Below are 129,829 nucleotides of genomic sequence, written 5' to 3'. Positions count from 1 at the left end.
ATTCATAATAGGTCTGTTTGTTACTATCAAACTTATATTTATTCAGAGACTAAGCAGCAGTTTAATACTTACTCTCTGAATGGTAATTTTTGAGGTAACACATGATCCAATGTAAGCTGAAAAAGAATGAACCCCAGTGAGATCTGAGATTCAGAACTTGTAATAATTATTATTCATTCAGGGCTTTATATATATTCAGAGACTATATATTCTTCGTCTAAAGGGAAGAACATGCTGTGCTGTGTTCGGGACTGTGAGACTACTTCCACCGTGGTGTATAAACTGTTATAACCACTCCGAAGGTCGATTCCTTGCAGGGGTACGGCGCTCACCGTGAGTCCGTCCGTGGTGTCCCCTGCTGCAATGTTACTAGGACATTGTTAAAAGCTACATAAACTCTCCTCGCCGATTCATTTCAAATTATATGGAAAGAAACAAGACTTAAGTTCAGTGATGTTGCCGAGAATGATCCTAAAACAACCAGGTTTGAAAGGAATGATGGTCTCAGTGACAGAACACCGTTTGTTTTTATGGTACGTTTATTCTTGTAATACGCCCTAAAATGATTTCAACAGAGTATAAAAGAAATCCGAGATGCTGTCTCAGAGTTTGAATTAAACTCTTTCGTAGATTTATCACAGTGACAGCTGAAATAATGTTTTAATACGTAATCCCATACCGCTTGTGCCTTCAGGAACTATTTATTCCGTGAGCAAAATTGCAAATTTAAAATTCAATCGACCAGGTGTCTGCATGCATGCCGTTAGCTGGTCGCTTCAGGGTTGTTAGCTCTTCTCCTAAAGAAATACTACAGGCTTTGGGGATCATGTACATTGTCCGAGCATAAACACCAGCCTCAATGTCTTGTCACCTGACTAAATAATCACTTGTCTCGGTTCCACGAACGTAGAACCCCGTTACCAAACATCGGAACCTCTCGTCAAAACCTGAAGTGCTGAATTGCTGTAGCATGTACCAGATGGAAGGGAGGGCACGGAGTCAGGAGGGCTCATCTTCAGAGTGTGTTATATCTGTGAATCAAACCCTAGTTTATCATTCATATATTATACGTCGGATAATGAGACTTCTGCCATGTTACTGTTATTTTGTTTCCATGCCAGACTCGATAGCCTTGAACGGCAGACGTGGAAAATGAGTTAAAGCTACCTAGAGTAAGATCGACTTATGGGATGTCCATTAGATCGTTATACGGTATATCTATTACTTGTTACATGATGGTTTAAACGTTATAACTGTTTGAGCACATGATGTGCCACACAGATGGTACATAAATCAAGCGATTATTAATTACTATTACTCTTAGTTGTCATGTTAGTTTGTTAGTTTGTTTGTTTCTCTTTTCTCTACGCGTGTTTGTCAGTTGTCGTACTGTTGAGTGGTTTCAAACTGAATGAAAAACGACAGATATAAACCGACTTAATTTCAACTGTAATTAACTTCAAAGAGTTGTTTACCTACCGTGTAGTCTGTCTCCCAGGGAACACCTTCAAAACAATGCAAGTGAAACTCCAATTTGGTAACACTAGATTTCCTCAAACCTACAAATGATACATTGACTGTGCTCAATTTTGATTTGTATTAAATTTTAAATATGTTTATAAATAAGATAATTCCATTTTCGGACACTCACTGAATTTAACCTTTATTGTTGCACACAATTTATACTGTATATTCCTATCCGTTGTACGAGAGAGTGGATATAGATTTACATCGTTTTCACGCGTTTCGCATTTATCTTTAAATATTCGACTTGGTGCCTGACGAAACAGTGGTCAATAACCTGGGAGCGATTTACGTCTTCGGATCACGCTCACCCTCAATCTGCATTGTGATTGTGTGTATGTACATTGTAAACATTGTGTTCAAGATCCAGTGCGATGCCAGAGAAGCTATTTCTCATTTTTGTGCCTACCTTTCAGTGAGCAGGATCCAGAAAAACAGTGATTGATACAATGATCGACGACCTGTTTCGATGATTCACAATCAGCTTGGTTGCACAATGATACCTATTTCGTTCCCCTGACTGGGGACATTTAAGCCTGGAATCCACATAACAGATCTGTGGTTGTCACACTAATAGTCCAGCCCTCTATGTATGACTGCCGGGAAGAGCCCCTTACACTTGTCAGAATCATATGATTCCCTTGTCGTCATGGTTATCACTCTAAGTTTGTCTTTCCTCCGCGTTCGTGTGTTTCATCAAAGTGGTGTACAGGCTTGTATCACACTGAGCTGTCCCTCTACAGTTAGTCGGTACCCCACCACATAGCTCCTAAATGTGGCATTGACCAACTCCTCACTCCCTTTTATCAATGTACAAGAATTCGAGTGCCATTACTGCAAGTATAATCACATTAGACATACACTCTACAGCAAAATAAGAGCAATTCTGGATTTTTTTTGTTGAAGTTAACTAATAGAAGACATAAACATGAACGCTTAGTTCTTTTTTTCGAAATTTGCGTTTACTTTGCTTTTCAGTATATGACCTACAATTGCTATGATGTTCAGCGGAGTTGCATCCCTTGTTCGTTCCAGAATCCACTGACTGTGACCTCGGATTACAGACTATTGCCCTTGCTAGGCCGGCACCCCACAGTATTATGGGATACATTACCATGGCAACAGTCCCCACCCAACCTGGAAGCATGTCACGAGACTGATATTCCGCTCATACCAGAAATCAACATTAATTACAAGATACAAGATATTTCTAGCACAGAAGGTTCCAGGTTGAAACAGTGACAATATTCTCCAAGCTACATAAACGAGATATAGGATAAGTAGGAGTAACACATTACAATACCTATACCAAAAAACACGTGCATTATGACCAAGGCCAGTATAGAGATTCTCCAGATTGACATTGAACATACATGTCGGGATGAGTCGACGATGATCGTGTGTGAAATACATTTGTGAAGGAGACTGTGAAGAAAATTTTAGGTACAACTGAACATCATGATTATGTTTCTGATATCTGGAACTAGTACCGGCCAGTAGAGAGACTCACTGTGTGGTACCATCCCGCGCTACCTTCCGTTGAAGTATTGAAAGAAGCCTTGCTGAAGGCTGCTCTAAATGCTGACTCCATTGATATAGAGTAATTTTATCCTTCGAAGAGGCAAGTCTAGATAAGGACCCTAGTGTGTCTCTTATTATCATTATTTTAGAAAGTATCATCAAAACTATTAATTTGTACCTTAGAGACTTGGGCAAGTCGACCTTGGAAGCTCCCCGGACCTTCCTTTGGCTCTTTAAAATATACCACGAACGACGAAGAGCCTCGTGTTCTTGACGGAGCTCGTGGTAAGTACATGTATCGTCGGCTTTACTGTCAAAATGTATATTTTGTTCATGCGTATATACATAGAGAGCTATGATCTGGAATGTGACTCAATGCTTGAAGTCCTTCTCTTCCCGTGCAGCGCCAAAATGTCTCTCTTGTATGAAAAAAATATTTAAAAACAAGGTCATAACATAATATGCATCCTTGTACAATACTGTAAAGTGCAGCTTCGCAAATGTCTCAAGTGTCTGCTAAGATACTTTCTCTTGTTATCTGTGAACATCTCAGTCCTCGGGGTCTATGACAAGGACCCTTGACTCTCTCCCCAGCGTTGAACAGTACCAAGGATTGCTGTGCGCGACTCCCATGACCACATTCCCGAGACTTCTTATCGCGAACCCTCAACAGAACGACGTCCTTGTGAACACTTAAATACCACGGTGGGTATAATTCCCACTTTGACAAAGATATACTGTTGCTGGTCCGCGGGAGCGATCTGAAGATACCATGGATTCCGGCTGTTCAAGAAAGGTTCATTTTTAACCATACACAGTCGACGTTTGTCAGAGTCTGAATATGACAGATATGTATGAAGTGCATAAAGGTATCTATTGTGTTTTTTACCACATCAAACCTATCGGTTCAGCATTAGGTATGAACCTTGTCGCCGGTTCCTGTTATTTGAAGCCGTCAGTGGTCTTATCAACACTGTCTGTATATATTAGCTTTATAAGCCACGGTTGCCTGGTGTATTTAGCTCGGGGACAGGTGGCACTTGTCACGTGCTGTGACAGTAAACTCCGCCAAAGGAAAGCCAGTGTTTTTTGTTTCCCAGCAAAAATAATCAGCAATGTCAGAGGAGCCAATTAGGTGTGCGGCCGGAGCTCTCACTGAATGAATCATTACCCCTGTTTACACATGATGTTATCGTTTCGGGGAGCACATACCAAATAACGGCACTTCATCAACATGGAGGTTTCTGTTAAAATAGGGGATGGGTCGCAGATAAGAATTTGGATTTCAATTTAAAAGCTCGAAATGTTACAAATTATTTCTAAAATGTAATTTTTAAAGAGCAGGAGACAAATGGCTTGGTTCAGTTAGCCTGTTTCCCAGTTCCTGATCCACGATATTTTCCCTACTGACTAGCCACCTCTGCAAAGGTTAGGGACTCGGGTCTGTCTCCATGGGGATACTTTTCTGTCTAAATGGGTTTGCTTGTTACTCTCATGTTAATATGTTCAGACACTAAGCAGTAGTCTTAGGTTGGTTAAGCATCCATCTCACATACTGGCCATTGGCATCAAGAAGCATCAGATTCACATTTGTGTCACTATTAAAGAAATATTTGTTTTCAATAAGACATAAAACAACCACAACTTAATCGATTCATCATTAAACCCATACGCCGGCGTATTACTTGACTTTGGTCATATGCCGACATCAAAGGAAAAGAATGTTATTTAAATAAATTTATAACGTTGTCACAACTGGCGCCCGTCCTGGTATTTCTTAGCATTTTTTTTCGCTTGACTCTTAAAACGGATCTAATGACCTTACACCCAGAGGCTGACCACTTAACACAGGCTCGGAGCGAGGTTTGGGTACGACATCCACACATTAAGATATATATGTAACACAGTCTTCAGCACTGGGGCAAAACATGACGAAAATTCCACGTTGTCTGGGAGACAGCTAGGATAACGAACGGCTGGGATGTATTGTCATAATAAATCGTCTTGATTCGATTCATAGAAATAATGAATACATTCACAAATATACCTTTGTAGCAAGTGAAGATCAACTGATAAAATCATGTACAGCATTTTCGCATCTATTTACATCTATTTTCGCAATTGGGATACAACAGATATCAACCAAGTCCGCAAACCTGACCGCCCGATCCAGTTTGTCGCCACTGACAAGCCTGGGTTGCTGAACATCAATTCTAACCCGTGGCGCGTGTACTCAATCAATCAAAACTACTAGTATTGACTTGTGGCGGTTTTACAGTGTCAGCCCAGAGATGTCGCAGTTTAACATGACCACCCTGGCAAAATCTACACAATACAGAATCCATGTTCGTCAATCCTTGGTTTTTACGTAATGAGTAGCGCCAGGGTCGTTATTAGTGCAATCCTTTAACGTCTCTGGGGTGGGACACAGTCGCTAATCTAACCACCGGCCTTCCAACAGCGCAAACACTCCAACCAGTATATCAGCGAGACGGTCTTGAGTCAGGCGACTGCAAAACCTCAACTGTCCCTTAGGCACGGACACGCGTCCTGTCTTACTTGTAGATACATAATACAAGATATTTACTGATCAAAGGTAAACGTTCTGTGTAGAAACTGTGACAATATTCTATAAACTACATGAGCGAGATACATAATAAGTCTGAGTAATATATACAAATTAATACAAATATCAGCGATAACCCTTGTTTAATGTTTTAAAATATTCTAGTACATGCAATTACAATTTGGAACACTGATACGTCAGTTTAAAAAGCCTTTTCTCCTGCATGGCTCTACGTGGGTGCAGTCTGTACGTAGACGTGCGTACAGTCATGTGTACAGGGGTCCTCAAAGAATTTAATTTATTATTGTAGAAGAAGCCTTGAAACATTTCCCTTCCTCTATCGAATAGTCGACTGACTTAATTCTCTGAAAAACTGCTTCAGTCGTCATTGATCAATACATGATTAATTGATGTCTTTGTTTTACTCTTCATCTAATTTGTGTGAAGACACAATCAGCTCAAGTTCGTCTCGAGAACTTTCATTTCAAATAACACTCGTTTATAAACATTTTTGATATCCATTTGATTTTTTTTCATTACAATCTGTTGTGCGTCTTCTAATTAATGTTCACAGAACTATTGTAGAATCGCAGAGTCTTTTGCTGTTGACTTATGGATTGTCATTACTGGAATATAGGCGAGTATGGCGTTAAACAACTCTTCTCTACAATTACACACATTCTCTCTGAGTCTATGACAGAACATGTCCTTACCAACCTATGCTGGTCCTAAGAGAGCAACTAAATCGAAGTAGCAATGAAGTCTAGGTTACTGTCACTGGACCCGTGATGATCCGGGTTGGAACTGATTTCCAGTCACCCATGCTTGATGTATGAGGTGTCTAACGAGGTCAGGCTCGCTGACTTGGTTGACACCGGGCAGGGTATCCTAGTTGTGTAGATCGGTGCTCTTGCTATTGATCACGGGACTGCCTGGTCCAGACTCGCTTATTTACAGAACGTCGCTATATAGCTGAAAAAATGGAGTGCCGCATAAAACTAAACTCACTCACTGTGTCATTGTCAACACTGAGGGCCACAAAAGGCGACTACGTTTGTCGTAAGAGGCGACTAACGGGATCGGGTGGTCATGCTCGCTGACTTGGTTGTCACATGTCATCGGTTCCCAATTGCGCAGATCGATGCTCATGTTGTTGATCACTGAATTGTCTGGTCCAGACTTGATTATTTACAGACCGCCGTCATATAGCTGGAATATTGCTGAGTGCGGCGTAAAACTAAACTCACTCACTCACTCACTAATAGTGAGGAGATACGTTGCTCATGAGCGGCCAGATTCGTCACCGTGTTACTTGGCCCAGATCCATTTTAATGGGGCCATCATTGAGGCTTATTAACAAAAGCCATAAAATAATACGCCCTCTATTGCGGAACATCTCAGCCTGACTGGGATAGGTAGTGGAAACCATCACTGAAGACCTACGACGCCTCATATATGACGGCCAATAAGTGCCATTCCATTTCTGTCGTCCTTATAAAACAATTTAATGAGGTTTTCCGATTCTTAAGTAGTGTTACGGCCTGTCTTCTAAACAGGTGTTGCATTTCAATTCTTTATCGGAGAGGCAAACCTCTACACGAGGTTACCCCGACTCCACAGTCAAGCACACATTAAAGGCCAATTAGATGCATTTCCAGAAATCGTTAATCCTGTCTGCTCTCCCAGATGCTCTTTCCGGCAGAAATATGCTCCAATACACACGTGGCATGAGAAAGGCTTAGCTCGGTCTCCGTGCTATGTGTACATGGATTAGACGTCTGCTGGAATAAGCTCCCTTAAAAACCCGCATCTCAAACAGCGGACGACATTGCTTTGGCGTTGCCATATTTCACTGCGGTTGGGAGCGACCTTCTTGTAAACATATATAACCCATTCTACATTATCAGGCGTTATATGCATGTCACTGCACATGAATGTCGTGAGCAAGGTGTGAGGTATGCTTATCACTAGGAGAGATACGCAGAGCGTCCCCGTCAAAGAGATGTTGCTGCCGAGTGAATGTAAACAGTGCGTGGATTGTCTGTATATCCCAACTGCATCCTCTGAGAAATTTCTGCTTGTGAATCATTGTGTGTGTCCTGCTGTCATTCTCCTCATTTATCAGCATGGTTCTTCACAGATCTTGACAGTTCTTGTCTATATCAGAGAAAACGAGAGAGTCCTCTTGTTAACCCTCTGAAGAACCCTCTTGGTGATATATTTTCAACAGTACATGACAGCTGATGTAAAACCACAAGTTGCTTTCTTCCAATTCAAAGAGTGAGTGAGTTTGGTTTGACACAGTTTTTACCACAGCAATATCACACAGGGGACACCAGAAATGGACTTCATACATTGCACCCACGTACTGAATTGAACACAGGCTCCGAGCGTGAAGAGTGAACACTTTAACCTCTAGGCTACCCCAACTACACCTGGCCTTGCATACTCACAACTGATTTAAACTGTGGTCAGCTGCATGACAGTATGAGAGTATGATTGTACGCTTGAACTATCAGCAACAGCAACATAAGATATGACGTGAACAAATTGCACCCAAGACTAACACTCTCTGGATATTAAAACTTCTAAAAACAAACAATTCCAATTAATTTGGAAAGTAGCAGCAAAGAGGGCGAGTGTCCTTAAATCTGATAAATCTAGACTTATTTCATCTGGAGCCTTAGCATTGCACAAGGGGTTGGGAGGGAGTGAAAATACTGCAGTTCAGAGACTCTGAGACAAACTAATTGCACCTATGTGAGTCAAGGGAACCTTAGTTGGACATGGGAAATTTCATTTCTACCTTCATATGACTGACCAACACAAACAACATTTGGTTGTAAGAAATAATGTGTTATTTAGCCATCATGTACAAACGTAACAGTTTAAAGAAATCAGTTAGTACAAAATGAACAACTTCAACAAATACCTTCAATGCCCATAGAATAAAGAAATAACATAAAGTTTGTTGCATAACACTGGTTCAGCCATATTGCAGCTATATGAGATAATGGATTCTGGACAAAACCATCAAGGGAACAATATTGTGGGTACAATATTGCGTATAAATTCACTTAAAATCAACCATGTACCCCTCTGCCCACTGTGACACCTTTGGTCGCCTCTAACAAAAAAGCACAAATTGTTGAATTTTTTTTAGTACCCAATACCCACAAAAGCAAATTCCTCAACATACTGTTGGTAAAATATCCGGGAACAAAAATGAAGGATGGCATACTTTCATGATATCGCTTTGCTTAACATCACTCAAAAACATCATCATATTCATGGCATGATTTCACGTGAAGCTCTTGACTGCACCCAGCAGTAAACCTCCATCTTTGCTCTATTCCTTTTCTTTTTTCCATGAGTATAACTGTAGTGACAGCAATACATTACAATCTGATCCTGTCGACAGCCAGCTGTTTAGATAGAATACATGATGCCAGATCCACAAAACAACACTCACCTACTGCGATAGCATGAGGTATTCCTGACAATAATGATTTCACACCTTGGGCAATCACTTGTGTAAGTGGGTGGCCTAACCTTTAACATCTGTAAAGAGTTTAGCTGTTTTTTAACCCCAAATACAGGTTTAGTGGAGGGTGGTCTCCTGATATAGTGAGTGACAGAATCAAGCCTCAAACCTGAGAGATAACATGGAGATGTAACATGGAAACAGGAACCTTCTAAATCTTTCGTTTTGAAAACTTGTTATTTGAAGATTACACGGAAGCTTCTGAGTTGATACATATGCATTAGACTGTTGCCACTGCTTGTTAACCAGGAGATGTTATCCACATGCTCAGTTCAGATTAAGCAGGAATTAAAGTCTTACTTTCGAATACACCCATTAAATACTGGATTATATGCCAACATGTTGAAATCAAGCTGATCTTTCTCTCATTTCAACGACCAGTATGTTGACTGAACTAGATTAATGCTGTGGTTTGCCTGGAGAGTATCAAGTTTCATGAAAATTAGACAGGCAGATTAATGTCTCATTCCAGGCAACTCATGTTTAACTTTAAAATCACACAAGATCACAAACTAATATACAGATTCAATGTTGCATTTGGACACCTCGTTGCATTGTCATCCATTCACTGCCTCCTTGCCTTCAGTCGGGACAAGACAAGATGGTGGAAGTCAGGTCCAGTTCTCAAGTTACAGTCTCCTTGTATTGTGTCATCCATTCACTACCTCCTTGCCTTCAGTCGGGACAAGACAAGATGGTGGAAGTCAGGTCCAGTTCTCAAGATACAGTCTCCTTGCATTGTGTCATCCATTCACTGCCTCCTTGCCTTCAGTCGGGACAAGACAAGATGGTGGAAGTCAGGTCCAGTTCTCAAGTTACAGTCTCCTTGCATTGTGTCATCCACTCACTGCCTCCTTGCCTTCAGTCGGGACAAGACATGATGGTGGAAGTCAGGTCCAGTTCTCAAGATACAGTCTCCTTGCATTGTGTCATCCATTCACTACTTCCTTGCCTTTAGTCGGGACAAGACAAGATGGTGGAAGTCAGGTCCAGCAGAGGACAAATGAGCCTGTAAACAAAAGCAGAATTATATTACATCACTTAATTATGGAAGGCAAAAGCAAGTGCTTGTGCTTTGGCAAATGTTCACAAAATCGAGTAATACCTTTCAGAGTTTCAGAGTTTCTGAGTGAGTGAGTGAGTGAGTGAGTGAGTGAGTGAGTGAGTGAGTGAGTGAGTGAGTGAGTGAGTGAGTGAGTGAGTTGACACTAGTGTCAACCTTGTGTCAACCCCCAACTTATGCTAATAACCTTCACCTACCATATCACTCCTGTTGCTGTCTGGCAACACTTTCTGCTTCTAAATGAGCACAGTTACCTGATCTAATGACTGTATGCTTTCCAGGCTGACACTGTCGAGCACACTCTTCAGGAACTGTGAACACTTTGACAGATGGCGTAGAGAAATGGCCTGAAATAAGAACATGTACTTATAACATAGACAACAAAACTACATAAAAAAAAGAGATGAAAAATCAAAAACCTTATTAACAATGGTGACAACGATGATAACGATAGTACTGACAATCTTATTGTCTTAATTGATACTGTAAATCATGCAATTCATGCGTCATGAACTTAATGCGAGTGAGGGGGTCTAGTTCTCAAGACTCTGGAATCTGTATTGATGATAAAGTGTCACACCCTGAATTTTTTTATGCTGTTCTTTTCCTTTTCATGTTTGTTATTCACCAAACAGCCTGAACTGAGCTTGTTGTTTACCAAATATCCTGAACTGAGCTTGTTAAGCAATGAATGGAAACATGCTGACGATGTTTTGATTACACTGTCACGTTTGATCACGTAATTGCTTGCTACTATTTGTCTTATGACAACATTATAAACATTGCAGAATGTCCGGTCTGCTGATAAGCGTGAGTGACTTTAAACAATGACCAGTAATTGTAACCAGTGATAACTACTTGTGACTTGACTTGAGATATGTGTAATGAGGTAGTGACCTGTATTGGTGTAATGTGTAGTGTCAACACTTCCACATTGTTACATAATTTGATGATAAATATGTTCAATGGATATGAATTAGTGACACTGAAATTAGCACTCATGGTCAGAATGAAATGCTTCGTTATTATAATACGAGAGTTTTCATTTTTTTGCATTAAAAAGTGCTTGCTTTAGTTTGATGATTTACAGTACATTATCGAGATGAACAATTCAGTTACTCATATGATACCTAATATATGCTTCTGTGCATGTATTAGTTCTAGAACTGCCAGTTATCCAAGTGAGTGAGTGAGCTTAGTTTTACGCCGCACTCAGCAATATTCCGCTATATGGAGGCGGTCTGTGAATAATCTAGTTTGGACCGGACAATCCATTGATCAACAACATGAGTATCGATCTGCGCAATTGGGAACCGATGACATGTGTCAACCAAGTCAGCAAACCTTACCACCCGATCCTGTTAGTCGCCTCTTACGACAAGCATAGTCGCCTTTTATGGCAAGCATAGGTTGCTGAAGGCCTATTATACCCAGTGACGTTCACGGGTAGTTATCCAAGTAGGTTGAAGAAAGTGTCTATACTTTAGATGCCTCATAATGTATCAGGACAAATTTATGACACTTTTATAACATGACCATTTATGCAGCACTGGTTTTCAGCTTAGTATCTGAGACTTCAGTCATCCATAATCTGTAACTGGCAAATTGAGTTACACGTGTCAGCACAACTTGTATCTGTTTCTATGCGACTAGTGATTTTCAGCTGGGGTCCCATCCTGATTATCAATATTTATTATGAGTGACTTCAGTCAAGATAATCCATATTTGATGAATTATCAGAATTTGAATTACATGTACAAGTGCAACTAGTGTCTGGTTTCCTTTTACTTAAATATTTGTGATATATAGTAATCCTGTCTCTTCATTGATCACATAATAATGGCTGCTCCTGCTCCTTGATGGTATAACATCCAGTCCTACATCAGACTACGTTCACATTACCTGATTCCTGGCAGTGTCTTCAAACTGCTGACACACGTGGTTGTAGGCCTGTATTGCACTAGACAGAGCGACAGGAGATGCATCCAACATGTGACACGCTTCGCTTAGCTGCATCTCAGCAGCACATCTGAATACACAGAGAACAGACAGTGAGTGTGGTTTTATGCCACTTTTAGCAATGTTCCAGCGAATGCTTTAATCACACCGCTTACCTAACGCTTGTAGCTAGAGGTGACTAAACGGATCGTACAGTCGAGATCGCTGATTTGTTGAATATGTCATCGTATTCAAATTGTGTAGATTGATGCAGATACTGTTGATAACTGGATTGTTTGGTTCAGACTCGATTATTTACTGACCGATGACATGTAGTTGGAATACTGCATGGTGTTCTTTAAGGTATTTTCAGTAGCTTATATACTCATGAAACCTCATGAAAATTACTTGTGTAAAGCCCTGAAATGAACTGGACTCATCCCTGCAACAACTCGTGATTTTATTACAAATAATCCTGCAAAAAGGTGAAAATAACAAAGTCATCAGAATCCCTGCAACGGCAAAATATTCTTCATGGACATGTCTACTAGTTATGGTCAGTGTTTTGGTGTGCATATGGCAAAGTGGAAGGAGAGTATTGCAAGGTTCTGCTCCTGACAAGAACACTACCACGAAATGCAGTTGAGGTTAAACTTGTTGCCATGGAAACGCAAGAAATATTTTATTCAGAAAGCCAAACCTACCAAACGGTGAAACTATACAACTAGACCTATCTATATGCCAAGTTTGGTGAAGAAATAGTGAACGGTTTTAAAGTTCTGCTTCAGAAAAGAGCACAACCAACAATTTCAAGGTCAAAATTGATTGACCTTGTACAGTGCACCTGACAGGCTGCATTTCACCTGAGCTCCCACATTTTCCAGGGAAAAAAAAATTTATCCTCAATGGATCTCCTTGGAAATTGTTCATGATGTTCCTAACATATCCAGAAATGTATATCTGTGACTTCTGAAGCAAAAAAAAAAAAAGAAAAAACTTTTAGAAATGTTCAAACTTGTTGTCATGGAACCCACAAAAAATAAATTTCACACATTTGTGTAACCAATAAAAGGCACATTTAAGGATTCTGGTGAATATGGCAAACACATGTACCAAGTTTGATAAAGTAAAAATGTTTGGGAAATCTGCTCTGGACAAGATGAAATCCTAATAGTCACAGCCTAATTCATGTTTCCATGGAAACCGCAAAAAAAAATAAACTTCATTCTAGGTCTCTTCCCCAAAAGGCACATTTAGGGATCATGATTGATATGTGTACCAAGTTTTATGAAGCTACTATGTATAGTTTGGAAGATCTCTCCGGACAAGATGACATTTTCAAAGTCACAGCCTAAGCAATGTTTCCATGGAAACTGCATAAAAATAAAACTCATATCTGTGTCTAATCCCCAAAAGGCACATCTAGGGATCATGCTTGATACATGTATCAACTTTCCTGAAGCTAGCATGTATAGTTTAGTAGGAGATATGCTCCAGACAAGATGACATCCTTATAGTCACAACCTAAAACGTTTCCATGGAAACTGCAAAATAAAAAATTAACATCTGGTTCTAACACCCAAAAGGGACATCTACGGATCATGCTTGACATGTGTCCCAAGTTTGGTTAGGCTATCACAAATAGTTTAGGAGATATGCTTTTGACAAAGAATGCGGATACACAGACAGACCCCGTTTCTATATGCCTCGCAAGTTCGTTGTTGCGTGGGATAACAATGTCTCCAAAAATGAACATATGTATTGGTCTTACTGGACTAAGGCAGTCATCCTGAATGTCCTTGCCCCATGGGAGGCAACTCTTGTTTCCAGCAGATGCTTGTCAGCAAGAGAGACTAGGATATGATGATGTCTGGTCATGATGCTTGTCAGCGACATCTGGACATCGGTGAGGCACTGACAGACACAAGTAACACAATCACTCACAAACATACTACAGTTACCTACATGTTGGAATTACACAGTGTAACAACAAGTCTAAACACCAACACCAACTAAGGAAAACACATGTCAACTTCCTTGCCTGATATAAAAATACTTGTAGTTCCATATAAATTGATTTCATGGATTTGATGAAGTATGGACTGTCAGGAACATACTACTCAATATTATCTAAGGATCACAGCTTTAAAAATACCTCTTCTGGTATTCAGCAAATGTTGAGTGGTATATATATTGAATTACCATCATTGTGCTCTTGTTTACAATTTAAGGTCAGACAAAATGTGTGGCATGAGTGCAGTTTGCCAGACTCAGAGATATTGTCTGAGAGAGTGACATTTATCTTTGCCATCTCAACACAATAAAAGAAAGTAAGAAGCACGACTCCAAAACTCAAGGACTGTAGCCATGTGTGATGCAGTAAGAGGGAATTACTGGGTATTTCTCTGGAGTCATTAACATATGACCAACTGGTCACTAAACCCAGAACAATGAACAATCTGCGAAGCACCCTCTCAAAAACCTTTGTATTCATCACAGGGGTTACAACAATTTGTTTAAAAGCCACTTGCCCTGATTTTTATGACGTAATCATGATGATGAAATTATGAAGAATAAGTCAACATGGTATTTGATGTTAATGTTTACTGGGCTACTTATTGAAAAGTGATAAATAGCCAAGAAAGACAACCATTACCATGGCAAAATAGCTGCATTTTGAGCAGATATGAAGTGAAATCCAAATTTATTTGCAGTTTGAAACTGTAATTAGAAATTATCTAGTAGCCTATAGATAAGTAGGATACCAATATTTGCAATGAAAACTGACTTGTCCCAGGTGTCTGGATTTTTGAACCCCTGCATCACCTGATCATTTCAGAGAATGAGACCCTCACATGGATTTATGTCTTGACCCATCTGCTCCGATCAGGAAGAACATTTCAGTGGAAGTTGCCTTGGCCGAGTGGGTTACGTGGCTGACTTAGTGAGCCAAGATTTGCTACCTGTCTCTGAGGGTGTGGGTTTGAATGCCAGAGGAGACTCAACGCAAACAAGAGTACTAGAATCTGTACTTTACTAAGAACCCCAAATACAACATGTTATATCTGACCACTTTCTAAATGGCATCGTGTAATCAAAAACATTTCATTTTTCCAGGGTTCATTTTTGAAAACAATAAAAATAACTTTTCATCTCATATTTCCAAAATGTTTTTGCTTTGGATGTCCTGAGGAAATGTTTCGGGTATCCGGTCTGAGAAATCAGTCATATCTTTTGAAGCAATATCAAACAAATACAACATAATGGAACCAGATGCAGCAATCTCAACAAGATGGGTGTAGACTCCATGCCCCATGTACATACAAATGTTATGACAGATATATCAGGATGAGATCAAGCTCCATACTGATATGAAAGTAACAGAGAATGAGTTCTTCCTGTAAAGAAGCCGTTCTTCCTTGTGTGATCAGCAACTAACCCCTTCCCTCGCACTTTCACTGTAGAAACTGATCTGCTGTTGGTGGATCTGCTCTCCTGAAACGTCTGTCGACACAATGCTAATATCTTGTAACCTGACACTAACCTTAGATGGGAGATATTTAGTTTGAGGGCTAATTCTTCTCCCTTTGACATCTTCCTTCACAAATCTTATAATACTCCTTCGGGATCCAATTAGTTTCGTACATCACATTGGTGGGTGAGTTTATTTTTTTAGCCATGCTTTAAAAACAAGCATTTTTTTGTTCTCTCAAGAGAGAAAGATAGGGTAATCTTTTCTGAAAAAAACCCCCAAAACATCAAGTATCAAGACATTAAGTGGAGAGTTTATTTTCTTGCACACATGAAGCTAGATTATTTTTTCCAGCAATTCATTGGCAAGACTGTATTTTTTACAAGAAATCCCCCTTGGAGATAAATTTGACCGTCCCTAATCTGTGGGGTGTTGTGGAGTGGTGTGGTGAGCTGAGGTCAGGAGAGGAGAGATGGTAGGTAAGTTGAGGTGAGGTGAGAGGTGAGAAGCAAGAGAAGTCAGGTTAGGTGAAAAGAAAGAAGTGAAGTCAAACTGAGAAGAAGTGAGAGCAGAGAAGTGAGGTGAGGTGAGAAGGGAGGTGAGAGGAGAGGAAAGGTGAGATGAAAGAGAGAGGTGGGGTGAAAAGAGAAGAAATAAGGTGAGAAGCAAGAGAAAAGGTGCTAGGTGAAAAGAGTTGAAAACAGAAGTGAGTGAGAAGAGAGAGAGAGGTGCAGTGGAAGTGAGAGAAAGAGAGGTGAGGTGAAAAAAAGAAGTAAGGTGAGGTGAGAAAGGAGAGGTGAGGTGAGAAGAATGATAAGGTGAGGTGAGAAAGGAGAGGTGAGGTGAGAAGAATGATAAGGTGAGGTGACAAATGATGTGAAGAGAGAAAAAGAGATGAGAAGATAGGTACTTGAGGGGAGAAGAAGTGAGTGAGAAGTGGCATTTATTTTAGCATTGCACACAGGGATGGAAAAATGGGTGGTTGGATGGGTGAATGGATGGATGGACAAGACTGGACTGATGGGTTGCTAAACAGTTGGATGGGTTGAGCACCTGTTTCTCCATCTCAGTGTGCGTATATGCAGCAGCCAGGAACAGCAAACTCAGCTCGGAGTAAGCAGCCAGCACCTGGGGAGAAGAAAGCACAGCTTTACATATGGCCTCTTTAGTACTGACACTGCTGGTCCAGTCCATCAGCCCCCCACGGCAATAGCAAGCACATGGTACTGGGACATCAACTAATGTCTTCTCAAGTCACATTCAACTATATCTTGATCTTGAGACATCACTACTCAAACCTTGGCAGGCAAGATACAGTTTGACAACACTTGCAATGTTTCAACGCCATGTCAACAAACACAAAACACACGAAAAACACATTTGGCCAAATCTGACAATGAGTCATATTTCAGCTGGCTCTGATGACAAGCATGCAGTAAAAGGTACATATGTTGTTAGAGACCCAAATTACTGCACAAGTTGCAGTGTTCATTCTAAGCTGTGCTCTTGTGCCACTTGCGCACTGAGAGTTCATATGGCACTCTATTAAAATACTGGTGGGCCGAGTTGGCGCACTTGAGACCATAAATATAAAACTGAAATGTTTTTGTTTGTTTTCAATCGTCAACTTAAGCAAACCGCAAAATGCAGGCTTAGTTGAACTTTAAGAAAATGCACTCCCTCTCTGAAATGAATATTCTCTTTTTTCTTTTGGCGAAAAAGCCAAAACCTTATCATGCTGACGATGCAGTGAGGATAACCCATTGCAACAATGATAACTGAAAAGACGATGGGTGTAAGGAGAAATGCCAGGATGAAGTATCATGGCCATGTGTTTTTCAAGATACATGGTTGCAGCTTTAGTAGCCTCTACCCATGTGTATCATTCAACAAAGACACAAGTCGCAATACCCATCGCAAAAATAATGAGTTTAAAACTCAATACTACAATAATACTGTTTGCACAGCCAATTATCAGACAAGTACTCTAAAACGACATGCCAAATCTATAGATCAAATATCATGAAAGCAGTGAATTTAAGTTCAATGAAAAATGACAAATTATTTTCTTACAATCAGGAAATATCAGTTCTTAGTCATTTTCCATTGTTAAGCATCGCTGCTGTTTTAGTGTAGGAGCTTTCTTTTTTCTCAAATTCATTTTAAATTAATCATAACTGTTCAATAAATGATGAACATTTCCTTTGTTAAAATTGTTGTCCTTACTGGCTTTGGACATCAAATCTTGTACATCGATGGAAAGTAAGTAAGTGTCTAACAACTGACATACAAATGCAGTTGACTAGACACGACCCTCAATATTTTCTAAATGGCTCACATAACTGAGGACATGTTATTAAGGCTAGAATGAGGCACCATGGATTCCCTCCACCTGATCCCCAGTGGACACACACTGTGATGCCCTCCAATCCACACTAGTCATGTCATACAACAGGCCAGGGTTCCCTGGTGAAAACAACACCCTTGTGTCAGCATGGATGTCAGACCACAATGCCCAACACTTATAAAGATCGCGATTAATTACAGGTTCATGACATCAATTTAGTTCATAACTGCAAATCACCTTCACCATTGACTACAAGGTACATACATACTTTAACTTTCATTCGAAAGTTTCATTCATTGAAAGCAGTTTCTCATAACTAAACTTGAAAAAATAGCAGCATTGTCATGTTTCTTATAGATGAGACATCCACAATTGTACTTAGTGACTATGAATAATACCTATGTACAGTACAGCCGTTTCGAGGGTGGAGAAAGGGTGTGTACCTATCTACCAGTACAGCCGTTTCAAGGGTGGAGAATGGGTGTGTACCTATCTACCAGTACAGCCGTTTCAAGGGTGGAGAAAGGGTGTGTACCTATCTACCAGTACAGCTGTTTCAAGGGTGGAAAAAGGGTGTGTACCTATCTACCTGTAGAGCCGTTTCAAGGATGAAGAAAGGGTGTGTACCTATCTACTTGTACAGCTGTTTCAAGGATGGAGAAAGGGTGTATACCTATCTACCTGTACAGCTGGTTCAAGGGTGGAGAAAGGGTGTGTACCTATCTACCAGTACAGCTGTTTCAAGGGTGGAAAAAGGGTGTGTACCTATCTACCTGTAGAGCCGTTTCAAGGATGAAGAAAGGGTGTGTACCTATCTACTTGTACAGCTGTTTCAAGGATGGAGAAAGGGTGTATACCTATCTACCTGTACAGCTGGTTCAAGGGTGGAGAAAGGGTGTGTACCTATCTACCAGTACAGCCGTTTCAAGGGTGGAGAATGGGTGTGTACCTATCTACCAGTACAGCTGTTTCAAGGGTGGAAAAAGGGTGTGTACCTATCTACCTGTAGAGCCGTTTCAAGGATGAAGAAAGGGTGTGTACCTATCTACTTGTACAGCTGTTTCAAGGATGGAGAAAGGGTGTATACCTATCTACCTGTACAGCTGGTTCAAGGGTGGAGAATGGGTGTGTACCTATCTACCAGTACAGCCGTTTCAAGGGTGGAGAATGGGTGTGTACCTATCTACCAGTACAGCTGTTTCAAGGGTGGAAAAAGGGTGTGTACCTATCTACCTGTAGAGCCGTTTCAAGGATGAAGAAAGGGTGTGTACCTATCTACTTGTACAGCTGTTTCAAGGATGGAGAAAGGGTGTATACCTATCTACCTGTACAGCTGGTTCAAGGGTGGAAAAAGGGTGTGTACCTATCTACCTGTAGAGCCGTTTCAAGGATGAAGAAAGGGTGTGTACCTATCTACTTGTACAGCTGTTTCAAGGATGGAGAAAGGGTGTATACCTATCTACCTGTACAGCTGGTTCAAGGGTGGAGAAAGGGTGTGTATCTATGTACGAGTACATCTGTTTCAAGGGTGGAGAAAGGGTGTGTACCTATCTACCTGTACAGCTGGTTCAAGGGTGGATAAAGGGTGTGTATCTATGTACCAGTACAGCTGTTTTAAGGGTGGAGAAAGGGTGTGTATCCATGTACCAGTACAGCTGTTTCAAGGGTGGAGAAAGGGTGTGTACCTATCTACCTGTAGAGCCGTTTCAAGGATGAAGAAAGGGTGTGTACCTATCTACCTGTACAGCTGGTTCAAGGGTGGAGAAAGGGTGTGTACCTATCTACCTGTAGAGCCGTTTCAAGGATGAAGAAAGGGTGTGTACCTATCTACTTGTACAGCTGTTTCAAGGATGGAGAAAGGGTGTATACCTATCTACCTGTACAGCTGGTTCAAGGGTGGAGAAAGGATGTGTATCTATGTACCAGTACAGCTGTTTCAAGGGTGGAGAAAGGGTGTGTACCTATATACCTGTAGAGCCGTTTCAAGGATGAAGAAAGGGTGTGTACCTATCTACCTGTACAGCTGGTTCAAGGGTGGAGAAAGGGTGTGTATCTATGTACGAGTACATCTGTTTCAAGGGTGGAGAAAGGGTGTGTACCTATCTACCTGTACAGCCGTTTCAAGGATGGAGAAAGGGTGTGTACCTATCTACCTGTAGAGCCGTTTCAAGGATGGAGAAAGGGTGTGTACCTATCTACCTGTAGAGCCGTTTCAAGGATGGAGAAAGGGTGTGTACCTATCTACCTGTACAGCCGTTTCAAGGATGGAGAAAGGGTGTGTACCTATCTACCTGTACAGCCGTTTCAAGGATGGAGAAAGGGTGTGTATCTATGTACCAGTACAGCTGTTTTAAGGGTGGAGAAAGGGTGTGTATCTATGTACCAGTACAGCTGTTTCAAGGGTGGAGAAAGGGTGTGTACCTATCTACCAGTACAGCTGGTTCAAGGGTGGAGAAAGGGTGTGTACCTATCCACCTGTACAGGTGTTTCAAGGATGAAGAAAGGGTGTGTACCTATCTACCTGTACAGCTGGTTCAAGGGTGGAGAAAGGGTGTGTGTGTGAATGTGTGTGCACAAGAAAATTTCAGAAAGGTGGGGTGCACACCCATTTTCATGAGAGTTTGAAAGGTCATTTAATAAACTTTCAGTACCAAGGGTGGTGGGGGCGAGAGTGTAAGTCAATTAACTGCTTATGTTTACACGACAAATCTTACAATATGTTCAACATTAATTGAATTCATCTTAATGAATCTGTCAAACTAGCAATGGTAGTGATATGTAGGCAGGAACTAATTTTCCTCAACCCGACTACGGTGAGTTGAGACAATGATGCAAGATCCTGTGGAGGTTAGTGAGCACAAGCCCTGTTGGCTTGTCCTTCCTGACCAGCTGTGTTCCTGTACTCCCTCATTAGCTGCCCCCTCCTCACCCCAGCCCTCCCCCATCTTTGCCTCGACCCTCACATAGGGAGCAGCACCACTTGGCTACATGATGTTTTCCACACAACTCACTTGGCTGTCCCTCAATCAAATACATTTCTAAAAAAAATAAAATCCTACTGACATCTGTGTCACAGGCATGGTTGTATGCTTGGCATGGTGCTTTGGTCAAGGTAGTGTCTTTATGTACATTTTTATCAATTAATGAAGCAACTTTTTAAAGAGAGATGTTAAAACACATAGGTGTGTCATCAATATTATATCTTGAGTGAATTACTGTTCATTTAGATGATATAGCCACAACGAGAATGTTAGAGACTCTTGGTTTTTTTTAGGAAATTGAAACATAGAATCATGAAATTCATGGAAAAATTAAGAACAAATACCGTTTCAGATGTCATTAGGTCAATTAAACTTTAGTATCATTCAACATATATTTCTTATTGGATTATTAAATGAATTCTCATCTGACATTTAGAAACAGACTATAACTCATGTGTCAAAAAGCACATTTATCTTTATGGATTTAATTTCCTTAATACATTGAAAATTTATTGAAAACACTGAGGTTGAATGTGTACCCAGAATGACAAATTTATATTGAAAGCATCAAAGAATTGTTCTCAGAAAACGTTTCAGCATATCCACTTTACTTGATCCAACCTAGACAACATGTGTTCACGATCAGTCACCCTTCCCCTCCCGACCACGCTTGATACACTTTAAAGCCAACACAGTCAAAGTTACATTTGTTTACAAAATAAATTGAATAATGTTTCCCAGTTTGCAGAACATGTTTGTGGTCATTAGGGAAACAGTTCAATCTCAGTGTAATCAGCACCACATGGGAGTTGGTGCAGGTCCCCTCAGCTTAACACACCCTCCCCCTCGTGCCAACATGAAAGAAACCATGGAACATAGTAGTTTTCAGTGAATTTAGACCATATGAACAAATTTGAGTTTTGATTTTTAATTTTGCAGAAAAAAACCCCAACAACTTGAAATACAAACCACACTTCTAAAAAAGAGATTTGAATATTTAATCACTGACTGTGTCATATTCATGCAGGCCCTGTCGATCATGGCTAGTAAACATTCATCAGGACCATTAACTGAAAAGTTTGCAGTGGTCCTGGTGGCCAGTGAAGTTTGAATTGATAGTTATGTGTGTAGATCAATGAATGTTATTTTGGACCTGTGAAGTACAAACAGGACCACTAATTATTGTCCACTCACTGGTCCTGTGGTCAAGTGGGAAATTCTAAACGTTTTTTTTCCTTACAGTCACACAATATCATCGGCATAATCAACTTGTCTTCCTTTCTGAATGAAAAATATAATCAGTTACAAAACTCCAGGTCTTGGTAATGAAACCTACAGTATGTCAGCACCCAAAACCATGATCCTCAAACATCAACTGAATACGTTTGTAACATTTTCCACTCAAACTAATTTCCTAACAGTCATTCATTACTTCTGAACCAGTTGAACTCAACAGTTTTCAGACTTGAAGCCTTATGTTTTATTAACAAGACAAAATATCACATAGCATTAGTTTCATTAGTAACACATGTAAAAAAAAATATAAAGAAAAGATGGTCTACGCGACCGGTGTTAATCTATCACTTTAACAGAGCTTCAATATTGATATTACATCCCCCGCTGAGAAGTGAGTACTTAGCAGCAAGTATATACCACCCTTAATCAAGCTAACACTTCCTAAAAATTATAACGCGATACAATGAGCAATATCTTTTATATGTAGATGTTCAATGTTGATTAGCAGTGTACGTCAGCACATGTTGAGAAGTTGTAAATGATCATCCAGGTAATGTAAACAGGCTTTACTTGATGAGTATACACGATAGAAATCAAGCTGTTTGATCATGCACTGTCTTACCTCAGCTCCGCTGAAGATGTAAAGACTAAACTCTATTAACCCTCGAAGACTCTGAGGGAACTCACATGTGTGAACAAGTCTTATATCTGTGTATTGTAGAAAAATACAAGACGAAACTCCCAAGAAGAAATACAGTTTCAGAAAAGAATATCATTAGAGTCTGTTGTGCTGTTGTCAACATTATCACAGTTGTACCTGGGTGAGAAAGTGAAGTGAGTAAGTGAGTAAGTATGGTTTCACCCCGCTTTTAGCAACATTCCAGTAATATCACAGCCCGGGAAAACAGAAAAGGGCTTCACACATTGTACCCATGAGAGGAATCAAACCCAGATCTTCTGGGTGATGTGTGAATGCTTTAACCACCCAGCTACCCCACCGCCCTGTTGGACAGTAGAGCCTGTTGTGATATTGTAGGGTGGGGTGGAGCTTACACACACTGAATCACACCAACAACCAAGACTTCGTCTCACCTCTTGGTCAACACTAGACTGGCACAGGACACTAGTCACAGCTGTCATGTTACCATGACCATGCAGACCCAGTGAGAAAAACCCCGCCCCACACAACCAGGTTGGAGCAACACAGGGACTGAAGGTCTGTGTCTCAATACATCTGAAAGTAAAATGGACATATTTGATGCCAGTCTTAAATGAACGCTCTGGAAAAAACAACAGAAATATTTCCATTTCAGGAAATGAAATTCAGTACATATCCTGTATTATGTCACAAACTGAAACCTGCAGGAATATGGCAAAAATGAATTCATTACTTATATTTCTTCCTCATTTTTATCCTTTCTTTAAATTACAGCATCTCCATGTCCATTAAATCAAGAAGTGAACACTTGTTAAGGTGCTGTTATAATGTTGTATTTGACAAAATTAACAAGGCACAATTCGAAAGTTAGTTTTTGTAAAAATATTCCAAGGATTATTCTATCGATTTCCATCCTTTAAATCATTCTGAAAAATCACTCTCCCCATTCAGCTGACATTTGTGTAAATCTATGTTAGGAACTTTCCCACTTGAAAATACTTCCAACACATCACGACATATTAAAAGGTGATTATAAAGTGCAAATCTTACAAAACATGTTCATCTGAGTTTATTCGGTGATGACAAACTCTGGTCACTTAAAGCAATAAATAAAGGTACTTGGTGTACGCTATCACAAACTTCTTGAAATTTTTGAAGTGGAAATGGCTAATTCAGGTTTCCGTTTCTCTCCTTTCAAAGCACAGCAAGTGCTGGACCACTTTAAGAAGTCCAGGGCGAAAACATACACACATCTTACAATTTCACATGGATTAGTCTAATTAGGGCCAGTAAACATAAGTTGGTAAACACAAGTATGTGTACTTCAAAAGATGCAGGAACTAGTTGATCTTTCATCAGTTCCATGTTCTTGTACAGTTCATTCACATTTGATGCAAGTACATAGATTTCAGATGCCTGTCACATACAACAAGGTTTGGACATTCTGAAAATAATGCTGAAATAAAATAGGAGAATTTATGGATGTCCACTTCTTTACTTTGTGGGATATGACGTTTCGGAGTATATTCTGACCCCTTCATCAGGTGAATCAACTCTCTTTGAAAATCAGTCGAAACATAGAAGTTGATATCTATAAATTCTTGCCTGTATATATATAACCTTAATGTGTCATTCAAAGATTCTATATTGAAATAACAGACTATCGGTAACAAATATTTCACTGTAGTTAAGTGCTACTGTTTCATAGAGTGAGTCATGATTATCCAAAATGTAGTATTTATGATCTGGATCTGACAACTTACTTGTTTCAAGAATGTGCACTTAAATTCACTTAACCAAAATTCTTTTCATATTTTTTAATAAAGATTGCAACTGTTGTAAGCCTAACCATCAAGCTTACACAACAAATTATATTCCCTACTTTCAGAGATTGTTGCTGGCCTCTGTGCCCACTCTGGGGCAATCCCATCTGACTTGGGCTGATAAGATGTTTTTAACAAGGACGTGGTTTCCAACTACCTGTTATGCATGTGAAAATGCCTGTATACTTGAGCATAACTGTTTCATACAATAATATAAAAGATAATCGAAACAATGTTTGTTTCATGGATAATGTTAAACTAACAAATCTTTCACATGTGAATCCCACAGATTCAGCCTGAATTGACTCTTCAGTGAGCAAGTGTGTATTTCTGATGGTTCTTTACAGGTATTTCAAGTTATACAGCTTTCAGATCCAGAACTCAAACACATGACAATAGGTGTCTGTTGGCAAGGCACAGGGATGTAACTCTATATGACTGAAGACAACTGGAACACTTTTGGTTCTACAGTGAAGATTCTGTTGCTAGGACTGACATGATTACTTGCACGTCAGTTGAAGATGTTGAGTTTAATATAATTAAATCAATGTTTTTATATTGTTTCTGTCACTGAAGAGCTTAGTGTAGGAATAACCATACCAGGATGATGAGCGTTTCAGCAAATATCTTCGCCATGATAAAGTAATGGTCATAACATATTTTGTAGGATTAAATACATGTGTCACTTTTTCACATCTGAACATCTGAGGCATAACACAGTTATTCTTGGTTTCAGAGAATCCCGATTGGCAGAGAATATATGGCAGAGGATCTTCCAGTAATATATCACATTCAGCTACTCACTTTTCTGTCCAGGCCACGGTACTGAAGTAGGCAGCAAAGAGGGAGTTGTCTCCCTTCATTCCGCTAGAATAGAGCACTGATGTGATGGTTGTCCAGTGTACCTGGAGGGTAAAATGAGTGATCAACAGTTACTCACTGTATCATACATCCTGTGTCATACCAACATACACCTACTGTGTTTAATCCTGAACTGGCAAGCAGGAGCACATAACTCTAGTTCTTATGCAGATGCATTGTCTCCCAACAATCAAACGAACAGAATTTATGATTCTTGTGCATGTATACAAAAACATTCTATCTCAAAACATATTACAGTTCCAAGTGACTCTTTCCTTGTCAGATTTGTACTAAAATGCCTTTGAACAGGACACCTCTGAATATTGGTGCCACATAAATATCAATGTATTGTTATCATTATTATTTAGTAAATGTTAGGGAGAGTGTGATTCACTGGCAGTGAGTGAATGAGTGAGCAATGTCAAAGTTTAAATGAATAAATAGATGTGATGGTTGGTTGGTTCAGTGAGGGAGTGGTTGGTTGGTTGGTTGAGTGGTTGAGTGAGTAAGTGACTCTGATTTAAGTGGGTTGGATTTTAAAAACTGATGCAAGGCAGTCAGTGATTTTTTACAAACATTTCAACATTTTGAACAGATTTGAATATAAATATCTTTACTGATCCTTGAACACTACACAATGAATGATACTCCCTTTAAATAATCCGGCAATCCAAAATCCAAAACATTAGATTCTCTAACATAAATAGAGCCAAACACAATCAGTCTCTTCCAAATATAACATCTTTACATATTAACATCTTCACATAATTGAATGTGGACCACACAAACCATTAACCAATAATACAAGCAACAACCTTCCTTTAGAGTAAGGTGACACACTATGTCTGTTCAACACTGATCTTCTTTCAGCATGGCATTCAATGGAGCCAAACCATACATACCAGTATTGAGGCGGCAAGTAGTGGGTGTGCAATCAGGTTGTGGAAAAAGTCATCTTCCACAGCACAGGACTGCAGGGTGAGGATGCACTGGAAACAGAACTTATCATAATTTTATGCACTCGTAAAAATCCTTCCACGAACACTGAGAGATTAACCCCGTCAGCAAGCTGACAAGGTAAGGATGTGATCATTGGGATGACTCCACACCCTGCTATACATAGTAGCGTGTTTATTGATTGATTGTTGTCACAAAGCAATATTCTAGCTATATGATGGCGGTCTGTACATATTCACATCTAGACAAGACAATCCAGTGATCCATTGCATGAGCTTTGATCTATGCAAATGGGATACGATGACATGTGCCAACCAAGTCAGTGAGCATGACCACCCGATTTAATAAGTTGCCTCTTACTACAAGTATGGCTTACTGAAAACCAGTTTGCTTGGTTTGCTTGTCACGCTTGAAGGCTTGAGTTTGATTCCATACATGAGTACAATGTGTGAAGCCCACATTTGGTGTCACCTGCTAGATATTGCTGGAATGTTACTAAAACTGGCTTTGAACCCGGCCCATTACTATTTCAGTTTTACATGGGAGTTTTGATGGAGAGCCAATACAATTATCAGCAACACCGGATGCTGAAGTGACCGCACACTGAGATAAGGCGAAGTGCTGAGCAGATCACGTCACAGCTATATTTAGTGACACTCTGGAAGAATATGAAGCAATGCGGATATCTGCACACATCAAGTGGGAGATGTCTGCCCAGATCGGAGACAGCAGCACTGCACTGAGTTCCCCTCACTCCCTGCATCATAACAACAGGGAACATTATACCAGGTTAATACGATTTCCCAAGCTATCAGAATACATAGCCACTCCCAATCTCTTTTATACACAAGTATACAAGCATCCAGTCATTCCTGTTGCAAGAGATTCCACAATCGCAATGAAGGATTGTCGGTTGGTGTTTCAAGCTGCATTCAGCAATATTCCAGCTCTATGGCGAGGGACTGTAAATAATCGAGTCTGGACCAGACAATCTGGTGACCAACAGCATGAGTATTGATCTGCGCAAATGGGATTCAATGACATGTGTCAACCAAGTCCGCGAGCCTGATCACCTGAACTCGTTAGTTGCCTCGTTTGACAAGCATATATTTCTGAAGACCGATTCTAACCTGGATCTTCATGGGTGACTCAAAGATCAACTCTCAGATTTTGATTATATTGGAATATTTTATCATGACGCAGGCCTTAGAACATGTCTCGATATGTGAAAAAAACCCAACACACCTTTGTCAGAAATCTTACAGCCATTAACTCTACAGTCTAAAAACCATTCACAGGGCCAATAACAATGGCAAACATGTGATGTTTTTCATGTTGCCTATTTTGACTACAGTGGCATGTGGCAGAACCAACAACCAACCTGTCGCACGATAAAAAAAAATATGAATGACAGCACTCTATAAAACAATTCTGTACATGTTTATGAGAACAACAAACATACTTACTTGAGTGATGTGAAGTGTAAACTGGCAAGGAAGGTAACAGCTCTCACTAACATACACTGCCTGAAAGGTAAGTAGTGTGACAATCAGACCATCCCTTGTAGCTTCACACTGATGTGTAAATGACAAGCCCCACAACTACTTAGATCTGTTTTGTTTGTTCGTTAATGCCCAAATATTTTTGCAATATTTCGCCTATATTCCAGGTGTAAATAACTGAGACTATAACTGTGCTAGACCATCCAGTGATCAACGTCATGAGCATCTACGCATTTGGGAACAATGACATGTGTCATCAACGTCAACAAGTCTGACCACCCAATCTGTTAGTCGCCTCTTATGACAAGTGTGGGGTGCTGAATACCCATTTTAACCAGGATCTTCACGGGTTTGCTGTCTTTGCTGTCTTGACTGCACTCATATCTATAATACCGTGGCACCAAACAAGAGTCACTCATCCCAAACTAGTCTGTCATACAGACCCTGAAGTAAATATATCCAAGAAAGCCCACGCAAGTCTAGAAAATGTGGCAAGTCTAGATTTCCTTAGCTTCAAGACTCAGGGCTCCATTTCAAGGTATTATTATTTTTTTCACTATGAACGTTTTTCAGGAAAATGTGTTCATTTCAGAGACTAGTAGTTAGTCTAATCCCAAACAGTCCTTCTGAACAGTTGTATCAGCCCACTGTCTCAGTGAACCAGTGAGGAATGAAGAACATGGCAGCTTATCAGAGACAATCGACATTATGGACCTGATGATCAGGTCTTGTGACATGACTAATGGCATGATATGATGACTGCCTGGATCAACGCTCACGTCAAACACTTCACTGAGTACACAATGCCATTTAGAAAGTTATAACATAAGTTATATTTGGGATGACATTTTCTTAGTAAAGTACAGTACTTCTAGTACTTTGGGAAGACGTAGATATGTAAGCTGAGGTGGCTGAGTGGGTTACGTGGCTGACTTTGTGTGCAGGCGAATTGGGTGTGGGCTGGAATCCTAACAAGTACTCAAACACTAGATTGTCCCGACAATACTTGATTGTAATGTCATACTTGTGGAAAATCACTGCAAGTGCAGTCCTACACAGCATACAAAAAAAACTATGTCCTAAACTGCAATACTTGAAAGTCATAGTGCAGGTTTTCTCTTAAAATCTAATGTTTTCATTATCATACAACCCATACGAGCTGTAAGTCATTTTACCTGAATTAGCTTATTATTGATCATTAATAATCAATCTCAGTCCCTCACCCAAGTCTGCCAATGAAGATCCGGGGTAGAATTGGTTTTCAGCAACCCATGCTTTCCACAACAGCCATGTGCTTGTCACAAGAGGCGACTAAATGTACTGGGTGGTCAGGCTCGCTGACTTGGTTGACTCATGTCAACAGTTCCCGGTAGTGCAGATTGATGCTGATGCTTTTGATCACTGGATTGTCTGGTCCAGACTCAATTATTTACAGACTGCTGTCATGCAGCTGAAATATTGCTGAGTGCGGCGTAAAACTAAACTCACTCTCATCCAAGTCCAGCACCATTCTGCTGGCATGATAAAACTAGCAAGAATAATAGTGCTGAAGTTAAACTGATGCAGACAGCCAAGTGTGGGAGAGCAGTCTTGGGACCTACTGTATAGTGCATGCAAATCTAATCCATATAAAAGTGCTAGCTTTTGAAAAAGTTATCAGAGCTTCTGCTGCCGCCAGCTGCCCATGGCTACCAGGCATGTCTCTATCAGGAGAAGTTACGGACTACATACAAATTATATCCGATAAACACTCAACATTTTTTTTTATCTCAAAACTAAGGTCAATGGCCTCTTGAATGTACACTGTTTGAGGAAAATCAACACCACTAAACATCTTCCCCTAGCAGCTCCACTTCCTGTTTGGTATGCACATGTATCAAGTGCATCCCCACTTCTTTTTTAACTGAACTTTTTTCATGTGGTTGTTCATATTTCATTGACATATCCCTCCCGTGTATAAGCAATACCAGGCATCGCTCCAGGGTGTTCACCAAAGCCGCTACATGTTGGGAGGTGGGTGTGTCCTTCAGAGTGTTCACCAGCCATAGGTAGGACGGCAGCTGGCAGACAAACCTGAAACACACAACCTTCAGGCAATGTAACATTGAACAGAATTGTTGGGAATTCAGTTACCGGTATGAAATCCATAATTTTTAGGTTTTTCTCACATCCAACCTGAACTAGAAAAGAACTAGGTGGGAAATAAAAAAACAGAAAAAAAAGAATAAAAAAAGATTAAAAAGGAAAAAGGAAAGAAAAATATATAAACATGAAAATAAACAACATAAAATAAATAAAAAATAAAAAATAATTGGGTAACTTAGTTTTTAATATTTTGAAAATTTTGCTCAGATGATAGTAGTCCCTGAATGAAGCAGACGGAGTTGCTTTGTTTTGCATGCAATGTTTATGAAAATGTACAAGAAGCTGTTGTTTTGTTTGTGAATGAGCAGTAGTGCTGGTATTTACATCAGGGCATACATTTCTACATCAGCTGGAATAATTCTGACTACAAACTTATGAGTTTATGATGGAATGAAAATTGAAAGCAGGCAGAAGAAACAAACAAAGAAAAAGCATGGACAGTCTAACTCCTGAGAAATAAGTCAAATGTCTCATATTAAATGTCATAAAGTATATATGACCTTTCATAAAGGTATATGAGCATCTAAAAAAATGACATTCATGCTCCTAAATGTTAGGGATTACGAAACAAATTACCATTGGAAGGTAATTTAAGATTTTTGTTTGTTATTTCACTCAAATCAGTCAGTATTAAAAATATGGCATTTATCACTGCACATATTACTAAAATTACACTCCTCATTAAATCACAGTCACAAAGTTTTGTTTTCATTGACAAATATAATAGTTAAACCCTATCATTAGCAGGAAATGCACGGGTGAAAATTGTAAACATGATCTATTTCCAGTTTGATGACAAGCAAATAATTCTTGTTGATACATCTGTACTAGTGATTACTGCCCAAACTATATCGATGCACATCTACATAGCCGTAACATAAAATATTACTATATAACAAATAAGACTTGGAATTTTGTAAAGTTTAACATCACATTTGCTACTGATATGGGGAAGATTGATAGCTTCCTAGCAGTCCTAGAAAAAAAAACCTGCATATACTATCAAATGTTTTATTATCTTGATACAGAGCAGAATTGCTCATTCATATCTGTTAACAAATCTCTTATTTTCTCCAACAAAACAAACCTCCCACACAATAACATCAAATAATCAAGAAATATACTGAGGGAAACAAACAAAAGAACACCACTTCACTGCAGTATTCGTTTACCTATTCTCAGATTTGCTCCAATTGTGCGATATCAAGATTGTTAAGAAAACTCGAAAATATTAAATAATCACTTTGAATTTTCCTGCATTCATTTCACTCAGAATATAGACATATATTGGAACAGTTTCAAACCAACACCAGTTTAAATGAATCCACGACTTTGCTTGCCCACCTGGTAACAGAAAATATTGCTGTTTGACACGAAACCTTCCCAGCATGCTCTTCACTTTCAGTTATTGAATCAAGATGGCTGACCAACCAGGGAACTATGCAGGGAGGAAGGTGTTGTACCAACATCTGCAAACATGGGACACAGCGTCATGCTATGCAACATACCGGTACATATAGTCAGGTTTGCTGGGGCATGGCATATATCTTAGCGACCAGATTTTAGGTATTTTAAGGCTAACGCATGATCACATTTTCCCAGATTAAATGTATGAATGAGTCAGTTGGGTATAAAGACACTTTAAACAGAGTCAGAGAACACTGTCTTTTGTGATATAAAACCTAACCTTAGACTCATGACACTTCATACATATCCCATGAAAATGCTACAAGAAGAGACATCATTGTGTCACTCACTGATATTAAGAATAGGATACTCCAGCCTGACTTTATCATAACATCACGAAAGACTTTTTTCAATATGTTTCACATTTGCTTGTGGTATCAGTATGTATTTGAGAATATCACTGTTCTCAGCTGGCAATAATGATGACAGTAATCGTACTGGCCATTGTTTATAAACACAACAAGTACCTGCAGAAGTGAGAGGACCTCTGGTGAGCTATCCCTGGTAGAGCTGTCTCCCACTTTGCATTGTCCACATTGCAGCTTGTCTAGGACAGATGAGGACCTGACACAAATAAAGAAGCTTTCACATCTCCTACTTCTAGCCTAGCTTACAAGCTGTATCTGTTCATAAAACAATACATCTGCTCAATCACATCATAGAGTGATAGAGTTTAGTTTTACACCGCACTCATCAATAGTCAAGCTGTGTGGCAGTGGTCTGTAAATAATCGAGTCTTGACCAGACAATCCAGTGATCAACAGCATGAGCATTGATATACCCAACTGGGAACCAATGGTATGTGTCAACCAAGTCAGCAAGCCTGACCACCTGATCTTGTTAGTTGCCTCTGATGACAAGCATAGTCCGGTATGGGTTACTATAGATTCTACCACGGATGTTCACAGGTCCGTCCACATCACAAAATATATCTACCAGCCAACCACAGTTAGTGCTCAACTGGTGAACTACTAGGAAATAAGTATCAGTGAGACTGAATCATGGCCTGTTTAACTCTGGTTTTATCTCAATGTATTGTAGCTAAAATCTTTGACAAGTGAGTCAAATTGTAAAACTTTTCATGCTCATAACTTTGTCATGCATCAAACTAAATACATTTGCCCTGGTAGTATTGAAGCATGTCTACAGTCAGTCACTTAATAAAGTGAGGCTGTGACTCCCAGAAGTCAGATGAGAACACTTCCTTGAATGAATATTTTGCAGATGAGCTGACGCAGTAGTTGGATGCTGTGGTCATGTAGAACATGTTGTCAAACAACGAAGCTGTTCATGTAATATGAATATTCTTTACTCGGATCACTTCAGAGCTCTTTCAGAAACAGGCCATGATTGTTTGTCAATCATTGCAAAACAATGCAGAATAATGAATGATACTCATTCTCTGATGATGAAGGAACAAATCTGTTTGTAAAAGTTCAAGAAATGAGGTCAAGGCCATATTTACTCACTGACAAAATGACCTCTGACCCTGACCTTGGTGTCAAATCATCATACCCTCTTGGAAAAAGCCAAATGGTCCTCAAATAGATGAGCATTATATCAGCATGGTGATCGTCTCTGTGTAACAGCAAATAGGAAATACCACATGCTGTTTGTTGCAGTCAATCATGAAAAATGAGATATAATTTTATGAGATAAATACATGGATTATGATGTAATCTCCTCTTACTGTATGTGTTTGTTGACGAGAGCGTCCAGCAGTACCGAGCACACAGTCGCTACATCCATGTGTCTGCCTGTAGAAGCCAGGAAATGTCCGTACAACGCCCAGGTGAAGTAGTCCTGTCTGGAGACATGGCAGAATGTAGATAGGTGTGATAGGGTTAAAGTTTGTTGAAATTTTACAGATTAAATGTCAAGTATCTAATCATAATAGGAGGTCTGGGATAATTGTACCAAGAGAATGTTGCTTATCTTGCACTGTTGTCAACTCATGGCTCTCCCTTATAGTTTCATGCAACAGGGTTTAGCTGTTTGTGATAGGAGTTTGGGCACACCAACTTGGAGCTAAAGCCATTATCAGGGTTACACATTCAAAAGATAATTTCTCATGACAGGTGTAGTATTTATTAGATCCAAGCTGAAACCAATCATGGCTACTGGACAGCTCATATCTGGTGCCATGGAATGTCCTCAGTTTCAAACAACATATACATAGTGCTAAACACCTGGTTACCTCTGAGAATAAGGTAGGCAATCCTGATCTGCATCCACATGTAATTCTCCCTGGACCCAGTCTTCCAAAGACACCTGGAAATATACCTCAACTACAGAAGTGACTGACCACGGTTTTACGCTTCTTTTATATTCTAATGTCATGGAATTGGACACCAATAATTGGCTTCCCATATTGTGATTCGCATGAAGTACTTTAGCCATTAGCCTACCCCACAACATCAACAAGGGGCATGGTGGGCGAGCTAAGTAGCCAGGCTAGATATCCATGTTGAGGAGGGATCGAGCCCACCTGTGATCAGGTGTAAATCTTAAAATGATAATTCAGAGATAGTTACAAAAAATTCCAATGCCTAGGAAATGTACTAGTTGTGTGGATATGTGTGTCATATAAATATCCTATAAAATTGTGACAGAAACATCCTCACAAAAAACATTTTGATATAAACTGTATATTTATATACTAATCTCACAGCACTTCTGTCTCTTGATTCAACACCGAGTGGAAGCATGTCAACTTTTCTCTCGAGGCCTCTCTTGTCCATCTGGCCAAGCACTCCATGCTACCCTCATTTAAGACAGCTTCCAAACTCATGCAAAGCATGCAACACGCGTCACTAACTATCATTCTATTTCTGGGAGTCACTGAGAATATCCATCTAGGAGATCTGCGTAGCAGGAAGGAAGGGCGGGAATCCATCGCATGTGATAGGAAAAATATTTCAATACACAATCTATACAAAAATTTTCAAATTTTTAAACTTATCCTATCCCAGTCCCGGTTTTGAGAAGACCCCACAGGCACCAATCAGAGGCAGGGGAAAGAAAGGTACAATTCTGAAAACTACAATTTTAATTTCAGCTATGGAACAGCGTCGAAATGATCCTGACTTCTTTGTATAAGCTTGATCAAAGGATGTGCCCAGCAACTTTGAGCCAGAATGTAATGAAATCCACTGGAATTCAGGAATGACACACTTCACTGATGGAAGTGCTTCAAAAGTAGAGGTCAGGAATTGTTGAACCCTTCAACATCGTGACAGAATCATGCTCTGGATTCATCCAACCAATGAAGTACTATCTCCGTGTCATAGTGTGAAAGAGGAGGAATTTTAACCCATGAACAAAGAACATAAGGCAAAAAAACAGTTCAGACTTATATTCTGGAAATTACAAGGGGATAAATAAGCGCAAGGAACTGTCTCCTCTCTGGAGATAACTGCTGTGCAAGGACGAGAGGACCAAACTGGTGCTGGGCTTGAACATCCTTGAGCAGGAGGTCATGCAGGTAGTGGGAAGGGAAGACCGTCTCTAATTGGCAGAAGCATCCCTCCATAATGGAATGAAGGGAGCAGCTGCTGTAGATGCCAACGCCCGAGTCTCTTTAGGATTGGAAGCTGTCAGAGGTGGTAAGCCAGCAAAGGTATAAGACGTAAGATGGTGGCTCTCATCCAAAAGGATAATGTAGCCCGAGACACTTCCGCCCTGGATGTAGAGGAAAACGGGATGAAGAGGTGTTTGCAAAGATGGCGACAGACTTTTAAAACAGCCAAATATATCTTTAAAGCCCTTACTAGCCAAAGCTGCAGATCTTCCTTTTCATGCAGCCCATGGTTCATGGACAACTGTGGGATAGTGAAGGTGTGACTGGATTGTCCTGGCCACTGCTTCTTGGGAATGAAATCCCAACGAAGACCGAGTAAAACATAAGCCATGTTTCTTCCATTTAAGCTGGACTCTATTAACGGCTAAAGCATGAAGCTCAAATACCCTAGCAGCTGTAGCTAACGCCACCAGCATATGTGTTGTTGGTCTGAGTGAAGGTGTAGAAGAAGGTCGTCCTGAACAGGAAAAGTGACTGGGTTGCAGTCTGCAAGTTGAATGAGATCAACAAACCAATTTCTGGCTGGCGCGACCAAAAGCAGTAGAATCTGCCTGGTCGCCCAAAGTTCTGAATTAAGAGAATGTAAGAGCCAGAGGTGGGGAGGCGTAAACATTGAGCCCCTCCCATCTCCCATCAAATCATCAGAGCTATGAAATTCCATGCTAGCTGTCGACCATAGATGGTTGATATCTGAGTCATCTGTCTGAATTGGCGGGGCGTTCGAATTTCCAATGCCCAATGACAAATAGCCAGCAGAACTGCTGTAAAATTGAGCTCACTGATATGTAGGTTGTACTCTGTGAACAACCACAACCTGGCCGTCTGATGCTGAAGAATGTGGGCCCCATTGTCTGAGCGGTGTATCGCTGTACAAGAGATGCATCAGTGTGAACGGCCTCAAATAAACTCTGCTGCCAAAATTCAGTTCTTCCAGCCAGCTCTGAAGAAACGTCCAAAGAAATTTGGGCAGACAAATCAATTCCTTGGGGTTTTCTGACAAGAGATGTGGTTGCAGGAAACATTGCACCAGTTGAAGCTTGCGGAACGAAACCTTGAATCTTCAACCCTCTGTCTTGGGGAACAAACATCATGCCCTGTAAAGTGTTGAAAGTCACCCCAATAAATTGAAGAGACTGAGTCAGTGTTACTTCTGACTTGGCAGTGTTTATCAGCCAGCCCAGTTGTCAGAGGAATCTCATACTGAACTCTGACTGATGCATGAGAGTGTCCAGATCACTCGGAGCCTGAATACAACTGTCTATGTAGCTCTTGAAAACGACCCCATGGAGATGAAGAAACCTGGTTCTCGACTTGGTGATCCTGGTAGCCATGAGGCCGTAGAAAATCCGAAAGGAACTGTGAGTGAATCTGCTGCCTCATGGTTTGGCATCATGGCCATGAAATGTCTGGCATAATTCTGGATGGGAGGGGCGAATCTGGGAGTCCCTCATGAAGTCACAGAAGCCTGTAGATGGGATTTCTGCAGTTTCAGCAACTCCACAGAGACCCGGAATTGCGTATCACGGTCCGTCTTCGTTGCAACATCTGCAATCATGCTGTTGAAAAAAGATTCTGCAGAAATAAAAAAGAGTTCTGTCTTGAACGTATCTACCCAAGATGACAGATTCAGTGGGCTGCAATGATGAGCGGGTAAAAACAAAATGTCCTCCACATTCTGGGACATGGGAAGGTGGAGCTTCTCCACAATCCAGGCGAAAACTTGAGGCTCATTAACAAAGTTCAGACTTCCCTGTAGGGAATCCACAATGGAATGTACTGGAGACAAGGGATCCATTGCAGTAGGATGTATCGACATGCGAACGATGCTCCCTTGATCTCGAGCGATTGACAGTCGATAATTGAGTAGATCTAGGGTGACGGTATGAATAGAAAAAGACGTTAAATGCTCATGTGAAGATGAAGTACGAATGATCTTCTTGAGCAGAAATATCCAGAGTACTGGAGTACTGGAAATAGTTGAAGAACCACTTGGGAAATAGTTGAAGAAGACGGACTCGGACCATTAGCATGATGTGAAGAAAGTATGCTCGCATAAATTTTTCAACATTCAATTGAGGTGACTGAGACCACCAAGCAGATAAACTGGACATTTAAATTTCCCTTTTGTTGACGGACTAGGTCCTTCAAGCACCACAGCGTGAGGAGCCCTATCAGCCAAGTCGGGTAACGGAGGACTTGTAGGAGAGATAACTCTAAATGCCTCCTGCAATCAAGATGGATGATCGAGAGAAAAACTGATCTGGACTTTGTGGGCAAAACCCACTGATATTCTGACTTTGTGGCCTTTCACCCGCAAATAAACGATGTAGAGAGAAAAAAAAAACAGCTCAGCAAACAACACTGGGGGACTTTGCTAAGTTTATTAGCAAAAGTCACAAGCCTATTGACAGGAAATTGTATGAAGGTGTTATGAAATGCTTATGTGCATTATGGTATGTTGCCATTAAGCCTTGTTAAAGGGGAGGGTTTCAGGGCTTTTTTTGTGAAGCATTGAAACCAAATTACTAAGCACCTTGACAATTCACAACTTGGTGGTTTTGTGATAAAGTGAGTGAGTGAGTGAGTTTAGTTTTACGCCGCACTCAGCAATATTACAGCTATATGGCGGCGGTCTGTAAATAATCGAGTCTGGACCAGACAATCCAGTGATCAACAACATGAGCATCGATCTGCGCAATTGGGAACCGATGACACACGTCAACCAAGTCAGCGAGCCTGACCACCCGATCCCGTTAGTCGCCTCTTACGACAAGCTGAGTCACCTTTTATGGCAAGCATGGGTTGCTGAAGGCCTATTCTACCCCGGGACCTTCACGGGTAGGTTTGTGATAAAGGTATGTCACTTTTGACGGCAATTTCCAAAAGCAACGACGCAGGAAATTGGTAAAATATGTTGTGTTTCAATAATGAACTCTTGCAAACAATTTGATACAATTAGTCTTGAGTTTTGTTGTCTACATAGATAATCAGTTGTTCTTATCCTTTGCATTTCAACAATCAACACATACATATGCATTCCAAATTACATTCACACTTGGTGACCTAAATCGTGAAATAGCTGAAGTTTTAATCACAATTCATTCTTATGACATGATCTCTGTTCAGTGGAGTTTCGGAAGAAATTCAGTGTAGTGTTACTCAATATGTGCTTAGTCTTCAGTTTAAACCAAAAAATCCTATTTACTGTTGTAAGTCAAAAAGAACATCAATCCTGATTAAAATATTTAACCATGATCAAGGTTCATTGACTATTTGATGAAATTTTGACTATGTCTATAGTCCGGTTTGCAAAAAAACATACCGATGAATTTCACTTTAAACAAAGTACAGGTAAATCGAACAAATTGAAATTAGGATTGCAAATTCTCATAATTGTACCTTGCAAATTGTACATTATATTTCAAAATTTTATTTACCTCAAAACAAAAGTGGTTTATGAATGATCATAGTTTCAGATGGCTGTTATTGGTCTGTATTACAAGGGGGTATGGATATTAAATGAAACACGGAAAACAAGTAGGGCTGGTCGATGCTAGCGCTCATCATGTACTGTACATGTATTTGTTTCACTGTTCTAACTACTGCGCTTCCCCCTTGTAATACAAACAAATAACAGCGATTTGAGTCTGTGATCGTTTGTTAAACAACTTTTACACTAAGTTGAATAAAATTCTGTCTTTACATGCTTTTTGCAATAGTAAAGAGGTGATAGATACTTTCACTGACAATGAATAGTTATTGTTTATTCAAGAAACATTTAGATTCACAAACACAGGTTTCATTATTCCTAGACTGGAATGTAGAACAGGCACGTAAATGCTTGAATGTTGGTTTTAGATAAGCATCCAGATTGCCGGTACTCGGGTCTGAGTTGGGTCTGACCCCTCATGTACTTGAGTCCCAGAGTTTGGACTCTTGAGAGCTCTATTGCCTGGATGGATGGACGAGAGAGGCCAAGAGAGAAATGTTGACATCGTTCCACACGGTGGTGAAACAAGAGATAGAAGTGCATACCATAAGATCGGATAAGTGTATAAACATACAATTCATATCAAAATATTTTGTGTGAGGATGTTTCCTTGACTATTTTGTAGGAAATTTATGTGACTAAATCTAAAAATTGTTGATATCAAACTGATCTCATTTGATTTTACTTTTGTAGAGAGTGGCTCCTGTTTTTTAGGAGGAAAACATTTATGCACCAATGCAGTTACTACACATATCTTGCACAGTGGACTAATCCAAGAAACATTACCCACTGAATAAGCTGTGAACATCAAAGGTGACCTGGTTGGTGAATGTCGGTGATACAGTACATAGCTCTATTGCTGAGAAATGCTGCAGGTTACCATTCCTAATGTACAAGTAAAAATGATTCATCAGGGGTGCTTCTCTGTTGTACTTAGGTCTCATAAGCATCAGGTGTGGAAATACTAATTTGCTGCTGTGACAACTAAACAAGGATGGCCCATAGGCCCTCGTGTCATTGGAGGATTAAAGACTTTTTTCAAAATATAAAATTTATGAGATGAACCTCAAATTGAAGGCATTGATCAATGACAGGGCTTGCTTTGACCACACACGCTCTATGCAGCCTTATCGTCCTTGTTATCATCTGCGATTTGTGTCAAAAGCACTTAGTTGAGGATCAATTGGCTATAAGCTGACTTGCAGAAATAACAATAAAGAACTGGTAGGTGTCATGAGTGGTGATTGATGGGCCAATCATCCGTGATTATATTTTGATGAAGTTTTGATTGATTGCATGCAATGGTAGCATAGTAATTGGCAAAGCAGGCGGGTGGGGCATACCAAAGTGTCCCGCCTTGTCTAGATCTAGTGTACTATGAAGCGTTTCAAGATGGGGGGTCATCTTGTATATATTTTTTCAAAAGAATCTTTAATCCTCGCAATGACATGAGACCTGTGGGATGGTCTGCTTGTCTATACTGATCTGAAATGCTGAACATGAAACAAATCATGCTAATTTGTAATTTCCAACCACAGTCACAGTCAGCAAGACCTGTCATAGCTACACTGTGCTACATGGTAGGCTGATCTACCAATCTGTGATCACAGCAGGTCCTAGAAATAAGAACCTGAAGTCCACATCTCTGCTGTCACTTTGGTGTACCTGTGATTCTCCAAGCAGCTGTTGGTACATGTCGGAACAGAACACTGTGTAGGCTGATACATGCTTGGTATCTGAGGCATGCTGGGAATCTGAGGTCACCATGGTCCGTGTGGAAGGCAGGAAGCGCCAACAAAGGAGGCAGAACTATCAACAGAGAGTGAGAGAGCGAATTTAGTTTTAGACTGCTTTTAGTAATATTCCAGCAATATGACATTGTGCACATGGGGAATTTAACCTGGTCGTGACCAACTCGTGCTATTCAAGGATAAGCCGATCAGCACATTATGCCCGTCTGGAAGGATTTCATACTGGCATGGGAAAATAAGAACTACTTCAAACAGGAACGAAAAATCTATTCTTGTTTGATTCCAATAGTACTCATAGAATTGTATTGGTGTTTTTGTTTTTGCTGATTTAATATAAAGAGACAAACCTCCATGATGCAACTAAAAGAAAGAGAAAAACATTTTTGTTCAAGACATAATCTGATGTGATTATTTTCAGATTTTCAACATATACTTCAAATTGTACCTCTGAAAAAAATACTTACTACAATGGGAGTTGTTTTATTAAATATGAAAAAAGAATTTCAAATATGACTTAGAATATTTTTCAAAGTGAACATTTGTGTAACCCTGATTGTCAAATCCCAAGCAAAAGTTTAAATGAATTTGCTGAAAAACATATGTATGACCTCAAAAAAGTCAGACCAAAATATTCCTAAAGATCTGTTCATCTGTTTGAATCTCTCACCATCATGCAAATGATTCTTAAAAAAACCATCAAATTAGACAGCACAATTCTGTTAGCAATATTCTCAGTACTTTCAATATAATATTTATTTTTCATGACTTTTCTGCAATAACATAATGCTATAAACAATTTATTAAAATCTAAATATTTTAGATATTTGAATACTTACCTTACCATAGGTCTTATGCATATTACCTCAAGCTCTTGGCATCATACGCCGCCAGGATAGTCGAACGAAGCCATAAGGCAATCGTCTTTCTGTTTACTTCCCCCTTGCAAGATGAAGAAAAGGGGATAAACAGCCTTTTCCTGGAACCCCTCTTCAAGGCAGACCTCTGGATCTAACATCTAAGGGCCCTGACTGGACACAGGAACTCCTCCTCAGTATCATGTCGTCCCAGGATAGTCGATAAAGGCAGGATGGAAAACCGTCTGTCCGGTTGACCGGGAAGCTGATTCTTGGCAATGGAGTCCCACAGTAAACCCAAGTGGACTCGACCATGCTTCGCTTGTTCAAAGCGCACTTGTGTGACATCCAGGGCATGAATCTCACGAACTCTAACTGCCGTAGCTAGGGCTAGTAAGAAAACCGTCTTCCTAGACAACAGTTCGAAAGAGGCATCCTCTAGGGGCTCATATGGGGGTCCTCTCAATTGTTGTAAAACCACATTTAAATCCCAAGCTGGAGGACAGAACTTGACCTTTTGGTCCTCCAACTTGAATGCCTTAAGCAGGGCAACCAACTCTGGTACTGGTACTTTGACCGCCAAGATGGAGTTCAGCGCTGACAAATAGGTACCCAACATACTCCCTTTCAGATGCTTGGAATTGCGTCGGAACATTAAAAAATTCGCCACAAACCGTGGGGAGGCTGTCATGGGATCCTGTGATCTCTGAGCACAAAAGTTTTCAAATGAGCGCCACTTGTCATCATATAGGGATCTGGTGGATACCTGATGAGCTCAGGCTATGGCATTCGCCACACGCGAGGAATAGCCTTTCGCCCTTAATGCCTTCTGATAATGGCCCAGCCGCGCAGATGGAATCTCAGCGGATCTGGATGGAGTTGTTGACTGTGAGGATGACGAAGAAGGTGTGGCCAATCTGGGAGCTGAAACGGATCTCTGCTGACGAGGCGCCGCAGATAAGGGAACCACAGTCTGGCTGGCCACCAAGGCGCGACCAAAAGCAGTCTCAGGTTCTGTGTCTGCTTGATCTTGCCGATCACTTCCGGGAGAAGAACAGGTGGTGGAAAAGCGTACGCGTCTAGACCTTCCCACGACAGAGATAGTGCGTCGACTGCCCAAGCCTGCGGATCCGGTACGGGAGACACGTAAGTTGGCAACTGGTGGTTGAAACTGGTGGCGAAGAGGTCCACCAGGGGTCTCCTGTGGCGAAGGCAAATCTGACGAAACGCGTCTGGATGAAGCATCCATTCCGTCGGAGAAGGTCTGTCTGGATGCGACAACGCGTCTGCCAGTATATTCGTGCAGCCAGGTATGTGCCGTACCGCGACTGTGATCCCGTTGCTGTCTAGAAGGTCTGCTAAAAAGAATAATTGGTCTAGGAGTTGCTTGGACCTGGTCGTGCTCTGGTTCCGGATAACCCAGACGACTGTGGAATTGTCCGACGCCACCAGGAAGTTGGTATTGGACAGATTCGGTAGCCAGTGGCGTACTGCTAGAATAATGGCTTGCATCTCCAAGTTGTTGATGTGCCACAACTTTTCGGCGTCTGACCACAGCCCTGAGGACGGCCGGCCGGCCAGGTGGGTGCCCCACCCTAGCAGGGACACGTCCACGAACAACTCGTGGTCGTGACTGGAGTCTTCCAAACAGACGCCGGCGCAGCAGACATTCGATTCTACCATCCACCACCGAAGATACTGATGTAGATGTGGAGGTAGAAGGAACTGTGACTTGAGATCGTTCATCTGGATGAATGGTAACAGAAACCTCTGTAACGGCCGCAGCATAAGGCGCCCCCTGAGAGTAAGATCTTGCGCCGACTTCAAAAGACCCAACAGAGACTTCCACTCTCTGAAGGTCATGGGTTGAGAGAGACCTCGATCCGCAAACACCAGAATCTTCCGCCACCGATCTGGAGGGATCCTGACAAGATTGTCCTTCGTTAGAAACAATCCCCTGATGAAGGTCAGCTCCTGCTTTGGTTCCAGATGTGACTGGTTGGTGTTGACAATCCAACCCAGTTGATGTAGCAGGCGAGTGGAGAAGTCCAACTGTTTGGGTAGCAGTTGAGGACTGCAGTGGCTGAGAAGACAGTCGTCTATGTACGGATCGAAGTCCACTCCCCTGAGATGTAGAAAACTGGTAACCAGCAGCGTGATCTGTGTGAAAAGCCACGGGGCCGTAGAAATTCCAAACGGAAGCTTTGGAGAAACTTGGAGGTGAAGGGCACACGAAGCAATTGGCGTTCAAACTCCTCCTGCCAATTGCACGCATCCAAGAAGCAGGAGCGGCGAACAGATGTAGTCCTGGCCAAAGCTGCACATAAATGACCGAGAAAGTCATGAAGAACCCTGCCTTGCCACTGGAAAATCGTCGTGAGGTGGTCCACCCTGGAGGCGTTGTCCTCTGATAAATCTACTGCAGCCGCTGAGGTAGCCGAGGCTAACGCAGAAATATTTTTGAGAATGCGTTTGAGTTCTGTGTCAATGGCTGCCAACTTAGAGTCCTGCACTTTATAGGCTGAGAGTGTAGAACCTGACAGGTGCTTGAGAGAGTCGTCCTGAGCAGCACCATTATCCGTGACGTCTAGGCTGTGGATCTTACATTCCGACTTCCTTGACTTGGACGCCTTGATCGTAGGATTCAGTGAAAGCTTGGCAAAATCCTTGTCCAGGAGAGACACTGCATCCGCCACCATAGGATGAGGTGGAATGAGTAGTTCCGGAGACAAATGGATGGACGACGGATTATTGGAGTCCACTGACGGACAAGGACAGTCAGGCAGACTATCAGAGATCCATTCAAACACTGCCGATAGTGGTAGATAGGTGCCATCATCATCGCCTACACCTGCCTCTTCCTCATAATCAGGGCAGAAGTGTTGCTCCTCCAAATCCTCCCAGGAGGATTCCGGCCGCTAGGTGGAAGAAGTAGATGGAGTCCGAATAGAAGAATCTTTCAGAGAAACTGGAGAGCCTCCGGTGAACGTGAACACCAGGTTCTGGAAGAGCGCCGAGGAGATCTAGATAGCGATCGGAAACGCGATCGGAACGAGAATCCTCCACGGAGCGTCTAGGAGAGCGTGAGCGCCGGCTATGGTGTGGGGAACGGGAACGCCAACCTCTTGGAGATCTGGATCGCGATCTGCGTCTTGAGTGCTCCGCTTCCAAGCGCCGAGCGTGCTCCTCGTCCAGCTGTCGTTGTAACACCTAATCCCTGGACAGTGTGTGCGAAGTCTGGGGATCCGATAAGGCGTCGGTGAAGGCACAGGAGCCGGCGTCTGAACAAGTGCTGGCGTAGGTATGGGCGCTGGTACTGGAACCAGTGAGGGTGTCCCCATCAAAGCTAGCGTGGACGCTGACGTGGGCATAAGCGCTGGCGTAGGCATCGGCGCTGGCACAGGCATAGGCGTTGAAGTTGGAGCAAGTTCAGGCATCAAGGTAGGCGCTGACATCGGCACTGTAGATGTGGTAGGCGCTGGTTCTCTTACTGAAGTGCTGGGCGTCAGGAGAGATCGCAAAAGTCTCTGAACTTCTGGGTGAGCCAAGGCATGCGGACGGGATAAGTCGACGAAGGCGTCCGAGCGAGGAGGCACCGGAGACGAGCGAATAGGCGTCACTGACGAGCGTTCCAAACCTGGCTTCGGCGTTGGTGCTGTAAAAGTAGGTAGCTCCGGGTCGTCCTGTAAGGAACCTAAGGATGAAGCTGGGGAAGACATGCTCCTCTTTCGCTGAGGAAACCTTTTCCTACGAACGGATAAAAAGGTCTTGAAATCCGCCACTGAAAGACTTGCACAATGCTGACAGCGACTGTCAAGCGAACAGGCCTGTGATGCACAATCCGGACACCAGGGTGGGAATCCTTAGCTGACTTCTGCCCCTTGCAGATAGTACAAAACTGCCGAGTCATACACAGCTAACTGCAACAGATAAACATAAACCGAAGCGTGAAACAAAAAGTCAACGCTAGAGGGGAGAACGGAAAAACACCCCTACACAAAAAATGCAGCAAGAGCGCACCCCCAACAAGGAAGTGGGTACGCCTGTAAGCTCACGACAGCGACGGCCAGCAACCAACATGGCTACCTGCGAAACATGCCACTTGGAACAAAAAAACACATGAAAAGAAGGCAAAACAAGGAGAAATTACCATACGAAATGGCAGAACAGATGGAAAAAGCATCCCCAACAGAATAAAAACCTCCAAGCCCGCCATGACACCACAAACGACGCAGGAAAACCCACACCGAAGTGAGAGAAAAAACCATTTACAACACGAGGTAGCAAGGTAAGTGAAGTTAAATTCAATCTAACTAACCACACTCCTAGGGAAACAACACACACCTACCTGTTGAAAGACAACTTTATTCAACACAACAGGAAAAACTCCGAGCGAAACAAACACGTCTGAGCAGACGAACGCTAGAAGTAAAAGTGAATTTAGGATGGCTCGCGTTCGCGCGAGTAGGGAGATCACGTCACTTCCGTGACTACATCCGTAGATACACGAGGTAGCCATTCAGGGAATGGCAAATCAACGTCTGTCTGATCTCTAATAGCCAAGCTTGAGGTAATATGCATAAGGTAATTTTAAAATTTAAGTAGTCAGAATTATTTTTATCAAAGCTAGGCTACCCTAGCACCCCCATTTAAACAGAGAACACAACACTGGACAACAGAATGGTTACATTTACCACTACAGCAATATAAACACATTTCACTGATTACAAATAAATTTTTTTAAAGATTTGACCAGTGTTGTTTAACATGGGGAATATTCCAAAATGAATAGGATCGAAAAATAACACATAAACAAAATATCGTGACAAAACAAATTGTCTACCATTTTAACAAGTTCACTTGGAATCACAGCTTTAGACTCTCCTTCTGATGGCTTGGTGTCAGATTTGTGAAACCCGAGAAATGAATACTCCAGGTAGTTGGTGCAGAACCTGAATGGAACATTGCATAGTTAATAGAAGAATACATAGTTGCTGGAGGTACCACCAAAACACAGAACAACGCTACTCCATGAGTCAAGGAATTTTTACATATATACAGGGAAACTACATAGAGAGGGAGAGGAAACTCCTCAAAAAGTCCCTCAACATATGCCGCGGTTTGTTATGTAACCAGTGTATCCAATATGGTGGCAGTGTAGTATTTAAGATTAAGCCCGGTTTATTTTCAACAGCCGATTAACTTCGCTGAGTGTTGTGACAACTGAAATCCTACATGTAGAAGTTAACTATTTTGTCACTTCAGTTTAAGTCAAATAATTGCTATTAGTGTCAGTATTAGGACAGTCGATTTTTAGTAAAATTTCAAGTCGGTATGTTATAGCTCACTGGCTTACATTCTTGATTCACAGCAAAGACAGACTAATTATAAATTGTGCCGATAAAAACTTCTTTCCCACATTCATTTCATTTTCAGAAGGGAAACATGCCTTTACTTGAAAGGTATTTGCAAGTAATAGTGGTAGTTTTAGGACTTTAAAAATTGTTAGGGTGTATTTGTGGAGTGTGAAAAATATGACATATCGTAATCTGCCTTTGAAATACTACACGACGTTGTTTAAGTGCTTCTAGTTATTTCTTCAGAAACAACTTTCACATACACCTTTAATTCTTATGAGGGGAGTATACTATCAGGTGAAATGTGTTTGCAAGTAATTGTGATAGTTTCATAAATTAAACAAAATGTTAGGGTGTATGTGATGTATGTGTAAAATATGACATATCGCGATCTGATGTGATCCACCTTGATGCTTGTGATGCTTGAGGGTTATCGTTCCATAATGTCTTTCTTTCTTGTTGATCTTATTATTTGACAAAACTGGAAAGATGCTTACAATGCTTTGTGAAAGTTTTACACTTTCTGTTTTTGAGGGGTGTGTGACTGTGTCAGTTAATATATTGTTAATGTCCATGTCATTCAACACATGGAATAAAATATGTGAATTAATGATTAATGTATACAAAAATGTCTCAAAGTAGATTTTTTAAAAAGAACAGCTGATGATAACACGTTTTCTCGCAATACTTCTGCATTCTTTAACATGTTTTGGGAGGGAAGTCTGCAGTGTATCATTTATTCTTTCATTCATTCACATATGTACTTCCTTTCTGTTTATTCTTTCATCCATTCACATATAATTCTTGCTCTTCATTCGTTTACTGTAAAATCCTGACTGATACAATAAACTGGTTGAAGTTCTGTTAAACACAGCTTAAGTTGCGCTGGGAACGAGCGAAGTGACAGTGTGAGTTGAAGCATGACAAGGCACACGTTAATTAGTACAAATGGTAAAGAAAGCAAGTAAGCAACCTATCCCTTTGTAGATTATCCCTGATATATATCATTAACATGTTTAACCAAGTTTGACAAGCATCATCAAATGCTGAAATATGTTGACAGCCTAACATTCACAGACAATGTGTGGACATTTTGAAGACAAAATGCTGTAATAATGCAGTCATGTCTGGCCTACAACTAGTGTAATATTAATATCATCATAGAAGTGAGTGAGTGAGTATAGTTTTTTGTCTCTTTTAGCAATATTCCACCAATATAATGGTAGGGGTACACCACAGATGGGCTTCACACATAGAAGCCATATGGGATTCAAACCAGGGTCTTTGGCATAGCAGGTAAACACTTTAACCACAAGCCTACCCAACTGCCCCTCATTCAAGAAGCATTTTCACAATATTAACATGAATCAAATAGTCACCTCTCTTTATCACCAAATAATAAAAACGTACATGGTATGTTTGTGTTTGTATCTGTCTGAAAGATGGTTCATCAACTCACTGCAGTGTAGAAAGAAGTTGCTGCCCTGTACTCAGTGGGAGAAGATGGACTAGGACATCAACAAGGCTGCCAGAGTTATCTCCCTGTTTGTGATAGGCGTGAGTGGTGATGGGACCAAACAGGTGCTGCAGACTAGAGATGTGACAAACAAGGGCAGACAACCCTGTCATATGTTGATGGTTGAGGTTCGGGCCCTGGTGAATTTCAATCAACATTTTACCATTAACATGTCTTACACGGCAACACAGACAATGCACTACATTATGTTGGGCACTATATTGGGTGACATTTATCATGTTGCTTGGGTGATATTTAGCAAAGATAACAAGAAACCTACACTCTGGTCTGACATTTTTGATCGATCCACAAGCTGATAAATAATTGCTGATGCAAGGGACAACTGATCCATTGACCAATTATCTGACCAACTGCTCAGCACTACCAGTCAACAATGTCTCTATACCGGAAAAGAGATACACTGGATAGCACATTTATATAATTCTACCTCCTTCAGCAGCAGGAAGGACACTCGTTGTATGACTGGTGCATGTAAGCTTCTGTGCTGGGAGGTCATCTTGACCAGTTCAGGCAGCCATGTCATCACCGGGCACCCAGATCCCAGGTCGGCTGTCACAGTGCGACAAATGGTGTTCAGTAAACAATCTGTAATCTGGAAGGACAATTGTTGTGAATGTAGTTTCTGACATGAGAAAAAGCTGAGGACAAGAGACTCTTTTCAATGGAATTACTTAATAGAAAACGACTGTCTGAAATTAAAATTGATATTCCCTTTTACCTTAATCAGTGAAACAGCATATCATTGTACAAAAGCATTTTCAGATAAAGACAAACAAGAGGCATCAGCAGATGACAGTAACTTTAAGTGCAGCTTGATGTTTTTTTAGACTAATTCCAAATTGTTTCCATGGAAATCATGGCAAATATAAAAAAATCTGTAAATCACAAAAGGCACCACTTAAAGATCTGCCTCATTAAACTGCTAAGTTTTGTTGAAAGGTATTGAATGGTTTTCAAGTTGTGCTCTGGAAATGAAACCAACCCCTCCCTTTTGAGACTAAGTCCGAATTGTTTCCATGAAAACTAAGAAAAATAAAAATAAGTTTACACACAGACACACAGACGCACGGACAGAGTCCATTTTAATACCTCCCCGCAAAATGTATTGTGATGAATAAAAATTAGGACACACTAGATTTTGAACCCACAATGACAGGGCCCCAAGGCACACAACTCAGTACAGTAACTACATGACTACAAGATTTCAACAGTAGTCTGTAGCAAGTACATGTTGATGACAATAAACACTCCAGAGATATGGTGACCAGACTCTTCCTACTGTGTTCACACTCCCTGAATCAGATTGCTCACCAGTGAAATTGTTGAGGAATTCAGAAGTTGAATGAAATACTTGAATGACATGTTTGCTATTCATAAAATCATGTCAAGTAGTCAGATTGCTTCCTTTCCATCCGTCTGTAACACTATGGATCTAAATCAACATGAGAAAAGTCTAAACTCTACACATGTTCTTAAACTCCCATCTGTACTACTTTTCAATATAAATGTAGTTGCTTGTTCCCACCAGAATTATACATTTTCAGAGAATAAGCATTTGCATACATGATCAGCAATACTCCAGCAATATCTGATGAAGGAAATGGCATCACCCGTTCTAACCTGGAAGCTCATTTTGTGAACTGAACATGGGTACTGAGTGAGTAATGATGACTTCAATGGCTGCGTGAAACCACCTTCCCATAAAGTAGTTCCTATTACTGTACCTGTTTTGTTGAAGGGGCCATCTAGAATCAGTGATGACTAACCTGAAGATGGACAGCTGAAATTTCTGGTTTGTCGGTGTTGATGGTCACGCCAGTTGGTGTGTCATTTGTCCTCATACTTCTCTCTGTCTTCAACAAGGCCTCAAGCTTGTCACTGATCACAGATATCACCTCGGACACTGGCAATAAGAGAACTCTACACAACACACATACTATATAAACTGGGATTTAAAACTGTAAAATATCATGACATTGCATCTGTTTCCTGTGGAAGGAATAGACATACATTCTCCAGAGTTATAACAGGTCCTACCACACCAGTATCATACCACCAACGTCAGCAGGTAGAACAGGTCCTACCATACCAGTATCATACCACAAACGTCAGCAGGTAGAACAGGTCCTACCACACCAGTATCATACCACAAACGTCAGCAGGTAGAACAGGTCCTACCACACCAGTATCATACCACAAACGTCAGCAGGTAGAACAGGTCCTACCACACCAGTATCATACCACAAACGTCAGCAGGTAGAACAGGTCCTACCACACCAGTATCATACCACAAACGTCAGCAGGTAGAACAGGTCCTACCACACCAGTATCATACCACAAACGTCAGCAGGTAGAACAGGTCCTACCACACCAGTATCATACCACAAACGTCAGCAGGTAGAACAGGTCCTACCACACCAGTATCATACCACAAACGTCAGCAGGTAGAACAGGTCCTACCACACCAGTATCATACCACAAACGTCAGCAGGTAGAACAGGTCCTACCACACCAGTATCATACCATAAAAGTCAGCAGGTAGAACAGGTCCTACCACACCAGTATCATACCACAAACGTCAGCAGGTAGAACAGGTCCTACCACACCAGTATCATACCACAAACGTCAGCAGGTAGAACAGGTCCTACCACACCAGTATCATACCATAAAAGTCAGCAGGTAGAACAGGTCCTACCACACCAGTATCATACCACAAACGTCAGCAGGTAGAACAGGTCCTACCACACCAGTATCATACCACAAACGTCAGCAGGTAGAACAGGTCCTACCACACCAGTATCATACCATAAAAGTCAGCAGGTAGAACAGGTCCTACCACACCAGTATCATACCACAAACGTCAGCAGGTAGAACAGGTCCTACCACACCAGTATCATACCACAAACGTCAGCAGGTAGAACAGGTCCTACCACACCAGTATCATACCACAAACGTCAGCAGGTAGAACAGGTCCTACCACACCAGTATCATACCATAAAAGTCAGCAGGTAGAACAGGTCCTACCACACCAGTATCATACCACAAACGTCAGCAGGTAGAACAGGTCCTACCACACCAGTATCATACCACAAACGTCAGCAGGTAGAACAGGTCCTACCACACCAGTATCATACCATAAAAGTCAGCAGGTAGAACAGGTCCTACCACACCAGTATCATACCACAAACGTCAGCAGGTAGAACAGGTCCTACCACACCAGTATCATACCACAAACGTCAGCAGGTAGAACAGGTCCTACCACACCAGTATCATACCATAAAAGTCAGCAGGTAGAACAGGTCCTACCACACCAGTATCATACCACAAACGTCAGCAGGTAGAACAGGTCCTACCACACCAGTATCATACCACAAACGTCAGCAGGTAGAACAGGTCCTACCACACCAGTATCATACCACAAACGTCAGCAGGTAGAACAGGTCCTACCACACCAGTATCATACCACAAACGTCAGCAGGTAGAACAGGTCCTACCACACCAGTATCATACCATAAACGTCAGCAGGTAGAACAGGTCCTACCACACCAGTATCATACCACAAACGTCAGCAGGTAGAACAGGTCCTACCACACCAGTATCATACCACAAACGTCAGCAGGTAGAACAGGTCCTACCACACCAGTATCATACAATAAACATCAGCAGTTGGAAACTAAAGCCATACTGTTTTATAAATACCCAATACTATTTACAAAGAGTCTATAAGTATCATGTCAAAATGTTTACACTTTTTCAGTTAAGTACAGAAGGGCAATTTTTAGGTGAGCTCAATCCAGGATTCAAACCCACATCCTCATCGTGAGGCCCCCATATCACAAATCTAGCCCATACAGCCACACTGGCTTCAAGAATAATGTCCTACAATGGTAGCCTAAGTCATCATCTTTGGGTACATCTCTGACAAGTGCAGACTGGCATGCCTCTCAAGGACAAAGCATATGGCTACACAATGCTGTTTTGAAAACCATTGATATTCATATAAGATGAATATAGTGAAAGAAATTCTGTGACATTTGACAACGCTTCTGCATGAAAAGACAGCACTGGTGACCATCCTGGGCTTCCCAATGCAGCTCTGTATGTTTACATGACAGGGTACAAACTTTCAACATTTCCTCACCTCGCTGCCCAGTTGGTTTGTTTTGTCCCTCAGAGCAGACCACTATATTGTGGAGCTGGTCCAGTCGGAAGCGGAGCTGCTCTATTGGTGCCAGTAAGGCATCTTGCATGGCATCATCCTGACTGTCGGCATCAAACACACCTTTAACAGAACAAAGGCTGGTGAGTGAGTGAGTGACAGGGGGCACCAGATATGGGCCTTACACATTGAACCCATTTGTACAATGTGAGGACCACAAGTAATGATGTACAATTCCAAAATGCAGCAAATCTCAGCATATCTCCTAAAAGAACATCGAACAGTCCAACCCTGATTGGCTCACTCTTCAGCATAGTTTCTACTTATCTGTCTTGTATTACATGAGGGTGATGGCATCTGACAGAACAGTCACTACAACTCTTAATCATTACACAGTCTCCCTTCAAACTTCATCCCATGATGACAAGAAAGTATGATGTAATTCCACACCTTACTTTTACTAAGTTTGTCAGGCCTAATGAGCAGTAACCACTTATCAGGGCTCAATTTAGTGCATTGTTAGATGCACTGGTGTGGCCCAATACTACAAAGTGCAATCTAGTTATTAGTCTAACTTGCGCCAGGTGCAAGTAAAATTTTGAGAGGGTAAACCTCTGAATAAAACATATGATAACTCTACGGAATATTTATTTTATAATACATTGCAATGACAGCAGTGCATCTGGAATTTGTCTGGTGCAAGTAGGTTGTTATCATATGTTGCACCTGGTGTAATTAGGTTAACACTGCTTAAATCGAATCCTGCTTATGGCCACGTCACTGCGCTGAATACATGTGGAAGAAAAATGTCTATCTAAATCTACTCATCTTAGTCATGGCATTCCACTGTTGATCAAAGACGTAACTGCTTCATATTTCATGTATCAATGACAGACCACTGGTTATCTATTGACTGGTTAAGATTACAGCAGTTTTGAAGATCCGGGTTAAAATTGGTCTTCAGGATAATTAACACATGTCAGCTAATCCAAATTGCATTGGTCGATAGTCATGTTGACTGCTGGATAATTTTGAGAATTTGGGCAATTCTATACAGACTGCCATTTGGTTGGAATACTGCTGAGTGCAGCAGGTTGTCTCACCTTCCAGCAGTTGCTTTGACTCTGTGCGACAGGCTTCTTGGTATCTGGTGTACATGGATGTTGGTATCTTGTCAGCCTTCCTCAGTGATGCGATCATCTTCATCCGGATGTCAGGTTTGTCTGGCAGCTGAAGCAAACAGCAGTAATAGCAGCAATACGTACATCAAAGCTCTACAGGTTTGTCTGGCAGCTGAAGCAGAGAGCAGTAACATCAACAAGACATACATCACTATCAGACCTCTACAGGTTTGTCTGGCAGCTGAAGCAGAGAGCAGTAACATCAACATGACATACATCACTATCAGACCTCTACAGGTTTGTCTGGCAGCTGAAGCAGAGAGCAGTAACATCAACATGACATACATCACTATCAGACCTCTACAGGTTTGTATATGTTACAGTCACATTGTGAAATCAGTCATTCCATGAAAAGACTAAACACTGCGGTGTTTTCATAACATTTTTTCTTGGTAACTATTTCAACATCACATACTGTCACTAACAGTTAAACTATTGATGCACTCCAGCTTGGCTTTGCAGCATTTACACCTGTTTGTTTGACGCTTGCTGTGTCCAGAGCAGCCACACCTCACAAATCCATGTCCACCACATATAGATAGAATGAAATTTCATGAAATGACTGAAGTATATTGATTGCTGTTACACAAAATGGATGACCCTCTTAGTCATTTCACCATCTGACAAAAAATTTTAGTCATTTCATGCAATGTCCGATTATAATCACACTGTAACAGATACATTGTGTTGCTCCATCACCTTTGAATACATATTGTCATCTGCAGTCAAATGAGATTCTTCAAAAACATTTTAGAAGTTGGTGTGGTAATATAAGACAAAGTTTATGGATAACAACTCGGTTTATTTATCACAATGTTTGTGAGCTAGTTCTTGCCCCTTCATCAGACATATCCACAAGATTTGTTTGGTATTATCTGCCGTCAAGACTGAAGTATGCAACAGCTTGATTCAAACCAGAATTAAACCATTAAACAATGTTTCCCTTCTTGCAATAATCAAAAGCAAATGTGGTGCTGCTCTATGTTGCTTCACTCAGCAGTGAATGAGTCCCTGATGGTATGAGATGGTCACATGAAGGTAGCATAGGTTGTACTCTCCTCATGGAGCTGAGAATGACATGCACACTGATCCATCAACTGAGTAAAACCAATGGAGCAACATGAGCATTTAAGTAGTGAAAGAAAGATGATATTATTGTTAGTATAATTGTGATACTATTGTTAGTATTATTACTATGTAGAAGCAGTTAAATGTATTCACTGATGAAAGAAATGCAGGAAAGTAAAGGGTGTTGCTTAAATACCACCTCCTCACATGGCTGTGGCTCAATAGATGGAGTAAACAGAGGCCAGAATAGAGATATAGGGCTATGTTACCTTCTTTACATGTTATCTTACGTGTCTGGGTTTCAGCAACGATTGTAGGTACTTTCCGACAAAATAGGTCTTCCTGAAAATGCTGCAATGTAGACATAATACAGCATTAGAAAAAGAACACAGGTATACAAGAAAGTCTGATAGCACAGGTAACAAGTGCCTGACAGTGTGCTTTGGACATGAGTTACAGATGACTCAGATTATGGACCCTCAAAAGAATATAGACTAAATTATGTAATAGGGTTGTGTTGAAAACTCAGCACAAGCAGGACACAAACTTGTCTCCTGGCAATGATTTAACAGCTTTTCATGTTACAGTGTAGGCAATTATGATACAAATGTGATTGAATTTGGCAAGAAGCTAAAATCGATGACATGAAATTTCAAGGTCTTCTCAAACAATAATACTGACTGGCAGTAATGAGTGGTGTTGTAAGGTGTCTTTCAGTGGCTGGACCAACAGGCAGTATATGGGTACCCAGTAGGTGCTAACTGTAACATGACTGTCACCTCAAAGAGGTGTGCGTACTGACTATGGAATGTAAACTCTCATTATGGTTTGGTCTGTGTTTTTTGCCACAGTGAGCAGTATTATAGCTACATGGTAGGTTTGTAAATAATCAAATCTGGACAGAACAATCCAGTGATCAATATCATAAGCATAGACCTGTGGAACGAAAAACAATGACATGTGTCAACAAAGTCAGCAGGCCTGACCACCCAATCCTATTAGTTGGCTTTTTGTCACTGGTCTGTCTAACCTAGCCTCCATGACTGTGGTTGGTACTTTGCCAGTTGCCTTGAAGGCAGACAGAGATCTCTCTACATCAGCCTCCACTGGGTCTACCTGCATCAGGAACAGAAGTCATTATCACCTCAAAGTTTATCAGTAATACTTCAACAAACATCTCCTCAAACACTAGAATATAACCATATGTAAGCAGTGAAAGGAAAATAACAAAATCACCTTGTTTAGTAGAATTATTCACAACAAGTTCTCGTTTTTTGCGAGTTGCAAACATGTCCTTAACTGGTGTCAGATCCTGATAACTAACTAACTCTACATGCCACATCAAGCTTTGGATTCAATAACAAACATTCCTGATATCAACTCAAGTACACCAAGTTTCTGACCTGTATCCTGATAGCTAGGGGACACAACTCTGTACACCAAGTTGCAAACTTGATTATACACACACCTGCTTGCAGCTGCTGCTAGTGCTGCTGGTGGAACTGGTGTCATATATTCCTCCACTTATCTCACATGATTCCTGAAAATGATAAAACCTGGCTGGAACACGACTTTCACACAACATGGTTATGTCGTCATCTTCATCACACTACACCTGGAAGTCACAATACTCGCATATCCAGATACACACATCCTGTTAATCTTTGTTTATCTTGATTAATACAGCTACAAAAGTTAGTCAACAATGTGTGCCTTGCATCATCTTACAACTCACCTTCAGATCTGCTAGTCGTGTCTTAGCAAGAGTGATGTACTCAGTGAGGAAAGGACGACATTTTGCTGGCACGTGTGGTGGCCTGAGAATATGGACCTTGACAACAAACACACAACCATCAGAAACATGTGACAAGTGGAAATTCACCATGGCGAACAAGAAGAGGTATGAGTCAAGTCATGTGATAATCTGTTACAATGTAAGGAAACACTGGGCCATTGAGGGGAAAAATGGGGGATGAGAGGGGTTGTGGGGAGATAAGGACATGGGAGGTGAGATTAGTGTCGGAAGAAATGATGGTTACATGGGGGGTGAGAGGGTCCAGAGGGGTGAGAGGGGGTGGTGGGTGGCCGGGAGGAGGGAGAGGGAAGAAAAGAGCAAAATATGAAGCAGTCCCCAGGCTCTAACACCATACGTTAAACATATAACCACTCCATATCAGAAACTTTTATATTTAGAGTCCACAAGAAATAAGAAGTTCCAAACAGTACTCTTGCAGGTTGTAACATATTTTACAGGTGGAAACTGTCAGGTGTTGATCATAATTAAACAAGGCAAAAAAAGAAACTCATGAATACATACTGACTGTTTCACAAATGTAGACATAATAATTTCTTGAAGCATGGCATAGTTCAGTTACCACTGGCAGCCATGTTATCTTACCTTCAGCTGTGGAGCAGACTCATAGGGTACAATGTTTGTCAGGAACTTCATAAGGAAACTGAATGATTTCTTGGAGGAAGCAGGGCTTTTGCTTGAATCACCAAATGTTTGCTGAAAATATATGAAGATGTAAATCAGGAAGGCACTTACCCTTCAGTCAACATCACCATAACCAGAAAGACATGTAACTAGGGCAACCATCTCAGAAATATTCACTTTGGGATGGGGGAAGGGTGTTGAAAACAGAGGACTGGAACCTATGGCAACGATCATACAAGGCTGCCTTTACTGGGGTGGGGGTACAGGGTTGAAAAGAGAACACATGTAACCATGACAATCACCAAACAAGGCTGCCTTGTGTTGCAGTGGGTGGATGGGGGTTGAGATGAAAAAACATGTAACTACGGCAAAAACCAAACTAGGCTACCTGGTACTGCAGTGGGAAATGAAGGTTGAGAAGAGAGGACAGGTAACTATGGCAATGACCAAACAAACCTACCTGGAACCAATCCTGGTAGTGAGGAAAGACATGGAGACCCTCCAAGCAGCTCTGTCTGGCCAGCAGGAAGGCTATGATAGTGCTCTCCATGTCACCATTCTCCAACCCTTCCGACAGCAGGCTCTGAATGTGACCTGCAGGAGTAAGATAATTCTTATACCATACTCAACAATATTCCAGACAAATGGCGGTGGTCTGTAAATAACTGAATATGGATCAGACAATCCAGTGCTCAACAACATGATACAATGACATGTGTCAACCGACTCAGCAAACCTGAAAACCTTGTCCAGTCAGTAGCCTCTTATGACAAGGATGGGTTGCTGAAGATCAGTTCTAACCCACATCTTCATGGAACTGCAGGAGCATGAACAACAGATAAATACATGTATGTAAGAGCATACTTGAGGGTGTTTGTACATATAAAAGATATTAAATGACCTTCCATGTTATACCATTTTTATTAAATGAGTTAATGATTTGGTATCAAACGAGCGAAAGTGAGTTTGATATTAAATCTTTAACAAGTTTAACAAAAATGGTATTTCCTGGATGCGAGTTTAGTATTCTGTTCATTACTCGCAAACATAAATTGACAAAAACTGCCATGAAATTGCCTACAATGTGTAGACTCTCAGCTTTCCGCGAGTCAAATGAAGTCTAGTAAAGTTGTGACGGTGGCATTAGCATTGTGACGTCACAACTTTGAACCATTTTGACGTCATACGTCAAACGGTATTACACTAGTGCAATATTGCCGTAATAATATTACACTGCAGTATCTTCAACAGGCGAGTAATGAAGGATATAAACACATGAGCAAGTACTTTTATAACAACATCACAAAGTTGATGTCAGTGATTCTGCTGCACTCAGAGTCAGAGATACTAGTGCTGGTCAAGCCCAGTGGCTCTTCATGTTAATATTTTATGTGCTGTCAATGTCATGTTCATTGTCAAAATGAGTGATAAAAGTAGTCCTCCATGCAGCCTATTATTATCAGTGCAGCCAAAATCTAATGTGATCAACTCTGATCCTACCCTGCAGGAGTTTGGATGCATCCGTGAAGCACACAAGGAAGGTTGCAATGAAGGACAGCACGGTCTGCCAGTTCACTTCCTGTCTCTCCAAGATCCTCTGTAAGACCTCCAGGATCTCCCTTGACTCAAATGGCAGAAACAGCTGCAGGTCATACAGAGATCATATGAATCACAATACAGGTCAGACAGAGTACATTTATCACACAGTGTTTAAATCATACAAAGTACAGGACATATAATACATACTCCACACAGTACAAGTCGAACGAAAAACATGACATTCAATGTACACGTCACATAGAGCATTCACGTTATACAGGGTACAGGTCAGTTACAGCATTTCACGCCATACAGGGTACAGGTCAGACACAGTATTCACGTTATACAGGGTACAGGTCAGATACAGCATTTATGTCATACAGGTCAGAAACAGCATTCATGTCATACAACATACAGGTCAGATACAGAATTCACATCATACAAGGTAAAGGTCATGATCAGATACAGCATTCACCTCACAACATACATGTTAGGACAGCATTCACGTCACACAACGTACATGTCATATACATCATTCTTGTCATACAGGATTCAAGTCAGATACAGCATTCACGTCATACAACATAGGGGTTAGAAACAGCTTCCACATCACACAGGGTACAAGTCAGATACAGCATTCACCTCACAACATACAGGCCAGAACAGCATTCACGTCACACAATGTACAGGTCATATACATCATTCATGTCATACAGGGTTCAAGTAAGATACAGCATTCACGTCATACAACATTGGGGTTAGAAACAGCTTCCACATCACACAGGGTACAAGTCAGATACAGCATTCACCTCACAACATACAGGCCAGAACAGCATTCACGTCACACAACGTACAGGTCATATACATCATAGTAGTATATACAATGGGGGTTTTAAAACACTTTCAAGAAAAGTCTCTACAAAGCCTTATTTACTAAATAAGGCTTTGGTTGGGCCATTAGCTCTTGCTACTATTACCCCTACTACTTAACGTGTGTTGGAGGTAACACTGTGCCGTACGGTACGATCAATAATTCTTCTCTTACAAACCCCCTACCCGGCCCATCCCTCAAGTAGTACAAGTTAGGTTCGTCGGCTTTTATATCCACTTTATCTATGTTGTAAGTTTTGACTGACCATATAGGATCGGTGGCCCGCTTACGGCGATCACCCTCGTGTTCCCCCGGCTGGTATAGATACCTCACTAGGGCCCTATCTGGTATCTGTTTCTCCTTCCCACGCAATGGAGCGGCCGACTCTGCAACTATTGATTTTAGTTTGATAGCGTCTGCCGGTTTCTTACCGGTGAGACGGGTGACTTCATGGTTGATTGCCGACACCACCTTGGGTAACCTCGTGACCCATTCAGTCGATCGTTTTCCAGGGGTGACCATCTCCCTAGCATACTGATGGCCGAACAAGCGCTCAGCCAAAGTCCTATTAAATCTCTCAACTATGGCTTGGCTGCGATGGGCTCTGGCCGTGCCACGCCTGACCTTTGTATCGTGTTTGGCTAGCAGTTGTGACACGGCACCCATGAACTCCCGTCCGGGGTCAACTTGCAGCTCTGTTGGCCACGTCAGCGGGCTGCGTTTGTATATGCGTTTGAATCCTCTGGCTACCTGGGCCGAATCTTTCGTGGTCAAGGGTTCGGCTTCCTTGTAACGACTGGCTACGTCCACTACGGTTAAGGCATACTTGTACCTCTTGTCGTGGGGTAGGAACAGTAGGTCTGCCTGGTGAACGCTATTAGGTATGTTAATACCGAACCTCCTTCTAGGCACGTAGCGTGGTGCCGGCAAATAGATCTGCCACAGGGCTTGTTTTTCAAGCCACGCTTTGGCTTCCTCCGGGGGTACTCGCGCTATTTTAGCTAGCTTATCTACTGCGCTAGCTCCTTTCCAGTACCCACGCGGGCTGTAGTAAATAGCCTCAAATTTTTTCATGTCCATACGCGTATGTGTTTATCCCATCAATAGCTATCCAACGTTTCGTGTCCATAGGCGACAGGGACGTCTTGTTTATAGTCAGTCCGTATATCTTATGTCCATCACTTCTAAGTGTGTTCATTTTATGCCTAAAGGTACGGGTCTTGAACAGGGCTTCCTTGAATCTGGCGTGTTTGATGTGTTGTTTCACCACATACTTCTTAACCCCCTTAGCCTTCCGGATCTCACTATTGTCGGCTTTCAGTATGGAGTACATCTTAGGTCTCAAACCTATGTACTCGGCTATGGGCGTGCCAGCACACTCGTCCTTCATCTTACCTAGGACCTTTTTATTTACCGTACTGTGTATGGTATGGGTCTTAGGGTAGTCGCTGGTGTCGTATAAATCGAGGTGTTTTTTCATGTCCTCGTACAAGTCCTCGGTTCGAATTTCTAACAGCAGGGAATCCATGTCAGTGTACAGCACTTCACACCTGTCACCGTACTGTTTCTTGAGCTCGTTGTAGTAAAAGTCGTACATCAGGTGTTTGGATAAATCGAGGATGCTCATCCCCACGTAAACAGGCCGGTTGAATTTTATGTGGCTTTTCTTCATGTGTAGGGCAACCAGGTTGTCTGTGAATATCTTACTACGGTTGAATGCCGGACTGGCTATCAATCTCCTGAGCTTGTCTTCCTCACTCGACCGAACCAGCTTCACGGTCACGCGTTTCCTCAGGTTCTCCATAGTCTTACCAAACACCGAGTTGTTCATGAGCTTGTAGAGATTTTTCTCAAAATCACTGGTGGCTTTTTTTCGTAGGTCTGTGTTCATTCTGATGTAGGGCTCCATCCATGGGCTCTGGTCGAACATGAGCACCCTGTGTATTTTGGTCAGCCTCATACCCAACGACAGGTACAGCTGTAGGTTGCGATAGTGAACGATGTACTTGGTCTTATTCATTAAGTTAGACACGAGTTTTTCAACGTCTGTCACACGCCCACCTGACAAGTTATGTTGGTACTCAAACATCCAGTCTGGGTTAACCCTCATACGTTCGGGGGCCAGGGGGTAGCTGTTGTGCGATGTGTGTAATTCCTTGGTATACTCTAAGTCAACCTCGAGGATATAACCTTTGTTCGAATCTGGTGCAACCCCCATAACATCAACGTGGGGTACCCATTTGAATCCCCCTGTAGGTAGATACTGGCTCATGGCCCAGCCGTACAGGTTGTTTGCCTCGAGGTAGAGAATGTGATTGGTTGGCTTGTTAGGATCGTAACCTTTCACGTATTGATTATTTGCTTTCGCGTATCGTTTGGATGCCATGGAAATCCCACCTCGCAAGCCTTTCTCAATGAATAGGTGCATGTCGTAATCTGTGAGCAATTCCAAATTAACTCCGGTCTTTTTAAGCAAGGCGTCCCACGACAGACCTGGGCTGGTGTAATACCATACGGGGTCGAGTTTATACTGCTTGAAACACGTCCGCCTAAACATCTCAAACACGTCGGCTAACAGCAGTACATCTGTCCTCAAGTACAGGTCGTGATAATCACCCAGGTTCTTACAACCCAGTTTATTCCATACGTTAGTCGCGTGCGAGTAATCATCTCGTGAGACGGACGCCTCATTCAGCTTGCTATAAAAGCAGTCAATAGGGGGTAGTCTGGTCTCGGTGAACTTGACCCAACTATCCATGTACTCATAGGGGTACACACCCTTCCTCATAAGCAGGGGTCTAGTCTCGGCGTCTGTGTATCGATCGGTGATAGGGAAGGTATTGTTGGCCTTGACCAGACTGTCGAGTGACGACAGGAGGAACTGAAACGAGTCAATGAACCTAAGTCCGTTTAAGCTGAAGGAGATGTATCTCTCCATGTTGTTGGGGATGCACGTTATATTACCATCGATTTTCGCGATGGCCTGCATGATCAAGTGTGAGTCGTACCCTCTCAAGTTGTGAAAGACAACGGGGATGTTTATTGTCTTAGGGTTGATTTTAAGCTTGAGGTTGCACGCGCTGTGAGCGGCGCCTCTATACTTACCAGTTATGTGGCAGTGATCTCTCACCGAATCACCATTAAGTGGTGAGTCACACACGTGACAGTTAGTGCTACTAGCGTGAGCTAGCCTGTCGACTCGGGTCATACGCATGGGAGCGATTCTATACAATGTATTCCTAATAATTTTTTCTTCCTCCTGCAAACACTTTAGAAACCTTTCAGCCGCGTCAGGGCCCCTATACACTACCGGAGTTTTCGTTTCCCCGTCACAACGGACGACAATGTATCCAAACCCACAGGCTTTATGCTCTTGTGTTTTGTGGGTAAAGCTACCACCACTGGGGGGTGTGGGGGAATCCCCCACCACCAAGGCTTCGAAGTCGGCGTATATGATATAAGGCACAGACATTTGGTTCTTGTGGTTACTGAATTTTAGGATATTATCACCTTCCTTAGGCATGTCGACTCGTATGGCCGTCTGCCCCACACCTTGACAATCATCCCGGTGGGATTCTAATAAATCAGCTCGTGTGAAGCCATGTAGGCATCGTTCACAGAAGTGGGTCTTTTCTCTGTGTGCCGATTGGTCATACAACAGCCTGCTAAAGTGTTTTATCCATGTGTAGTGATACTTTTCACCTCGCTGGATCATGAATATATTGATAACTTGGCGATCCTTCACCGGGCTGACCCTGTGTACTATTGTTGTGTTACCTTCGTGCCCAAAGACATTTATAGCCAGATTACTCTGTTTTTCTACTTTAGTGATCTGGGATATGGGGGTGGGTTCATCTATACCATCCCAGTTGAGCCCATCTTCCTGAGGATAATTAGAAGACCTGTTCGGATTAGTGTCAGCTGGAAATAAGGCTGACCTGATAGCTAACCTCAGGCAATCGTTTCCTCTATTCTTAACGTTTACTATGGCATGTTTGTTCCTATAGTAGGGGGGCAAGGCTAGATATGACCCGCCTCTGAATGGCACGTAGTTAGCTATGTCTAGATAGACATTATCGATTTTATCTACAGCCCACCCGGACCCCAAGTGTGTGTAGCGTTCTAGGTATTCTCGTATCTGCTGAAAACTGGTATCGATTGATGTGTCAATGGTCTCTGTATGTGTGACAACCTCTTGTTTACCTCGGAAGTAAGGCTGAACATACTCATCCTGCTTATCGAGCGACATTTTCACTGTGATCTGAAACTTGATACTTCCTAGGTTATTTAGTTCCTGGTTGACCTTATCAGCTATCAGAGGCTTGATATCTGTAATGTCTATGTTTCTATCAACGTGCATGCGCCAACCTCTCAAATAGTTGCCTACAGCGCGCTCAGTGCGCACGAACTGTAGGTCAATAGCTCTATTCTGTCGTAATAATTCTACAAGCTGTGGTTTTCTCATACGGGAATACCCGCCTAAACCCAAATCGTGTGCCTCGGCTTTCAGTTGTTTTACAGTGGGAACGGGGGTATGTGATAACAATGCGGTTAACCCGGCTCTCCCCAGGTTTGAATAACCCGTGTATCCAAGCTGTTTTGCTTGAGCTTTTAATTGTTTTACCGTAGGAGGGGCTTCTAAACCTAGTAATCTCAACAATGCTGACTTCCGCATTCGAGAATACCCGATCACACCTCTCTGTTTTGCGACCCGCTTAAGCTCGCGTACAGTAGTCATAGTGTTTACACCTAACATAACCAATGTCTAATTGGAGTCTATCTTGAGCAGTCGCCTACGTTCTTTTATGTAGCCCTTTTTATTCTCGTAGATGAGTTGATGTCTGACTACGTTCGCTCCGTGAGCTTTACATAGACAGTAGTGCCCTTTAACCCCGATACCACACACAGAACACGTGTAGTTAGGACTTCCCATATGGAAACAACAGAACCCCTGATTCCTGCATTTCCTACCACAGGCCTCGGTCTTCCCCATAAGTATGTATTCGCATTGGTATGGAGCGGGTCTCATGTTTACTTATATAGGTATTTAATTTAATTGCTTCGCAACCAACGCAGTAGCTGCTATACCCAACACTATGAAGCCCAGTTCACGATTCATTTGTCCCTTGGATGGTGTGTAGTACTGAGCGAGTGTGGGTTTATTGAGCGGTTCCAATCGTTTACCAGTTAGTAGGTAGTATTCTTTCACTGCTTCATCGACATCGTTGAATGTTTGAACGGCATGGTTTTCACGCTGGAGTTGTTCGTTAATAAAATCGATCCTCTGGAGGCGTTTTTTAGCGTACTCGGCCTGTGCCTTTTGTAAGTTCTCAGTAGCGAGATCGTGCCGCTTCCTTTCTTCCTGTATTTCAGCCGCGTGATCATCTCATAGTTTCGAGAAGAGGAAATTACTCCCGGAAAATGCCAGGGCATTCACTAACGCCCCACCGACCATCATAGCTATCGTGGCCATCCTATATTTATTTCATTATATTATCAGGTATTATCCCTTGTTTTACTAGGATGTCTTTTGTGGCCATCGCCATACCAAGGTTCATTATGAGCATACCCATATCCTGCAGGTTGAAATCTAGCTTGATAGTTGGTTGTTTAAGCACCATTTTAGTCAACCGAGCGTACCCTACTGCTAGACTGGCGACCACTGTGGCGTGGTATGCGTCGTTGACGAACGTTTTCCCCTCAGACATTATGTATATATAAAAATATTTTAAATTATAACATGATATGCGGGTCGACAGTGGGGGTTACCACCTCACTGTTGGGGGGTACCACCTCACTGTGGGAGGGTACTCCCACGTATAACCATGTTATAACCACGGCAGCACCTACAGCCAACAACAGTCGGGGGTTGATAATTTTATGTTGGTTACACCACCGTTTTTTACCGGCAGCTACTCTCTTAGGATTCTTCTGCCTGGTTACTGTTTCCCTGGTCTCCACCGTCACCTCGGGAGGGGTTTCCCTCACTGGTTCCTGTGTCACTTCCGTCACCTCGGGAGCAGCATCCATCTATACTATTATTATTATTTTTTCTCTCAAATTGACAATGCTTTGCCGTGATAATCGCCGCCGTCACTGGAGCCAACAACATACCATATTTGTGGTACAGCCCGCAGCTGATAGAACTCACGGCGTGTTCGATAAAAGGGTCTTTCTCGAGGTCCTCCCACAGGTAAAGTCGGCGCTCTGGTGGAATGGGAAGGAAGTATGATACAATACCGGTGTATATCTGGGTCATAGCCGATCCTATTGTCTTTGTCATTTCTGCTCCGAGCCGGGACTCGTATCTAGCGTACAGCTTATCGATTTCTTCGGCTGACATTTTGTGAATTTTATCCGGAGTGTAGTCTCCAAAGTAATGTTTGGCTTTGCCGCCAACAGCCAACGCCACCAGTTTCTCTCGCTTGTCATCATCCACTACCCCAGGTACCAACAATTGTTCGAGCAATTCCTCACACTCCATCTTATAATATAACAAGTAAGATTTAGTTTTAACTATATAATACCCGATACAGACAAAACACAGAGAAATGAAGGTTAAGTTGCACACGACAAACACTTCAAATATCATAGCTATACTTAGCATTTGCTTAGCTTTAGCTTAGCTTTGCTTAGCTTTGCTTAGCTTTAGCACACCCTATATGCTACTGGTTGGTCGGTCTTGAGCACGAGCTTAGCGTGTTTAGTTTCAGCGAGCTGTTTCTTCACCCGTTCCCGTTCTAATTTGCTCATCACATCGTTCTCTCTCAAACACTCCTCGAACGAATCCCTGTCCTTGCAGTGAAATAAGGCCACCCATCGCGTCTGCTCCCTGAGGTCTTTCAACACCGAGTTGAACTTCTGCGTTAGCACCCAGACGCTGTGATTTGCATGCCGGCCGGAGAAGGCCAGGTACGATAGCATGTCTCTCTTTTTTGTTATCTCGCGATTAGCGCTGCAGTCGTCCAGTATAAACAGCGTCGGTTCCCCTTTAAATTTCTCGTGAAGAGCTTTCAACCAGTCCTGCGGCCTGTTCCAGGGTCGATTTTGTGTACGTCCGGGTCCGTCATCACCCAAGGTCGCGCGTACGTTTTATTCATGCTCAGAGTAGGGCACATGATAACGATGTTATCGAACACATCCTTGTAGTAACCCTCCAACATATCCAACACGAAAACGGTCTTCCCACAGCCAGTCTGCCCGCACACTATGGCGCAGTGTGGGTCAGTGGGGAGGTCAATAGATGGCTTGCACGAATCTCCCATTGTCTATATTAAGTTGCGCGTCCATAATAACGTACAAATATAATTTCAACTTACCAGCGGGTTGAGCCTTCTTAGTAATCTGGATGGTTATCCCTTCGCTGCCGTTATCTATACGGCGCCCGCTACCGTGCAGTTTATCATCATCCGTGGATCGCATGTCCAACCATAGGGCGTACTTGGTGGTCAGGTATTCACCGATCTGCACGGAGCCGAGGTCCAGGTCCTTTGTTATATAATGTGGGGTCCCCACTGGTAGCTTTTTTATCTCATCCCACTGCTGGTGTGGTCTCATACCATGACTGAACAGCTGGTTGGGCACGCCCTCGATGGTCACTTCCACCTTTTCAATCTCGGGGTTGAAAAACTTCTCGCTGTCCCTCCGGAATGGCTCGTAATCCTCCACGGGGACGACCAGGATACCTTTCATCGATCGCGCCGGCACGTTCAGGTTGATATTCCACACAGTGTCGCTCTTATCTCGCATGACTGATCTATGCCTCAGTACGCGATCGTACAGGATAGCCATCTTCCCAGAGTACTGGCTTCGAACCTGCCTGGCCAGCTCCGGGCTAGTGACCATGTCGAACTCCAGAGAGATGTTGTCTATGGCATAACTGGCCTCATCACCGTTCGGCGTACGCACTACTTTGCTATAGTCGTTAAACGTGAGCTCGTATTCGAGCCTATCACCCAGCGCGGCCTGGTAAAACGGCGCGTGTCCCGTGAGCAACTCGAAGTCGAGCGGCACGCAGAATCGATTCCCGTATGCTCGAGCGATGGCCTTTTCACCGTCCGATAGCTTGTCTAGCTGGTCTGTCGTGAAGGCATACCCTATGCGCGACCGGGTTGATTTGCTGATACCCTGGTACACATCATTGACTCGTTCTCCCTCGCTTTTCCAGAGATCCCCGTAGCAGTGAAACACGACGCTGTCGTCGATACTCAGCACCTCGTTACCGCTGATCTTGACGGTCGTTTTCTTGATGATAGCTCGACCCACGTTCCGCACTAGCTCGCGTTTGTCGTTGTCGGAGGTCAACGTGATATTGAACGCCAGTCGAACAGTGCCTGGTACAATGAGGTCATTCTCACCAAGGTTTGGAAATCTAACCAGCAGAGTTTGATTCTGGTCTATCTTGCTGGGATTGTTGGTGATGGTCACCGACTGGCGCACGGCTCTGGCTCCTAATGGCTCTCTCAATCTTCTGAAAGGATCTAATTTTCTGCCGTACATTGTTATATATAAATGAAATATATTTTTAATAATAAATAATGGATGAAGACATACCTATGGATGATATGTGGGACGATAGTGCCCAGGCATTCAATGATGACCAGGAGACCTCATTCTCGCAAGGTGACTCACTCATGGAGGGCGCCGTCGACGATTATTACAACGCAGTTGAAAATAAATCCAAACTCAAGCCGTTGGGAAGGAACTATTCCAGGTTTACCCTCGATAGCAATGGCACGCTGCGTTTGAAGGCTCACCCGGAGATCGATCTCGTGCATAAACGCACGAGAGAACCGCTTGCTTTATCAACACTGAGCAGTCGACATGGGAGTAACTTTGTCCGCGATGAACTAGGCTTCATAGATTACGGTGGCGCGCGACCTAAGCAGTATCCTCCGAAGTTAGTTCAAAGTCTGGAAGGCATCAGGGACGCCACATCGGATTAAAACATGACTTATGATATTGAAAAGGTGTTGGCCGACTACAAGAACAAGCCCTTCCCGGGTCTCGAAATTACCTTTCGGGAACTGAAGGGGTTGGACCTGTTGATGCAAACCATTCGTGGTCAGCTCTGGAAAAGCACGGCCAAAATGAGTGAGATAGACGACCACATCGCCTATGAAAAGGAAAAACTCGGTGAAACTGAGGACGAGTCTATGAAAGCCACCATCGAGGAACGAATACGTAATTTGGAAGATGAAAGGCAGACATGGTTGGAGACAGCGTCCGGCTACAAAGAAAAGCTTAGATCCCAGACCAACCGTGTGCGGGAAACCATCAATCAAGTCCTCCACCGAGACACCACGTTAGCAGACAGGATTCGGATATTGTTCCGGGAGCAAGGGATCACCATCGCCAGCATTCTGACTGCATTGGGTTTCATCATATCAACCCTGGTGGTGTCACTGACAAGGGGTACTGTGGGGCCTGCCGGCGGCGGGGGAACTCCCACACCTGCCGGCGGCGGTGGGGGTGTTAAAGACTGGATAAAAAAACTCGGGGAACGCCTAGCTAAACTAGCTGGTAAAGCCGCCGAAGCCCTTCCCGGCATCCTGGGTAGCATCGTCTCGTGGTTGTTGGGCGCTCTGGCTAAAACTGCCACGTGGCTCAGTCAAAACCTGTGGGCAGCCATCGTCGCCGTGGCGGATCTGGTGTACGTAGCGGCTAAGAAATTTTTAACCAAATAAGTCCCAAAGCTACCCCACCAACCACCAGGGCCGTTTTACTATCGATGTGATTGGAGGCCTGAATATGGGGGTGTGTGGGGGGTACCCCCACATGAACTTTAGACTCCGGGGGTGGCGCCACTATACCCGTTTCACGTGGTGGGATGTGTGGGATATAGGGGGTGTTAATATCGGGGTTGATACCCAACTTTTGATCCGCCGTGGCTATGACTATTTTGTTGTTATAACCCACCACTTTTTTTACTCTCAGTTGCATATCACTCGGAGCCATGTACAACCCCACGCCAAACACGTAATTGACTTTCGATCTGGCGTATTCTAACACGTTTTGGTAACGGTCGATGGCCCACGGGAGATCAACTGTAGAATTGATAGCATCCTCAACGTTGGCAACGAACTGTTTCTGAGCGTCGTAAGCAGTTCCCTTACCGAGGATGTTGGAACGCGTCATCGACTGCGCACCCAACAGCGCCCACACGTACGTTCGAATCGAGTCGTTCAAGCGTATTGTACCAGCACGAGTGAATTCTTTCAATGTTTTTGAGATCATTTTAGTCCAGGCTGTGGCTGCATCAGGATTGGTTTGCTTTATACAGCTGACATGGATCTTTTCATTCGTTGTTGGACCTGTAAATGTATGACGGTTTGGGTTGTATGTACCATCTGCAGAACCGGCCATATATGTTCCGGACCTGTAGAAGTACACGAGAACTATACCGAGACCATGGTTCACACCAGGAAGGCGAAAGTCTTTATTGTTGGAATCTCAAACTCCCCACAAACACGTTCATAAGCGCGTTTATCATAGGGGTTATTCGTCATACTCCACGCTTTATCTTGGGGAAGAGGAGCACTTATTTCCTTCAATATTCGTCTCGTTTGATAATAAATATGAAACAAAATGACTGCCTTACTCAGTTCGTCTATACCGTAGTCTAGTGTCACACCCGACCCTGTCGTCGCACACCACACAGCAAAGTTGAGTTGGTTCTGCCAAAACTGCATTGGGTTTTGATTCCAGTTTACCACCGCCTGCGCGTTATTAACGGTCACGATATAGTTTTCAAAGATATTAATAAAGGTTGCTTTAAACCCCGTACTACCTACCACCACGATTTTCAAGTGTGCTAAGTCCATATTATAATATATAAATTATATATTATAATATGTACATAACACTTCCAGGAATAACGAGCGGTGAGGCCGTTCAGCTGATGCACGCGATCGATAATACGTCAGGTCAACTCGAAGTCGCACTCTGCGATATCACCTACCTACCGCAATGGACTAACATCAACGCCAGCAACAATAAGCTGTTCGTCAGTGGAACTCGCAGCCAGATAACTGACGGCTACTACAGCGTGTGCTCTCTAAACGATGAGGTCTTCAAACCCCTGGGAGCCGAACTCAAGATGAACGACTCAAACGGCACAGTGGTGTTAATCAACAACGGAAGAACCTCATTGAGGCTCGGCCGACCATTAGCGAGGATACTCGGTATGTCTCCTGATGAGATAAAACCAACAACAACCGTCACAGGCACGAAGTTACCCGACCTAGTACCGTACCGAGAGCTGTACATTCATCTCGGTCAGATGAGCACAACGTACAACATTCAAGGAGGTCACCCTTCCACTATACTGAGAGCAGTGCCGGTGAAAACTGAGAAATACAACGACGGTAGAACCGAGTCGTTTTCACCACGGCAGTATAAGAGATTAACCCAGGGCAACATACCTGAGCTGATAATATCGGTGTTAGATATAAATCATAATCCTGTAAATATAGGATACCTCAGCTTAACGCTTCATGTAAAATGACCAGCGCACAAGGGCCTGGAGTGAAAAAATGCGTCAATATCGGGATCTCCGACCTCGGAGACACGCGCGGTTTCGACGCTCCCGGAGTAGATGGTAAATCGTACGTCTTGCAACTGAAAAACAACATTTACAAACGCGTTGAAGTCCCCTCCGGTGGAACCCTAAGTGATATAGTAGAGCAAAAATCAACACTAAGTACGCCCTTGTCAACACCGGTAATAACTGGATAATATACCCATCGTTCGGGGGTAAACTGTTCGACTTAGACGATGTTGAGAGCACTACCGTCACCCGAAACAAGCCATATATGCTCGTCTTCACCGAAGATGACAAGTGGGTGTTGTTACCCGATAACGACTGGTTTCTCAATATTAAACTCGGCTCCCCCTACGTATTCACGGATAACAAAGACAACCACCTAAACAAAGTCGTGAACAATGGAACCCTGCTCGTGGCTTACGTCCCAACTCAGAGACGTAGCGTAGTCGTCAGCCCACTCGACACTATGGCAGCCCACATGCTATCGAGTAAACCAGCCATACAAAACGTGACATTGCAGTTGGTGTCTGAATTCGAAGGCGTGGTCAGTATACTAGAGAGTCTACCAGCAAACTCAACACTGATCATCAAAGTCTACCTAGGGGAACCATCGGGGAATGATGTCGAGATCGTGAAGGGGATCAAACTCGGGTGGGGGAAACGACACCAGTATCAAGTTTGCAACGTTTACGTGCGGGTGGGTGTCGGCTCCAACACCAGTCTGCAGGGGGTCAACGTGATCGTGGAAAACAAGATATCACTAACCAAGATCTTCCTGCCTGACAACATACACTTCATGGGTATGAAGTTCACCCCTGAATTATTATCAGAAAACCAGTTGGAAATTATATCGTAATAGTATAATAATGACCAGTCATCGTCCCAACACTACGCTTAACGACCTAGGAGATACGGAGGGATTCGATCAGCCTGGTGAGGAAGACACCTTATATATCCTGCACTTCAAAGACAACGTGTACAGATGGGTGTCGTTATCAGATTTTAAAGAGCCCAAATGGCTGATCAACGTAACATTCACCTCACCTTATATCACAATAGACGCAGATACGGGGTATATCTCTAAGATTAGGAACAACGGTATCTTGATTGTGGATTTCATTCCGGAGAAGGAATTAGTATACATAGAATCTATTGGTCACAAAAAAAAAGGGTTAAGGGCTTGGCCAAACAATAAATTAATATTAAGCAATAATGCTTATGGCATAGGTTTTGAGATATTCCCCCCTTTCACACTCATCATAGAAGTCTTCTTTGATTTAAACAATGAAAACACCTCAAGAGTACACCAAATTTTACCCGGGGTGTCAATACACTGGTTTGACGAACACATAGACCAATATTGTCGTATTGTTATACAACGGGATACCACGGGTCCTATAAACCACTTAATAAGCCTCAGTGGGGTTTTTATTACAACAGGAAATTCTATTAGACTCTCACCTATTACCCTAACTAATAATCTAGATCTTGTAGACTTCAAATTCATTAATAGACTTTTAACTGAAACCCAATTAAAATATCTTTCAAAATATATATTATAGGATGGGTCTGTACCCAGTCGTAGAGGAAGTAGCGAAGACGCTGGAAACCGTAGATGGGTTCCGCTTGAGGCAGTTATGTGACGTGAAACGCCAACTAGAACAAGACCGTGACACGCGGAAAGCACTATATAAAAAGTACCATAGAGCTTTCAATATCTTGGACGGGGCTGACACTACCCTTATGACAACCAGCATGGGACTAGGGGCGGCAGGTGTTGGATTGTTAGCTACCATCGTGGCTACACGTATAGTGCTAGGTATTGAAATAACAGCTGGGGTGGCAGGGGTGTTAGGGTTGGCACTTAAGTTGATATCACGCAGACTGCATCGTAAGGCATTGAAACACGACGAGATCAGGGTTCTGGCCGAAGCAAAGCTCAACACAGTAAGTGGGCGTATTTCCACGGCACTCTCTGATAGTAAGATCTCAGAAGAGGAGTTTCGTTCAATCCTCTCTGAACTCACAAAATATAACGGAATGAAACAAGATATTCGATCCAAGTCTCGTAAGTCTGCTATCAGCGAGGACGAGAAAAAAAAGTACATAGAACAGGGGATACAAAAAGCCCAGCAAGCCTTTATTACGAACACCAAAGAGATCATAGGCGGTTCACGTTAAACTGTTTCATCGATATAAACGTGATATAGGCACAGTGTTACCTCCAACACACGTTAAGTAGTAGGGGTAATAGTAGCAAGAGCTAATGGCCCAACCAAAGCCTTATTTAGTAAATAAGGCTTTGTAGAGACTTTTCTTGAAAGTGTTTTAAAACCCCCATTGTATATACTACTATCATTCATGTCATACAGGGTTCAAGTCAGATACAGCATTCAAATCATACAACATAGGGGTTAGAAACAGCTTTCACATCACACAGGGTACAAGTCAGATACAGCATTCACATCATACAACATAGGGGTTAGAAACAGCTTTCACATCACACAGGGTACAAGTCAGATACAGCATTCACCTCACAACATACAGGCCAGAACAGCATTCACGTCACACAACGTACAGGTCATATACATCATTCACATCATACAGGGTACAAGTCAGATACAGCATTCACATCATACAACATAGGGGTTAGAAACAGCTTTCACATCATACAGGGTACAAGTCAGATACAGCATTCACCTCACAACATACAGGCCAGAACAGCATTCACGTCACACAACGTACAGGTCATATACATCATTCATGTCATACAGGGTTCAAGTCAGATACAGCATTCACGTCAAGCAAGCCATACATTGCTGTGGGTACACCTGCTTTCTTCTATGCCAGAAACTGAAATGGGATGTGGACAAAAGCCATCTTTAGGTGATTGAAGCTACTGCCGGTGTGTTCTTGCCTGTCTTTTCACAAGAAAATGTACATTTAGTGAAGCACAGTTTTCCCTGTCAAACTGGGTCCCCATAACTTCATGGCTACTTCTTGTGGGATAAATCCTTTATGACAACCTAACAGAGTAAAGATGAAACTGATCAGCCTTCTGCATCAATATTTGAGAGTCAGCATGATTGCAATCTCCCAAAAAGAGAGGTGATAGTTTCACATTTTTCTGTTGAGCCATGTTGAGTAGATAATACCTTGTACATATCCACTGCGTGTTTGGGACAGATCCAAACTATTTGAGTTTTGCAATATCTTTACGATGACATATTATATTCAAAACAGGTGACTGTTCATCATACCTACATCTTCAAAGGCAGTACGTCCTTTCAATCATGAAAGAATCGTATGTCACATTGTTAAATGAATTAGTCACATGATCATAACGGGTACAGGTACAGAGACAGGTACCTGGTTCCAACTCATCACTCATCCGTCCCCGTTATACTGGTTACCTGTCCCTGCCCTCATGAACCGGGATGTAGGTCAGTTTGGGATGTTTCCCCATCAGTGAAGAGCTGTCAGGAAGACAGCTTCCTCTATTTTCTGTGCTGATATATCGTGTATCAACAGGATACACACATTTGGGCTGAGCACCATCTTCCGATGCATCTGCTTCTTTGAGTTTTGTCCTTGTATTGGTTCTTCCTGGTTAGAGAACAGAACGTCAGTATCTGTTACACTGTCTGTGAAGGGTATAGATTTTACATCCTGGCTGCCACTGATAGATGATACCTGCACTTTCTCTAAAAACAAACTGTTTCAAGTTGTGAGAAGCTACACCTGTTGTCACTTGGTTGGGCTGGTCATGGTCTTAACGCATCTTTGAATGGGTACGACCTTTGATGTTGTCATCCATACATATATAAAACACAGTCTGTATCCACTGGACATCATCAACAAGGTGCAATTGTAAACTGCATGTACAATAGAACACCCTGACAGGTTTCTGGAAGATCCTGTCTTGTGTTGACAGACCGACACAGACAGACAGCACTGGAGTATTTTCAAAGGATAGAACTGAGTTACATCACCTCTCCACTGATGGGTACATCCTTGGGATACAGGTGCCATCACTTAACACATCAACTGTTTCATGAGATATGAGGCAATCATACAGGTCAAATAATGTTCAGGTCATATAATGTACAGGTCATATAGGTTGTATAGCATACTGATGATGCATGATTATCGGTTATAGTCTCCAAGTCCTGAACAGTCATACAGCATTCACCTCATACCAATCATACAGTTAATGGGTCATCAATCATACAGCAACATACTGTCATACAGATTACAGGTCATATAATGTACAGGGGTCATACAGCACACAGATGACACACATGCTCGGTTATACGATGCACGAGTCCTTTGAACAATAATGGTTCACCCCATCAAGGGTGACACACAATTAACCATGTGACAGAGTCTGGTCATCCTATCACCAGGGTTTTATATCACGTGTAAACGTTCATCCAGTACACACAAATGCAGAGAATGAACGCAAAAAAAGAAAAAATAAATAAAGATGAAAAAAAAAATAAATAGTAAATTCACTGCACCAAAAGGGAAGCAAATTGTTCCTTGTCATAAAACAACACATCTACAACCTTGCTAGGGGCAGTGGGGTAGCCTAGTGATTAAGCTTGTCATGGCAAAGACTCTTGTTCAATTCCTCACATGGGTACAATGTCTGAAGCCCATTTCTGGTGTCCCCTGCCGTGATATTGCTGGAATATTGCTAAAAGCAGTGTAAAACCACACTCACTCACTCTGACTTTCAGAGCAGTTACATGCATAATCTTATCCATCAGTTGACATGTGTGATGATTCATTTTGGGCTCTAAAGAAATTATCACAATGCACACCTATCTGGGCTGTTACTTCCTTCACATTGTCCGCAAGGACTCTTAAAATCAATATTTGAGGGTTCGGGGACACCCATGTTTGAGGGTCAAGGTGAAGTCACGTATCAATCTAGTAATCTTGTTCTACAGTGTGTAGGGAAGATCCTGCCCCATCCCAGAACCTTCATCTTCATAGAGACTACAAGATACATTCAGTCTACAGTTCTTTTCAGGTCACATATGACCAAACACCGTTAAGTCAGTGTGCATTAAGGTGGAACTGTGTTTGAAGTGAGCTGATTTGTCTTACAGAGCTCTGGATAAGGAGTGTATTTATGTATTTTACTCAATAAAAATCAAATTTACTCTATTAATTACAAATCTGGGAGTACAAAAAATAAAACGAACAAAAATCACTTAAAACCCAATAGGTCTTTCATACTTTGCATACTTTACTTAATTAACTAAATTGTCTTGCATATGATAATTCATTGTGGCGCCCAAACTCTACAACAGTGTTAGCAAATGTTAAGCAAATCCTATATATACACATACTATTACAGCCGTAGCCATCATATGGAGTTTACCGTAGTAGTCACATGACTAGTATTTCCATGTTGAGTGTTCAAAAATGGCTGCCAACTATTTGGCATTATCAGAATTACTGAAATCTCTTGAGAAGCATTAATATTTACATATTTAGAAAGATTAATTACACCCAGTAAGGAAACTCTGTGTGAAAGTACCCTGTTCTTCAAACTAGTGGGAATATACAAAATTCTGGTTACTTCTCAAGAAATGCAATTAAACATTAATGTGCAAACAGACATGGAAGTAAATACGCAACTGCTTGAGAAAATATCTTGAGCACTGGTCATAATTCCAAGGTCAGAAGCATCAAAAGATACCAAAATCTATAAAATATGAACCACAACAAGCATATCTGATCATAACAAGTGGGATGAAAAGGTAGCAGTACCTGTTTGTACAGGTTGGAAATCTTGTCTGACACTTTTGCTGATTTCCACTGGGCTTGTTGTTTAAATGCTTGGGAAACTGAAAACACAAAGCACAGTTACAGTTGACCCAGATGAAATCTGAAGGAAATACAACACACACCTCACAGTTGATACAGTGATCTATAGGGTTTACTTTAAAGGTTTCACCTTAACACTGTACTGATGTTGATCAACAGGGTTTACTTTAAAGGTTTCACCTTAACACTGTACTGATGTTGATCAACAGGGTTTACTTTAAAGGTTTCACCTTAACACTGTACTGATGTTGATCAACAGGGTTTACTTTAAAGGTTTCACCTTAACACTGTACTGATGTTGATCAACAGGGTTTACTTTAAAGGTTTCACCTTAACACTGTACTGATGTTGATCAACAGGGTTTACTTTAAAGGTTTCACCTTAACACTGTACTGATGTTGATCAACAGGGTTTACTTTAAAGGTTTCACCTTAACACTGTACTGATGTTGATCTATAGGGTTTACTATAAAGGTTTCACCTTAACACTGTACTCATGTTGATCAACAGGGTTTATTTTAAAGGTTTCACCTTAACACTGTACTGATGTTGATCTATAGGGTTTACTTTAAAGGTGTCACCTTAACACTGTACTGATGTTGATCAACAGGGTTTACTTTAAAGGTTTCACCTAAAAACTGTACTGATGTTGATCAATAGGGTTTACTTTAAAGGTTTCACCTTAACACTGTACTGATGTTGATCAACAGGGTTTACTTTAAAGGTTTCACCTTAACACTGTACTGATGTTGATCAACAGGGTTTACTTTAAAGGTTTCACCTTAACACTGTACTGATGTTGATCAACAGGGTTTACTTTAAAGGTTTCACCTAAAAACTGTACTGATGTTGATCAACAGGGTTTACTTTAAAGGTTTCACCTTAACACTGTACTGATGTTGATCTATAGGGTTTACTATAAAGGTTTCACCTAAAAACTGTACTGATGTTGATCAATAGGGTTTACTTTAAAGGTTTCACCTTAACACTGTACTGATGTTGATCAACAGGGTTTACTTTAAAGGTTTCACCTTAACACTGTACTGATGTTGATCAACAGGGTTTACTTTAAAGGTGTCACCTTAACACTGTACTGATGTTGATCAACAGGGTTTACTTTAAAGGTTTCACCTTAACACTGTACTGATGTTGATCAACAGGGTTTACTTTAAAGGTTTCACCTTAACATTGTACTGATGTTGATCAACAGGGTTTACTTTAAAGGTTTCACCTTAACACTGTACTGATGTTGATCAACAGGGTTTACTTTAAAGGTTTCACCTTAACACTGTACTGATGTTGATCAACAGGGTTTACTTTAAAGGTTTCACCTTAACACTGTACTGATGTTGATCTATAGGGTTTACTATAAAGGTTTCACCTTAACACTGTACTCATGTTGATCTATAGGGTTTACCGTAAATGTTTCACCTTAACACTGTACTCATGTTGATCAACAGGGTTTATTTTAAAGGTTTCACCTTAACACTGTACTGATGTTGATCTATAGGGTTTACTTTAAAGGTGTCACCTTAACACTGTACAGATGTTGATCAACAGGGTTTACTTAAAAGGTTTCACCTTAACACTGTACTGATGTTGATCAACAGGGTTTACTTTAAAGGTGTCACCTTAACACTGTACTGATGTTGATCAACAGGGTTTACTTTAAAGGTTTCACCTTAACACTGTACTGATGTTGATCTATAGGGTTTACTTTAAAGGTTTCACCTTAACACTGTACTGATGTTGATCAACAGGGTTTACTTTAAAGGTTTCACCTTAACACTGTACTGATGTTGATCAACAGGGTTTACTTTAAAGGTTTCACCTTAACATTGTACTGATGTTGATCAACAGGGTTTACTTTAAAGGTTTCACCTTAACACTGTACTGATGTTGATCAGGGTTTACTTTAAAGGTTTCACCTTAACACTGTACTGATGTTGATCAATAGGGTTTACTTTAAAGGTTTCACATTTCATACTGTGGTGTGACTAATCAGAAGGGTATACAGCAAGTTGGACTCACCTTTCAAACTTGGTTTGTAGCTCATGAGAAGGGAGAGGGTGTGGGTACAGAACTTCTTGAAGCTGACTTGGTTCAGACAGTCTTCAGTGTAAGTTAGTCCCACAAATAGAACCACATGCTCATCATCTCCGTCTAGTACAGCTGAAATGTTATGTCCCAGATTATGAACAATCCGTGTTTTCAATCACAGGCAACTATATTCCCTAAGCTTTATAGTTTTGATTGAATTATTCCTGAACAGCCTGTATTGTCCATGTGAAAATATGCATGAAAATAGACACCCAGCGTTTAAGTGAACTATAACTACCCTGCCATACATGTGGTACTCACAAGGTTGGAAGTAAAAATAACAAAAAGCATGAAATTGAGGCATGTTCAACGTTTCTAATGAATACAGGACCAGTGTCTATGTTTTATTTCATATCATGTTCACAAGCATGTAATTTAACAACAGAATATTTATAAGGCACCATTCCAGGCTTCATGTCTGCTAAAAGTGCACAAATATAATCTTACTATTATTACCCTGGATAATCCAAGCTGTGTGAGGCACAAGAGGGTTAAATGTCACATGACTTGCACACATATCAGTTGGTGTATAATTAGGTGTTTGAGGACCTAGTTTCATCAGCACTCTTGTTTCATCATGTTTCAATAAGATGTCACCATCATGTCTTAAACTCGGTTTAGTGATCGAGGGTCTGGGTGCAAAAATCTATAAATATGCAGCAGAAGTTCCAGCAGATATCTTTAGGCCAATTTTCTCCAAGGTGACATTGTTCAAAGCAGCCGTAGGAATATGCCAGCCATGAGTCTATAAAAAAGTATGGGGTTTACGATCACCTTAGTGCTATGCCAGCCATGAGTCTATATTAAGGTATGGGGGTTACGATCATCTTAGTGCTATGCCAGCCATGACTCTATATCAAAGTATGGGGTTTACGATCACCTTAGTGCTATGCCAGCCATGAGTCTATATTAAGGTATGGGGGTTACGATCATCTTAGTGCTATGCCAGCCATGACTCTATATCAAAGTATGGGGTTTACGATCACCTTAGTGCTATGCCAGCCATGAGTCTATATTAAGGTATGGGGGTTACGATCATCTTAGTGCTATGCCAGTCATGAGTCTATATTAAAGTATGGGGTTTACGATCATCTTAGTGCTATGCCAGCCATGAGTCTATATTAAGGTATGGGGGTTACGATCATCTTAGTGCTATGCCAGTCATGAGTCTATATTAAAGTATGGGGGTTACGATCATCTTAGTGCTATGCCAGCCATGACTCTATATTAAAGTATGGGGTTTACGATCACCTTAGTGCTATGCCAGCCATGAGTCTATATTAAGGTATGGGGGTTACGATCATCTTAGTGCTATGCCAGCCATGAGTCTATATTAAAGTATGGGGTTTACGATCACCTTAGTGCTATGCCAGCCATGAGTCTATATTAAGGTATGGGGGTTACGATCATCTTAGTGCTATGCCAGCCATGACTCTATATCAAAGTATGGGGTTTACGATCACCTTAGTGCTATGCCAGCTGTGAGTCTATGGTAAGGTATCACGACCACCTTTCTTCTGAGATCACTGTGTACAATGGCACACAAATGAGAATATTTTTCTGCAGAAACTGATACCACTGACCTAAACAATTTTGAGAAGTGTGCACACTATGTTCAAATTTCACATAATATTACTGACCTCTGATGACATCATCCAGAATAGCTGCAGCAACCTGCAACAGATGGTAACCATATAAACTAGTATTTTGTTGAATAGAGGGGTCTGTTTCCAAGTTTAGCATAACAAATTTACTGTTACAAGGACTCTGTGCAATCAGAATATTGACTGGAAAGGTATGTTTATTAAACCTGTACACATCACATGTATAGTTGAAAAATTGAAGAATAACATTTTTGGTAATAGTCACAAGGCAATTACATGGCATTTCTGTGGATTGCATTTGTAAAGATTACATACAGTTCTGTATAGAAGTTTATCAGGGGGAGCTTTTAGTGCAGGATCTTTAATAGGACAACTATGGTATACATCAATCAAACAAATCCATTCCATAAAACATTGACATTCTTAACGGCTATATGATTTTCTGTAGCCAGTGAGAAAGGATCATATAAACCCTAAAAGGCCTTTGTTGTGTTTGATTATACATTCAGTACTACAGGAGTACGGTTTGACATCATTTCAAGCACTGTTTAACCAATATCATGGTGGGAGACACTCGCTGTACAAATGAGGGGAATCAAACCCAGGTCTTCTGTCTGACGATTTAACACTCTACCCTCTCCGCTACTCCACTGTCCATCTATTCAGTGAGTAACAGTTACATCAAAGTGAGATCTGACCAACCAAATTGTAGCACATCCTGTGGTCATAAGGGACATAACTCTATTCAGAAAGACAAGGCTGTATGGAACACCTTTCTCTGGGACATGATGCTGTATACTTACTTTCCGGAACGCGGCTTCCTTGTCCTTCTTCTCTGGAAAGCCCGAGTTGACAAGGAAGCTGAATATTCCTAGAATAATCAGTATCAGACTAGAACTAGAAGCTCACAAGAGTACTCTGAATAGAAACATCCTTAAGCATTAAAACCAATAATTCACAGCTCAAAACGGCATGTGTTGAGAGGGGTAAAAACACACTTTTCTTTTGGGCATACTGAAACAATGAACGTTATTCTCTGGAATCCTTGCACCTACCAGAAAGTGCAGCATTTGTTTGCTTCTTGACATTAATGTTGCTCTCAGGGTTGTTTTGCTTACAAAGTTTGTACATGTTTGTACTAAACTTTCTCACAAACTGGGGCTCAGTCATCTTCCTGCAAGAACAATTTGGTACTAAAAAAATAAAAACCACTTGAATCCTTAACAATTTCTCAGTTGGAAGTCTAACTTACACATGAAACACTACTAGTGAACGCATGTTGTTTTATGCCTCAGTCATACTACATGTATATTATAGTAACCATGGCGGCAAGTAAACAAACAACTCTTTGCCAGAAATGTGGTTAATGACACAAAATGTCTACATTGATAAAAAAAATACTGTTGATTATTATTTTACATGAACTTATATCAAACAGTGGACAAAGTTACCTCCTTACTCCCTCAAGCCATCTGCTGACTGATGCAAGTGAATACAATCATGGCTTGATTGTTGGATAGAAAAACAACAAAAAGTATATTGCAGAACAATGATAGTATGATGATGCTGTTTTTTTTTAAAGAATCTGCTATAGATAAATCCCTATGACAGTCATCCACACTGCTAGATATTACCGATATACCAACCTGGAAATATAAGTACCAAGCCCCAAGATGTCTTCACTGTGAAGGCACCACTGTAATTCTGGAGGAAGAACATCCTGAAAGAAATTCAAACATTCACTGGCCAGCAGATTCAGAAAACAATTTGTGATAATGTCCAAATCCTATTCTTTAAATGTTTTTAATTCTCAAAAATTGTGAGGGATACAAAAGTATTAACTCAAGGTGGGATCTTTTCTGTCATATACAGTAGTCTTTTGTTTTGTATTTTCTTGTGCCCAATATTGCTGATTAAAAGATGTAGAAAGAATGTGAGGGTTAAATTCATGATGAGTTTCTTTTTTCAAAATTGAAAACATCAGCCAAGGACTGACCTCCTTAGTGAGGAGACTTGTGAAGTGACGATGCTGGACACAGTTGTCTGTCAGTAGATGGTGTATCATCTGTAGACAGGTGCCGAGGTTGTCATTCTGACCAAATATACAGTATTACATACAATCACTATTTACACATTATTGTAGTTGGGCTAGCATGGGTCCAAATTTTATACCAGAGTACCCCACCCATACAACTGTCCCCAGATACCCCTATGTCAACATGCTTTTGTGCGTGCATGTATATGTGTGTACACAGTTTTCAGTTATGAACCTGGATGGCATTGTTTCCATGTAATTACTTTTACTCTATTAACAATAAGAACACCTGTAAGAACCTCAGTAATGCCTCCTACTTAATTTTACTCTTAGTCCAAAGCTCTGCTTAGTAAGGCTTGTAACTTTCAGTCTAACCTCCACTAATTGTCACACTGCTTGCTGTCAACAATCCTTGCCCCAGCTCTCAGTGATTTCCATTGTTTCACTGACTGGCCAAGCTGACCATGGCTTAACTACAATGGTCAGATTTTAAAGTCAGATGCCGTCTTGTACTGTTGAAGGAAAGATCTGGCTATAGTCAGGGGAATTTTATGACAATTTAAGATCTGTGATGATTGTGAAGAAAATCCTCCATATCAGCTTGAGTTCCAACAATACACATACCAGCCTCACAACCCACAACGTTTGTATTCTTTTAATGGATGCAAACTAAGTCCTGTTAAATTCATTCCTTACATCAAATTAGTAACAAATGACAATATATTTTTTTTAACCCAGAAGCTAAAAGCCCATACGACTTTCTAATGGTAAAAGAGTTAGATATTTCACTGCTTACCTAATAGTCACATAATCATCACTGGTCGTGGTATTGAGACAGGTACCAGGTCCGACATATTACCCACCCAGCCCAGCCCTACTTGTGGTTGTTGCTTAACGCCACACAGCAATATGTAGCTTGATGAGGACAGTCTGTATGTAATGAAGCATGGACCAAACAATCCAGTGACTGACATGTGAGCAATGGCCTGTGTTTTGGGGCATAAGGACACATAAATCAACCAACTTTGATAAACCTATCCATTTGGTTGCCTCAGTAGACTGGCCTTGGAATCTCCGGGCCAATTCAAGTTCATAAAGATTCAATTCTGCATTGGTCTTCAGCCAGCTGTGCCTTTTGTCTGAGAAAAGTAGCAGTACAGGTTGGTCAGACTTGATGCATGTCATGGCATCCTAGACAAGTATATCGATGCTCAAGATTTGAGTCTCTGGATTGCCTCACACTATTTACAGTTGTCATACAGCTACAATACTGCTTACGATGGTGTTAACCTATTTAACAAATACTGTGTCAGGCTTTAAGATACTTGAAGTAATATTCCAGTAGTATCACAGCAGAGCAGAAATGGACTTCACACTTTAAACCCTTGTGGGAATCAAACCCATGCCTTTGGCATGATGAGTAAACCCTTTAACCACAAGGCTAGCACATCACACAGCAAAAGTGAGAAAATGTATGATGTCATGAGGACAGTTAGTAAATAAGTGAGTATGGACCAGACAAACCAGTGACTGATGTAATGAACAACAATCAATGCTAACACATTCATCATATCAATAAGCCTGAGAAAAAACCCTAGAAGAATATGCACTGATCAAACTGAGACATATTTGGCTCAAATTTAATATGAACATGCAGAGCATCATGTTGAGCACAACAGCCATAAATATTTCCGAGTCCCGATTTGGGATTTGAACACTGTCCTTCTGATCCGAAGTCTGACACCTTGTCAACATGAGCAAAGACATTAACCCCATCAGCAAGCTGACATAATGAGGATATCATCCGTGGAATGACTCCACACCCTGCCACAGTGTTATAAGCAGGAATTCTTACCGTGTCCTGTCTGCTCCCGGACTGGCGCTGTTGGAAGTTTCCCTCTTGACCGGTACAGTGAAGCAGGCGCTGGACACAGTTCTCACTTATCAGGTGAGGCACAGACTGGGCAGCAGGACTCTCGAGCTGACCCAAACTTGTCAATACTGAACAGTGGGAAATGTAATGACAACACGCTTGAATAACATCAGTCAGTATTTATCATGCACAATGAAACACTGTTAGTTTGGACATACACTATTCAGTATTGGCTGGTTGGCTGTGGTTTAATGCCACTCTCAGCAGTTTTCCAGCTACATGGCTGCGACCTCCAAATAATCAAGTTTGGGCCAGACAAGTCAGTGATCAATCAATGACCATCAATGAACCTCACTGGTGGACGATACATGTTTCTTATGACAAGCATGGGTTACTGAAGACCAATTTTAACCCAGATCTTCAGCGAACAGGATTGACAAATCATGAATCAAAAAAACCCAACCATTGGATCTAGAGAAGTAAAAGAACTTTATCAGTCTTTATTACCAAATCTAACTCATTTAATTACCTAATGTTCACATGTTAAATATTGGATTAAACTACAGTAGAATACTTTTATAACCAACTTGGATATAATGAAATGACGGCTATAGCGAACTGTTTTCAAAGTCCCGAATTAACCTCTGTTTATTATCATATAAAAAAGTCGTGAAATACGAATTCTCTATAACATACTTAATGACTGTAGCGAACAGATCTGCGATCCCCGAGAGTCCAAGGTAACACTAATTAATGGTGTGAATAACTAACTGAGCGAATTCAATCAGTGTCACTGATGCTCACTTTGAAATCCTCGGCAGTCCCAGTTAACACTAATTAATGGTGTGAATAGTCAACTGAGCAAACTCAATCAGTGACTTCAGCTGACAATGACATTGTCATTACTGAATTCCCCTCTGATGACAACATCGTAAAGGCTGTTTCCGATCAGAGCGACGGAACATCTAGTTGAATCGGAATGAGATGGTGACGACACGAACAGTGATGAAACAGACCAGGCCCCACCTTCATTCACAGAAGCCAATATGTGCAACAAACTTTCAAGAACTTTCTTGTGTCACAGAAGACAACTGACATGTCTTCTTTCGATTCGCTTGCTGACTTGAATAAAGCTGTGGGACGTCTGCAGTTGGCCAAGGATGTACAGAGTAAGATCACTGACTTTGTAGTGAAAGAACGCTATATGAATGAATGAATGCATGAATAAATTGAGTAGGAATGTATTGTACTTTATAGTGTGTTTTATTGTTCTTTCAATGGATTTTCGTGAATAGCGAACTACGGATATAAGAAACTAATTTCAGTGGTCCCTTGCAGTTTGTTATAAAAGTATTTTACTGTATATTTACATGCATATTTAATCCCACAACACATCTTTGAGTGACTGAGTGAGTTCATTTTTATGCTGCATTGGGCAGTATTCTGACTATATGGTGCCAGTCTGTAAACAATTGAGTCTGGACCTGCCAATCCAGTTATCAACAGTATGAGCACTGATCTGTGTAATGTAAACCAATGACATGTGTCAACCAAGTCGGCGAGTCTGACCACCCGATCCCATGAGTCACCTCTTACAGCATGTGCTGCTGAAGATTATCTCAAACATATCACCACATTTCACAGTGTATAGTTTCAGACTTGTGAAACATGTCTGTGAGCACTAAAGGCTATGTTAGGACCACCTAGCCACAGGACCACCTAGCAGCAGAAACACCTACACACTGGACCATCTAGCAGCAGAAACACCTACACACTGGACCATCTAGCAGCAGAAACATCTACACACAGGACCACCTAGCAACAGGACCACCTAGCAACAGGACCACCTTCACACAGGACCACCTAGCAACAGGACCACCTTCACTCAGGACCACCTACCTGCAGGCAGCACCCTCTTGTCCTCTCTTCCCTGACTGCCGGTTTCTTGGACATTCACACAGGACTTTTCTAGTGCCTAGTGAACATAAAAGACACCATTGTCAACAATCCATGGCACAAATACCCTCAGCCCACTCGTGCATAATTCAAGGTTTGATTTTGTTTTTGTTTAGTACCTGCCGTGACTGCAGCCTGGCTTATAGGTTTGGTCCTATTATCAAAGTTTTATTCCTTCATTTTCAAAACAAGTACTCAATAACGGAAACATTCAGCAGAACCTATGATACATGATAAATTACCTTTATTTATTAATCAAAATGCTATGATCACTGCTACAAAACTTACATATGAGCACACAATGTTCCTGCCTCTAACAAGTCCCACAGAGAGAAAACATCTTACTTTCAGTCATTTACTTCCCACTTAAAACACACGATGACAGCCGCAAGATGTTGGAGGATCTTGCACCTGGTGCAACCTGTAACTAGCGGTAGCCTAACCAGGTGCAACCTGTTACTACCAGCAGCCTGCACAAGATACAACCTTTTACCATTGGTAGTCCACACAAGGTGCAATCTGTTACTAATGGTAAACCACACAGGTGCAACCTGTTATGAGCGGCAACCTGCTACTAATGGCAGCCTAAACAGGTGCAATCTGTTACTGTAGGTAGCCTACACCAAGTGCAACCTGTTAATAGTGGTAGCCTGCACCAGGTGCAACGTGTTACTAGAGGTAGCCTACACCAGGTGCAATGTGTTACTAAAGGTAGCCTGCACCAGGTGCAACTTGCTACTACTGGTAGCCTGCACCAGGTGCAACCTGTTACTGTTAGCTTGCACTAACCATTCTAAAACATGCAGCAGTGTAGGTGGGATATAGAGAAACTGCACCTCATAATTGCTTCCTGGAGAGGGTGATTCGACAAATGTCAGTTTTGTTCACAATATGCCATACAAAATGAAGAATAAAACTGATACAGTTCAACTAAGTGGAAGAGTTCACCCTGTTTCTCGGCATTACTACAATAGACAAAACTATGACATACACATGTTGAATATATTTAGTGTTTCCAGGACAAAAAGAACGAGTCTATGTCAGTCAGTTTGTTATAAGTGTGCCCACTGTTTATGTGTTTTTTTGTATTTCAGTTCTCTGCTTCATTCCTCATGGTGTGAACAAGTAATGCTGTCATCAAACAGGACATACAGAGGTCTGGTTCCACTTCCAGCTTCCAACACATATCAACAGAAATGTAGACATTTAGTCAAATGAGTGAGTGAGTGAGTGAAGTGAATTTTATGCTGCACTCAGCAATATTCCAACTATATGGCGGCTTTCTGTAAATAATTGAGTCTGGATCACACAATCCAGTGATCAACAGCATAAGCATCGATCTGTGAGTCAACCAAGTCAGCGAGCCAGACCATCCGATCCCGTTAATCACTTCTTACGCCAAGCATAGTCGCCTTTATGGCAAGCATGGGTTGCTGAAGGCCTATTATACCCCAGACCTTCACGGGTCTTTAGTCAAATGAGACAGACCCCTGTTGTATGTAAATGCTTCAAAAATGGATATGTGAGTCTTGGAACATGCTGCTGTCACATAAGGCAATCTTAGTGAGATGTTCGTAACTCCAGACCTTAACACAGACTTACCACTACTGTATTGCTAAGGTGTACAATGCAGGCAGCATTTGCAGGCTACAACAAACTGACGATTAAAGGAAACTCACTATAAATTTTACAGTGATTCTCACCTCATTTATAATTGCCTGGGTGTTCTGGTGAAGACTGACCAGTTGGAACACAGCTTGATGAAGAACTTCTCGACTATCTCCTGACAAACTCCTGTCACCATGGTTACGAGACCCTGCAATATCAAGTGTAGATACCATAACACAGCTCATGAGCAGCATCAAGGCACCTTGAAGACTTCTCGAAACTAAAGCCAACATAGAGAGATAAACTGAAATAGTGTTGAAGTATGACAAAGTAATTTATTGTAAAACAGTTTTGTATGTGCATCATTTCTTTAACAGATATTTCTTTGTAAAGGGAATTACATTTTTCCAAAGTGAGAAATATGTATTTCACAAGTTTATTACAGACATTAAGTTTGTTACTTGAAAATTATGAAAACATTTTACCAAGATTTGGGAGCATAATAATAACGTGGACAAACACTAGAGTGCAAATCTGAATAAAATGGGCACAATTAGGAGGAATTTATCCTTTCGGGACAATACACAATGAGCATAACCATTCCTGTCTCAATATTTTGTGTTATCTGCCATTTCAACAAGAACACTGTGGTTTGACCTGAGGAATTTTACAATAATCATTCTAAAGATTTTGACATCAATTAATCTAATGCAATAGTAAAACTAGAAGTTTTCTTTTATAGAAGAAAACAATTTAAGCTGTGAACATTTAGTTCTGTTGTTGTAAATGTATTCTCAATGTCGATACATCTTTGTTTGAGAAGATGTAGTAAACATCAACACTTCCAATGCCTTGCTGAATCCAAGTCTCTGTAACTTCATAGGGAAACATCAATGACATATGGGCACTTTGGGGACACGTGTAATCATCAGGTACAGCACCTAGTACTGACTTCTGGAAGTTATAAGAAAATGTGAGGTGGCATACCTCTGTCATTCCTTATGTTGTAAAGTCAAGCAGTTGTATGAAGAATAGCATTTTACTCTGGATATCAGACCTTCCTTCACCAGTGTTGCTTCCAAGTGAATATCAGTGTCACTGAACTAAGTGCCAATATCAAACATAGCCTATTTCACTAAGTCACTAGAATTTTACTCCCACTGAATTTTGCACTACCTTTGCAATTTTTTTACAAGAATCTGTAATGATTTGTAAACTTGTTTCAGATATTAACTCTACAAACTTCTTTGCTGTTTGTGAGTTTCACACTGAATTCATTTGGAAAGAGAATGCTGGCTTACCATTTTTACAATTTGGGAAATCAACATGTAAACCAGTGTTATTCAACGTCTTAACTACATGCTACAATTATACGTGTTTATGAGACTGGTTCAATAATATTAATCTTCCAAAAACATGATAAAGTATCATATGTTCAACAATACTTTGCCAAATAATCCCAAAAATTATTAATGAAAAAAAAAGTCATCTAAAATTCACTTTCAGCAAGGACCACATAATCTTATGATATGTTTTCAGCCACTGTTTTTCTTCATGAACACCATTAACCCTTGGATGCCGAGTTTTTTCTGTCGCACGTTTCTATAAGGTTTGTAGAATGAACTTTGTGCAAGAACTGCATTCATATGGTCCTGGGTCTATCGAGAGCTATAAAATTACACAGAACTGTAGAATGTTAACAAGAGCAAAAGCTTGAGTGATCAAAAGGTAGAAACACCTGAATGGTGTCCAAAGTTTTACTATGGCTTAAAACAACAGTAAGTTTCTCTGCTTTTTATCATGCACCAGTAAAAGTAATATGCTACATCTTTTTTAATTTGGCATCAATGATCTTTATGAAAAGTGAGAGCAAACAAAATATTGCCTGATGTCTGAACAACATAAGCATGCAAATGGGTCTGTGTGCTTCTGTATTACCTTATGCAGTCAATCTTGAGAACTACTGGATTTTACTCTATGATGTCAAATGACGACAAAGAGGTCATGAACATATGAAAACAATGGGCATAACTTTGCTATGCTTGACACGAGGTCTTTGTAAGTCAAGTCACTTGAACAGAATTTGCTGTGGATATGGACACCATGTTTTTCAGATGTTTTGTTCATGGTGAACAAAAAAACATTCGAAGATCCCCATTGTAACCATATAATTTTTGGTAAAATCACAATTTATAAGTAAAGATCATATTACATGAGAAAGAACATAACAGCAATTTGGTTCCAATATGTAAGTCAGTTCTTTGATTCCCATATTATCTTGTTTGGATAGATGTTGACTTAGATTTTGACTAAGATTGCAGTAGCCATATCTTCAAATATAGAGAAAATGCTAACAAAATTACGTCATTTTAGTTGATGTCCTGGCTTATTTTACGCATTTTGCAATGTCAGAAAAAGACGACATTGGTTTATTGATTAGTGTATATATATCTCACATAATTGCCATTGATTGTATAACAGGTCTCGTTTCTATCTCAGAATTTAATGCTCTTTCGACAAGACATAAAATGACTGATTTTACCATTTAAATAAGTTCCTGAATAGATAGACAATTAGATTATTTCACTGGGTATCTTAAAGTGAACAACAGGCAAAATTTATCACAATTGAACATAAATTATATGTTGTAATAGGCATCTCAATACTCAATACAATCGAAAAGCGTGATTTTTGTAAACACAGTACAACATGGTGGACAGAGCACTTCAGTGTTCATGTTAGTGTATTTTCTGAAACATCCCCAAAGTTTCTTCGTTTACTGGCACCAAGGGCGTAACATATGGTTCAGTAATTCCAGTTCTGATTACTCAATGCCATTAAGAAACTGTCAAATGTAAAATATGTCATATATGGGATTACACGTTCTTAGTAAAGTACAAATTCTAGTACTTGTTTGGTTGAGTCCCATCCGTGATTCGAACCTGCACCCTCAGAGTCAGGCACCCAATTGCCAGCACACAAAGTCAGCCACCTAACCTGCTCAGCCACCACGACTTCCACAAAAATGGAAGTCGGACAACTGGTAGTCTAGACTGCGTACTTTGTGTACCCCTCTGATAAGTATACATTGGCAAAACTCCCATGGCCAAATGACTACACAAAGCCATTTAGAAAGTGGTCAAATGTTACGTATATCATATTGGAGCACCTTTAAAATACAGCACCACAACACCTTGTGAGGACATTAGGATCTGGTTGATGACTTGTCCTGACTTAACCCTAACCCACTCTAATTCCAAACCTAATCACCTACAATTATGTAAAAGAGCACTATGACATGTTTTTAAAGCTTGCAGTGCTGTATTCTAAAGGTAGGCTGTCATATTTGGAATTACACTTTCTTAGTTAAGTACAAATTCTAAATACATTCTAGAAATAAATTCTAGTACATTTTTGGGCGAGTCCCATCAAATATTTGAACCCGCACCCTTCAAGTCAGGCATCCAATTGCCTGCACGCAAAGTCAGCCACCTTACCTGCTCAGCCACCGCTACTTCCACAAAAACAGAAGTTGGACAACTGGTAGTCTAGACTGCGTAGTTTGTATAACCCTCTGATGAGTTTAAATTGGCAGGTTAGGCAGCTGACTTTGTGTGCTGGCGATTAGGTGCCTGACACTGAGGATGTGGGTTCAAATCCCTGATTGGACTCAACCAAGAAAGTACGAGAATTTGTACTTTACTAAGTTAGTGTAATCCCAAATATGACATGTTACAATGTTACTGTAATGTCAGGGTATTTTATGCTTCCCAAGTCATATTTCAGACAAAGAGCTTTTAAGCCACTTACAACTATTTTAACTGGATGACATCAACAAATTACTCGTTTCAGTGGTTTTTGAAAACACTGAACACAGAAGCTGTTCATCCATAATGTTTGCCCTTCATTAATAAACGAACCGATCAGGTCTCAACATTCTGACATCGACCTATCACAATTTTCGGTTTCTCACTTATCAGATCTTTGAAAGTTCTTTTCGAACGTGAAGCATCTTCTTCTGGCAAACATTTCCTCTTTAAGTTGTGGGATGTCATCTCGAAGTAGGCATGTGAGCAGCCAAAAGCCTGATGACACGCTGATAGTACTTGTGATTTCTAATTTCCCGCGACCAGCTCCGCACACACTCCTGAAACTCTTAACAGCGTATGCCATTGTCAGAGACGGGTTTGCAAAAGTGCTTGGGAACATGGCTGCGTTTGTGCGAATGCTTTATTGGTGGAAAACATTTATAAACCATCCCTAAAACATTATAGGAAAGACTTCATGGTGTCACAGTGCAGAATAATCAAAATGATTGAGTGTATGCGTCTTTTCAAGTGTGTTTAATTCAGGTCTAACACAATGCAACCATCTTTGCCTGCGTTCAACACACTCTTTGAGCAGCGGTATGCTACAAAACATGTTCTCAAACTAAACCGATGCGACTCCAAAATGTATGTATGTGCGAAAGTCATTTTCTAAAATTGCAGAATAATTTCTAACTTGCTATGCTGATATTTTTGGATACATGAAATTAATGTGACAAGATAGGCTACAGGGTATTATTTTTAATTTCAACTATGTAAATGCATTTATTGAAGCTCGGACCTACTGAGACAGGAAGCGCCTCTCTGAAGATGTCGTATATGCAGACGAGTGTCTTGTCGCACGCGCAACGCGTGCGGCGATTATACAAGGAGGGATGTCGGCAACTGCAATCTTTCTATCAACAAAGGTAAATAGAAAGTCTTTTCGTTGGAATAACTATGTAACCTTTGGAAGATAATGTTTGTTTTGGTGGCGATCGCGCCATATATTTCCAAGGGCAAGAGGACATTTTAGAAAGATTTGAATGAACACTTATCAATGAATTGGTTTCCGAAGGCATGATTTGAAATTAGACACTTTTTTCTTGATCATACTTGGCGTGGTATGCTTGGTCAGTTCAGATCATGTTTACAGTTTGCTAGTGTTGTATTTTGACTGAAGAAAACGTGCCAGTAGGCTTTCTAATGTCTCCATGTCTAGGAGTGGGACTATGAGTCCAGTTACAACATATTAGTGTTTATTAGGGCTGTTTCGCTACACTTACATATTTTGTGAATCGAACCATGGCTCTTCATGAATTTAATTCGTTAATCATGATCACCAGAAACGAATACGAATCTTGAATATTTACGATTTTTTATCAGGGCATGTTTTGCTTGAGCCTTGATTAAAAAAGTGAAATGTGCAAGAATGGTATATGTGTTAACAGAGACCATATATGGTCTCTGGTGTTAACCTTGCAGTAGTGCAAGTCATGTTAGTTTGCAATGGCTGCACATGATACTGTGGATTACAACTATTAAAGTACTACATACCAAATTTGAGTGTCATGTCAGATCACTAGTTATTGCTAGTCAACATGGAAGTTCCTTATTGTCCATCAATCACTTACTTTCAACTACAAAATTATATTTGTGAATAATTGTTCATATTCATAACCCAAAATTTGTGATACATATCATATTCGCCATATTTCAGATTTGTTGCAGCCCTAGTGTTTTGATAATGCCCAATGTGATCAGAAATATTTTGGATAACGATTTGCATGTGATGAGAAGCGTGAAACAGAATGTAGAACACTTGAATTTTTTGTAAACCAATGATTCCTAAAGCAGGCATTCACAACTTAAGCACTTTATGAGTTTGCCCACATAGCCCAGTTTGCTGGTTGTTGTTAGTTACTTAATTGCCAGTTGGCAGTATTGCATCTTTTCAAAATGAGGGTTGTACGAGTAGTCTAGCAGTTAAAGTATTTGGTCATCACACTGACAATCTGGGTTAGAATTCCCTTACGAGTGCACATGTAAAGTCCATTCCTGGTGTCTCCTGTTTTGATACTGCTGGGATATTGCTAAGAGTGACGTGAAACCTCACACACTCACTCTTATAAATAGGGACCAGAAAGATATCTGCTCCATAATAATTTAAGACAGTTAGCCTAATAGTTAACGCTTCCACTCATCATGCTGAAGACTTGGTTTCGATTCCTCACAGGAGTTTAATTTATGAAGCCCATTTCTGGTGTCCACCCATTGTGATAGTGCCAGATGTTGCTACAAGCAGTGTAAAACTAAACTCACTCTTTCTCCCAAATATAGTTACTGTGAGTCGCCCATAATCATGTTAATACAGCGGGACTGTTGCCTCCAGGCTATAACCATAATAACATTCACTTACTCCAAGCATGAATTCTTGTTGTAGACACATCTTTCGTTACCAAGCTGTTTTACTCCGAGCTCGTTTCGATGAACACAAGAATGAAGTGGATGTGAGAAAAGCCAAGAAATTGCTCCTGGATGGGGAAAGGGAACTCTTTTTGAAACAGCATCCTCAACCCTTTAAGTGTGAGTGTCTCATATCACCATAGCAACAAGGAAGGCAACTTGTCCATGTTTCTTGTCATATGGCAATTTGTTAACGTCAGTTCAATAATATTTTCAAGAATATTTATGTCTTTTTCTTGTCTTGAAAAAATCCATACAACCTTTCACTCAATTCAGGATTTCTTAGATAAGTGGCCCTTTCAGTTTTTAAGATTGTGCAAGCTTTATTTGCTCCATGTTTATAGAATATATTATGATTCACTCTAAGAGTAGGAGACTAATTCTGTGGATTGTATTTAAAATTCAGGGGATTGTGGAGGATTTGAGTTTTTCAGACCTGTGTTTGACAACTTTAGATCATGTTCAGAACCTGCTGCTATTTTTCTTTCTCTCGACTACTGAAAGTAGAATTGATCCTCAGTAACTTGTGGATCATGTAGATGCTTTGAAAATGGAAAACGTGGTTCAAACATAATGATTGGGCTTGATAATGTCAGCTGTATTTGTATCTATTTATATCTATTTATATCTCTTCCCTCCCTTCCCATCCCAGATTTGTTTTTGTTGTCTTTGCCCTTACGGTAGTATGTTTGTAGGTACTAATGTTTGTTTCAGCATGTACTGACTATCATGTATTTTGTCTTCAGTTCCACACCAGCCGGGAGGTGTTGCCTTTGGAAGAGCCCAGCATGTACCTGACTGGGTAGGTCAACTGACCATTTATATGTCATAAGCTGATCCTTTCTTGCTATACGAGGGTTGGCTGAAAAGTTCTAAGCCTCACTGTGAAAAAAAGTTACTAAGTCCACGTTTGTAATTTATTTTTCTACATAGTCCCCTTCCAAGTTCACACACTTTTGTCAGCGATGCTGCAAGGCCCGAATCCTGGTCAGGAAGAAATCTTCTTCAGCTACCCTAAAAAAATCAGTCACAGCGGAAATGATGTCATCATTACTTGCAAAATGGCCACCGGCGAGTTCCTTTTGCGTTTTGGGGAACAGGTGGAAGTCAGAAGGAGCCAAATCAGGTGAAGAAGGAGGATGGTCAATGAGTTCAAAGCCACAATCGCGGGCAGATTGTTGACATGGCCACCACCGATTTGTGAACAGGCGCATTGTCTTGGTGGAAGAGGACACCTTTAGCGATCATCCCTCGTCGTTTGGCTTTGATTGCTTCTCGCAACTGGTTCAGTAGATCAGCATAGTATCTGCCGTTGATAGTTTGACCTTTTTCAAGATAATCAATGAGCAGAATACCCCTGGAATCCCAAAAGACTGATGCCATCACCTTTCCAGCTGAAGGAACAGACTTGGCTTTCTTCGGAGCTGGTGAATCAGGATGCTTCCACTGTTTTGACTGTAGTTTTGTTTCTGGTTGAAAGTGATGTATCCAGGTCTCATCCACGGTTACAAATCGTGCCACAAAATCATCGGGATCTGCTTCAAAACGACGCAAATTGTCAAGGGACGTCTGGAACCTGACACGTTTCTGTTATGCTGTCAAGAGCTTTGGCATCCATCTTGCAGAAACTTTAGTCATTCCTAATTCGTTGGTGATAATATGCTCAACCCTCTCATGAGAGATGCCCACTACACAGCAATATGTCGAGTAGTCAATTGTCGATCATCCATCAACATATCGAGCACTTGCGTGATGTTTTCTGGAGTGGTTGCTGTTGAAGGCCTTCCTGAGCGTGGGTCATCATCAAGGCTTTGTCTGCCACACTTAAATTCTGCAGTCCACTTCTTTACTGTGGAAAATGAAGGAGCATCATCCCCTAGAGTGGAGACCATGTCAGCATGTATCTGTTTTGGGGACATTCCTTTCTTTTGCAAGTACTTAATGACTGCCCTGTATTCAGTTTTGTCCATTTCTGATGATTTCAGAGGGTAGGTTTACCAAAAGAGCTGTAGTTGAGATAAAACTATTAGTACGTTTGTAGTTGTGTCTATGATACACTAAATGATTGTCCTCATTGGTGGCAAACACCTGTCTCTACCTGGTGGGGAAAAACCACTCAGACTGAGAACTTTTCAGCCAACCCTCGTACATTGATAGTTACATGCTCTAGGTGGATTCTTTCTGTGATATAAGCTTTTGCCTTGATATGTTATAAGCTGATTTCTTACAGGACTTGGACTAATATCGGTTACCCTATCATTGATGGTCACTATTAAGATCTGAGTTAGAACTGATCTTCCACATCTAATCCTTGCCATGAGCGGCGACTTTATGGAATGTATGGTCAAGATCACTGATTTGGTTACATGCATGCTCTAATATTGAAGTTTACTGGCTCATGATGTCAATTACTGGTTTGTATGGTTCAGCTGTAGTTAGTGACGGTTGTTGGATAAAAAGTTGGAAATATCAGTGTTGCATTACACAACAAATCAATGAGATTGTGATGCATGTGTGCAAGCATATAAAATCTGTAGTGTAGTCAAGCACTGCTTTATTGTTTTGACAGCTCTTGGACACCTGGCACCCATTGGAGAAAGCGCAGTACCCAGATTATTTTGCAAAGAGGGAAATACGTAAGAAGGAATTTATTGAGAGATGGGAGAAGAAATATGGGAAGATGGAAGAAAGTGCACATTGATGTGACTTGTACCATGTTGGTGTGACTTAAATTGTACATAAGGACATATTTCAGTTTTTGCTGTCAGTTTCCTAGTGTTGATGGCCATGCTGAGGTGTCAGATAGCCCCAAGTCATGGATCTACTGTGTACATTGGACGAAGGCAACTCTGGAAGGTGTGGTACAGGGAGTTCCAGCTGTCTTATCCTGACAGTGTGAATATTCAACAGTCAGATGCAGTTAGACCATGTACACGATTGTAATAAATTATGTCACTCTTTCATCTCTCCTTTTGTTGACTTTGTCTTTCATCGTAGTTATTGACATGATCAGACCACTGACCAACTGTGTCATCTCTAGTGAGATTCAGTTACTTTTGGAAATCTGAAGTCTCTGTGTTGGTCCAGTGGTGGCTATTGGTGTCCTGGTGGTAGAAATGACCTTTAGTGTTGTATCTTAACATACAGCTGTTGCAAACAATTTTGAGGATGTATTAGGATTGACATCATAATCACTTGATGTACACATCATGTATATTTCCAAGAAGGAGGCAAAAGATTGTCAAAGTACATTTCGAGACATAGCACAGTACGACAGTGACTAGCCATGGGTCATTAACCATTTAACATAATGGTATAAGTGGGAGGCACTGGGCAGCACAACAGTGTCTATGGACACATAATTCACCTGTTGACATGGTGATATAAGCAGGAGGCACACGGCAGTATAACAGTGTCTGTGGACGGATAATTCACCTGTTTACATGGTGGTATAAGCGGGAGGCATGGAGGAGCTCAATAGTGTCTATGGATGCATAATTCACCTGTTGACATGGTGGTATAAGCGAGAGACACAGGGCAGCACAACAGTGTCTATGGACAAATAATTCACCTGTTTACATGGTGGTATAAGTGGGAGACACAGGGCAGCACAACAGTGTCTATGGACACACAATTCACCTGTTGACATGGTGGTATAAGCGGGAGACACAGGGCAGTACAACAGTGTCTATGGATGCATAATTCACCTGTTGACACGGTGGTATAAACGGGAGACACAGGGCAGCACAACAGTGTCTATGGACACACAATTCACCCGCTGACATGGTGGTATAAGTGGGAGGCACAGGCCAGTATAACAGTGTCTATGGACCCATAATTCACCTGTTGACACGGCAGTATAAGCGGGAGGCACAGGACAGCACAACAGTGTCTATTGATGCATAATTCACCCGTTGACATGGTGGTATAAGCGGGAGGCACAGGGCAGTGTAACAGTGTCTATGGATGCATAATTCACCTGTTGATACGGCAGTATAAGCGGGAGGCACAGGACAGCACAACAGTGTCTACTGATGCATAATTCACCTGTTGACATGGTGGTATAAGCGGGAGGCACAGGTCAGTAGAACAGTCTCTATGGACCCATAAATCACCTGTTGACATGGTGGTATAAGCGGGAGGTACAGGTCAGTACAACAGTCTCTATGGACCCATAATTCACCTGTTGACATGGTGGTATAAACGGGAGGCACAGGTCAGTAGAACAGTCTCTATGGACCCATAATTCACCTGTTGACATGGTGGTATAAGCGGGAGGCACAGGTCAGTACAACAGTCTCTATGGACCCATAATTTACTTATTGACATGGTGGTATAAGCGGGAGGTACAGGTCAGTACAACAGTCTCTATGGACCCATAATTCACCCGCTGACATGGTGGTATAAGTGGGAGGCACAGGCCAGTATAACAGTGTCTATGGACCCATAATTCACCTGTTGACACGGCAGTATAAGCGGGAGGCACAGGACAGCACAACAGTGTCTATTGATGCATAATTCACCCGTTGACATGGTGGTATAAGCGGGAGGCACAGGGCAGTGTAACAGTGTCTATGGATGCATAATTCACCTGTTGATACGGCAGTATAAGCGGGAGGCACAGGACAGCACAACAGTGTCTACTGATGCATAATTCACCTGTTGACATGGTGGTATAAGCGGGAGGCACAGGTCAGTAGAACAGTCTCTATGGACCCATAAATCACCTGTTGACATGGTGGTATAAGCGGGAGGTACAGGTCAGTACAACAGTCTCTATGGACCCATAATTCACCTGTTGACATGGTGGTATAAACGGGAGGCACAGGTCAGTAGAACAGTCTCTATGGACCCATAATTCACCTGTTGACATGGTGGTATAAGCGGGAGGCACAGGTCAGTACAACAGTCTCTATGGACCCATAATTTACTTATTGACATGGTGGTATAAGCGGGAGGTACAGGTCAGTACAACAGTCTCTATGGACCCATAATTCACCTGTTGACATGGTGGTATAAGCGGGAGGCACAGGTCAGTACAACAGTCTCTATGGACCCATAGTTCACCTGTTGACATGGTGGTATAAGCGGGAGGTACAGGGCAGTACAACAGTCTCTATGGACCCATAATTCACCTGTTGACATGGTGGTATAAACGGGAGACACAGGGCAGTACAACAGTCTCTATGGACCCATAATTCACCCGTTGACATGGCGGTATAAGCGGGAGGCACAGGGTAACACAACAGTGTCTGTGAATGCATAATTCACCCGTTGACATGGTGGTATAAGTGGGAGGCACAGGACAGCACAACAGTGTCCATGGACACATAATTCACCTGTTGACAAGGTGGCACAACAGTGTCTATGGACCCATAATTCACCTGTTGACATGGCGGTATAAGCGGGAGGCACACGGCAGCACAACAGTATGTATTTAGGAGATAAACATCATGTGTTGGCCAATTTCCGGGTGTTCCAACTGCATTCCCGTGCTTCAAATACTCAATAACACCCGGAAATTGGCCAACACATGATGTTTATCGACATTGTAAACACAAAATGTAAACCAAAGGGGTTTTACTGTCTGCACTCGTTTACATCGAATACGGACACAGCAGTGAAGTGTCATCGGCTGGCCGTTTCAGCTGGTTCTCATGGTAGCATCTGGAGTTGCTCATTTGTGACGTCATTCTAACTTTAAGTCACAATATGATTTGAATAACGTCACCACTGTTGATGACACAACAAAACAATTGTTTACGTGTCAATACGCGGTGAATAGCCTTTCAGTTTCCGGGAATCTAATACCATTTAATCGTGTTTTTCAACCAATCAGATTACAGAACACAGTAACTTTTGGTTTACAATGATGCATAATTCATCTATTGACATGGTCTTATAAGCGGGAGGCACAGGGCAGCACAACAGTGTATGGTGATGAGTATTTCACTTCTTTGTGTCATGTTACATGCAGGGATGACAATTTTCGACGGATTCCGCTTTCTTTATTTCTAAATGATCAGTTTTGTGAATCATCTGAACTCCCATTCGAAGACACAATATTAGGTTTCCAGCTGAAAACCGATTTTCCTGTTGCCATCCCTGTATTTGTGCACAATGTTGCTTCTCTCATGGCATGTTTCTCACTTGAGGATCATTGTTCCTGGGGAACTGGATCTCTGATCACTGATTCACCAAGCCCAGATATATATCTGTATCTTCCGGCGCTCAGTTTCCTTCCCTCTCCACTGGTTACCAAGCTGTCTCTGGTGAGTGTGTTTTCACAGGGACTGTGTCTATTCCAGGTACAACGCTACCCACCTGTCCCACTGTGTACAGGTAACACCACCATGGTTCGTCTAACTGTTAGGTCATCTCCAGGCACCTAATATACTGCAATGTTTAGACTGAGCATGGTGTATGAAGCGTCTACTTTTATTGCTTCTTTGATCGACCTTGTGACTTCGAGTTTTTCTCCTGATGTATCTGTACTATATATGCATACATCGTTATTGCGTAGTGTGGGTACTTTAACGGTTGCCATATCAGTGCTGATGTCAGGATATTGATGTATGTAGTTGGAGTACTTTAACGGTTGCCATATCAGTGCTGATGTCAGGATATTGATGTATGTAGTTGGAGTACTTTAACGGTTGCCATATCAGTGCTGATGTCAGGATATTGATGTATGTAGTTGGAGTACTTTAACGGTTGCCATATCAGTGCTGATGTCAGGATATTGATGTATGTAGTTGGAGTACTTTAACGGTTGCCATATCAGTGCTGATGTCAGGATATTGATGTATGTAGTTGGAGTACTTTAACGGTTGCCATATCAGTGCTGATGTCAGGATATTGATGTATGTAGTTGGAGTACTTTAACGGTTGCCATATCAGTGCTGATGTCAGGATATTGATATGTGTAGTTGGAGTACTTTAACGGTTGCCATATCAGTGCTGATGTCAGGATATTGATGTATGTAGTTGGAGTACTTTAACGGTTGCCATATCAGTGCTGATGTCAGGATATTGATATGTGTAGTTGGAGTACTCTAACGGTTGCCATATCACTGTTAATGTCAGGATATTGATGTATGTAGTTGGAGTACTTTAACGGTTGCCATATCAGTGCTGATGTCAGGATATTGATGTATGTAGTTGGAGTACTTTAACGGTTGCCATATTAGTGCTGATGTCAGGATATAGATGTATGTAGTTGGAGTACTCTAATGGTTGCCATATAAGGTCTGAGGTGGCACACAGGATAAAATGGAAAATTAGTGAAAGTTCTGTCGTATTTTACTGATAAAATACAGGGATGATTTTCTCTTTTTAGAAGCATGAACATTCTGAACCATGTTTATTGACACCCACAGTGGGGGGATTTATATGGCCATTTTAACAAATGATTTGGTCTTCATTCAAAGAAAATCTCAAACAATTATTCAAAGATACTTACTGACATTGAATTGATTAATTGATTAATTAAAAAAGATATTTATTGATATTGAATTAACTATCGACTAATTAATTAATTAATCAATTAATTATTAATAGTGGATGGGGAAAGTTCTGAACGTAACCGCTTTTTAATTAGAATAATGATGCTGAAATATAATTCTGAAAAATCATTTACAGATGGCATTCACAGCTCTTACACTGATGCAGTCAAACTTTAGTGTAAAAACTATTATCATCAATCTTTAAAGTATTATTTTGTATCTTTCACTTGTTTAACACAAAATAATTGCATTTTTCTGAACAATTATTATGTATATAACATTCAGTAGGCAAATATTGTGTAAAATATAATTGCTACTAAGCCCAGAACAGGTGACGAATGAATTAGAACAGTCAGTTAACACTATTAACGATTAGGAAAGTACTGGTAACAGCTTAAACAGGCATGGTAACAGTCTGACATGAACCATAAACAGTTTAATGCAACATAGAAATAGGCAAAGTGTAAGGAAAAACTGATACTATTTACTTCAACTACTAATCCAATTTCGGGCAGACAGTGACGTAAGGGTATTAGAAATGGTAACTTGTAACAATATGGCATGTTTCCTGCTGTCGGAAGAGTTTGTACATTTGTTATATCAGTATAGAACTTGTTAATACATGTTTTGGCTTTTGAATAAAAACAAACAATACATTTCACAGCAAGCAGTACGATATGGTCGAGTTCCGTTCTTTACACAGTATTATTTGTGCACACTTGGTAAATATGGAAGACTGAACATGTCCATGAAAACTATTACAAACTAGGAGATACCAATCCTACGTAGGAGACACTAAGTCTTACGTAGGAAATCTCCAAACCAAAGATTTCTCAGCTTAAAAACCATACTTCTTGAACCGACCCTTAAAAGGGATACATTAAGTCCTGCGTAGGAGATGGTATGTCTTACGTAGGAAATACTAACTCCTACGCAGGAGTTACTTAGTCCTACGTAGGACTAAGTGTCTCCTACGTAGGACTAAGGATCTCCTACGTAGGACTAAGGATCTCCTAACGTAGGATTAAGTATCTCCTACGTAGGACTAAGTATCTCCTACGTAAGACATTATGGCTTATATAGGAACACCAAACAAAGGTTTCACTGTGGCCCTACCACGCTTCCGTAGGAAGAAAGTCAAGCAGAATCAGGAAGTAGATTTACAATCTTGCTCCAGGGGGAACTTATTGCAGTAATTTCACGCCCTGGTAACGCTCAGGACACAAAGTCACAGGGCAAGAAAGTTGAAAACTGTTGAAAAGTTGATTAAATACACTTGGAATATACTTGATCAGTCTTATTTGTCACAACCTGAATTGCTTTTTTTATTTGCATTGGTCTATATATTATTTGTGAACACTGAAGACGGAAAAAAACATCTGCCAATTTTGACCTCAAAACGTGATTAAGCATAAATTTCCAAATGACAAGATGTACCACATTTATTGATTGATATAACTCTAATTGGAACAAAAATATGTTTGTTAGAAATTGGAAAGGACCGAAAAATACTACCAATTTTGAACAAAATGACCTATATGCCAAAATGTTCAGTGGTAGACTGTAACAATTATCATTCACACACAAATAGAGTCAGCTGCTAACTGAACTTGCCAAACAATGCTAGCTCAGACTGTTGATCTGCATATGCCTGACATTATGCTTGTATTAAACGGGAGATTCGATCATGTTTCCATACATATGTTCATGTTTTACTGTCCGAATAAAACAGTACATAAGGACCACAGATTAAGTCGTTTGTGTAAAGCCTCATGGTTTGATTTGGCTTGGTTTGATAAGAGCATGTATGTTCCGTCTGGTTGGTCTTGTCGCAGGAGAGATGACGACCACCCAGAAGTTGACAGAACATTTCCTGACATGCACCATATGTACAGAGTTGTTTGACAAGCCCTGTACACTTGTGTGTAATCACACCTTCTGTCGAAAATGCGTCGTAAGCTACACCAAAACCAGACCAGAAGCCATCAGTGCCAAGTCTCTCCTGTGTCCATTCTGCAGCAAGATGACGAAAGTGTCTGACCCCGTGCGACCAGTGGAGGAGTGGGCGGATGACGTCAAGCCTATCTTTGTCATCCAGGGACTGTTGGACTCGTTTTGCCCACGATCTAAAGGTGAATGTTTGTGGTTGGTACCAGTATGTACGTTCCTCCTATACGGTTATCTACATTTAATTGCATTTAAATGTGTGCCATGTTGAGAAGAGAGTTTACTACGAACTATCTAAAACCACTCTTATTTGAACGTTTATGAAAATATAACCCTTTTGTGTGCTTGTGCTTAGCGAAAAGCAGACAGAATACCAGAAGTCACATGACCCAAGAACCATGTATCGTTTACCAGTGAGACAAATCCAACAGTAGTTTTATGACATTTCCGTCTGGGGCTTACTCCAGTGTTCTGGTGCATGTTCCCATTTATTTACATGATGTGCAACATGAAGTAATATAACGCGAAACGATAAAACATCCACAACTCCACATTATTGCATAACTATTTCAGATGCGACTTTCTGCATTTATTGTAAAGAGAAAGGGGGGACAACTTCAGCTACATCGTGGTGTTCAATTTGTGGCGACACACTATGTGAACGATGTACATGGCTGCACCAACAAATCCCATCTACCCGTCACCATCACGTAATTGACTTGTCTGGCGAGACAAAGGTCAAGGTTAACAGAAAGGTCATGTGCAAAGTTCACAAGGACGAGAATATCAAATATATTTGCAAAGATTGTAAAACAGCTGTCTGTCAAACATGCTGCATTATATATCACAGAAGATGTGGCTTGGTTGTTGAGATTGAGATTGAGATTCCAGCACTGAAAATGGATCTGGAAAGACGTAAAGAGAGCTTGTTAAAGAAACACAATGAGATAATAACACATGTTGGAAAACAAAACTCCAAAGTCGGCGAAGAACTGGCGCATTATTTACAATTAGAATCAAATATCAAGTCTGCAAGTCTCACAGCAATAGAGGTGATCAAAGCCAAGGAACAGAAACTTCTGTCTGAACTGAAAGAGATGTCTGACAGACACATTGGCCAACTGAAGGCAGACATAAAGTCAGGTGAGATGTCAGTACAGATGTACCAACAACAGGCTGAGCTGATAGACCAGGCTCTACAATCTGAGTGTGACATGGATGTGTATGAGATGTATCAGGGATGTGAGGCCGGTGATGTGGAGGCTGTCGGAGCCGTAAACGTGAAGGAGAAGGTAAGAATAGACAAGATATCATTTAGACAGGAAACAGACAAGCTGAGTAGAGCACTCGACGATCTCCATCTGGGTGAGATACACGTCCAGTATGACGATGAGCTGGACCTGAAGGCTGCTCCTGTGTTACAGGACACCATTGACGTGAGAGTATTAGGAGATGCCATGGAAGGATCCCCTACTGACGTGACGGTGTTAAAGGTGAATGGTTCAGACACAGTGGTAGTAACGGACTTCAACAACAACAGCGTGAAGTCCTTGTACACCAGGAACAGTCAGGCAGGTCACAGCAAGCTCAGTCTGGAAGGTACACCCTATGGTATAACAAGGCTGGCACACAACCAGGTGGCTGTCACTGTCCGGGAGACCTGTCAGATTGTAACAGCTGAAGTGAACCCTAACCTAATGCTGCTGTCGACAATCACAACCAGCAAACAGTACTGGGGCATAACGTCTCTGACACCTTCTACACTAGCAGCAAGTTCCGAGTCCCCTCCCTGTGTTGAAATCCTGGATATGTCGGGACACGTGTTGAAGTCAGTTTGTCAAAACCACGAAGGTGGAGGCATCTTAAAGTATCCTAACTTCCTCTGTACCACGCGGACAGGAAACATCCTGGTGTCTGATGGTGGGACCAAGTGTGTCGTGTGTCTGACTCCCGGGGGAGATGTGGTGTTTAACTACAGACCTACGGGAGATACAGCACTGAAGGTTCCACGTGGTATTACAAGCAACAGGACAGGCGACATCCTGGTGACAGACTACTCACAACACAGAGTCATCCATCTGACAGAGTCAGGACAGTTTGTTAGAAACATACTGACATCACAGGATGGTGTCCAGTGTCCATTGGGACTGTGCGTTGGTGGTCGTGGTCATATGTACTTGTGTACATTAGTTGGAGTGGAGGTATTGGCATCTCGTGTGTAAACACATCACAATCCTTCTTTTCAATATAAGCTATTGGTTTGTGTAATTTGGGAAATATTTTGCAGTATTATAGCAGTGTTCTGTATTAGTTACTGAATCGGGTTATGTTGTAATGTTTAGATATAGTTTTTCATTCCCATTTTCATTCCCACTCTACAACGTATTCAGTACATATAGTATGATATGCATACATTCACTCAAACACACGCACACACAGATATACACAGTGTATAATGACAGTGTGTGTGTGTGTGTGTAGACGACGTCTCCCTGAAGATATATACATATGCACATACGTGCTATGATAAATATCTTTCTCTTTAACTGAAGTGGAATTACATACAGGAGGTCTTAATTCTGGCACTTTGCACATGGCTAATACAATCGTATGTATACAAGTGTACATAACTTTGGTCTCCATCGAAATAGAGGTTACAGATAGGAGTTGTAATTCATTCATCGTGTATAAAGGATGAGGCGTTCATATGTAGACGTTCATATGTTCATATGCTTACAATTATGTACATAGAAAATATAGTATTGATAATATATATAAAAGGACATGTGCATGCTCTCCCTTTCTATTGGAGAGAAAACTGTTTTTTTTCCATTTCCATTTTTATTCCCAGTCTACAACGTAAATAGTAGAATGACATGCATGCATACATACGTGCGTGCGTGCGTGCGTGCCTGCCTGCCTGCCTGCGTGCCTGCCTGCCTGCAGGCATACATACATACATACATACATACATACATACATACATACATACATACATACATACATACATACATACATACATACATACATACATACATACATACATACATACATACATACATACATACATACATACATACATACATACATACATACATACATACATACATACATACATACATACATACATTGCTGGGTTTACGGACAGGAATTCTTAATATTCCGACACTCTGCACATGACAAATACAATCGTATGTATAAAGTATACGTAATTTTGGTCTCCCCCGAAGGGAAGGTTACAGACAGGTATTGTAGGTCATTCATCAAAGGCAGAAACCTCATATGTAGGAAATGTACATGTGTTTCGGCATTTTAAGTTTCTCCAGGTCATAGTCTGATTTTGCTTCAACTAATTTATGAAAGGATGATCAGAAGGAGAAAACTTTGCAGCCAGAACAAGTTGAAGAAGCTATGTATCTGGTGGCTTCGTAGCATTATTAATTTCTCTTTGGGTTACTAAAGTGTGGCGTCATAACAAAACATTAGTTTGAGGGCATTCATTTGACTGCCGAGCAGTCTAAGGGAGATAAACGATAATCACACGTTTTTGACGCGCAGTAAAATATCATTTCAAGTCAAATATGCCATTTAATCATTGATCGTGTTCTATATATTTGTTGCAAATAATTTATGAATGATTGTTGCTTGACGGCGCGCTCAGCAATGCCCAAGCTGTACAGTGTGGGTGGGTGCATGGACAACACGGTTTAACCTCACTGTGGCCTCACATGCGGCCTGCAGAGGACTAGGAGTACTGGAAAGGACTCGACCCATGGCTCACCTGAACTTAACTCCTGGTCATGGGGCTGACTCCACGTTGACACATTGTCATTCTGATATCAATTCACCAATTATCCACGTTCAATAAATGTCACTGAATAAAACTGGTCTTGTTCATAGCTAAATATTGGTTATGGTTCAGTATAATGTCTCTAAGTACGAACATACGTGTCTCTTTATACCGTGCATTTCTGATAATATTATGTGGTTTAAGATCACACAACCAACTCAAACAGTCATCTATCAAGATGCTGTATAATTTTCTCCTAAATGCACGGTCTGGTGGGGGTCATGTCTCTGACTATAAAGCTTATGATGATTCCTATTACTTACCAACAGATCAAGAACTGAACTACTGTGTAAACACAGTCCATATCTGTAATGGGGCTGTTGGGGAAGACAAGAATCTAGGTCCGTTTACATGTTTGCAAATAATGGCAGCAGCGTTGTTGATTATGCCTTGTGTGTAGAAAGCACTATGAACTTGTATTGTAGTGTTGTAAATACCTAGGCGTGGTTACTATATATAAATATCTCGGTGTTCAGTTGGCTAGCTCGGGTTCGTGGTAGATGACCCAGAAAACTCTTGTTCAACAAGGCCTCAAAGTCTTGCAGTGTTGAAAGTGTAAGATCGCTCAGTTTTGTAAACTACCATTTGATATTTTATTTCATAGTTTTTATGTTGAATCTTACCTGTGCTTATATATGGCAGTGAAATCTGGGGATTCCACCCGGCACCAGATATTGAGGCTCTCCATAATACATTTTGTATTTTACACCTGCTACATCTCAGTAGATCAACTCCTGATGTTGTACCTCGTGGAGAGCTTGGGTGATATCCACCAAGGTTAATAATTATGTCAAGATTAATAAGTATTGGGTTAGGTTACTCTATCAAAATAATAATGTTAATAATACAATAATACGTCACGTTTATCAGTATGAAAAGTGTGTACCGAACAAGGGTATTGTTTGTTGGCCCTTTCGAGTTAAACTCTGCTCTTTGAATATGGAGTAATATTTGGGTCGGTGTTCCGATCAAGGGGTTAACAACATCCCCTCCTTCATTCAGTCGTTCAAGCAGAGGTGTGTTGATACTGACAACCAGGGGTGGTTCGAAAGTTGAAATCAGTGCTCTAAATCATCTTTATATCGGTCAGTTAAAACTGCGGTGAGCTTTTGAAAGTTATCTGTCTAGTATATCAGTGAAAATCTATCGCTCTGCACATTGTTTTCTAATCGCTGCTTAATGATTGAAATGGGGCGGAAACTCGGGTTAAAGAGGGAAGAACGCCCATGTCCGTTATGTATTGTTCCAGAATTTCATGTTCTACAATACCCATTTTTTTGACAAATTAAGGCAATCATTACTACCAAGATATCACTGGAAATGTCCTTGAGAACATAACCTATATCTGAGTTTAACATCAACCAATGCACGTATCATGGAAAGTTTAGAGAATCATATATTTCTTGCAATGAAGAAACGTAGACTGTTTCTGTCGCCAACTTGAGAATGATTATTAATATGTCACCTGCCGATTGTGCGGCGCTCCATCAGTATTTGTATTCTGTTGTATAATTGTTTGAGCGCTATTCTATTATTTTCAATGCACCCCGTGTACAAGTGAGGTTATTAGATTACACCCCACTGCCAGTAGCAACTCAATCCGTATTTTGTGGTAGCTATCTCGAATGGAAGGGAGATAACTCTTAATCTGTTTTCTTCTGTCGTCCGCCCTATCTAGCGATGGCTACGAAAAAAAATGCCTCACATTCTAATAAATAAATTTTTACAAAACGTTCAAATCTAGTCCCTGTGAATATTAATAAGACAAATTACATCGCGGCGACTTTAATAAGACAGTACCTTCCGGAAAACAAGATGCAAGATTCGAATCGTTTGATTCACACAGGCTGGCTGAAGTGAATACTCACGATTCAAACACTTCAAAATTGACATCGAAGGTACCTCAACCCATGGTCCCCGAGGGACCAGTGAACAAAATATTTATCTTACTGATAACGTCAATGTTAATTCCGAACTGTTTTAAGCATGGTGTAATGTTAAGCTTATCGGTGTTCCAGGAGAACTGATTTCAGGAGTAACTTCCCCTTTTGTATGTTAATGTTGATGACGTCACAGGTTGTTGGGTACCCGTCATATGTCAGATGAGACCTGAAATTCTGACTACTGATCAAAACCGGTCAAGCAACTACCTCTCGGTCGTCACTAACAAAACACATGGTATCGGGTACTACACTTCAGCCAACTTGCGTGAATCAAACTATACGAGCCTTGCATCTTGCAGGTATTGTCTCAGTAAAGGAACACCAGACACTTTAGCAGGTACATGGACACACCTCCAGTAAAATGTCTAATCCATGAATTTGTGACATGACATATCATCTGGACTATTGCAACAGTTTACTTTCTGGACTACAGCAGCCGTACATGGACGCGTGTTTAAAACGCAGCTACCAGGCTCATAACACCAGTCCTTAAGGAATTACACTGGCTCCCTGTAAGTGACAAAGTTGTATTCAAACATCTTGTGTTTCATTACAAGCCCTTAATGAGCTTTCTCTATTCCAGTAAGTAGTAAACCTTCACAAGCTTGAAAGTCCATTCAGACCAACTAGTCAGCAAAGCTTAGATGTTCCATCTTCCTGGACCACAACTTACGGGGACAGACCATTTAGCACAGCCTGAAAATGTCGGAAACTCGGAAAATATCAACAGTGTCCGGTCTTGTCTCAAAACCTTCCTGTTTAAACGATCATTCCATTCAGCACACATGGGCAGGATTTTGGATATGTAGCGCTATACAAATTTCTAATTTGATTGAATTTTTGTATTTGATATTGTCTGACACACACAATCGCCACTGTGTTCTGCAGTGAACATGAGCTTTTTTATTTTGGGCCACCAAATCGCGTTTTACGTTTGGACATATATAACCATTTGATCAAAGCAATCTTTCGAAGCGGGATTAAAATTTTGATTATCCATTTATTCATCACCTGTTTTAATTCAAAAAGTTTTGAGCTATAATTGCACTGAACAATATCTGAAATAGTGAATGTTGAGGGGGTCCACGGACGTTTTAAATGAGATACATGTATATATCTTTTTGCACTGTTTTTCATACCGCCATTCCATATTACCTGGGATTTATCATAATTAATCTTCAAACCTGACATACAGGCACAGCCATCCACAACAGACTTCAACAACAGCTTGAAGAGAACATTTGCTCCCATCAAAAAGAAAGTCAGTATAATCTGCCTCTATGCCCTTTATATCCTTGCTTGCACGCACAATGCCTGCCAATATTCCCCCTCACAGCAGAATAATATACGGCGACAAGGGGTCTCCCTGTCTACACCCCCTTAGAACCCCAAAAGAATAGGACATTTAGCCATTTATAGTAATACAAGATTAAATATCCTCATAAAAAAACCTTCAATCCACCTTCTTATGAAAGGTCCAAAGCCGAAGAAAGATAATGTTTCTGTATAAAAGTCCATGAAACAGAATCAAATGCTTTAGCAAAATCAACTTTTAATAACATACCTGGAATATTTTGTGATTCTGTTAAAAAACTAAACATCATAAACAATTCTTATGTTGTCACCAATATATCTATTGGACATAAATCCAATTTGGTCACTATTACTTAGAATAGGTAGAACTTTTTTAAGCCTTTCTGCAATACATGAACAAGACATTTTGTAAACTACATTAAGTGGGCCTCTAATTCGTGAGAAAACGCTTAGGTTTCCAAATGTAGCGAATTTGAACGAAATAGTCAGTAATCTAAAAAGTCCTTTCTGGATTGATTGTTTTCATGCTTTTATGATTTTTCAAGTTAAATTAAACCTGATAATTTTGAAGATTTCTTGTCTGATCATATATTTGTTATAATAGCAATGTCGTTGTAGATAAAAAGCTTTTTTATGAAGAATGGTTCCAAAAAGGTATCTCTCAAATGTGTGATCTTGTTGAATATGGCAGTTATCTGTCTGTGGCTGATTTAATGAAAGGTATCAGATGAATGTGTGTTTTTTTAGAATATTATGGTGTCATAAGAAAATAGTTTGCTGACTTGCCAATAGTGAAAGAAAACACTGGAACGTGTGCAGGATATACACCTATTACTCGGCTGTTACTTTCAATCAACAAGGCCTATTACTTTTTCCTCTGTTCTTCAAACAGGACACCAAGGGTACAGTTAAAATGGCAAGAGCATTTGACTGGTACTGGAATTTTCCTAAAATCGTTTAAATCAACACCAAAATGAGATGGTTTCAGTACAGGATACTCCATAGAAATTTAACTACCAATACAATTCCTTTCAAAAAATAAATTAAAGATTCAGATTTATGTTTATTCTGTAATGAAGAAAAGGAATCTATTTGCCACTTGTTTTGGGAATGTGAATTTGTGCAAATCTTTTGGTAAAATTGTTTATCATGGTTAACAGAAGGTTGTGATCACATACATAATCTCACACTCATCACTATGGAACTGATAATATTTGGCTGTAAGAAAAATGTTCTTACTGACCCTGTTTTCGAATTTTTCATATTACTGGGAAAATATAATTGCATAAATGCAAGTTCAGTTCTGCTTTACCAAATATTGCTCAGTTCAGAAGGGAGTTGAAATTGGGATCTAGTATTGAAAAATGTGTTTCCTTCAACAAAAGCTGTAAAGTCGAAATTTATTCTAAATGGCCTCTATATCATAACTTATTTAAAGATGACTGAACTAATTATATTCTGTATTAATGTCTATGTGCATGCGACATGATCTTCTTAGTTGCTTGTAAAACATACTTCCAGGCTTCGTCCCCATTGTGTATGCTGTATGCCAGTGGTTTACAGATAAAGCAAGTGATATAATCCTCATTCTGGAATAATGAGCTGAAATATTGCAACAAAGTTACTCTCATCTGATGCTGCAAACTCAGAACTTAATGTAAGAAAATACTCGTTCATAACCACATTATCCTACGTCTCATGTAGCAGAATCGGAGTCTGGTGTCTCCTAGAGATGACAAAACATAATGGATGATCAACTTCTTTATTTTCACAATAGTAACGTTCTACTTGAGAACCATATGCTTGAAAACGGCATAAGAAACTAATACCGAAATGTCGCTATTGTGTAAATAAAGAAGTTAACACTCCATAAAGTTTCACCATTTCTTCCAGCCGACTGTCTCGGGTAAGTCCGGTTTGTCAACTCGTAAATGTATCACGTGAGTTGTCACGGCCACAGTGCAGGATACATCTGTTCCTGTTGATAACGAAGTCCAAATTCCAGTTTTATCTCGCCTGGTCACAACCGCCCCTTGTTACGCTAGCGGATATCCTGGATATGTCGGGACACGTGCTGAAGTCAGTTTATCCTGGTCAAAAGGGTGCATTCATCCTAAAGTCTCCCTACATCCTGGTGTCTGATGGTGGAACCAAGCACAGGCGACATCTTGATGATGGTCTCGGACTTACTCATCCATCTGACTGAGTCAGGACAGTTTGTAAGAAAAATTGTGCCACGACAGGACGGTGTCATGAGTCCACGGGGACTGTGTGTAGGTTCTCGTGGTCGTTTATACTTGTCTACATCTGATGGTGTGAAGATATTTACATGCTGTAAGTGACTGAACGTCACAATCATTCCTTTTAACAAGCTGCTGTCATCAGTAAGATAGAGATTCGTGTGCAGTACTGTACTATCTCGAAAAAAGAAGGTCGAAAAAAGAAACACATAGATGAGGAATCTGTTGCGAAACTGTAATATTGTCAATTGTCAAACATGTATAACTCGTCCACAAATAGACTTTAGTGCATGAAATTTTACACCATGTAGAAAAAGGTAATGTCTGTACAACCAAGGGGATACTTTCAGATAACGGAGATGTTGAGAGCGATTGTGACGACGTAGCACGACCCTGACGTCGGTTTTCCTAGCTCTCAGACCAATCTCTTTCAACCTGTTCCGTACAGTTTGACCGGATATCCTCTGAAGTGCAGGCACCATTGTTGTTGTGCGCTCACCAGAGGCAGTATAATCACGCAACAGTAGTGCCATAATGTACCGATCTTGGTTTGCAGTGGTGGTAACTCGAGGTCTGCCTGTACGGGGACGGTAATTTGTTACACCTGTTTGGTTGCAACGAACTGCAAGCCATGATATCTTCCTCAGACTAACATTCAGACGCCTGGCAACAGAAGATTGGTAATCTCCAGCATACATTCTTTCAACGGCGAGTCACAAGGTCAAGACATGACAAAATGATTTAACCTTGAAAGTCCTTCACCGAATGCCAATTTCTCAAAGTGATGTGGATTTTCCACAGCAATATCTCAGTTCAGCTATTTTCTCGGCCTTTTCACAAGCATACTCGTAGTATGCATTGCGAACGCCTTCCACACTGGCCATTCGGAGACGGAGGTTGTAACGGAACGAACGGTGGTTTTCTTGACGGGCCTTGTCATAGCGATGCTGAAGACCTTCAAGCTTGTCATTCAACAAGACAACTTGCTCACAGGCTTTCTTGAAACGACTCTCGGCCTCGTACAGTTCGGCGTATAGGTGGAACGTTTCCATGATGTTGATTGTAGGATGATTTCAGAAATCTGATGCCAATGCAGCGATGAAGACTGCCTTTATACACTTGTGATAACACGCCCACTTCCATCCACATGTCACAAGCTGGCTCAATTTGCATAGCCATCAAGGCTTGTGACAAGCAATGATAGCTGATGTCAGCTGACCGGTCACATTGGATGCAATTAACAATAACTGGGCGTGTTCCGATTGCTGCGACAGTGAATCTCATAAGTGCAAGTGATTGAGTTTCATCTTGTTTGTTTAGCCTATTGTGGTCCTGATTGATAGCTAGACACTATCTTCCCAGTGCCTACCATCAGTATGGGAACTGAGACATAGGATGACAGTATCTGTTGTTTATACACGAAAGGCCCCTCCATGGCCCTGCAAAGTAATTGTGATTATTTAAGGTTCATCGTCATTGTATTCAATTCCAAAATGTTGGTCAAGACACAGGCAACATACCTACAAAGCCCGAATTACACGTAACATTTGGAGACTGCTAGACAATTTACAGAAGAAGAGTCCATCCAGGGCACTTTCAGTGGTTGAGAACAATTATTCGAAAGATAACAAACTTTTATTCTTGTGACAAGACTATGTTTCCATGGCAGAGTAATGAAACCCCGTGACAGCCAAATAAACACTATTTTGTCAACGTTCTAAAGTTGCAATGACGAAGCCAAGGGCAAAAGAAAGCCACTGCTCTCTACCAAAACAGCAGCCCAGTCACATTCATCTTCAAATGCTAGCCTTACAATTATCCAATGCATATTTAGTCATACAAATTGACACGCCTGTCACTGTGGAATACCTTCTCGCATATTTTCGACTTCATCAATTTCATTTTCAGACAGTAATTGTCCCCTTCTCCTGGAAACAAGCACATGCTTATGAGGCCTAGTCGTCTGCTTACAGTTAGGAAAATCACTGCAACTCTTAATCGTTGGCAACTGCAGTTAGTTACGGTCTGTATTATTATTTGACCAGACGTGTGTTAATTATGTGTAAACAGCGACATGACAGGTGTGCAGGAAATGACTTATGTGGCATAGTTTTAATTCACTGATGGCAGTTGGACTGTGTATCTTTCATTGGATTTGTTGTTACTTTGGGAGTGAATAAACGGGACCTGTGCATTTGAAAACCTTAGAAATGAATCTCCCGACACCCGTGTTAACTTGTAGAGAGTGCAGATGAAATGTGACCATCTCAGTTGACAATCTGTTTCTGTATGAACGTTCTTGAGAGGTACAAACTTTTAGTTTTCACGAGCCATTAGAACTGGAGCACTTTCATGTTCATAGCATTCTTTTGTGACATTTGTGTAGCTCTAACAAGAGCTTTTGGTCTTAATGAGAAGAGGAAGAAGATTTCTGCTGAAGTCGCATCTAGTGTTCCATGCTGGCGTCGCTCTGGTAGTCTTCAGAGTGGACCTCGGTGTTGACGGCCACATAATATCTCAGTTCAGCTATTTTCTCGGCCTTTCCACAAGCATACTCGTAGTATGCATTGCGAACGCCTTCCACACTGGCCATTCGGAGACGGAGGTTGTAACGGAACGAACGGTGGTTTTCTTGACGGGCCTTGTCATAGCGATGCTGAAGACCTTCAAGCTTGTCATTCAACAAGACAACATGCTCACAGGCTTTCTTGAAACGACTCTCGGCCTCGTACAGTTCGGCGTATAGGTGGAACGTTTCCATGATGTTGACTGTAGGATGATTTCAGAAATCTGATGCCAATGCAGCGACGAAGACTGCCTTTATACACTTGTGATGACACGCCCACTTCCATCCACGTGTCACAAGCTGGCTCAATTTGCATAGCCATCAAGGCTTGTGACAAGCAATGATAGCTGATGTCAGCTGACCGGTCACATTGGATGCAATTAACAATAACTGGGCGTGTTCCGATTGCTGCGACAGTGAATCTCATAAGTGCAAGTGATTGAGTTTCGTCTTGTTTGTTTAGCCTATTGTGGCGCTGATTGATAGCTAGACACTATCTTCTCAGTGCCTACCATCAGTATGGGAACTGAGACATAGGGTGACAGTATCTGTTGTTTATACATGAAAGGCCCCTCCATGGCCCTGCAATTTCCACCCAAGTTATTGTGATTATTTAAGGTTCATCGTCATTGTATTCAATTCCAAAATGTTGGTCAAGACACAGGCAACATACCTACAAAGCCCGAATTACACGTAACATTTGGAGACTGCTAGACAATTTACAGAAGAAGAGTCCATCCAGGGCACTTTCAGTGGTTGAGAACAATTATTCGAAAGATAACAAACTTTTATTCTTGTGACAAGACTATGTTTCCATGACAGAGTAATGAAACCCCGTGACAGCCAAATAAACACTATTTTGTCAACGTTCTAAAGTTGCAATGACGAAGCCAAGGGCAAAAGAAAGCCACTGCTCTCTACCAAAACAGCAGCCCAGTCACATTCATCTTCAAATGCTAGCCTTACAATTATCCAATGCATATTTAGTCATACAAATTGACACGCCTGTCACTGTGGAATACCTTCTCGCATATTTTCGACTTCATCAATTCCATTTTCAGACAGTAATTGTCCCCTTCTCCTGGAAACAAGCACATGCTTATGAGGCCTAGTCGTCTGCTTACAGTTAGGAAAATCACTGCAACTCTTAATCGTTGGCAACTGCAGTTAGTTACGGTCTGTATTATTATTTGACCAGACGTGTGTTAATTATGTGTAAACAGCGACATGACAGGTGTGCAGGAAATGACTTATGTGGCATAGTTTTAATTCACTGATGGCAGTTGGACTGTGTATCTTTCATTGGATTTGTTGTTACTTTGGGAGTGAATAAACGGGACCTGTGCATTTGAAAACCTTAGAAATGAATCTCCCGACACCCGTGTTAACTTGTAGAGAGTGCAGATGAAATGTGACCATCTCAGTTGACAATCTGTTTCTGTATGAACGTTCTTGAGAGGTACAAACTTTTAGTTTTCACGAGCCATTAGAAATGGAGCACTTTCATGTTCATAGCATTCTTTTGTGACATTTGTGTAGCTCTAACAAGAGCTTTTGGTCTTAATGAGAAGAGGAAGAAGGTTTCTGCTGAAGTCCCATCTAGTGTTCCATGCTGGCGTCGCTCTGGTAGTCTTCAGAGTCGACCTCGGCGTTGACGGCCACATAATATCTCAGTTCAGCTATTTTCTCGGCCTTTTCACAAGCATACTCGTAGTATGCATTGCGAACGCCTTCCACACTGGCCATTCGGAGACGGAGGTTGTAACGGAACGAACGGTGGTTTTCTTGACGGGCCTTGTCATAGCGATGCTGAAGACCTTCAAGCTTGTCATTCAACAAGACAACTTGCTCACAGGCTTTCTTGAAACGACTCTCGGCCTCGTACAGTTCGGCGTATAGGTGGAACGTTTCCATGATGTTGACTGTAGGATGATTTCAGAAATCTGATGCCAATGCAGCGACGAAGACTGCCTTTATACACTTGTGATGACACGCCCACTTCCATCCACGTGTCACAAGCTGGCTCAATTTGCATAGCCATCAAGGCTTGTGACAAGCAATGATAGCTGATGTCAGCTGACCGGTCACATTGGATGCAATTAACAATAACTGGGCGTGTTCCGATTGCTGCGACAGTGAATCTCATAAGTGCAAGTGATTGAGTTTCGTCTTGTTTGTTTAGCCTATTGTGGCGCTGATTGATAGCTAGACACTATCTTCTCAGTGCCTACCATCAGTATGGGAACTGAGACATAGGGTGACAGTATCTGTTGTTTATACATGAAAAACCTCTCCATGGCCCTGCAATTTCCACCCAAGTTATTGTGATTATTTAAGGTTCATCGTCATTGTATTCAATTCCAAAATGTTGGTCAAGACACAGGCAACATACCTACAAAGCCTGAATTACACGTAACATTTGGAGACTGCTAGACAATTTACAGAAGAAGAGTCCATCCAGGGCACTTTCAGTGGTTGAGAACAATTATTCGAAAGATAACAAACTTTTATTCTTGTGACAAGACTATGTTTCCATGACAGAGTAATGAAACCCCGTGACAGCCAAATAAACACTATTTTGTCAACGTTCTAAAGTTGCAATGACGAAGCCAAGGGCAAAAGAAAGCCACTGCTCTCTACCAAAACAGCAGCCCAGTCACATTCATCTTCAAATGCTAGCCTTACAATTATCCAATGCATATTTAGTCATACAAATTGACACGCCTGTCACTGTGGAATACCTTCTCGCATATTTTCGACTTCATCAATTCCATTTTCAGACAGTAATTGTCCCCTTCTCCTGGAAACAAGCACATGCTTATGAGGCCTAGTCGTCTGCTTACAGTTAGGAAAATCACTGCAACTCTTAATCGTTGGCAACTGCAGTTAGTTACGGTCTGTATTATTATTTGACCAGACGTGTGTTAATTATGTGTAAACAGCGACATGACAGGTGTGCAGGAAATGACTTATGTGGCATAGTTTTAATTCACTGATGGCAGTTGGACTGTGTATCTTTCATTGGATTTGTTGTTACTTTGGGAGTGAATAAACGGGACCTGTGCATTTGAAAACCTTAGAAATGAATCTCCCGACACCCGTGTTAACTTGTAGAGAGTGCAGATGAAATGTGACCATCTCAGTTGACAATCTGTTTCTGTATGAACGTTCTTGAGAGGTACAAACTTTTAGTTTTCACGAGCCATTAGAAATGGAGCACTTTCATGTTCATAGCATTCTTTTGTGACATTTGTGTAGCTCTAACAAGAGCTTTTGGTCTTAATGAGAAGAGGAAGAAGGTTTCTGCTGAAGTCCCATCTAGTGTTCCATGCTGGCGTCGCTCTGGTAGTCTTCAGAGTCGACCTCGGCGTTGACGGCCACATAATATCTCAGTTCAGCTATTTTCTCGGCCTTTTCACAAGCATACTCGTAGTATGCATTGCGAACGCCTTCCACACTGGCCATTCGGAGACGGAGGTTGTAACGGAACGAACGGTGGTTTTCTTGACGGGCCTTGTCATAGCGATGCTGAAGACCTTCAAGCTTGTCATTCAACAAGACAACTTGCTCACAGGCTTTCTTGAAACGACTCTCGGCCTCGTACAGTTCGGCGTATAGGTGGAACGTTTCCATGATGTTGACTGTAGGATGATTTCAGAAATCTGATGCCAATGCAGCGACGAAGACTGCCTTTATACACTTGTGATGACACGCCCACTTCCATCCACGTGTCACAAGCTGGCTCAATTTGCATAGCCATCAAGGCTTGTGACAAGCAATGATAGCTGATGTCAGCTGACCGGTCACATTGGATGCAATTAACAATAACTGGGCGTGTTCCGATTGCTGCGACAGTGAATCTCATAAGTGCAAGTGATTGAGTTTCGTCTTGTTTGTTTAGCCTATTGTGGCGCTGATTGATAGCTAGACACTATCTTCTCAGTGCCTACCATCAGTATGGGAACTGAGACATAGGGTGACAGTATCTGTTGTTTATACATGAAAAACCTCTCCATGGCCCTGCAATTTCCACCCAAGTTATTGTGATTATTTAAGGTTCATCGTCATTGTATTCAATTCCAAAATGTTGGTCAAGACACAGGCAACATACCTACAAAGCCTGAATTACACGTAACATTTGGAGACTGCTAGACAATTTACAGAAGAAGAGTCCATCCAGGGCACTTTCAGTGGTTGAGAACAATTATTCGAAAGATAACAAACTTTTATTCTTGTGACAAGACTATGTTTCCATGACAGAGTAATGAAACCCCGTGACAGCCAAATAAACACTATTTTGTCAACGTTCTAAAGTTGCAATGACGAAGCCAAGGGCAAAAGAAAGCCACTGCTCTCTACCAAAACAGCAGCCCAGTCACATTCATCTTCAAATGCTAGCCTTACAATTATCCAATGCATATTTAGTCATACAAATTGACACGCCTGTCACTGTGGAATACCTTCTCGCATATTTTCGACTTCATCAATTTCATTTTCAGACAGTAATTGTCCCCTTCTCCTGGAAACAAGCGCATGCTTATGAGGCCTAGTCGTCTGCTTACAGTTAGGAAAATCACTGCAACTCTTAATCGTTGGCAACTGCAGTTAGTTACGGTCTGTATTATTATTTGACCAGACGTGTGTTAATTATGTGTAAACAGCGACATGACAGGTGTGCAGGAAATGACTTATGTGGCATAGTTTTAATTCACTGATGGCAGTTGGACTGTGTATCTTTCATTGGATTTGTTGTTACTTTGGGAGTGAATAAACGGGACCTGTGCATTTGAAAACCTTAGAAATGAATCTCCCGACACCCGTGTTAACTTGTAGAGAGTGCAGATGAAATGTGACCATCTCAGTTGACAATCTGTTTCTGTATGAACGTTCTTGAGAGGTACAAACTTTTAGTTTTCACGAGCCATTAGAAATGGAGCACTTTCATGTTCATAGCATTCTTTTGTGACATTTGTGTAGCTCTAACAAGAGCTTTTGGTCTTAATGAGAAGAGGAAGAAGGTTTCTGCTGAAGTCCCATCTAGTGTTCCATGCTGGCGTCGCTCTGGTAGTCTTCAGAGTCGACCTCGGCGTTGACGGCCACATAATATCTCAGTTCAGCTATTTTCTCGGCCTTTTCACAAGCATACTCGTAGTATGCATTGCGAACGCCTTCCACACTGGCCATTCGGAGACGGAGGTTGTAACGGAACGAACGGTGGTTTTCTTGACGGGCCTTGTCATAGCGATGCTGAAGACCTTCAAGCTTGTCATTCAACAAGACAACTTGCTCACAGGCTTTCTTGAAACGACTCTCGGCCTCGTACAGTTCGGCGTATAGGTGGAACGTTTCCATGATGTTGACTGTAGGATGATTTCAGAAATCTGATGCCAATGCAGCGACGAAGACTGCCTTTATACACTTGTGATGACACGCCCACTTCCATCCACGTGTCACAAGCTGGCTCAATTTGCATAGCCATCAAGGCTTGTGACAAGCAATGATAGCTGATGTCAGCTGACCGGTCACATTGGATGCAATTAACAATAACTGGGCGTGTTCCGATTGCTGCGACAGTGAATCTCATAAGTGCAAGTGATTGAGTTTCGTCTTGTTTGTTTAGCCTATTGTGGCGCTGATTGATAGCTAGACACTATCTTCTCAGTGCCTACCATCAGTATGGGAACTGAGACATAGGGTGACAGTATCTGTTGTTTATACATGAAAAACCTCTCCATGGCCCTGCAATTTCCACCCAAGTTATTGTGATTATTTAAGGTTCATCGTCATTGTATTCAATTCCAAAATGTTGGTCAAGACACAGGCAACATACCTACAAAGCCTGAATTACACGTAACATTTGGAGACTGCTAGACAATTTACAGAAGAAGAGTCCATCCAGGGCACTTTCAGTGGTTGAGAACAATTATTCGAAAGATAACAAACTTTTATTCTTGTGACAAGACTATGTTTCCATGACAGAGTAATGAAACCCCGTGACAGCCAAATAAACACTATTTTGTCAACGTTCTAAAGTTGCAATGACGAAGCCAAGGGCAAAAGAAAGCCACTGCTCTCTACCAAAACAGCAGCCCAGTCACATTCATCTTCAAATGCTAGCCTTACAATTATCCAATGCATATTTAGTCATACAAATTGACACGCCTGTCACTGTGGAATACCTTCTCGCATATTTTCGACTTCATCAATTTCATTTTCAGACAGTAATTGTCCCCTTCTCCTGGAAACAAGCGCATGCTTATGAGGCCTAGTCGTCTGCTTACAGTTAGGAAAATCACTGCAACTCTTAATGGTTGGCAACTGCAGTTAGTTACGGTCTGTATTATTATTTGACCAGACGTGTGTTAATTATGTGTAAACAGCGACATGACAGGTGTGCAGGAAATGACTTATGTGGCATAGTTTTAATTCACTTGATGGCAGTTGGACTGTGTATCTTTCATTGGATTTGTTGTTACTTTGGGAGTGAATAAACGGGACCTGTGCATTTGAAAACCTTAGAAATGAATCTCCCGACACCCGTGTTAACTTGTAGAGAGTGCAGATGAAATGTGACCATCTCAGTTGACAATCTGTTTCTGTATGAACGTTCTTGAGAGGTACAAACTTTTAGTTTTCACGAGCCATTAGAAATGGAGCACTTTCATGTTCATAGCATTCTTTTGTGACATTTGTGTAGCTCTAACAAGAGCTTTTGGTCTTAATGAGAAGAGGAAGAAGGTTTCTGCTGAAGTCCCATCTAGTGTTCCATGCTGGCGTCGCTCTGGTAGTCTTCAGAGTCGACCTCGGTGTTGACGGCCACATAATATCTCAGTTCAGCTATTTTCTCGGCCTTTCCACAAGCATACTCGTAGTATGCATTGCGAACGCCTTCCACACTGGCCATTCGGAGACGGAGGTTGTAACGGAACGAACGGTGGTTTTCTTGACGGGCCTTGTCATAGCGATGCTGAAGACCTTCAAGCTTGTCATTCAACAAGACAACTTGCTCACAGGCTTCCTTGAAACGACTCTCGGCCTCGTACAGTTCGGCGTATAGGTGGAACGTTTCCATGATGTTGACTGTAGGATGATTTCAGAAATCTGATGCCAATGCAGCGACGAAGACTGCCTTTATACACTTGTGATGACACGCCCACTTCCATCCACGTGTCACAAGCTGGCTCAATTTGCATAGCCATCAAGGCTTGTGACAAGCAATGATAGCTGATGTCAGCTGACCGGTCACATTGGATGCAATTAACAATAACTGGGCGTGTTCCGATTGCTGCGACAGTGAATCTCATAAGTGCAAGTGATTGAGTTTCGTCTTGTTTGTTTAGCCTATTGTGGCGCTGATTGATAGCTAGACACTATCTTCTCAGTGCCTACCATCAGTATGGGAACTGAGACATAGGGTGACAGTATCTGTTGTTTATACATGAAAGGCCTCTCCATGGCCCTGCAATTTCCACCCAAGTTATTGTGATTATTTAAGGTTCATCGTCATTGTATTCAATTCCAAAATGTTGGTCAAGACACAGGCAACATACCTACAAAGCCTGAATTACACGTAACATTTGGAGACTGCTAGACAATTTACAGAAGAAGAGTCCATCCAGGGCACTTTCAGTGGTTGAGAACAATTATTCGAAAGATAACAAACTTTTATTCTTCTGACAAAACTATGTTTCCATGACAGAGTAATGAAACCCCGTGACAGCCAAATAAACACTATTTTGTCAACGTTCTAAAGTTGCAATGACGAAGCCAAGGGCAAAAGAAAGCCACTGCTCTCTACCAAAACAGCAGCCCAGTCACATTCATCTTCAAATGCTAGCCTTACAATTATCCAATGCATATTTAGTCATACAAATTGACACGCCTGTCACTGTGGAATACCTTCTCGCATATTTTCGACTTCATCAATTTCATTTTCAGACAGTAATTGTCCCCTTCTCCTGGAAACAAGCGCATGCTTATGAGGCCTAGTCGTCTGCTTACAGTTAGGAAAATCACTGCAACTCTTAATCGTTGGCAACTGCAGTTAGTTACGGTCTGTATTATTATTTGACCAGACGTGTGTTAATTATGTGTAAACAGCGACATGACAGGTGTGCAGGAAATGACTTATGTGGCATAGTTTTAATTCACTTGATGGCAGTTGGACTGTGTATCTTTCATTGGATTTGTTGTTACTTTGGGAGTGAATAAACGGGACCTGTGCATTTGAAAACCTTAGAAATGAATCTCCCGACACCCGTGTTAACTTGTAGAGAGTGCAGATGAAATGTGACCATCTCAGTTGACAATCTGTTTCTGTATGAACGTTCTTGAGAGGTACAAACTTTTAGTTTTCACGAGCCATTAGAAATGGAGCACTTTCATGTTCATAGCATTCTTTTGTGACATTTGTGTAGCTCTAACAAGAGCTTTTGGTCTTAATGAGAAGAGGAAGAAGGTTTCTGCTGAAGTCCCATCTAGTGTTCCATGCTGGCGTCGCTCTGGTAGTCTTCAGAGTCGACCTCGGCGTTGACGGCCACATAATATCTCAGTTCAGCTATTTTCTCGGCCTTTTCACAAGCATACTCGTAGTATGCATTGCGAACGCCTTCCACACTGGCCATTCGGAGACGGAGGTTGTAATGGAACGAACGGTGGTTTTCTTGACGGGCCTTGTCATAGCGATGCTGAAGACCTTCAAGCTTGTCATTCAACAAGACAACTTGCTCACAGGCTTTCTTGAAACGACTCTCGGCCTCGTACAGTTCGGCGTATAGGTGGAACGTTTCCATGATGTTGACTGTAGGATGATTTCAGAAATCTGATGCCAATGCAGCGACGAAGACTGCCTTTATACACTTGTGATGACACGCCCACTTCCATCCACGTGTCACAAGCTGGCTCAATTTGCATAGCCATCAAGGCTTGTGACAAGCAATGATAGCTGATGTCAGCTGACCGGTCACATTGGATGCAATTAACAATAACTGGGCGTGTTCCGATTGCTGCGACAGTGAATCTCATAAGTGCAAATGATTGAGTTTCGTCTTGTTTGTTTAGCCTATTGTGGCGCTGATTGATAGCTAGACACTATCTTCTCAGTGCCTACCATCAGTATGGGAACTGAGACATAGGGTGACAGTATCTGTTGTTTATACATGAAAGGCCTCTCCATGGCCCTGCAATTTCCACCCAAGTTATTGTGATTATTTAAGGTTCATCGTCATTGTATTCAATTCCAAAATGTTGGTCAAGACACAGGCAACATACCTACAAAGCCTGAATTACACGTAACATTTGGAGACTGCTAGACAATTTACAGAAGAAGAGTCCATCCAGGGCACTTTCAGTGGTTGAGAACAATTATTCGAAAGATAACAAACTTTTATTCTTCTGACAAAACTATGTTTCCATGACAGAGTAATGAAACCCCGTGACAGCCAAATAAACACTATTTTGTCAACGTTCTAAAGTTGCAATGACGAAGCCAAGGGCAAAAGAAAGCCGCTGCTCTCTACCAAAACAGCAGCCCAGTCACATTCATCTTCAAATGCTAGCCTTACAATTATCCAATGCATATTTAGTCATACAAATTGACACGCCTGTCACTGTGGAATACCTTCTCGCATATTTTCGACTTCATCAATTTCATTTTCAGACAGTAATTGTCCCCTTCTCCTGGAAACAAGCGCATGCTTATGAGGCCTAGTCGTCTGCTTACAGTTAGGAAAATCACTGCAACTCTTAATGGTTGGCAACTGCAGTTAGTTACGGTCTGTATTATTATTTGACCAGACGTGTGTTAATTATGTGTAAACACCGACATGACAGGTGTGCAGGAAATGACTTATGTGGCATAGTTTTAATTCACTGATGGCAGTTGGACTGTGTATCTTTCATTGGATTTGTTGTTACTTTGGGAGTGAATAAACGGGACCTGTGCATTTGAAAACCTTAGAAATGAATCTCCCGACACCCGTGTTAACTTGTAGAGAGTGCAGATGAAATGTGACCATCTCAGTTGACAATCTGTTTCTGTATGAACGTTCTTGAGAGGTACAAACTTTTAGTTTTCACGAGCCATTAGAAATGGAGCACTTTCATGTTCATAGCATTCTTTTGTGACATTTGTGTAGCTCTAACAAGAGCTTTTGGTCTTAATGAGAAGAGGAAGAAGGTTTCTGCTGAAGTCCCATCTAGTGTTCCATGCTGGCGTCGCTCTGGTAGTCTTCAGAGTCGACCTCGGTGTTGACGGCCACATAATATCTCAGTTCAGCTATTTTCTCGGCCTTTTCACAAGCATACTCGTAGTATGCATTGCGAACGCCTTCCACACTGGCCATTCGGAGACGGAGGTTGTAACGGAACGAACGGTGGTTTTCTTGACGGGCCTTGTCATAGCGATGCTGAAGACCTTCAAGCTTGTCATTCAACAAGACAACTTGCTCACAGGCTTTCTTGAAACGACTCTCGGCCTCGTACAGTTCGGCGTATAGGTGGAACGTTTCCATGATGTTGACTGTAGGATGATTTCAGAAATCTGATGCCAATGCAGCGACGAAGACTGCCTTTATACACTTGTGATGACACGCCCACTTCCATCCACGTGTCACAAGCTGGCTCAATTTGCATAGCCATCAAGGCTTGTGACAAGCAATGATAGCTGATGTCAGCTGACCGGTCACATTGGATGCAATTAACAATAACTGGGCGTGTTCCGATTGCTGCGACAGTGAATCTCATAAGTGCAAATGATTGAGTTTCGTCTTGTTTGTTTAGCCTATTGTGGCGCTGATTGATAGCTAGACACTATCTTCTCAGTGCCTACCATCAGTATGGGAACTGAGACATAGGGTGACAGTATCTGTTGTTTATACATGAAAGGCCTCTCAATGGCCCTGCAATTTCCACCCAAGTTATTGTGATTATTTAAGGTTCATCGTCATTGTATTCAATTCCAAAATGTTGGTCAAGACACAGGCAACATACCTACAAAGCCTGAATTACACGTAACATTTGGAGACTGCTAGACAATTTACAGAAGAAGAGTCCATCCAGGGCACTTTCAGTGGTTGAGAACAATTATTCGAAAGATAACAAACTTTTATTCTTCTGACAAAACTATGTTTCCATGACAGAGTAATGAAACCCCGTGACAGCCAAATAAACACTATTTTGTCAACGTTCTAAAGTTGCAATGACGAAGCCAAGGGCAAAAGAAAGCCACTGCTCTCTACCAAAACAGCAGCCCAGTCACATTCATCTTCAAATGCTAGCCTTACAATTATCCAATGCATATTTAGTCATACAAATTGACACGCCTGTCACTGTGGAATACCTTCTCGCATATTTTCGACTTCATCAATTTCATTTTCAGACAGTAATTGTCCCCTTCTCCTGGAAACAAGCACATGCTTATGAGGCCTAGTCGTCTGCTTACAGTTAGGAAAATCACTGCAACTCTTAATGGTTGGCAACTGCAGTTAGTTACGGTCTGTATTATTATTTGACCAGACGTGTGTTAATTATGTGTAAACACCGACATGACAGGTGTGCAGGAAATGACTTATGTGGCATAGTTTTAATTCACTGATGGCAGTTGGACTGTGTATCTTTCATTGGATTTGTTGTTACTTTGGGAGTGAATAAACGGGACCTGTGCATTTGAAAACCTTAGAAATGAATCTCCCGACACCCGTGTTAACTTGTAGAGAGTGCAGATGAAATGTGACCATCTCAGTTGACAATCTGTTTCTGTATGAACGTTCTTGAGAGGTACAAACTTTTAGTTTTCACGAGCCATTAGAAATGGAGCACTTTCATGTTCATAGCATTCTTTTGTGACATTTGTGTAGCTCTAACAAGAGCTTTTGGTCTTAATGAGAAGAGGAAGAAGGTTTCTGCTGAAGTCCCATCTAGTGTTCCATGCTGGCGTCGCTCTGGTAGTCTTCAGAGTCGACCTCGGTGTTGACGGCCACATAATATCTCAGTTCAGCTATTTTCTCGGCCTTTTCACAAGCATACTCGTAGTATGCATTGCGAACGCCTTCCACACTGGCCATTCGGAGACGGAGGTTGTAACGGAACGAACGGTGGTTTTCTTGACGGGCCTTGTCATAGCGATGCTGAAGACCTTCAAGCTTGTCATTCAACAAGACAACTTGCTCACAGGCTTTCTTGAAACGACTCTCGGCCTCGTACAGTTCGGCGTATAGGTGGAACGTTTCCATGATGTTGACTGTAGGATGATTTCAGAAATCTGATGCCAATGCAGCGACGAAGACTGCCTTTATACACTTGTGATGACACGCCCACTTCCATCCACGTGTCACAAGCTGGCTCAATTTGCATAGCCATCAAGGCTTGTGACAAGCAATGATAGCTGATGTCAGCTGACCGGTCACATTGGATGCAATTAACAATAACTGGGCGTGTTCCGATTGCTGCGACAGTGAATCTCATAAGTGCAAGTGATTGAGTTTCGTCTTGTTTGTTTAGCCTATTGTGGCGCTGATTGATAGCTAGACACTATCTTCTCAGTGCCTACCATCAGTATGGGAACTGAGACATAGGGTGACAGTATCTGTTGTTTATACATGAAAGGCCTCTCAATGGCCCTGCAATTTCCACCCAAGTTATTGTGATTATTTAAGGTTCATCGTCATTGTATTCAATTCCAAAATGTTGGTCAAGACACAGGCAACATACCTACAAAGCCTGAATTACACGTAACATTTGGAGACTGCTAGACAATTTACAGAAGAAGAGTCCATCCAGGGCACTTTCAGTGGTTGAGAACAATTATTCGAAAGATAACAAACTTTTATTCTTGTGACAAAACTATGTTTCCATGACAGAGTAATGAAACCCCGTGACAGCCAAATAAACACTATTTTGTCAACGTTCTAAAGTTGCAATGACGAAGCCAAGGGCAAAAGAAAGCCACTGCTCTCTACCAAAACAGCAGCCCAGTCACATTCATCTTCAAATGCTAGCCTTACAATTATCCAATGCATATTTAGTCATACAAATTGACACGCCTGTCACTGTGGAATACCTTCTCGCATATTTTCGACTTCATCAATTTCATTTTCAGACAGTAATTGTCCCCTTCTCCTGGAAACAAGCGCATGCTTATGAGGCCTAGTCGTCTGCTTACAGTTAGGAAAATCACTGCAACGCTTAATCGTTGGCAACTGCAGTTAGTTACGGTCTGTATTATTATTTGACCAGACGTGTGTTAATTATGTGTAAACAGCGACATGACAGGTGTGCAGGAAATGACTTATGTGGCATAGTTTTAATTCACTTGATGGCAGTTGGACTGTGTATCTTTCATTGGATTTGTTGTTACTTTGGGAGTGAATAAACGGGACCTGTGCATTTGAAAACCTTAGAAATGAATCTCCCGACACCCGTGTTAACTTGTAGAGAGTGAAGATGAAATGTGACCATCTCAGTTGACAATCTGTTTCTGTATGAACGTTCTTGAGAGGTACAAACTTTTAGTTTTCACGAGCCATTAGAAATGGAGCACTTTCATGTTCATAGCATTCTTTTGTGACATTTGTGTAGCTCTAACAAGAGCTTTTGGTCTTAATGAGAAGAGGAAGAAGGTTTCTGCTGAAGTCCCATCTAGTGTTCCATGCTGGCGTCGCTCTGGTAGTCTTCAGAGTCGACCTCGGCGTTGACGGCCACATAATATCTCAGTTCAGCTATTTTCTCGGCCTTTTCACAAGCATACTCGTAGTATGCATTGCGAACGCCTTCCACACTGGCCATTCGGAGACGGAGGTTGTAACGGAACGAACGGTGGTTTTCTTGACGGGCCTTGTCATAGCGATGCTGAAGACCTTCAAGCTTGTCATTCAACAAGACAACTTGCTCACAGGCTTTCTTGAAACGACTCTCGGCCTCGTACAGTTCGGCGTATAGGTGGAACGTTTCCATGATGTTGACTGTAGGATGATTTCAGAAATCTGATGCCAATGCAGCGACGAAGACTGCCTTTATACACTTGTGATGACACGCCCACTTCCATCCACGTGTCACAAGCTGGCTCAATTTGCATAGCCATCAAGGCTTGTGACAAGCAATGATAGCTGATGTCAGCTGACCGGTCACATTGGATGCAATTAACAATAACTGGGCGTGTTCCGATTGCTGCGACAGTGAATCTCATAAGTGCAAGTGATTGAGTTT

The 129,829-nt window shown here is 41.4% G+C and overlaps 3 protein-coding genes across 3 annotated transcripts; 2 read left to right on the top strand and 1 right to left on the bottom strand.

Annotated features, from left to right (window-relative positions):
- Positions 1 to 8,446: 8,446 nt before the first annotated feature.
- On the bottom strand, positions 8,447 to 92,158 carry LOC137257849 (Fanconi anemia group A protein homolog). The gene is made up of 39 exons (XM_067795331.1): positions 91,964 to 92,158; positions 88,086 to 88,198; positions 86,326 to 86,401; positions 84,409 to 84,554; positions 82,515 to 82,610; positions 82,165 to 82,238; positions 81,574 to 81,692; positions 81,322 to 81,389; positions 80,555 to 80,588; positions 78,846 to 78,986; positions 76,759 to 76,835; positions 58,520 to 58,661; positions 57,480 to 57,613; positions 56,981 to 57,091; positions 56,318 to 56,413; positions 56,051 to 56,122; positions 55,613 to 55,698; positions 54,873 to 54,933; positions 53,437 to 53,563; positions 52,316 to 52,456; positions 49,941 to 50,077; positions 48,602 to 48,766; positions 48,097 to 48,290; positions 46,124 to 46,232; positions 40,341 to 40,484; positions 33,803 to 33,876; positions 33,296 to 33,412; positions 32,073 to 32,169; positions 31,483 to 31,607; positions 29,961 to 30,066; positions 27,958 to 28,017; positions 26,437 to 26,523; positions 25,478 to 25,578; positions 23,285 to 23,426; positions 16,682 to 16,756; positions 13,928 to 14,070; positions 12,121 to 12,247; positions 10,473 to 10,565; positions 8,447 to 10,164 (listed from the first exon to the last, which is right to left on the bottom strand). Exons 1-39 carry the CDS (start codon positions 92,043 to 92,045, stop codon positions 10,096 to 10,098), a joined length of 4,161 nt encoding a protein of 1,386 aa, XP_067651432.1. The 5' UTR covers positions 92,046 to 92,158; the 3' UTR covers positions 8,447 to 10,095.
- Positions 92,159 to 92,590: 432 nt separating this feature from the next.
- LOC137258315 (NADH dehydrogenase [ubiquinone] 1 beta subcomplex subunit 9-like) lies at positions 92,591 to 97,225 on the top strand. Its single transcript, XM_067795950.1, has 4 exons — positions 92,591 to 92,725; positions 94,240 to 94,382; positions 95,009 to 95,064; positions 96,832 to 97,225. The coding sequence occupies exons 1-4, from the start codon at positions 92,628 to 92,630 to the stop codon at positions 96,961 to 96,963; spliced, it is 429 nt and encodes a 142-aa protein (XP_067652051.1). The 5' UTR covers positions 92,591 to 92,627; the 3' UTR covers positions 96,964 to 97,225.
- A 6,368-nt stretch (positions 97,226 to 103,593) lies between these two features.
- On the top strand, positions 103,594 to 105,936 carry LOC137258647 (E3 ubiquitin-protein ligase Midline-1-like). Its single transcript, XM_067796344.1, has 2 exons — positions 103,594 to 103,899; positions 104,288 to 105,936. The coding sequence occupies exons 1-2, from the start codon at positions 103,608 to 103,610 to the stop codon at positions 105,934 to 105,936; spliced, it is 1,941 nt and encodes a 646-aa protein (XP_067652445.1). The 5' UTR covers positions 103,594 to 103,607.
- The last annotated feature ends 23,893 nt before the right edge of the window (positions 105,937 to 129,829 follow it).

Source organism: Haliotis asinina, chromosome 12 (genome assembly GCF_037392515.1).
Source record: "Haliotis asinina isolate JCU_RB_2024 chromosome 12, JCU_Hal_asi_v2, whole genome shotgun sequence".
NCBI classification, from domain to species: Eukaryota; Metazoa; Mollusca; class Gastropoda; order Lepetellida; family Haliotidae; genus Haliotis; species Haliotis asinina.
This window is presented reverse-complemented; position numbering and strand designations above follow the sequence as displayed.

Bases quoted from the DNA above. Each gene is read 5' to 3' on its own strand.
- LOC137257849 (XM_067795331.1), bottom strand. From the start codon at position 92,045: ATGACATCCCACAACTTAAAGAGGAAATGTTTGCCAGAAGAAGATGCT. The intron at 53,564-54,872 runs GTAAGATAACAT...TGTTTGCTTCAG, and splicing joins CGTTGCTGAAACCCAGACAC to CTGCCAGACAAACCTGACAT. The intron at 28,018-29,960 runs GTATTGCTTATA...CTTACCTTTCAG, and splicing joins ACACCCTGGAGCGATGCCTG to GCAGTGTATGTTAGTGAGAG.
- LOC137258315 (XM_067795950.1), top strand. From the start codon at position 92,628: ATGTCGTATATGCAGACGAGTGTCTTGTCGCACGCGCAACGCGTGCGG. The intron at 94,383-95,008 runs GTGAGTGTCTCA...TTTTGTCTTCAG, and splicing joins GCATCCTCAACCCTTTAAGT to TTCCACACCAGCCGGGAGGT. The intron at 95,065-96,831 runs GTAGGTCAACTG...TTGTTTTGACAG, and splicing joins CCCAGCATGTACCTGACTGG to CTCTTGGACACCTGGCACCC.
- LOC137258647 (XM_067796344.1), top strand. From the start codon at position 103,608: ATGACGACCACCCAGAAGTTGACAGAACATTTCCTGACATGCACCATA. The intron at 103,900-104,287 runs GTGAATGTTTGT...TAACTATTTCAG, and splicing joins GTTTTGCCCACGATCTAAAG to ATGCGACTTTCTGCATTTAT.